We start from the raw sequence: 114,826 nt of genomic DNA, 5'->3' as shown, positions 1-114,826 counted from the left end.
ACAGGTCAAAGGCAGGCAGCGGTCAGTAGTCCAGAACAGAGTCCGAAAGGTACAGAACGGCAGGCAGGCAGAGGTCAGTAAACAAGGGTTGTATAACAAGGTACAGAATGACAGGCAGGTTCAAGGCAGGCAGAACGGTCAAAAACTGGAAGCTAGAAAACAGGAACTAGCGACAGACAGGTGCTCAGGAAAAACCACTGGTAAGCTTAACGAAACAAAACAAATTGGCAACAGACAAACAGAGAACATAAGTACAATGGGGAAAATGGGGAAGATGGGCGACACCTGGAGGGGGTGGAGACAAGCACAGATCAGGGTGTAACAACTATAGGGGATAGGGTGCGATTTGGGACACAGTTGGTTTTTAATTAATGCAGTACACCCTTATATATATATCTAATGACCTCCTAATGTTGATAATCTGTGATTTGTCACCCAAATGCATTATTTCTGGACTACAAAACTGCAGCAATTTCAGAGGCTCTTCAATTCACTACACCTGTGCGCTGGTCTGAAGCCAGACGATGCATCTTTGTTTTGGTTTGTAGCCATTGCAGCACTCTTCAATTACTGGCCAGCCACTTACAATATTTGACTGATGCAGTGTATAAATGCTCAAATGTGAGACAGACAGACACACAAGCAAGTTAACAATCGAACATACACACACCTCTGATATTTTGTAGCCTACACTAATTGGAGATGTGCAAGTAGGCCTACTTGAGCCCCAGTAAAATCTAACTTTTTCTACAGGATGTGTAATCAGGTGCATTTCTGTAAGTATTAAAAATATTAGGGTGAAGTCAGTATTTCTTATCTTGGCACACATCTGTTGCCCTTCCCTGTGTAGCCTATCTCACCACAGTTCTCTTTCCTAGAATTACCCTTCAGCACCCCAACCCGATGCCTAGCCTACAATAAATGTTTTTGTCTTGGCAACGGAAGGCGTGTGTGTGTGTGTGTGTGTGTGTGTGAGAGAGAGAGAGCGATTTATTGGTTTTCACTTTAGTTTATCTATTTCACTTGCTTTGACAATGTAAACATATGTTTCCCATGTCAGTTAAGCTCTTAAATTTAAATTTAATTGAGAGAGAGGAAGGGGTAGAAGGAGGGCGGGGTGTAGTCTGCAGGGTGATTGCGATCTTCCTTCTCGTTCATCCCTGGGTTAGCCGACTGCACGCGTGAAAGGGCTTTTTCTCCCAACGATGGAACATTTTGCTGTAGGCCTATTCTGCTTGCTTTCGAGAGGCACTAGCTTTGGCATTAGGTAATGTTATGTTCTGGCGGGCACAGTCCATTGCGGTCCTAGAGCAACACGGATAGATATGTGTGAGAAAGGTTTAGTATATGTCCTTTTGTTGTTCCGCAGAATTTGAGAGAGCGGGAGAGAGATGGCTTCGCGATCCAGCCACTGGAATCGTCAACAGCAGTGGTAGAGAGTCTGTCGCGCTCGCCCCGCCGTCGATGTTGCTGTCTGTTGCACGATGAGCGTAGCTCTGCAAGATTTGCGGAACAACGTAAGTCTGGTAATGATCATATTTGATCATCTTCTCAAACATAATGTTACTCTTCTCATAATGTATTAGGAGAGAGAGCGCAGCGACCTCGCGTACTGTATGTGATCGAAACCCATTGCAATCAATCACCATATTTATTTGATCGGGTTTCTTACAGCTAAAATAATTTACCAGTCATGATTTGAATATGCCTTGTTTATATTCTGCACATGTTATAGGCTATGCGGACAATAATGCTCGAGCAGATTCCCAGGTAGGCTTTGGTCCTCCTCATATCCATCATAAAATACTGTGTTCGGTGCTCACTGCACATGATGGAATTAGTGCGCTTGCTCTTTCCATACAAACGTCGGTATATTTTCATAATTTATCAAAATGATTTCATAAGGGAAGGTGCAGCCTCAGGCACTCATGCTTTTTCCCAGCATAGGACTACATCTTATTTACGTTTAATAATTTGATTGTATATATTTGAAGTTGTTAGAGTACATTGCTTAGTCCAAGGCCCATGGGCTGACACTAACCGTAAATAGTCATTGAAAGGTTGAGGTTTTATTCAGTGTCATCTTGGTGTGGGGCCCTAGGCTTGATCAAACATGGATGGTGTTTGCTACCTCTGGCTACATTATTTAGCCTAGATTAATTGTATTGTGGGCAATTGTAAACAGAGGTGTTTCAGAACCACATTTGCATGGGCTTTAGTTCTGCAGGCTCACACAGTTGTGGAGCTTAGGAGACCCTCGGTCTGAACCTCAGTCGGTTGCACTAGCTTATAACTAACCTAGGCCTGACTTGTTTATTTTTTAACTTTTCCATTTTGCTTTTTCATTTGTGCTTGGTTTTGAACATAATGTATATATTTTTTGTCTTGTATTTTGTTGACTGGGTGTGCCTTGCCCAGACACTGTTGCCTATGTAGGCATGGACATGATATGGAACTAGAGTAAAGCCATGTAGGCCATCATTTTAAATAAGAATTTGTTCTTAATTGACTTGCCTAGTTAAATAGAGGTTAAATAAATAAAATGTATTCTACCATGATAACCAACACACAGCTGTTAACCGGTAACACAGGATAGGTTATTTTTTTTATTTTTTTTATTTCACCTTTATTTAACCAGGTAGGCTAGTTGAGAACAAGTTCTCATTTGCAACTGCGACCTGGCCAAGATAAAGCATAGCAGTATGAGCAGACAACACAGAGTTACACATGGAGTAAACAATTAACAAGTCAATAACACAGTAGAAAACAAAGGGGGAGTCTATATACAATGTGTGCAAAAGGCATGAGGTAGGCGAATAATTACAATTTTGCAGATTAACACTGGAGTGATAAATGATCAGATGGTCATGTACAGGTAGAGATATTGGTGTGCAAAAGAGCAGAAAAGTAAATAAATAAAAACAGTATGGTGATGAGGTAGGTGAAAATGTGTGGGCTATTTACCAATAGACTATGTACAGCTGCAGCGATCGGTTAGCTGCTCAGATAGCTGATGTTTGAAGTTGGTGAGGGAGATAAAAGTCTCCAACTTCAGCGATTTTTGCAATTCGTTCCAGTCACAGGCAGCAGAGTACTGGAACGAAAGGCGGCCAAATGAGGTGTTGGCTTTAGGGATGATCAGTGAGATACACCTGCTGGAGCGCGTGCTACGGATGGGTGTTGCCATCGTGACCAGTGAGCTGAGATAAGGCGGAGCTTTACCTAGCATGGACTTGTAGATGACCTGGAGCCAGTGGGTCTGGCGACGAATATGTAGCGAGGGCCAGCCGACTAGAGCATACAAGTCGCAGTGGTGGGTGGTATAAGGTGCTTTAGTGACAAAACGGATGGCACTGTGATAGACTGCATCCAGTTTGCTGAGTAGAGTGTTGGAAGCCATTTTGTAGATGACATCGCCGAAGTCGAGGATCGGTAGGATAGTCAGTTTTACTAGGGTAAGCTTGGCGGCGTTATGTAGAGATTCCAGTCTGACAGGCTGTACCTGTTGTTGGTGATGTTGCATTGTGTCGTCACCTAAATATTATCGATGTAAAAATGCAAAAAGTTTGCATCTGTTGAGTATTGAAACAGTATTATGATAACAAAGTGAGATGTGAAATGTGTGTTGTGATCCAAGAGATAAGGCTATCTAGGTCAAATATGGGCTGGATAGTCTGTCTGTCTGTCTGTCATCAAACTGAGAACAGGTAAAGTAGGCCTACTGTATGGGTTCGGTATGGAGGCATATGGCTCTTTATAGGCCTGTCTGTAATGTAGGCCTAAGGAGCTGGAAGAGCGGTCCCCGACCACTGTCCAATATGCCGTGCATCAATTAGTGCCCTGTAGTCCCTGGGGTGATTTCTGAATATCTTCATGATCTCACTAATGAACATCATTAATAACGCAATCTGTGCACTGGGTCACAGTCGAGCAGGCTGTCACCCGCTAGACACACCGTGCACTAACTCAAAATTAGCTGAAAAAACTGTTACGAGGCCTCTACTGTTCCCAGTACCTGTGTTAAGAAGACCAATGGTATTTACACTGCCTCAAAGGGCTGATCTTATCACACTTTAGAATGTAGGACATCAAAGCACCTCAGGTCTGTCCCGCATAGTAACATGCATAGACATGCACACTTGTGTGTATGTCATGATATGCTTACTCGCACAGGAGTGAGTAACATACGTTTACATACACTGAACAAAAATATAAATACAACATATAAAGTGTTTCATGAGCTGAAATAAAGGATCCCAGAAGTTTTCCACATGCACATAAAGCTTATTTCTCCTAAACAATGTGCACAAACTTGTTAGTGAGCATTTCCCCTTTGCCAAGATAATGCATCCACCTGACAGGTTTGGCATATCAATAAGCTGATTAAACGGCATGATCATTACACAGGTGCATCTTGTGCTGTGGACAATAAAAGGCCACCCATAATGTGCAGTTTTGTCAGACAACGCAATACCACAGATGCCTCAGGTTTTGAGGGAGTGTGCAATTGGCATGCTGACTGCAGGAATGTCCTCCAGAGCTGTTGCCAGAGAATTTAATGTTTATTTCTCTACCGTAAATTGGCTCCAACGTTGTTTTAGAGAATTTGGCAGTACGTCCAACCGGCCTCACAACCACAGACCACGTGTAACCACTCCAGCCCAGGACCTCCACATCCGGCTTCTTCACCTGCGGTATTGTCTGAGACCAGCCACCCAGACAGCTGATGAGACTGTCTCAGTCAGGGAAGCTCATCTGCGTCCTCACAAGGGTCTTGACCTGATTGCAGTTCGGCGTTGTAACTGACTTCAGTGGGCAAATGCTCACCTTTGATGGCCACTGGCAGGCTGGAGAAGTGTGCTCTTTGCGGATGAATCTCGGTTTTAGCTGTACTGTGTATGCCGTCGTGTGGGTGAGTGGTTTGCTGATATCAATGTTGTGAACAGAGTGCCCCATGGTGGCGGTGGGGTTATGGTATGGGCAGGCATAAGCTAAGGACAATGACCGCAATTGCATTTTATTGATGGCAATTTGAATGCACAGAGATACTGTGACAAGATCCTGAAGCCCATTGTAGTGCCATTCATCCGCCGCCATCACCTCATGTTTCAGTATAATAATGTACGGCCCCGTGTTGTAAAGATCTGTACCCAATTCCTGGAAGCTGAAAATGTCCAAATTCTTCCATGGCCTGCATTCTCACCAAACATTGAGCCTGTTTGGGATGCTCTGGATCGAAGTGTACAATAGTGTGTTCCTGTTCCCGCCAATGTCCAGCAGTTTTGCACAGCCGTTGAAGAGGAGAGGACAACATTCCACAGCCCGCAATCAACAGCCTAACCAATTCTATGTTAAGGAGATGTGTCGCGCTGCATGAGGCAAATGGTGGTCACACCATTGATTTTCTAATCCACACCCCTACCTTTTTTGTTAACGTATTTGTGACCAACAGATGCATATCTGTATTTCCAGTCATGTGAAATCCCTAGATTAGGTCCTAATTTATTTATTTAAATTGACTGATTTCCTTATGAACTGTAACTCAGTAAATTCTTTGAAATTGTTGCATGTTGCATTTATATAACTTATTATAAGGCTTATGATAATAATATCTCTGTCTAGCAAATTTAACTGATTTAATTCAGGATCATTATGAGATGATGCTATACTATACATGCTTACAATGTGGAGGAAATGCACCCCAAAAGCATTAAAGGGAACAATCCAAGATTCGAAAAGCAACAAAAACACTTGTTTTGTTAAACAGCTGAGGGGGCTGGAGAAATGTTAGCACTCTGAAATTCATAGACAGTTGTATATTGCCTGTATCCGCTACGGATCCGCAGTCAAACGACCACCACTCATCACTGTCAAACGCTCCCTAAAACACTTCTGTGAGCAGGCCTTTCTAATCGACCTGGCCCGGGTATACTGGAAGGATATTGACCTCATCCCGTCAGTTGAGGATGCCTGGTCATTCTTTAAAAGAAACCTCCTCACCATCTTAGATAAGCATGCTCCGTTCAAAAAATGCATAACTAAGAACAGATATAGCCCTTGGTTCACTCCAGACCTGACTGCCCTCGACCAGCACAAAAACATCCTGTGGCGGACTGCAATAGCATCGAATAGTCCCCGCGATATGCAACTGTTCAGGGAAGTCAGGAACCAATACACGCAGTCAGTCAGGAAAGCAAAGGCCAGCTTCTTCAGGCAGAAATTTGCATCCTGTAGCTCTAACTCCAAAAAGTTCTGGGACACTGTGAAGTCCATGAAGAACAAGAACACCTCCTCCCAGCTGCCCACTGCACTGAGGCTAGGTAACACGGTCACCACCGATAAATCCATGATATCGAAAACTTCAACAAGCATTTCTCAATGGCTGGCCATGCCTTCCTCCTGGCAACTCCAACCTCGGCCAACAGCTCCGCCCCCCCCCAGAGCTACTCGCCCAAGCCTCTCCAGGTTCTCCTTTACCCAAATCCAGATAGCAGATGTTCTGAAAGAGCTGCAAAACCTGGACCCGTACAAATCAGCTGGGCTTGACAATCTTGACCCTCTATTTCTGAAACTATCCGCCGCCATTGTCGCAACCCCTGTTACCAGCCTGTTCAACCTCTCTTTCTTATCATCTGAGATCCCCAAGGATTGGAAAGCTGCCGCAGTCATCCCCTTCTTCAAAGGGGGAGACACCCTGGACCCAAACTGTTACAGACCTATATCCATCCTGCCCTGTCTTTCTAAGGTCTTCGAAAGCCAAGTCAACAAACAGGTCAAACAGGCTTTCGACTCTGTCAATCACCATATTCTTATCAGCAGACTCAGTAGCCTCGGTTTTTCTGATAACTGCCTTGCCTGGTTCACCAACTACTTTGCAGACAGAGTTCAGTGTGTCAAATCGGAGGGCATGCTGTCCGGTCCTCTGGCAGTCTCTATGGGGGTGCCACAGGGTTCAATTCCCGGGCCGACTATTTTCTCTGTATATATCAATGATGTTGCTCTTGCTGCGAGCGATTCCCTGATCCACCTCTACGCAGACGACACCATTCTGTATACTTCCGGCCCGTCCTTGGACACTGTGCTATCTAACCTCCAAATGAGCTTAAATGCCATACAACACTCCTTCTGTTGCCTCCAACTCCTCTTAAACGCTAGTAAAACCAAATGCATGCTTTTCAACCGTTCGCTGCCTGCACCCGCACGCCCGACTAGCAGAACGTAATGAACGTAACGAAAACCTAAACAGCCCTATCTGGTGAAAACACATAGACAGGAACATCAAGACACTAAGGACAATCACCCACAAAACCCAACACCAAACAGGCTACCTAAATATGATTCCCAATCAGAGACAATGACGAACACCTTGAGAACCATATCAGGCCAAACATAGAACTAGACAAACTAGACATGAAACAGAATGCCCACTCAGCTCACACCCTGACCAACCAAAACATAGAAATATACAAAGTAAACTATGGTCAGGGTGTGACAGTACCCCCCCCCCCCCCCAAGGTGCGGACTCCGGCCGCAAAACCTGAACCTATAGGGGAGGGTCTGGGTGGGCATCTGTCCGCAGTGGCGGCTCTGGTGCTGGACGTGGCCCCCACTTCACCTTAGTCTTCCCCCACCTTATCCTCTTCCGTGGCCTCCTCACCATGGAAACTCTTCTCAATGGACAGAGGGGCGGCAGCTCGGGACAGAGGGGCGGAAGCTCTGGACAGAGGGGCGGCAGCTCCTGGCTGACTGGCAGATCTGGAAGAGTCTGGTCGACTGGTAGATCTGGAAGAGTCTGGTCGACTGGCAGATCTGGAAGAGTCTGGTCGACTGGCAGATCTGGAAGAGTCTGGTCGACTGGCAGATCTGGAAGAGTCTGGTCGACTGGCAGATCTGGAAGAGTCTGGTCGACTGGCAGATCTGGAAGAGTCTGGCCGACTGGCAGATCTGGAAGAGTCTGGCCGACTGGCAGATCTGGAAGAGTCTGGCAGATCTGGAAGAGTCTGGCAGATCTGGAAGAGTCTGGCAGATCTGGAAGAGTCTGGCCGACTGGCAGATCTGGAAGAGTCTGGCCGACTGGCAGAGTCTGGCCGACTGGCAGATCTGGAAGAGTCTGGCCGACTGGCAGATCTGGAAGAGTCTGGCCGACTGGCAGATCTGGAAGAGTCTGGCCGACTGGCAGATCTGGAAGAGTCTGGCCGACTGGCAGATCTGGAAGAGTCTGGCCGACTGGCAGATCTGGAAGAGTGGCCGACTGGCTGCTCTGGCTGATCCATGCTGACTGGCTGCTCCATGCTGACTGGCAGCTCTGGCTGCTCCATGCTGACTGGCTGCTCCATGCTGACTGGCAGCTCTGGCTGCTCCATGCTGACTGGCTGCTCCATGCTGACTGGCTGCTCCATGCTGACTGGCTGCTCTGGCTGCTCCATGCTGACTGGCGGCCCTGGCTGCTCCATGTTGATTGGCGGCCCTGGCTGCTCCATGTTGACTGGCGGCCCTGGCTGCTCCATGCTGACTGGCGGCCCTGGCTGCTCCTTGCTGACTGGCGGCTCTGGCTGCTCCATGTTGACTGGCGGCCCTGGCTGCTCCATGCTGACTGGCGGCCCTGGCTGCTCCTTGCTGACTGGCGGCCCTGGCTGCTCCATGCTGACTGGCAGCTCAGGCTGCTCCATGCTGACTGGCGGCTCTGGCGGCTCCTTGCAGACTGGCAGCTATGGCGGCTCCTTGCAGACTGGCAGCTATGGCGGCTCCTTGCAGACTGGCAGCTCTGGCGGCTCCTTGCAGACTGGCAGCTTTGGCGGCATCCTGCAGACTGGCAGCTCTGGCAGCTCTATGCAGACTGGCAGCTCTATGCAGACTGGCAGCTCTATGCAGACTGGCAGCTCTATGCAGACTGGCAGCTCCATGCAGACTGGCAGCTCCTTGCAGACTGGCAGCTCCTTGCAGACTGGCAGCTCCTTGCAGACTGGCAGTTCTGAACAGGCGGGAGACTCCGGCAGCGCTGTAGAGGCGGAAAGCTCTGGCAGCGCTGGACAGGCGAGGCGCACTGTAGGCCTGATGCGTGGTGCTGGCACTGGTGGTACTGGGCCGAGGACACGCACAGGAAGCCTGGTGCGGGGAGCTGCTACCGGAGGGCTGGAGTGTGGAGGTGGTACTGGAAAGACCGGACCGTGCAGGCGCACTGGAGCTCTTGAGCACTGAGCCTGCCCAACCTTACCTGGTTGAATGCTCACGGTCGCCCTGCCAATGCGGCGAGGTGGAATAGCCCGCACTGGGCTATGCAGGCGAACCGGAGACACCAAGCGCAAGGCTGGTGCCATGTAAGCCGGCCCAAGGAGACGCACTGGGGACCAGCTGCGTAGAGCCGGCTTCATGGCATTAGGCTCGACGCTCAATCTAGCCCGGCCGACACGCGGAGCTGGAATATACCGCACCGGGCTATGCACCCGCACTGGAGACACCGTGCGCACCACTGCATAACACGGTGCCTGTCCGGTCTCTTTAGCCCCCCGGTAAGCACAGGGAGTTTGCGCAGGTCTCCTACCTAGCGTAGCCATACTCCCTGTTAGCCCCCCCCCCCAATACATTTTTGGGGCTGACTCCCGGGCTTCCTTGCACGCTGCCGTGCTTGCTTTGCCAACTCCATTCTCCGATAACCTTCCGCGCACTGCTCCATCGAATCCCAGGCGGGCTCTGGCACTCTCCCTGGGTCGACCGCCCACCTGTCTATCTCTTCCCAAGAAGTATAGTCCATACTGTACTCCTCTTTGGGCTGCTCCTGTTGCCTCTTCTCCTGCTGCACCTTTGGGCGGCTACACTCCCCTGGTTTAGCCCAGGGTCCTCTCCCGTCGAGGATTTCCTCCCATGTCCAGAAATCCTTATTACGCATCTCCCACTGCTGCTGCTGCTCCTGCCTCTGTTCCTTCTCCTGCTGCTGCTGCCTGTTGACACGCCGCTTGGTCCAGTTAAGGTGGGTGATTCTGTCACGGTTTTCTGTATGAGAAGGAGAGTCGGACCAAAATGCAGCGTGTAGATTGCGATCCATGTTTTAATAAACAAACGTAAAACACGAATCAATACAAACACTACAAAATAAAGAACGTAATGAACGTAACGAAAACCTAAACAGCCCTATCTGGTGAAAACACATAGACAGGAACATCAAGACACTAAGGACAATCACCCACAAAACCCAACACCAAACAGGCTACCCCAATATGGTTCCCAATCAGAGACAATGACGAACACCTGCCTCTGATTGAGAACCATATCAGGCCAAACATAGAACTAGACAAACTAGACATGAAACATAGAATGCCCACTCAGCTCACACCCTGACCAACCAAAACATAGAAATTTACAAAGTAAACTATGGTCAGGGTGTGACACCATCTGATCATTTATCACTCCAGTGTTAATCTGCAAAATTGTAATTATTCGCCTACCTCCTCATGCCTTTTGCACACAATGTATATAGACTCTCTTTTTTTTCTTTGTTAATTGTTTACTCCATGTGTAACTCTGTTGTCTGTTCACACTGCTATGCTTTATCTTGGCCAGGTCGCAGTTGCAAATGTGAACTTGTTCTCAACTAGCCTACCTGGTTAAATAAAGGTGAAATAATAAAAAAATAAAAAATAGATGCAAGGACTGACCATCCCTGTCATGAGATCAAAATGCTATATTTTTAAACCATGTTTTTGAAGCAAAACGCGTATACATTGTCATACGTCTCTGTGTGGCCTCAGCCTCAAATAAAGTGTTAACATTTGCTTTGCTGTGGCCAGTTGCGGGTGTGATGGGAAAGGCCAAGACTGAGTGATGGCTGGAGAAGGAGGCCCTTGAGTGACCTGAACCCGGGGTTTATCAGGGCTGGGTATCCTGTGTGTGCGTGTGTGTCCTGCCTTAGGGCGGTGGGGTGAGCTCCTTCCTGTCTGAAGCAAGACTCTCCATCTGTCCTGGATCCATCGGTAGGGCTGGGGAGGTCATTGGCCTTGTTCTAAATAGCACCCTATTTCCTACAAAGGGCTGGCCAAACGTAGTGCACTATCTAGAGAAAAGGGTGCCATAACTTGAGATTTTACAAAAAAAAAAATGTAATAACCCTATGCAGGCTCTTCATCAAGACTTGCAAAACACTCCACTTTTGTCGCTGACTGTCATCCACTTTAGCATGTATCCTAAAGTGGGATGGGGTCTGTTTTCTTTTTCTCTGTTTACTGCTTTTTATTTACATTCTCTATGACATATTTTAAGTCCTCTTCACTCTCTTCCTCCATAACATCTCTCCTGGCAAATCTTACTCCTTCCTTGTCATCTGACAACATCTATCTCTCGTTCGTTCGTTGTTTAACATTCTGCCAACTCTGCACTGTAGCGCCTGTGATGGACATGAGAGGAGGGGTGAATAGGCATGAGGGGGTTGTTGTAGGTATGAGCAGGGCCCAAAGTTTGATATTGACCACATGACCTGACCAGAAACAACTTTGCGCCACAGTTATACACTATAAGCTTAGGCCCCTGTAAGGTCACATACTCAGGGCCCCATAGAAATGAGGTTAAGAAGTCAATTTTTTGTGGCTGGTTTGTCTAGGCTAGTGGAAAACACCATCACCTTTTAGCACATATCTGCTGGTCTGCATGGGATGGAATCCTCATCCAGCTTTGTCTCACAAATGTCTCCTCACTCTGTCTATCTACACTATTCTGCCTGTGCAATATAATACCTAAAACATACCTAGGGGGAATTACACTTTTCGCCTATGTGTGTTGTCGTCCAATATGTATTGTACATGCTACTAAGTATAATGTTCATACACTACCGTTCAAAAGTTTGGGGTCACCAAGAAATGTCCTTGTTTTTTAAAGAAAAGCACTTTATTTTTTGTCCATTATAATGACATCATCAAATTGATCAGAAATACATTGTAGACATTGTTCATCTTGAGAATGACTATTATAGCTGGAAACGGATGATTTTTAATGGAATATCTACAGTGCCTTGCGAAAGTATTCGGCCCCCTTGAACTTTGCGACCTTTTGCCACATTTCAGGCTTCAAACATAAAGATATAAAACTGTATTTTTTTTGTGAAGAATCAACAACAAATGGGACACAATAATGAAGTGGAACGACATTTATTGGATATTTCAAACTTTTTTAACAAATCAAAAACTGAAAAATTGGGCGTGCAAAATTATTCAGCCCCTTTACTTTCAGTGCAGCAAACTCTCTTCAGAAGTTCAGTGAGGATCTCTGAATGATCCAATGTTGACCTAAATGACTAATGATGATAAATACAATCCACCTGTGTGTAATCAAGTCTCCGTATAAATGCACCTGCACTGTGATAGTCTCAGAGGTCCGTTAAAAGCGCAGAGAGCATCATGAAGAACAAGGAACACACCAGGCAGGTCCGAGATACTGTTGTGAAGAAGTTTAAAGCCGGATTTGGATACAAAAAGATTTCCCAAGCTTTAAACATCCCAAGGAGCACTGTGCAAGCAATAATATTGAAATGGAAGGAGTATCAGACCACTGCAAATCTACCAAGACCTGGCCGTCCCTCTAAACTTTCAGCTCATACAAGGAGAAGACTGATCAGAGATGCAGCCAAGAGGCCCATGATCACTGGATGAACTGCAGAGATCTACAGCTGAGGTGGGAGACTCAGTCGTATATTGCACAAATCTGGCCTTTATGGAAGAGTGGCAAGAAGAAAGCCATTTCTTAAAGATATCCATAAAAAGTGTTGTTTAAAGTTTACCACAAGCCACCTGGGAGACACACCAAACATGTGGAAGAAGGTGCTCTGGTCAGATGAAACCAAAATGGAACTTTTTGACAACAATGCAAAACGTTATGTTTGGCGTAAAAGCAACACAGCTGAACACACCATCCCCACTGTCAAACATGGTGGTGGCAGCATCATGGTTTGGGCCTGCTTTTCTTCAGCAGGGACAGGGAAGATGGTTAAAATTGATGGGAAGATGGATGGAGCCAAATACAGGACCATTCTGGAAGAAAACCTGATGGAGTCTGCAAAAGACCTGAGACTGGGACGGAGATTTGTCTTCCAACAAGACAATGATCCAAAACATAAAGCAAAATCTACAATGGAATGGTTCAAAAATAAACATATCCAGGTGTTAGAATGGCCAAGTCAAAGTCCAGACCTGAATCCAATCGAGAATCTGTGGAAAGAACTGAAAACTGCTGTTCACAAATGCTCTCCATCCAACCTCACTGAGCTCGAGCTGTTTTGCAAGGAGGAATGGGAAAAAATGTCAGTCTCTCGATGTGCAAAACTGATAGAGACATACCCCAAGCGACTTACAGCTGTAATCGCAGCAAAAGGTGGTGCTACAAAGTATTAACTTAAGGGGGCTGAATCATTTTGCACGCCCAATTTTTCAGTTTTTGATTTGTTAAAAAAGTTTGAAATATCCAATAAATGTCGTTCCACTTCATGATTGTGTCCCACTTGTTGTTGATTCTTCACTAAAAAATACAGTTTTATATCTTTATGTTTGAAGCCTGAAATGTGGCAAAAGGTCGCAAAGTTCAAGGGGGCCGAATACTTTCGCAAGGCACTGTACATAGGCGTATATAGGCCCATTATCAGCAATCATCACTCCTCTGTTCCAATGGCACGTTGTGTTAGCTAATCCAAGTTTATAATTTTAAAAGGCTATTTGAGCATTAGAAAATCCTTTTGCAATTGTTAGCGCAGCTGAAAACTTCTGTTTTGATTAAAGAAGCAATAAAACTGGCCTTTAGACTAGTTGAGTATCCGGAGCTTCAGCATTGCTGGCCTTCTAGGAGTTGCAAAGAAAAAGCCATATCTCAGACTGGTCAATAAAAATAAAAGATTACAAGATGGGCAAAAGAACACAGACACTGGACAGAGGAACTCTGCCAAGAAGGCCAGCATCCCGGAGTTGCCTCTTTACTGCTGACGTTGAGTCTGGTGTTTTGTGGGTACTATTTAATGAAGCTGCCAGTTGAGGACTTGTAAGACGTCTGTTTCTCAAACCAGACACCCTACCTGCCCAATGCATAATACCAACTGTAAAGTTTGGTGGAATGGAATGATGATCATGGGCTGTTTTTCATGGTTCTGGCTAGGCCCCTTTAGTTCCAGTGAAGGGAAATCTTAATGCTACAACATACAATGATGTTCTAGATTATTCTGTTCTTCCAATTTTGTGGCAACAGTTTGGGGAATGCCCTTTCCTGTTGACAAAGCATCACAATGCCCCCGTTCACAAAGCGAGGTCCATACAGAAATGGTTTGTCGATATCGGTGTGGAAAATTGACTGGCCTGCACAGAGCCCTGACCTCAACCCCATCAAACACCTTTTGGATGAATTGGAATGCCGACTGCGAGCCAGGCCTAATCGCCCATTATCAGTGCCCGACCTCTGATGCTCTTGTGGCTGAATGGAAGCACGTCCTCGCAGCAATGTTCCAACATCTAGTGGAAAACCTTCCTGGAAGAGTGGAAGCTGTTATTGCAGCAAAGGGTGGAACAACTCCATATTGATGCCCATGATTTTGGAATGAGATGTTCAACGAGCAGGTGTCCACATACTTTTGGTCATGTAGTGTATCACTACATGTAGTTCCCTTAATCTTGTAGACTTGCGGACTGTGTACAGTGTGTTTGTACTAGACACCTGAAGAATTGAACACGGTTATTGCACTCACACAGTGGTGGAAAAAGTACTAAATTGTCATATTGAGTAAAAGTAAAGATACCTTAACAGAAAATGACTTGTGTAAAAGTCACCCAGTAAAATACTATTTGAGTAAAAATCTTAAAGTATCTGGTTTTAAATGTACTTAAATACAGTGGTGGAAAAAGTACTCAATTGTCATACTTGAGTAAAAGTAAATGCTATACATCAAATTCCTTATATTAAGCAAACCAGACAGCACAATTTTGTTATTTCATATGTTTTACGGACAGACTGGCACCCTCCAACACTCAGACATAATTTGCAAACACAGTACCCCACCCACCAAAACGACTTAAGGAGTATTTTTATGAAGTACTTTACACCACACATCCTATTAAAGGAGCCAAACAATGGGGGAAATCCTTGAAATTTTCTGTAGAGACGGACATGGTCCTTTTTCTTATCCGGAATATTCTTCTGATGTCCTCCCTTTTGTCTTTCTTTCGCTCTTTCCTCCAGCCTTCTCTCCTTCCTCCCTGTTGTCTTCCCTCCTTCCTCTCTGTAGAGGATAGAGAGAGAAGAGAAAGAGGAGTAACCTTGATGCCTAGATCAGTGACGTTATTCTCTCCCCATTGGGAGGACACTACTGTCTCCCTCCCTCTCCCCGTCTGCCCCTCCCTCTCTTAAACTCTCACTCTGCTGTTCTCTTTAATTGATGACGCACTGAAGGGGATGCGTAGGGGTCAGGGGAGGAGAGAAACAGGAGAGAGAGATTAACAGAAAGCGTGTACTTTTTTTCAGTGTACACACACTAACAAACAGGGGAATTACATCTGTAATGTGTGTTTGTTGGACTGAGACGGAAAGAGGGAAATGTGTACGTTTGTTAGTTTGAGCTTGTCTCTGTGTGTGTGTATACGTGTGCATTCGCACCAAATTCGTCAGCCTTTTACAGATGCACATCAATTAAAGCATGATAAGCTTAGTGTTCAAACAATACTGGACTACTGATGCTTATGTAAGATTTTCATAAGAGTTGTGGCAGCCTCCCTGGTTTTGTTTGTTGTGCTTGTTCATTTACAGCGCTCGTAGTGTGCTCAAGTGGCTAGCTTAATTAGGGCAGCATTTTGTTGTCAGCAGAGAAGAGAATATCCTTTCTGTGCCCGAACAACAACAGTCATGCAGGCTCTGGCTAAACAGTGCATTATATATGGAATAGCGTTCCGTTCCGTTCTCTCTGTGGTGGCTGACTGTAACCAGGGAGGGGAGGGGGCGGAGGCCGCCCTCTATGGGTAGAGGTATGGAAATGCAAGATGACTGGCCACTGAACAGATGAATGGCTTGGTACACTCTTAGAAAAAAGGTTTCCTAAAGGGTTCTTCGGGCTGTTCACATAGGAAAACCCTTTTTGGTTCCAGGCAGAACTCTTTTGGGTTCCATGTAGAACCGAAGAAAAGGGTTCTACCTGGAACCAAAAATAGTTTTCCTATGTGGACAGCCGAAGAACCCTTTTAGCTTCTAGATGGCACTGTTTTTTTTCTAAGAGTGTTACGCTACATGGATGAATGGGTATGTTATTATTGTCAGTACAGATACCAAATCTAGGTTTAATATACTCCACAATTTGTAAAATGTTTGCAAGAACAGGAAAACACTGACGAAAATATGAATTAGCCTTTCTCTTGCCAGGCTTCTATGTATGTCTGTATTTTGCTCTTCTATGACCTGTCTGTCTCTCTCACTCTTGGAAATTTTATTTATTTTAAATGTTTTATAATAATGCACACAGAAGCAAGCTTTCCAAAGAAAATGGACCCCCTCCCTTTCCCCTCTATGGGCTAAAATTACCCATCTTTCTCTGCTTTCTCGACTTCACCTCTCTATCTCATCATCAATGCTTGTTTCTGTGTAATTCCCCTTTTCTTACACTTGTTCCTCTCCTTTTCTAAGAAGTATATCAAAATCAGTTTATCTCACACTGTCAATCCCTATCCTTTCTTTCTTTGTTTGTCCTCCCCACCCCCACCTCCTTAGCAGAATCCCGCCTTTCCTCCTTCACTTTCTCCCTCTGTTTTTCATTCGCTCTGTCTCGCTCTTGCTGTCTGTCTGCTTTCTCTTACTCTGTAACTCGCCCTCTTTCACTCCCACTGTCTTCCTCCTACCCTCCCTCACTCTTCAATTTCTTTGTGCTCAGTGTTTATAGTCATTCACTAACTGCATAGAGAAGGAGAGAGTGGGAGAGGGAGACCGAGAGAACAAGTGTAAGGACTAACTCTTGAATACTTTATTAAAGGTAAGTAAAGTGGAAATGTTCTCATTTATCCTTCCATCTCTTTTTTTTCTCTCCTTTCTTTCTTTTTTTCTCTCCTTCTATCTCCCTACTTCTTTCGTATGATTGTTCTAACCTGAGAGAATAAGCTTATTGCCCTTAAACCAGCTGTTGACAGCTGTGCTGCGCTGTGCCTGGGGTGTGTGTTAGGCTGTTGCTAGGGGCAATAAAAAGTGTGTGTTTGTGTGGGAGGGAGTTGTTGTGACTCTTTGGCTTGGACTCATTTTCAGAGAGAAGAGAGAGAGAGGTCACGAATTGAAGAAAAGAGGAAAGGGAGATTGCTGAACCCTGACTTCCGTTTCTAAGTCGCCAGTGAGCAGCGTGCGTGTGCGTGTGTGTGTTTGTGAGCAGCGCTCTGCCTTCCAGTCCTCATAGATAAAGGGGTTTGAAAAGGTACAGGACATGGATCCTCACACACGCACGTGCACACACACACATATACATATATGCACATCCACACAGAAACGCACACTACCTTTTGAGGGTCCAGTGTGAGTGTCTTTGAAGGTCAAACACTAAAGTGGTGAGAGAGGGACAGGGAGTGTGTTTGCTCTGAGATGTAAGCAAAGAGAGGGACATTATTTACTTACTGCTTCTAAGGACAAAATCGGCCCACAGCTGGCTGCACGTGTGTGTGTGTGTGTGTGTGTGTATTTATGTTGGTGATGCAAGGGACAGATAGGTGAAATTGTTTCGTGCTGATGTTTGTTGCAATGTAACTGTTTACACTAAAATATTGACAAAACCATCAACTTGAAGTCAGGGCAAGAAATAATCGATCCTAAAGTTTAAGACAGATTCTAAAGCATTTTCGTTTATTTATGTTAGAGTTCCTGTTTTGTGCTGCTTTGTTTCTGTCTGATGTCTTTGCCATTCTCACTATTGACTTTAAACGTCATTTTTAGATAAGCTGAAAGAGACATTTTTGGCATGTTGTCATATAATGTGGGTTGTTACAGATCCAATATCAGAGGTAAAAGGTCAGTTTCCTGACAGTGTTTCTAATTCAATGGCCCTGCCTGTTTCCCCTAGGTACAGATCAGCAACCGTTCAGATGTTCCCAGGGTGCAGTGTCTGTTTGGTTTGTTATCTCACTGTAGCAGAGGCTAGTGTGTGTGTGTGTTCCTTTACTTGTGGAGACCAGAAGTCACCACAAGAATAGTAAAAAAATACAAATTGGACCAGCTGGGGACATTTTGTTAGTCCCCACAAGGTCAAATGATATTTCTTAGGGTTAAGGTTAGAATTACAGTACCAGTCAAAAGTTTGGACACACCTACTCATTGGGCTCCCGAGTGGCGCAGCGGTCTAAGGCACTGCATCTCAGTGCTTGAGACGTCACTACATACACCCTGGTTCGATTCTAGGCTGTATCACAACTGGCCGTGATTGGGAGTCCCATAGGGCGGCACACGATTGGCCCAGCATCATCTGGGTTTGGCTGGTGTAGCCTGTCATTGTAAGTAAGAATTTCTTCTTAACTGACTTAATTAAAAAAAAAAAAAAAGAGTGAAGACATCAAAACTATGAAATAACACATGGAATAATGTAGTAACAAAAATGTGTTAAACATATATTTGAGATTCTTCAAAGTAGCCAACCTTTTCCTTGATGACAGCTTTGCACACTCTTAGCATTCCAACTAACAGGTGTGCCTTGTTAAAAGTACATTTGTGGAATTTCTTTCCTTCTTAATGCGTTTCATCCAATCAATTGTGTTGTGACAATGTAAGGGTGTTATACAGAAGATGGTCTTTTACCAAATAGGACTAAGTCCATATTATAGCAAGAACAGCTCAAATAAGCAAGTGCAGTCGTAAAACCATCAAGTGCAATGTTGGAACTGGCTCTCATGACGCCACAGGAAAGGAAGACCCAGAGTTACTTCTGCTGCATAGAATAAGTTAGTTACCAGCCTCAGAAATTGCAGCCCAAATAAATGCTTCACAGAGTTCAAGTAACAGACACATCTTAACATCAACTGTTCAGAGAAGACTGAGTGAATCAGGCCTTCATGGTCAAATTGCTGCAAATAAACCACTATTAAAGGACACCAATTATAAGAAGAGACTCGTTTGGCATAGGGACAGGAGGAACACAGATATTAGACCTGTGGAAATCTGTCATTTTGGTCTGATGAGTCCAAACTTGAGATTTTTGGTTCCAACTGCATGTCTTTGTGAGACAAGTAGGTGAACGGATGATCTCCGCTTATGTGGTTCCCACCATGAAGCATGGAGGAGGAGGTGTGATGGTGTGCTTTGCTGGTGACACTGTCAGTGATTTATTTAGAATTCAAGGCACACTTAACCAGCATGGCTACCACAGCATTCAGTATGGTTTGGGATGAGTTGGACCGCAGACTGAAGGAAAAGCAGTGCTCAGCATATGTGGGAACTCCTTCAAGATTATTGGAAAAGCATTCCAGGTGAAGCTGGTTGAGAGAATTCCAAGAGTGTGCAAAGCTGTCAAGGCAAATTTTGCTACTCCTGAAGAATCTAAAATATATTTTGATTTGTTTAACACTTTTTTGGTCACTACATGATTCCAAATGTGTTATTTCATAGTTGTCTTCACAACTATTATGATGTCTTCACTATTATTTGACATAGTAGAAAAACCTTTGAATTAGTAAGTGTGTCCAAACCTTTGACTGGTACTGTAGGGTTAGGAGCTAGGGTTAATTTTAGGGTTCGGGCAAGTGTACGGGTTAGGGTTATGGAAAAATAGGATTTTGAATGGGGCTGAATTGTGTCCCTACAAGGTTAGTTGGTCAAGACTTTGTGTGTGTGCATGTGCTGTGACCCCAGAGACCTAGGGTTGCATCCTAAATGACTCCCTAGTAGTGCGTGCTCTGGTCAAAAGTAGTGTACTATGTAGGGAATAGGGTGCCATTTGGGACGCATTCCCGGTCTCTGCTGATTAAGGAAGATCACCTGACCTCTGATCTCAGCTTTCAAGACACCTCGAGGGACAGTGAAACACACCCTGGTGACAGGAATTTATCTGTGGACTTCTTTAACTATTCCTGTGGGGACCAGAAGTAAACAAACAAAAATTTGACCAACTCGAGGTCAAATTCTATTTCTAGAAGGTTTAGGGTTAAAGTTAGAATTAGTGTTAGGGTTTGAATTACGTTAAGGTTTAGGACCTGCGTTAGGTTTTGGGGTTAAGGCTAGGGTTAGGGGTTAGGAAAAATAGGATTTTGAATGGGATTGAATTGTGTGTCCCCCACAAGGTTAGCTGTACAAGACGTGTGTGTGTGGGCGCTGAGTAATCCCCAGATGCAGCACTGACCCTCTCCATTCACAGCTGACAGGGATGAGCATCTGGAAAATGTCACTCACTACTTCCTTTAATGAGCAAACTGTGTCAATGTGGATCTGTGTGTGTGACTATTTTATAATTGTGTGCATGTGTGGGACTATATACCCGCTTAGATTTAAAGTCCCCTGTTTTCGGGACCATCAAGGTTCTGGTACCGGTTCTGACTTACATTTTCGCTTATAAACTGGTATTTGGATACCATAGATAGAAATGGCTTGCATTGAGCGATAGCCCCGATTCTCACGGACACTGCCTGTGTGAAGCAGGATGTGAAATCTGACACCATTTTAAGCTGGGATGGCCCTCCTAGCATTTAATTCGCTATTCTGACTGTCCATCAACTCCTGGCTGATCCATACATCACACCAACTAACAACGCATATGCCTGGAATCCTTACATCGTAACGCAGCAGGATAGAGTAGTTTCAACACTGTAGCACATTCAGAGATTGATTTGTAGCCAGTAATCAAAAATAATTAATAGATTTTTAACAAATAGAAAGCGCTATGTGCCATAGATGGACAATATTAATATGAGATGAAAGGTGAGTTCCTAACAAGTTCAGTGATCCAAGCTAGAGCTCTGTGAGACATTCACAGCGATGAGAACAGATGTTTTGATCAAGAGGGACCTTTAGAAAATATGCACATTTTCTCTAAAGCTAAATATATAAATATGTATTTTACAGTTATAAGGAAGGTAAAATCTTATAGTTAATTATTTAGAAAAAATATAAGTAATTTCAAGCCGTATTCATATAGTATTTCATATGTGTACTATGTTCTTGAGCTTGTGTCCTTCCTCAAAAGTGACTACACCTCAGCAGTTTAACAATTTTTACCAGAAAAGTTAGATTTCAACCTTAGAGTATGCAACATTACTAGTTGTTGTTTATGGCCCTCTCATGATAAATCATTACTTTGGGGAATACTTAGATTACATTTAGTTAAATTTAAGACTTTTGTGACATCTATTGGTTACATTTCCCCAGGCAACTTGGCAAGTCACAGTGAAACACAGCTTTAGTATTTGTTTGTGTGTGCCTTTACTGTGTGTGTGCTTGAGAGTGATGCTGGTGATTATTTGTGTTTAGTGAGTTGGACCTCGCCCATGTCTCATGGCGTCTGTGTGTCTGAGCACCTACACTCGGGGGATCAGGGTCCTGTAGTAAACTGCCCCCTCCCTCCCCTTCTCTCTCTGTTTCTCTCTGTCCCTCTCTTTCCCCCCTTTCTGTCTATCCCTCTCCCTTTTCTCTTTCTTTACTTCTCCCTCTCTCCCTTTCTCTCTGTCCCCCTTTCTCTCTTTCTGTCTGTCCCTCTCTCTTTCTATACTTCTCTCTGTCACCCTCTCTCCTCTCTCCCATAGTCCTCCTTATCTCTCTCTCACGCAGTCCCTCAGTCATTTTCTCTTGCTTAGTATTCTAGTCAGCGAGTCCTCATCTCACCCAGTCAAAGAAGGTTTTGTTTCTGTGAGAGTATGTATAACATGACAACTGTATATGTGTTTATACAACAGAATGTGTATCATCTCTATATGTGTGTATGTGCATGTATGCGTTCCTGCATATGTGTGTGGGGGACTGTGGTGACCTCTGTGGCGATACAGTGGTGAGATGGTGGGTTGACTGTATTTCCAGCTCTTGGGGGCAGAAGGCTGAACTGTGCCAGGGTGAACTCCACCAATGTCGCTTTCCTTCAAAAACACTCCTCAGGAAACCACTTCAAACAATCACATTCCGCACAGTGAAAGTCCCGCACCACTCCTGCAGCTCGGGAAAACCTCTCCCTTCCCTTCGCCTCCCTCAGCACGGGTACTCCCTCTCTCTCTCTTCTCTCTCACACACACACACACACACACACACACACACACACACACACACACACACACACACACACACACACACACACACACACACACACAGGCAAGCTCGCATGCAGATTCACTCTTACCCATTTATGTACACAGACACACACACACACACGTGCAGATATACACACAAATATGGAATCTTATACTCTCTGGATCCCGTTTAGGTATAGGTGGAAGAACACCCCGTGGATTTAGCCCCAAGAAGTAGGCCTGCTTCTGTGTGTGTGTACAGTACAAGTTTGGAGACACCTACTCATTGCAGGGTTTTTATTTATTTAGACTATTTTCTACATTGTAAAATAATAGTGAAGATGTCAAAACTATTAAATAACACATACGGAATCATGTAATAACCAAAAAAAGTGTTAAACAAATCAAAATATTTTTAGATTCTTCAAAGTAGCCACCCTTTGCCTTGATTACAGCTTTGCACACTCCTGATCTTCTCTCTAACAGATTCATGAGGTAGTCACCTGGAATGCATTTCAATTAACAGGAGCGACTTGTTAAAAGTAAAAAAAATTGCATTCTCAAATCAAATCACATTTTATTTGTCACATGCGCCGAATACAACATTAAACCTAGAATCCCACATAGAACCTTACAGTGAAGTGCTTACTTACAAGCCCTTAACCAACAATGCAGTTTTAAGAAAAATACAAAAAAAAGTAACAAATAATTAAAGAGCAGCAGTAAAATAATAATAGCGAGGCTATATACAGGGGGTACAAGTACAGAGTCAATGTGCGGGGGCACTGGTTAGTCGAGGTAATTGAAGTAATATGTACATGTAGGTAGAGTTATTAAAGTGACTATGCATAGAGATAACAGAGTAGCAGCAGCATAGGGGGGGGGGGGGGGGGGCAAATGCAGATAGTCTGGGTAGCCATTTGATTAGATGTTCTGGAGTCTTATGGATTGGGGGTAGAAACTGTTTATAGAAGCCTCTTGGACCTAGACTTGGCACTCCGGTACCACTTGCTGTGCGGTAGCAGAGAGAACAGTCTATGACTAGGGTGGCTGGAGACAATTTTTAGGGCCTTCCTCTGACACCACCTGGTATAGCGGTCCTGGATGGCAGCAAGCTTGGCCCCAGTGATGTATTGGGCCGTTCGCCCTACTGTCACGATCGTTTGCATAAACGGACCAAGGCGCAGCGTACGTAGAGTTCCACATTATTTATTAGAAAGTGAAACTTAGAAAAAACAAAACAATAACGAATAAACAAACCGTGACGACAATGCAGTGCTAACAGGCAACTAAACAAACAATATCCCAGAAGCCACAGGTGGAAAATGCAACTTAAGTATGATCCCCAATTAGAGACAACGATTACCAGCTGCCTCTAATTGGGAATCATACACAAACCCCAACATAGAAAATTAAACCTAGAACCCCACATAGAAATTATTAACTAGACTAAAACCCCTAGTCACACCCTGACCTACTCTACCATAGAAAATACAGGCAGGTCAGGACGTGTCACCTACCTTGCCGTTGAAGGCCGAGCAGTTGCCTTACCAGGCAGTGATGCAACCCAACCAGGATGCTCTCGTTGGTGCAGCTGTAGAACCTTCTGAGGACCCATGCCAAATCTTTTGAGTCTCCTGAGGGTGAATAGGTTTTGCCGTGCCCTCTTCACGACTGCCTTGGTGTGCTTGGACCATTTTAGTTTGTTGATGATGTGGACGCCAAGGAACTTGAAGCTCTCAACCTGTGCCACTACAGCCCGTCGATGAGAATGGCGGCGTGCTCAGACCTCCTTTTCCTGTAGTCCACAATCATCTCCTTTGTCTTGATCACGTTGAGGGATAGGTTGTTGTTCTGGCACCACATGGTCAGGTCATTGAACTCCTCCCTATAGGCTGTCTCATCGTTGTCAGGGATCAGGTTCTACCACTGTTGTGTCATCGGCAAACTTAATGATGGTGTTGGAGTCGTGCCTGGCCGTGCAGTCATGAGTGAGCAGGGAGTACAGGAGGGGACAGAGCACGCACCCCTGAGGGGTTTTCTTTCCTTCTTAATATGTTTGAGACAATCTGTTGTGTTGTGACAAGGTAGGGGTGGTATACAGACGATAGCCCTATTTGGTAAAAGACCAAAGAGAAACGACAGTCCATTACTTTAAGACATGAAGTTCAGTCGATCCTGAACATTTCGAGAACTTTGAAAGTTTCTTCAAGTGCGGTCGCAAAAACCATGAAACGCTGTGATGAAACTGGCTCTCATGACGACCGCCACAGGAAAGGAAGACCCAGAGTTACCTCTGCTTCAGAGGATAAGTTACCAGCCCTCAGAAATTGCAGCCCAAATAAATGCTTCACAGAGTTCAAGTAACAGACAAATCTCAACATCAACTGTTCAGAGGAGACTGAGTGAATCAGGCCTTCATGGTCGAATTGCTGCAAAGAAACCACTACTAAAGAACACCAATAATAAGAAGAGACTTGCTTGGGTCAAGAAACACGAGCAATGGACATTAGACCAGTAGAAATCTGTCCTTTTGGTCTGATGAATCCCAATTCGAGATTTTTGGTTCCAACGCATTATCTCTGCATGTGTGGTTCCCACCGTGACGCATGGAGGAGGAGGTGTGATGGTGTGGGGGTGCTTTGCTGGTGACACTGTCAATGATTTATTTAGAATTCAAAGTACACTTAAACAGCAAGGCTACCACAGCATTCTGTAGCGATATGCCATCTATCTGGTTTGCGCTTAGTGGGATTATCAATTGTTTTTCAACAAGACAATGACCCAAAACACACTTCCAGGCCGTGTAAGAGCTATTTGACCAAGAAGGAGTGTGAGGGAGTGCTGCATCAGATGACCTGGCCTCCACAATCAACCGACCTCATCCCAATTGAGATGGTTTGAGTTGGACCACAGAGTGAAGGAAAAGCAGTGTTCAGCATATGTGGGAACTCTTTTCAAGACTGGTGGAAAATCATTCCAGGTGTAGTTGGTTGAGAGAATGCCAAGAGTGGGCAAAGCTGTCATCAAGTCAAAGGGTGGCCACATTGAAGAATCTAAAGTATATTTTGATTTGTTTAACTTTTTTTGGTTACTACATGATTCCCTATGTGTTATTTCATAGGTATGTCTTCACTACTATTCTACAATGTAGAAATTAAGATAAACCCTTGAATGAGTAGGTGTCAAATTTTGACTGGTACTGAATCTGTGTGTGTGTGTGTGTGAACATTGCAACTCCTAAACGTAACTCTAACCTCTACCATAGTAATTTGTTGCACATACTCTAACCAATGGAGGCTGCTGAGGGGAGGACGGACATTCACTCCATTCCAGACATTATTATGAGCAGTTCTCCCCTCAGCAGCTTCCACTGACTCCAATTTCAGTGCAGGCCTCTCTGTGTTGTTCAGCCTAACTTCACTTCACTGAGTTTCGGTTCTATGTACTGGTTACTCCTCATACACTAGATTAAAACGTTAATAAGTAAGCCTTGTCCGAGCCAGAATTGCACATAGCGCATTATATACAACATTTATCTCAGGGAAATTGTCATCAAAATTTTACTGGAATAACGAAATATAATAACAATAGACTTTTACAATTTTTCTTTTACAACATTTCTTCTGTATATACTGTACATTCGACTAATAAGGATCCTGCCTGGCTATCTCCTGTTTCTGCAGCGTGAGGTAGCTTGATATACAATTATCCCCCCCTGGACAGGATGCTGGTCTATTATGTAGTTACTCTGCATACAGAGTTCGGGAAATGTTTAGAAACTGTTTACTTCTCATACAGAGTTCTGGGGATTGTTTCTCTGGTGCTGTCCTACTGGCACCGTTGCGTTCTAATTTCCAGTAAAGCAACCACACATGTTCAGCGTCATCCCCGTTCCTATGACCCCACCTGAACCCTCCAGCTGTTCCCGCAACAGCCTATGCAATTGGCTGCTCCACATTCATGATTCATATTATAGCCTCTGTGAAAAGACTGCTTGTCCTCCCTGGCCATACAGAGTTCGGGAAATGTTTAGAAACTGTTTACTTCTCATACAGAGTTCTGGGGATCCAGAAATAAATGATAATGGTGGTAATAATAATCACAAAACAGGATCACTTTTCACTACAAATGGCTGTGGGTATTTACTGCATTTCTTTGTTTGTGGTTACTTCCAAAATGGTACCCTACTGTATATCTTACATAGTGTTTTGACCAGACTAGAGGTTGACCGATTAATCGGCATGGCCAATTTAATTAGGGCCGATTTTCAAGTTTTCATAACAGTCGGTAATCAGCATTTTTGGACGCTGATTTTGGCCAATTACATTGCACTCCACGAGGAAACTGTGTGGCAGGCTGACCACCTGTTATGTGAGTGCAGCAAGGAGCCAAGTTAAGTTGCTAGCTAGCATTGATTGTTTTTTATAAGATAAATGTAATCTTAACATAATCACTAGTAAACTACACATGGTTGTGTGATATTACTAGTTTAACTAGCTTGTCCTGCGTTGCAAATAATCAATGCGGTGCCTGTTAATTTATCATCGAATCACAGCCTACTTCGCCAAACGGGTGATGATTTAACACACGCATTCGGGAAAAAAGCACTGTCGTCGCACCAATGTACTTAACCATAAACATCAATCCCTTTCTTAAAATCAATGCCTTTCTTAAAATATACACAAGTATAGTATTTTTTTTTAAACCTGCATATTTAGCTAAAATAAATTAATGTTAGCAGGCAATATTAACTAGGGAAATTGTGCCACTTCTCTTGAATTCTGTGCAAGCAGAGTCAGGGAATATGCAGCAGTTTGGGCTGCTTGGCTCGTTACAAGTGTGAACTGTGTGAAGACCATTTCTTCCTAACAAAGATCGTAATTAATTTGCCAGAATTTTACATAATGATGACATAACATTGAAGGTTGTGCAATGTAACAGCAATTTTTAGACTTATGGATGTCACCCGTTCGATAAAATACGGAACGGTTCCGTATTTCACTGAAATAATAAACATTTTGTTTTCGAAATTGTAGTTTCCGGATTTGACCAAGTTAATGACCTAAGGCTCGTATTTCTGTGTGTTTTATTATATTATAATTAAGTCTATGATTTGATATTTGATAGAGCAGTCTGACTGCATGGTGGTTGGCAGCAGCAGGCTCGTAAGCATTCATTCAAACCGCACTTTCCTGTGTTTGCCAGCAGCTCTTCGCAATGGTTGGAGCACAGCGCTTTGCACTTTTACTTTCAGCTCCAACACAGTGTTTTTGCATTATTTAAACCAAATTGAACATGTTTCAATATTTATTTGAGACTAAATAGATTTTATTTATGTATTATATTAAGTTAATTAAGTGTTCATTCAGTATTTTTGTAATTGTCATTATTATAAATATATAAATAAAAATCAGCCGATTTTAATCGGTATCTGCTTTTTTTGGTCCTCCAATAATCGATATCGGTATCGGCGTTGAAAAATCATAATCAGTCAAACCCCTATGGGCTCTGGTCAAAGTAGTACACTAAATAGATAAAAGGGTGTAATTTGGTACGTAGCCTGGGTCTTATACCAAGTCACAGTTTTAAGATGTGATAACAATATACCCACTAGCTAGGGACATGACGTGTGCTCAGTATCTATAGTATGGGGTTTTGTTTATGGACTCATAGAGGAAGTGGCTGTTGGAAGAGACCAAGGTTTACCAGGCATACATCCTTTTCCTAGCTGGGTCGTGATCAGGAGAACGCAGCGTACTGAATATTGTAGATAGAAATGCCATGAATAGAGCTCACATGATTCCTAGGAAGCTAGTCTATTTTGTGGTGATGGCTTTGGATTGGATAGGAGGAAACGAGTACTGTGGGGGGGGGTGTAAAGGAGAGAGGAACATGGTCAATGGGTGTGATGTGGGCGGATGAAAGGAAGATTTTGAGAGTAGCCTATTAGAAAGGTCATACAGAGAGTACTTTGCGTGCAAGTGTGTGTGTGTGGGTCTGTTAGTGTGCAAGCGTGTGTCTCAAGAGATTTTCCCACGTTGTTTATATGGTTTCTTTTCAACCAGAAAATGTTGTCATGAAGACATCACGTTCCAAATTCTGCCAGCTGGAATGGTTCTTACAGGGAAGTGTTTCCAAACTGCCTTCTGAAGGGACACGTTGTGCTTATGTCAGTGTGCTCTTTCTGAGGCTTGTTGATGAGTAATGTTCTCATGCAGACAACGGCCCATTACGACCCTCCCCACTGTAGGATCTAAAAGGGTTGGAAGTTGGAACAGGTCACAGATGGAACCTAACATTTACCTTTAGAGAGAATGTTGTTTAGATGAGTTGGGAAGTTCATTGTTTGGAATGTCATCCCCGAGCTCGTCTTCCATACAAGCCAGTCTAGCATGAGGGCATTCTTAGAATTAGTGTCATACAGAGACTGTTATGGAGTTATCTGTGATGAGGAGAGTGCTTTTAACTGGCAGAGGTATGTGGTATGTTAAGGGCTTTGGTGAGGAGCGCGCTGGTGTTTCTATGCAACGAAGTTTGTATTCACAGAAGACCGTTAATGTAGTTGAGGGAAGGTTGAAGAACTGATTCTCTTTCCCATGGATCTAGGTTTAAAATAATGAAGGTTAACGCAACGTAATAATTCCATGCTGAGCATTCGAAAACAAACACATTCATTAGACCAGTGCATTAGACCATTCAACACATTTAAATAAATAGAATGGCAGTAAAACAGTTATGCTATGTGTTTGAGTAGTTAGCTGAAATACACTACGGTTGTGTTTTCTTTTCTACTTTGATGGCAAACTTTCTGTATGGCTACCATTCACTCCGTCATTTTCGCTCCGGCGCTGGTCCAATGAATTTGTTTCATTTCTAACACTTCTGCTTTGAATTATTATGTTGTCTTAAATTTAGTTGCTTTTAACCTCTGGGTTATGTGGGACGCTAGCGTCCCACCTGGCCAAAAGCCGGTGAAAATGCAGAGCGCCAAATTCAAATAAATTACTATAAAAATCAGACTTTCATGAAATCACACATGTAAGAATCCAAATTACAGCTACACTTGTTTTGAAATCTGACATGTTGGCTGGATTCACAAAGGCTTTTCAGGCGAAAGCAAACTATTGCTATTATCTGAGGCTATTATCTGAGGGTAGCACCTCCGTAAACAAAGAGAAAGCATATTTCAACCCTGCTGGCGCGACGCAAAACACAGAAATAATACCTTTGACGAGCTTCTTTTGTTGGCACTCCAATATGTCCCATAAACATCACAAATGGTCCTTTTTGTTCGATTAATTACTTCGATATATATCCAAAATGTCCATTTATTTGGCACATTTGATCCAGCAAAACAGCGGTTCCAACTTGCGCAACGTGAATACAAAATATCTCAAAAGTTACCTGTAAACTTTGCCAAAACATTTCAAACTACTTTTGTAATACAACTTTAGGTATTTTTTATCGTAAATAATCAAAAAAATTGAAGATGATCTGTGAAAATACTGCCCCCTGTCACCAAGAAATGAACCTAACCATGCATGAGGAAGTTATTTAGATTTGCCTGTGTAACTCAAACATTACTGTAGTTATCCATTGTTAAATAAACACTGTGTGTGTCGTGCTTGTGCGTGTGGTATGTTATAACCTGAGAAGGTTAATTAAACACAAGGATTTGGATCCATCCCCTGACGCTCCTGTATTTAGTCTGCTGCTCAGGGGGATCTCTCTCCTTTTTCCATTCTTCTCCCTCTCTCTCATGTGTGGCCTGGTTGTTTTCTCTAATACATTCCTTCATTCCAAGTCGGTACTGATGTGATGTCCTGTAACTTCTCTGTACTGCTTACTCTCTTTCTCTTATTTTTGTATTCATCTTCTATTATTATTGATGCAAACTCTTTTCTTCCTTTCTTCCCCATGCAGATGTCCAGCTACAAGCGCGCAACATTTGAGGAGGAGGAGGCGGCAGAAAACCCAGCCGATGGCGGCATGTCTCCGGACAGTGTGGAGGTCAGTCTGAGCTCATTGGTTGATGTGTGGGGGTCAGAGGTCAATGAAAATGGAGAGGCCACACAATGTCAGTGTGTTTATTATAGGACTAGGGTGAATTCGACTTGTACGCCGATCATGGGTCAGTTTTTCATTTTCCCCACTAATGGCTAAGGTACCTAGGGGAAACTTCACCCCGGAGCCTTATTACACAGAATCTGGGCTTAAACTCCTGTTCTATTAGCCCAACAATGAGAAACAGAAAATACTTAATCAAAGTATGATGTTATGTGGGAAACCATAAAAAAGGAAGAACAATGGATTTGTGAACAATGGATTTGTCATGTCTGTCTCTTGCTTTCTCTTGAATTTGGTCCCTGAAATGTCATTGTAAACAGTCAGAACTAAGTGTCATCATAGATGACAGAGCCCAGTGACACATAGATGTACAGTACTGATTTTAGAGGACATTATTGTCTGAGGAAAAGTGTGTAGAAGGTTCAGTGGATTATTACTACAGATGAACAGTAGTAGCACATTACCTTTAGACATGTAATGTGTGCAGAGCCTGTAGTCCAGCGGTATAGCACCTGGCTAGTAACAGGGATTGCCATTGAGGGTTGCCTTATTGCCCGTAGCAATTGAACTTGCAGTTGATCAAGTTGAGCCTGCTCTGTGGTTGCCCCATTGGGCAGGTAATAAAACAAGTTAAAACCAAACGGCAAAGAATTCCAATAGCCTTAAACTGAAATTTCTGGTTCCTCCTCATTGTTTAAGTGAAACAATTCATAGCATTTATGGCAGTTGGGAAAGTTGAGTCTGCTCTGAGAATTGTTTTACTGATAACAACCAAAATACAAATAATTCCAAAACATTAAGAACACCTGCTCTTTCCATGACATAGACTGACCAGGTGAATCAAGGTGAAAGCTATAATCCCTTATTTATGTCACTTGTCAAATCCTCTTCAATCAGTGTAGATAAAGGGGAGGAGACAGGTTAAAGAATGCTTTTTTTTTAGCCTTCAGACAGTTGAGACATGGATTGTGGAACCCAATATTAGGAATGTGGTCTTAATGTTTGGTATACTTAGTGTATATGGCACTTCTGGGTGTAAATAGCTCATTTACATTTTCAGGCAAGTGATCATAATGCTCGTGCAACCAAAAAAATACTCCTGGCTTATGCGATTAGGAGGTGTCTTTCAGACTCTAATGTCAGTCTCTGAATCACATACTGTATGCTACCCCATTTTAAATTGACATTTTAGTAATTTAGCAGACACTCTTATCCAGAGCAGCTTACAGTTAGTGCATTCTTCTTAAGACGGCTAGGTTATCAGAACTCACGATAAGACCCAGATGCAGACAGCTAGAATCACAGATGGTTATTGACCCAAACAGGGGGAAGGCAAAAGACAGGTCAAGGGCAGGCAGAGGTCCATAATCCAGGGCAGAGTCAGTAAGGTACAGAACGGCAGGCAGGCTCGGGGTCAGGGCAGGCAGAATTGTCAGAACCGGGGAAATTAGGAAACATAAACTTGAGAAAATGGGAAACACGCTGGTAAGACCTGACAAGACGAACTAGCAACAGAGAACACAGATATAAATGCAAAGGGGATAATGGGGAAGATGGGCGACACCTGGGGGGTTGGAGACAAGCACAAAGACAGGTGAAACCGATCAGGGTGTGACATAGGTGGGACAACTACATAGCTCAGTTATAGTAAGTTAATTGTTCCTCAATAAAGTAGCTATCAGCAAAGTTAGTGTTAGTAATTTCATATTTATTTTTAATCCCCACCCGAGACCGGGGTTCAACCCCCACATCCTCTCTTACTGAGTGCAAAACAATGTCATTGTTTACATTTTTTTTAAACTACACTAAATTGATACTTCATAGTAGTGCCTCGTGACAGAGTGAATGCCAAATCGAGAGCTGGCCAGTGATCAGTCAGGTGCTTCTACACCTGCATTGCTTGCTGTTTGGGGTTTTAGGCTGGGTTTCTGTACAGCACTTTGAGATATCAGCTGATGTACGAAGGGCTATATAAATAAATTTGATTTGATCATGCGAAATTGGGTTCTCGGTTCCGAGATTAACCTCATAGCGGTATTTAATTCATTAGAAAGTCACTCGGAAAGAGGAATGGAGGCTTAAAATGTGTATATATATATTTTTTTATATATTCAGGCAGGTGGGAAAAAACTGTAGGAAGGGTGAACACAGGAATCATGTGCAGGGAGTGTTAGAACTCCACCACAGTTCTGTATGAATGGAGGCCCTCTTGACTATGTCTGTGGTACTTGTGATGTGATGTCATCCCATCCCATCCTCTCTTCTGTCTCTGACTCATGTATTTCCACAGGTTGGCTTCCGGAAGGGCGGCATCCAGCTCCTCAGTCCCCTGGGCAGGAGGACGCAGATGGAGGTGGTGCTGGCTGGCGTGCTGCTTGCCTCTCTCCTCGCCCTGTTCGGATGTGCCGTCACACTGGGCATACGCTACAACAAAGGTGAGAGGCTTTTGGTTACACGCACTCACGCATGCATGCAAATACACATTCACACATGAGCACACACACGTGTTACGTCTTTTATAATACGGCTTATAATATGTTATGGTCTCTCTGTGTATCAACATTTCAACTGGCTGGTGTTTAGCAGTATCGTGATGAATGATTATTAAGACATTATGGGGCCATACATGCTTGTGACAAAAGTCTTGTGACAATGCAGGCTTTATAAAGCATTACAGAATTCTGTTTTTCTACCTTGACACCAGACCCAGCGCGGAGCCTGTGTCTGACCGAGGCCTGTATTACGGTGGCCAGTAAGATCGTAGAGGCCCTGGACCGCAGCGCCGACCCCTGCCAAGACTTCTACCAGTATGCCTGCGGGGGCTGGGTCCGCAAGAACCCCCTCCCTGATGGACGCTCTCGCTGGAGCACCTTTAACAGCATCTGGGACCAGAACCAGGCTGTCCTTAAACACCTGCTGGGTGAGTTGGAACCAAACACATGCACACACATGCACAAACATACCGTATTACCATATAAAAATTTGGAAGTAATCTACTGATTAGTGATACAATTTGGTGACAGTTGAGTGTCTAAACGTGTCTGAACAGGATTGTTGTCTGAAAAGCATCGAAACAATGTTTTGTATTGATGGGGAAATGAAGGTGTTGTAATGTAAAAGATAAATGCGAACTTCATCGTCTAAACATCACACAGAAAACATCCACAGCCAAACTCATTTCATAAATCAGTCAAAATAGCAGGTTGTGCTGACGAAAAACAAAATGTAAGTTAGCGACCTAACAGCTAGACTTGTTTATAATGTACCACATCTCTGGTGAGCACAAGGAAATATAATATTGTTTCGAAAAGAGGTAAGCTAACAGCAGATATGTTCTTTATTATGGCAGCCATGTTTGTTTATGTTTGACAAGTGAAAACTCCCATTCTCATGCCCCCATTCTCATCGACGGGCTGCAGTGGAGCAGGTTGAGAGCTTCAAGTTCCTTGGTGTCCACATCACCAACAAACTAACATGGTCCAAGCACACCAAGACAGTCGTGAAGAGGGCACGACCAAACCTATTCCCCCTCAGGAAACTGAAAATATTTGGCATGGGTCCTCAGATCCTCAAAAGGTTCTACAGCTGCACCATCAAGAGCATCCTGGCTGGTTGCATCACTGCCTGGAATGGCAACTGCTCGGCCTCCGACCACAAGGCACTACAGAGGGTAGTGTGTACGGCCGAAGCTTCCTGCCATCCAGGACCTCTATACAAGGCGGTGTCAGGAAGGCCCTAAAAAATGTCAAAGAATCCAGCCACCCTATTCGTAGACTGTTCTCTCTACTACCGCAGGGCAAGCGGTACCAGAGCTTGGTACCGTAAGTCTAGGTCCAAGAGGCTTCTAAACAGCTTCTACCCCCAAGCCATAAGACTCCTGAACATCTAATCAAATGGCTACCCAGAATTCTCTGGATTTATGGTGCTTTCAAGACAACTGGGAACTCTGAGGGGGGAAAAAACTAATATAGAATCATGATGTTAGTGATCTTCAGGTTGCAGCTCTAGAAAGAGGTCTGAGTTCTCGACTTGGAATTCCGAGTTGGATGACCGTTCAAAATGTATTTTCCCAGTCGGAGCAAATTTTTCCAGTTGTCTTGAACTCACTGAAGTCTGAGATTTCCCAGTTCAGAGTTTCCAGTTGTTTTGAACACGGCAGAAGTCATGCTGATATATTCAACCTTTTCTGGCCCATGGTGTTATATGTTAATGTTTAGCCTTTTAAGCTTGAAAAGAAAGAGACCCTTAAACCCAGACGTGGACCACACACCCACTCCACTGAAGCAGGCTTGTGATTGCTTTGCAAGCTTAGTTAGCCACCGATTCCTTCCAATACACTCATTGTTGAATTTGTGATTTCCTTGTGTAATGTTAATGGCCAATGAGCACCGATACATTTTATCTAGAATTTCTCTTCATATGACAAGGATTGAACAGGATTTGCCAGTAAATTGTCGACATGATTCATGATGACGACTGCTTGTCTAGCTTGCTAGCTAAGGTTTAGAGAGTATGATGTTGACATGATCAGTCCAATCAAAGCTATGGTAGGTATAACGTGATTTCACGTTGCCAATGACCTTGAGCTTTCCTGGATGGGCACTTCTAATGTAACCATGGCAGCACCAAAGGGGCTTGAATTTTCAAGCTTTCCCCATAGATGTTGCCGTTACGTAATGACAGAACACTGATCCAATCACGGTGCAACTAGAAAACATTACCAACCCCCCTGCTCAGTATTTTCCGCTGCCTGCCCCACCACCACAGAAAGCACTGAGCTAGGCTGAAACACCTGCATTTTGGAGCTTCCTTACTCAAGAAAGCAAAAAAGAGACCATGTTTGTATTGTATTAACTTTAATAACTCTATTTTTTTTTACATTGTTTGCAAACTAATGTGAGACACAATACCAAAATAACATACAAGACAGACAACAAAGAAACAAACAAAACCAATTTTATTGATTTATTTATATTTAGCTAAACAGATGGGGCCCAAAACAGGCCCTGAATGACAGGTCATCACTGACCGGTACTTCTTGCCGTGTGGCAGCACAGAAAATAGTGTATGGCTTGGGTGGTTGGGGTCTTTGACAATTTTCTGGGCCTTCTTTTCACACCGCCTGATATAGAGGTCCTGGATGGCAGGGAACTCGGCCTCAGTGATGTACTAGGCTGTCCGCACAACTCTCTGTAGCATAGCGCCATGCGATCGAGGGCGGTGCTATTGCCATACCAAGCAGTGATGCAGCCAGTCAATATGCTCTGTGGTACAGCTGTAGAACCTTTTCAGGATTTGAGGGACCATGACAAACTTTTTCAACCTCCTGAGTGGGAGAGGCCCTGTCGAGCCTTCTTCACGACTGTGCGTGTGTGTTTGGATCATTTTAAGTCTTTAGTGATTTGAACATAGAGGAACTTGAAGCTGTCTACCTGCTCCACTGCCACCCCATTGATGTGGATGGGGATGTGCTCGCCCCCCGTTTCCTGTAGTCCACGATCAGCTCCTTGGTCTTGCTGATGTTGAGGGAGAAGTTGTTGCTCTGGCACCACACTGCTAGGTCACAGACCTCCCTGTAGGCTGACTCACCATTGCCGGTGATCAGGCCTACCACCGTCGTGTCGTCAGCAAACTTGATGATGATGTTGGAATCGTGCATGTCAACACAGTCGTAAACAGGGAGTACAGGAGGGAACTAAGAACACACCCCTGTGGAGCCCTTGTGTTAAGGGTCAGCATGGTGGAGGGGATGTTGCCTACCCTCACCACCTGGGGTTGACCCGTCAGGTAGTCCAGGATCCAGTTGCAGAGGGAAGTGTTCAGAGTCCTAAACTTGGAGGGGATAATGGTGTTGAACACTAAGCTGTAGTCAATGAACAGCATTCTCGCATAAGAGGAATGCCTATCTAGGTGGGTGAGGGCAGTGTGGAGAGCAATTGAGATTGCGTCATCTATGGATCTATTGGGGCGGTATGCAAATTGGAGTTGGTCTAGGGTGGTTGGGATGGTGGAGTTAATGTTTATGATTACCAGCCACTCAAAGAACTTCAGATGACAGAAGTGAGTGCTACAGGGCGGTAATTATTGTGGCATGAACCCTTAGAGTTCTTAGGAACAGGGATGATTGTGGTCATTTTAAAACATGTGGGTATTACAGACTGGGACAAGGAGAGGTTGAAAACCGTGAATATGCCTGCCAGCTGATCTGCTCATGCTCTGAGAGTGCACCCTGGACTACTTTCGGGGCCCACGACCTTGCGGGTGTTGACCTGATTTAAAGACCCTTCTCACATCGGCCTCGGAGAGCGAGATCACCCAGTCCTCTGAGTCGGTGACAGCCCTCTCATCCGGCTCAATGTTGTCAAAGCGTGCATTGAGTTTGTCTGGTAGAGAGACATCGTTGGGCAGATCATGGTTGGGTCTTCCTTTGTAATCAGTAATGGACTCTAGCCCCTGCCACATGCGTTGGGCGTCGGAGCCTGTGTAATATAATTCCACTTTATTCCTATATTGTCCTTTTGCTCATTTGGTGACTCTGTGGAGGTCATAGCGGGCCTTCTTGTAGTTAACCCTGATGCTACGACGAAGACAGGAATGTCTATGATAGCTCTGTGTGCGGTAGTCCTGCTCTGCATTTGCTAATGAAGCTGGTGACGGAGGTGGTTAGCTCGTCGACGTTATCGGCAGAGTCTTGGAACACATTCCAATCAACGCTAGCAAAGCAGTCCTGTAGCATACCCTCTGATTCTGGTGACCATTTCTCAACGGAGCGAATTGTGGGTACTTCCTGTTCCAGCTTCTGCTTGTAAACAGGAAGCAAGTCATACGGAGTCATGACGGAGTCATGATCTGATTTGCCGAATGGCGGATGAGGGGGGGCCTTGTATGCTTGCTTGTGGGTAGAGTAGCAGTTGTCTAGGACTTTATCGCCCCTAGTGGCATTGGAGACGTGTTGATGGAAGTTGGGTATCACGTGTCTTAGGGACGCCAAATTAAAATCACTGGCAACCAGAAAGGCAGCCTCTGGATGTAGGGTTTCCTGCTTGTTTATAGCCATTTACAGTTCATTAAGCGTCAGCTTGTTATTTTTATTGTCCTGAGGTAGAATGTATACAGCAGTCACGATAACAGCTGAAAACTCCCTCGGGGGTAGAAGGGTCGGCATTTGACCACCAGGTATTCCAAGAAGGGTGAACAGTGAGTCGACACTTCCACCGTGCTGGAATTAGTACACCAGTTGGAGTTGAAGAAGAGGCAAACCCCTCCCCCCTTCAATTTCCACAACTCCACTGTCCTGTCCACCCGGTGAATGGAGAATCCATAGCCGTATCTTGTCTGAGAGACATGTTTCCGAAAAGCAAAGAATATTGCAGTTCCAAGAGACCCCTTGCAAGCAAATCCACGATCGGAGGTCATCCATCTTATTGTCATGTGACTTAGCCAGTAGAATGGAGGGAAGAGGTGGCCGGTTTTCCCTTTGCCTTAATCTCACCAGGATATGCCCCCTCTCTTGCCTCTGTAACACCGGCATTTCCTCTTGGGTAGCCCGAGAATTGGGTTGGAATTACAGAAAGAGCCCAGGGCAGATGAGTCTAAGTAGAAGCCGGATTTGGGGTAAGTAACTGCCGATCTGATGGTCAAGATTTGTTGTTGGTTGTAAGAGATAATAGCAGATACATTTTGTGAAAAAAAGAGTAAAAATAAACAACAAAATAATCACAAAACAGCAAAGTTGGGTCTGAGCTTACAAAACGGAAGCCATCCAGTTTTGTCAGCGGGGTTGTAAGCGGTTGTAACTTGTGTAGTTGTGCTGCCTACTTGGCAATGGCCTAATAACGGGCTTGTTTTCCAAGGGAAATTTGTGGTGTTTCTTGGTCGCATTTTATTCTGCGTTGTGTTAAATGATGCAATGTGATTGCACTAATTTTCACTTAAATATGTTGGGGTATTTTTACTGGAAAATGTTGGTCCAGCCATTTTTACTCATGCCCAGCCACACAGCAATTTTTGCCTACGCCACTGGAGCAGGCTAGTCAGCATTTACAGTACGTTGTGTTTTTTTAGGCCAGCTGATTCAGCTTGTCTTGCTAAGTGGGCAGAACAGGGATGTATACCAAATGGCACCCTATTCCCTTTATAGTGCTTTTTACTAGGGCCCTTGTGTACTATAAATGGAATAGAGTGGGACACAGACCTGGGAATGCAGGCCACTCACAGTGCAGTTCTGATGAATACCTGGCTACCTCCGGTGCCAGGCATTGTAAATGTACCTTTTCACTTGTCTGACCGCTTGCATGCTGACGAGTTTCTCACACAACTGGCCTATCTGGGTGATGTTTTTTCTCGCCTGAATGATCTGAATCTAGGAACTATATTCAATGTGCGGGACAAAATTGAGGCTATGATTAAGAAGTTGGAGCTCCCCTCTGTCTGCATTACGAAGGACAACACAGAGGTCTTTCCATCATTGTATGATTTTTTTGTGTGCAAATGAACTCAAGATTACATACAATGTCAAATGTGATATAGCAAAGCACCTGAGTGAGTTGGGTGTGCTGTTACGCAGGTACTTTCCCGAAACGGATGACACAAACAACTGGATTCGTTATCCCTTTCATGCCCCTCCTCCAGTCCACTTACCGATATGTGAACAGGAGAGTCTCATTGAAATTGCAACAAGCGGTTCTGTGAAAACTTAATTTAATCAGAAGCCACTGCCAGATTTCTGGATCAGACTGCACTCAGAGTATCCTGCCTTGGCACTGTTAAGACACGGATGCCCTTTGCAACCATGTACCTACACTACCGTTCAAAAGTTTGGGGTCACTTAGAAATGTTCTTGTTTTTGAAAGAAAATATACATTTTTGTTAATTAAAATAACATCAAATTGATCAGAATTAAAGTGTAGACATTGTTAATGCTGTAAATGACTATTGTAGCTGGAAATGGCAGATTCTTTTTTCTTCTGGAATATCTACATAGGTGTACAGTAACCATCAATCCTGTGTTCCAATGGCACGTTGTGTTAGCTTATCCAAGTTTATCATTTTAAAAGGCTAATTGATCGTCAGAAAACCCTTTTGCAATTATATTAGCACAGCTGAAACCGATTTAAAGAAGCAATGAAACCATCTTTCTTTAGACTGGTTGAGCATCTGGAGCATCAGCATCAAGCTAGACTCTCTAATGTACTTGTCCTCTTGCTCAGTTGTGCACCGGGGCCTCCCACTCTTTCTATCCTGGTTAGGACCAGTTTGCGCTGTTCTGTGAAGGGAGTAGTACACAGCGTTGTACGAGATCTTCAATTTCTTGGCAATTTCTCGCATGGAATAGCCTTCATTTCTCAGAACAAGAATAGACTGACGAGTTTCAGAAGAAAGTTGCTTCTTTAAATCAGAAAAAAAAAAATCAGTTGTGCTAACAATTGCAAAGGGGTTTTCTAATGATCATTTAGCCTTTTAAAATGATAAACTTGGATTAGCTAACACAGCGTGCCATTGGAACACAGGAGTAATGGTTACTGTACACCTATGTACACCAACACACTGACACTGACTCAACTCCAGCCACTTTAATAATGGGAATTGATGGGAAATGATGTAAATATATCACTAGCCACTTTAAACAATGCTACCTTATATAATGTTACTTACCCTACATTATTCATCTCATATGCATACGTATATACTGTACTCTATATCATCGACTGTATCCTTATGTAATACATGTATCACTAGCCACTTTAACTATGCCACTTTGTTTACATACTCATCTCATATGTATATACTGTACTCGATACCATCTACTGTATCTTGCCTATGCTGCTCTGTACCATCACTCATTCATATATCCTTATGTACATATTCTTTATCCCCTTACACTGTGTACAAGACAGTAGTTTTGGAACTGTTAGTTAGATTACTTGTTGCTTATTACTGCATTGTCGGAACTAGAAGCACAAGCATTTCGCTACACTCGCATTAACATCTGCTAACCATGTGTATGTGACAAATAAAATTTGATTTGATTTGATTTAGATATTCCAGAAGAAAAAATAATCTGCCATTTCCAGCTACAATAGTCATTTACAACATTAACAATGTCTACACTGTATTTCTGATCCATTTGATGTTATTTTAATGGATAAAAAAAGGACATTTCTAAGTGACCCCAAACTTGAACGGTAGTGTATGTGAGAGTGGATTCTCGACTTTCACTGGCATGAAAACTAAATACAGGCACAGACTGTGTGGAAAATGATTTAAGACTGAGAATCTCTCCAATACAACCCAACATTGCAGAGTTATGTGCATCCTTTCAAACACACCCTTCTCATTAACCCGTGGTGATTTATTCACAATTTTAAATAAATAGAAAAATGATTGATTATTATTTGTGCCCTGGTCCTATAAAAGCTCTTTGTCACGTCCCACAAGCCAGGTTGTGACAAACTCACACTCATTCTTATATTTAATAAATGTATAGTGTGGGTGTGGCAGGCTTACAATGATGGCAAAAAAACAACATTTGAGAGTGCGCTGGCCCTGGTGCTAGAGGGGGTACGCAGCTGGAGGTTGAATGTTTGAAAGGGTACGGGACTATAAAACATTTGGGAACCACTGCTCCAGACCACCGCAAGGGGGAGTTAGAGGGATGATTTTGGGTCCCAAGGCGCTAATGTATCTCTACCTAAATGAATGAATTGTGCACGACTTCAAGCCGAGCTGTTATCCAACAATTATTATTATTATTAACCCTGCATTATACTTATATAAAGGCCCCTTAGGGGCTTACATTTTGCATGTAAGGTTTTACATTTCTAACTCAATACCACAGGCAGATTTGCCCTAACGAAAAATGCATCAACAGTTCAAAAATATGTTCATTCATTATTAACCCTGCATTATAATTGTATAAAAGTCCCTTTAGATATTAATTTAGAATCCTCCAATCCTCAAATTTTTTATTAGATCTACAGGGACATTTTATTGATCTGCAAGTATTTGCATTTAGTGAGTTCCGAGAGCCATGTCAAACCAATTATTATTGGATTATTCACCATGACAACCACCTGTTAGTATAAAATTGAAAGTTATGTGTTTAAAAAAAACAATCAAATTCAATCATATATTTGTACCACCTATAGATGCTGTTTTATTATTTACAGTAGGGATGGACAGCTGGAGGCATTTTGTTTTTCACAAGGGTAGCAGGCTGTGAATTCTGCAAACAAGGTTTCCATGATGGGCTATTAACAGGACAATAGACTCTTCATACCTCCATTTATTTAAAAAAGGATGGTCTAATAGCTCGGCTAGGTGTAAAACAAAAAAAATCCCCCCAACTTGCAATGTATCAAGTGCTCTAAAGTAACATTTCTAATTCCAAACCTCATGCAACCTCACAATGTTGGATAAGCATATACTGTACAGTATTTGTTCATCAACATCTTTATGGTTTTGTTAATAAAATAAAGATAAAAATACTCTTTCAAAATGCAGATGTTTATTTCAACTACTGTACATCTCAGCTACATTTTAGTTCCACTTCCCCCCAGCTCCGCAAGCACGGGTAAAACCTTGCTAAGATGATCAATGTATTTGTTGCATTGTTGTATCCTCCCTCAAATACACAGGCATTGAGCATGTTGCTCTACCAAGGAGAGAAGGTAGCATCGAGACCAGAGAATGTCCCAAAACCTTGTACCATGTCCAAGAGAGAGGGTATAGACTCCACAGGGCTAGAGATGTATAAAAGATTGTCTACGTATAAGGGACACCATGTGAGTTATGTTGCCCCTTAATATTCCCTTAATCCTCTCCTCCACCCACAGGGCGATAACAAGAGCCTCAATAGCCATATCAAATAGGAAAGGGAATAAACAGCAACCCTGCCTGGCCCCCCTGTGGAGAGGGAAGTAGATGTAGGTAACATTGTTGATGCGAACAGAAGCCACTGGGGACGAGTATAAAATCTTAATTGAGGAAAGGAATGAGAGGCCAAACCCAAATCTTTCTAGTACTGTAAATGGATATTCCCACTCAACCCAGTCGAAAGCCTTTTCAGCATCAAGAGAGATGACAACCTCTGGCTGTAGAGTTGAGTGTGCAGAATAAAGAATGTTAAATAGCCGGCGCATATTGTATAAAGATTGCCTACCTGAGATAAATCCGGTTTGGTCAGAGCTAATTATATTAGGCATCACTGTATCTAAATGGTGCAAGAGGACATTAAGTGAGTATTTTATAATCGCAGCACAGAAGGCTTATACAGCGTTGTGAGCCACAGTCTAGGGATTCTTGTCTTTTTTTTTAAGCAAAACCAAAATAGCTTTACCGCTCTGCATGGACTGGATTGCCAGATTAGCTTCATCACTTATTGAGGCATCCATGTTGGTTTGTTCAGCTGAGTTGAGATGTGGGATGTCCACATTGTCTAGAAATGCATGCATAGGAGATGTGTCAGGAAGAGCCTCTGACGAGTAAAGAGCAGAATAGAATTGCTTAAGTTGATTGTTGATTTCTTTGGGATTAGTAGAAGTTAAATCAGCTGCAACACAGATTTCAGGTATGGTGCTGCTCGCAGCAGATTGTCGAACCTGGTGAGATAACAACTTGCAAGCTTTCTCGCCGTGTTCATAGAAATTTTGCCTCGACTTAAACAGAAGCTGCTCTGTTTGTTTGAAAGATTGTCAAATTCCGATTGGTGTATCAGTAGTTGAAGAGGCATATCTAGAATGAGTTGAGATACACTGCCGTTCCAAAGTTTGGGGCCACTTAGAAATGTCCTTGTTTTTTAAAGAAAATAAATGTTGGTCCGTTAACATAATATCAAATTGATCAGAAATACAGTGTCGACATTGTTAATGTTGTAAATGACTGTTGTACCTGGAAACGACTGATTTTTAATGGAATATCTACATAGGCGTACAGAGGCCCATTATCAGAAAGCATCACTCCTGTGTTCCAATGGCACGCTGTGTTAGCTAATCCAAGTTTATCATTTTAAAAGGCTAATTGATCATTAGAAAACCCCTTTGCAATTATATTAGCACAGCTGAAAACCTTTGTTTTGATTAAAGAAGCAATAAAACTTGCTGTCATAGTGTGGAGACCAAGGCACAGCGTGATATGAATACATATTTTTTAATTAACGAAGAACACTAAACAAACTAACAAAACGAACGTGAAGCTAATACAACGAGTGCTGACATGCAACTACACAGACAATAACCCACAAAACCAAAATGGAAATGGCAACCTAAATAGGATCCCCAATCAGAGACAACGATAAACAGCTGTTTCTGATTGGGATCCAATTCAGGCCACCATAATATAATAAACCTAGACTAACAAAACCCCTAGATATACAAAAAACCCTAGACAGGACAAACAAGCATACCCACCCTCGTCACACCCTGACCTGACCAAAATAAAACATAGAAAACTAAGGTCAGGGTGTGACACTTGCCTTCTTTAGACTAGTTGAGTATCTGGAGCATCAGCATTTGTGGGTTCGATTAAAGGATCAAAATGGACAGAAACAGCCCTTTCTTTCGAAACTTGTCAGTCTATTCTTGTACTGAGAAATGAAAGCTATTCCATGCGAGAAATTGCCAAGAAATTGAAGATCTCGGACAACGCTGTGTACTACTCCCTTCAAAGAACAGAGCAAACTGGATGGACAAAGAATGTGCTTTTCTTTCAAAAACAAGGACATTTCGAAGTGACGCCAAACTTTTGAATGGTAGTGTGGCTCCGATAAGTGTTTGGTGTGCTGTTTGTTGTCATACGCTGTGTATGAAATAATTCAGCCCCTTAGAAATGCTTTTAACGACTCCCACACAGTAGAGTGAGACACGTCAGGGGTGCAGTTGAGCTGATATGTATTTTTTAAAGGCACTACAGGATAGTAGTTTGTCAAGTCGCCACACGCATTGGGACACAGTTCTGTCCGGAAAGCGAATATCTAGCTGAACAGGGCTATGGTCTGAGATAATGATGCTGTGATATTGGCTATTAGTTACAAAAGGAAGAATTCTATGGTCCAGCAGGGAAAAGTCAAGCCTAGAGTATGAGCGGTGTACTGGAGAGAAAAAGGAGTACTGTTTAGCAGTGGGATTGCTCCTCCTGCATTGATCCCAAAAATTATATGATTCTAGAAATTAGTTGATTATTGCGCCTGATTTTGAAATCATATTGTTAGGGCTTCGGTCTGGATCTGTCTCGACCTGGATGCAATACACATTTGAAATCTCCGCCCACTATAAAATTATGAGTTAAGGTCAGGAAGTGTTGCAATGAGGTCAGAGAGAAATTGTGTTTCATACCAATTAGGACCATAGAGGTTAGCCAGAATAACCTGTGTGCTAAACAATTTCCTCATCACCTTAATATATCTGCCATTAGTATCTGAAATTACTCTGGAGGAGACAAACTGGGTGCATTTTCTGATAAGGATGGCTGCCCCTCTGGCCTTAGCACCAAAGTTGGAGTGAAATATTTGGTCTACCCATCCTCTCTAGTTTATCATGGTCGCTAGACCAGAAATGGGTCTCTTGGAGAAAAACAATGTCTGAACTTAAGGACTTAAGATGAGCGTAACACTCGGCTACACTTGACCACCTGGTTAATTCCTTTCACGTTCCAGCTGATAAATCATGTGGAGCCTAGAGTATATAGTAATCAGAAATGAATGTTAGTGCAATCACATGGCCAGTGTGCTGAAAGGTCAAAGTAATAAAATATAAAGAAAATAAAAAACTGCTAAGAACAACAAAATACTCAGAAGAAAAGCTTGGACCCCTATGCTGGCCTTCCCCCTGTTGGAAGGCTGCTATATTTACCTCTCCTAGACTAGAGCAAAATGCTACCATGTTAAACTGAACCTCTGTAGAGCTCTATCCAGGGCGAACATAATAAAGTTTAAACCGACGGAAGGGATTCTGGAGGGAACCACCTCAGTTATCTAAGATAACTTATGCATATTTAAAGTATAGTAAAACAATATATAAAACATGTGGTATATGTTGTCCCCCCTAGTGATATACACGGCTCAAAAAAATAAAGGAAACACTTAAACAACACAATGTAACTCCAAGTCAATCACACTTCTGTGAAATCAAACTGTCCACTTAGGAAGCAACACTGATTGACAATAAATGTCACATGCTGTTGTGCAAATGGAATAGATAACAGGTGGAAATTATAGGCAATTAGCAAGACACCCCCAATAAAGGAGTGGTTCTGCAGGTGGTGACCACAGACCTCTTCTCAGTTCCTATGCTTCCTGGGTGATGTTTTGGTCACTTTTGAATTATGGCAGTGCTTACACTCTAGTGGTAGCATGAGACGGAGTCTACAACCCACACAAGTGGCTCAGGTAGTGCAGCTCATCCAGGATGGCACATCAATGCGAGCTGTGGCAAGAAGGTTTGCTGTGTATGTCAGCGTAGTGTCCAGAGCATGGAGGCGCTACCAGGAGACAGGCCAGTACATCAGGAGACGTGGAGGAGGCCGAAGGAGGGCAACAACCCAGCAGCAGGACCGCTACCTCCGCCTTTGTGCAAGGAGGAGCAGGAGGAGCACTGCCAGAGCCCTGCAAAATGACCTCCAGCAGGCCACAAATGTCCATGTGTCTGCTCAAATGGTCAGAAACAGACTCCATGAGGGTGGTATGAGGGCCCGACGTCCACAGGTGGGGGTTGTGCTTACAGCCCAACACCGTGCAGGACGTTTGGCATTTGCCAGAGAACACCAAGATTGGCAAATTCGCCACTGGCGCCCTGTGCTCTTCACAGATGAAAGCAGGTTCACACTGAGCACATGTGACAGACGTAACAGAGTCTGGAGACACCGTGGAGAACGTTCTGCTGCCTGCAACATCCTCCAGCATGACCGGTTTGGCGGTGGGTCAGTCATGGTGTGGGGTGGCATTTCTTTGGGGGGCCGCACAGCCCTCCATGTGCTCGCCAGAGGTAGCCTGACTGCCATTAGGTACCGAGATGAGCTCCTCAGACCCCTTGTGAGACCATATGCTGGTGCGGTTGGCCCTGGGTTCCTCCTAATGCAAGACAATGCTAGACCTCATGTGGCTGGAGTGTGTCAGTAGTTCCTGCAAGAGGAAGGCATTGATGCTATGGACTGGCCCGCCCGTTCCCCAGACCTGAATCCAATTAAGCACATCTGGGGGGACATGTCTCGCTCCATCCACCAACGCCATGTTGTACCACAGACTGTCCAGGAGCATGCCCAGGCGTTGTAGGGAGGTCATACAGGCACGTCGAGGCCACACACACTACTGAGCCTAATTTTGACTTGTTTTAAGGACATTACATCAAAGTTGGATCAGCCTGTAGTGTGGTTTTCCACTTTAATTTTGAGTGTGACTCCAAATCCAGACCTCCATGGGTTGATAAATTTGATTTCCATTGATAATTTTTGTGTGATTTTGTTGTCAGCACATTCCACTACGTAAAGAAAAAATTATTTAATAAGAATATTTCATTAATTCAGATCTAGGATGTGTTATTTTAGTGTTCCCTTTATTTTTTGAGCAGTGTATGTCCCCCCTTAGGTAGCAACTTGGCTAATTATTACCCTGCCACCTAGCAACGTTGCTGTACAGCGCCAGCTAGTTGGTAAAAGCTAATTGTGCCATGTATTGTAAATAAAATGCTATTCAAACTATATTGTCCTTGTGAGAATGTCACCCTATACATGTCCATGTCCATGTATACATATACATGTCACCCTATACCATCCTTGTTCATAACGTTAAGTTACTGGATACATTTTTTTGGGGGGGGGGCAGCAGGGTGGATGCACGTTTCTAATCAAGATATGAATTCACTAGTTGGTCCTTGGTCGTGTTAGCATGTCTAGAGCAGGGTGACAGTATGTGCCCACAATGGCTAGTTAGTATTATGTTGCCTGTCCTCCTGTGGATGTAGGTGTGCGACAATGTATTCTTTGGCCTTGGTTGGGTCTAAGAAGGGAGTAATGATCTTCAGTACAGCTGGGTAAAGAATGCCGAACTAGGTGTCCAGACAGCGGTGTAGGAGCCCCCTCACCTCGTTGACTGACCTCTTCTTCATGACTGCCGCTGTGTGAATATGTGAATATTTTGCCTGTCGTGGGTGATGGGAGCCGCTCGCACTGTCTTACGGAAGACATCCTCCTTCTCCTGAAGGTAATGGAATTTAACTACTATGGGTCTGGGCGGATACCCATTCTTCGGTGCAGACTGTATGCTTCTGTGCGCACGGTCAAGTGTGGGGGCGTAATCGAGGCCTAGAATTTCCTGTAGCAGTTTAGCCATGAACAGGGTAAGCCGCATTCCGCCTACGGTCTCGAGTCCATCTCTCACGCCGAAAATGCAACCTTTCCACCAGCGCTGTCTGTTCTCAAGGTCCTCAACCTTGGAAGTGAGTTTGACGACATCTGATGATAGCTGGGTGACTTGCTCTTCCAGTGTCACCACTTTGTCTGAGTAAATATTTGCCCCATCTACCATGATATTCAGACGGGTGTCATGTCGCGCCAAGTATTCGTTAACGGAGTCAAACTTTATGTAGACCTCGGTGGCAAGAATAGCTATTTGTGCGGATAGGTCAGTGGATAATGACTCCACCTTAGACAGCACAGTCTGTTCAGATTTAATGATAGCTGCATTCCCATGGATAGTTCGGGGGGGATCAGAGTCTGTCAGCTGAGCCCGAGGCTTCAGCAGAGGCCTGCTCCTTTTTGACCCACGGCCGTTGTTGTCTCGACATTTTACGATTAGAAAGCCAAATATTTCAGGAAAAAAAGACAAATTAGTAAATTGGGTTTGATTCCAAATTGTTACAAAATGAACATGGGGGGGAGGTATTAATAATAAATTGTTCACCCTGGATCAGAGCACGGAGAAAACGCGTCTTTACATGTTGTTGCTCACCAGCGCCCCCCGGTTTACCGTTTTATCTCTGGATTCATTGTTGGAGTAGAGGACATTGTGCATTTCAGGGAAAATACCAACCTAATGTTTATATTCCAAGGACATATTAGCTAGCAACAGCAAGCTAGCTAGCTAAATTGCAATAAATGTTTAATGCTTTTCAACTTGTCCCCAAATGTAATATAATTGGTTCAGAGTTTGTTTTGATATTTCAACCTGAGTGTCCTGATCGTGTCTGGTGTGGGGGTACAAAATCAACATGCATGTGTCCGGTTTGATCAGCATGTCACATAATCACATTAACCTCTGTTCTCCTCCTCCTCATCCATCTTTTCATCTTCTTCTCTCCCCCTCTTTTTCTCTTCTACTTTAGAGAACGGCACATTCAACTCCAGCAGTGACGCTGAGAGGAAGACCCAGTTCTACTACCTGTCCTGTCTCAACGAGCAGCACATCGAGGAGCTGGGAGCCATGCCCCTCATTGACCTTATCGCAAAGGTCAGCTTTGCTTCAGACACCGCCCCCTTCACACACACACACACACACACACACACACACACACACACACACACACACACACACACACACACACACACACACTGCATCCCAATAAACTCTCATTTCTCCAAAAGTGTGTATACTTCAAGGATTTGAAAGGGAATGGTTTGTACATGGAAACTCCCTCTAGGCCAGTGGCTACCAACCTTTTCTGAGTCAAGATCCCTTTCTAAGTAAAAATGCAAGCCTATGCAACATTAATAAATGATAAACAGTTCTGTAGTAATGAGGTTTGTGCAGTAGGCTATAGACACAGTACATTTTCACTCCTTATTGGCTATGCTTGAATTGCCCTGCCAATATTGATCTTCTCAGACCACTGTATATGATCACACTGGTAACAGATAGCTGTGCCTCACAAGTAGTACAATCTGTTAAGTGAGCACAATATATATACAGTGGGGCAAAAAAGTATTTAGTCAGCCACCAATTGTGCAAGTTCTACCATTTAAAAATATGAGAGAGGCCTGTAATTTTCATCATAGGTACACTTCAACTATGACAGGCAAAATGAGAAAAAAAAATCCAGAAAATCACATAGGATTTTTAATGAATTTATTTGCAAATTATGGTGGAAAATAAGTATTTGGTCAATAACATGTTTATCTCAATACTTTGTTAAATACCCTTCAGGTCAAACGTTTTCTGTAAGTCTTCACAAGGTTTTCACACACTGTTGCTGGTATTTTGGCCCATTCCTCGATGCAGATCTCCTCTAGAGCAGTGATGTTTTGGGGCTGTTGCTGGGCAACACGGACTTTCAACTCCCTCCAAAGATTTTCTATGGGGTTGAGATCTGGAGACTGGCTAGGCCACTAGCCATGATGTTTCCACCCCATGCTTCACAGTAGGTATAGTGTTCTTTGGATGCAACTCAGCATTCTTTGTCCTCCAAATGCAACGAGTTGAGTTTTTACCAAAGAGTTATATTTTGGTTTGATCTGACCATATGACATTCTCCCAATCTTCTTCTGGATCATCCAAATGCTCTCTAGCAAACTTCAGACGGGCCTGGACATGTACTGGCTTAAGCAGGGGGACACGTCTGGCACTGCAGGATTTGAGTCCCTGGCGACAGTCTTCCCAGTCTGGTGCAGGTCTACAATTTTGTTTCTGGTGTCCTTTGACAGCTCTTTGGTCTTGGCCATAGTGGAGTTTGGAGTGTGACTGTTTGAGGTTATGGACAGGTGTCTTTTATACTGATAACAAGTTCAAACAGGTGCCATTAATACAGGTAACGAGTGGAGGACAGAGGAGCCTCTTAAAGAAGTTGTTACAGGTCTGTGAGAGCCAGAAATCGTGCTTGTTTGTAGGTGACCAAATACTTATTTTCCACCATAATTTGCAAATAAATTCATAAAAAATCCTACAATGTGATTTTCTGGATTTTTTTTTCTCATTTTGTCTGTCATAGTTGAAGTGTACCTATGATGAAAATTACAGGCCTCATCTTTTTAAGTGGGAGAACTTGCACAATTGGTGGCTGACTAAATACTTTTTTGCCCCACTGTGTGTGATATATATATATACAGAAACAGATATAGTTGAAGTCGGAAGTTTACATACACCTTAGCCAAATACATTTAAACTCAGTTTTTCACAATTCCTGACATTTAATTCTAGTAACTCCTAGTAAAGTAAAAATTCCCTGTTTTAGGTCAGTTAGGATCACCACTTTATTTTAAGAATGTGAAATGTCGGAATAATAGTCGAGAGGATGATTTATTTCAGCTTTTATTTCTTTCATCACATTTCCAGTGGGTCAGGAGTGTGTTTGGTAGCTTTGCCTTTAAATTGTTTAACTTGGGTCAAACATTTCGGGTAGCCTTCCACAAGCTTCCCACGATAAGTTGGGTAAATTTTAGCCCATTCCTCCTGACAGAGCTGGTGTAACGGAGTCAGGTTTGTATGCCTCTTTGCTCCCACATGCTTTTTCAGTTCTGCCCACACATTTTCTATAGGGTTGAGGTCAGGGCTTTGTGATGGCCACTCCAATACCTTGACTTTGTTGTCCTTAAACCATTTTGGCACAACTTTGGAAGTATGCTTGGGGTTATTGTCCATTTGGAAGACCCATTTGCGACCAAGCGTTAACTTCCTGATTGATGTCTTGAGATGTTGCTTCAATATATCCACATAATTTTCTTTCCTCGCGATGTCATCTGTTTTGTGAAATGCACCAGTCCCTCCTGCAGCCAAACAACCCCCACAACATGATGCTGCCACCCCCGTGCTTCACGGTTGGGATGGTGTTCTTCGGCTTGCAAGCGTCCCCCTTTTTCCTCCAAACATAATGATGGTCATTATGGCCAAACAGTTCTATTTTTGTTTCATCAGACCAGAGGACATTTCTCCAAAAAGTACAATCTTTGTCCCCATGTTCAGTTACAAACCGTAGTCTGGATTTTTTATGGTGGTTTTGGAGAAGTTGCTTCTTCCTTGCAGAGCAGCCTTTCAGGTTATGTCAATATAGGACTCATTTTACTGTGGATATAGATGGTTTTGTACCTGTTTCCTTCAGCATCTTCAGAAGGTACTTTGATGTTGTTCTGGGATTGATTTGCACCTTTCGCACCAAAGTACGTTCATCTCTAGGAGACAGAACGCGTCTCCTTCCTGAGCAGTATGGCGCCTGCCTGGTCCCATAGTGTTTATACCTGCGTACTATTGGTTGGACAGATGAACGTGGTACCTTCAGGCGTTTTGAAATTGCTCCCAAGAATGAACCAGACTTGTGGAGGTCTACAATAGTTTTTCTGAGGTCTTGGTTGATTTCTTTTGATTTTCCCATGATGTCAAGCAAAGAGGCACAGAGTTTGAAGGTAGACCTTGAAATACATCCACAGGTACACCTCCAATTGACCCAAATGATGTCAATTAGCCTATCAGAAGCTTCCAAAGCAATTACATAACTTTCTGGAATTTTCAAAGCTGTTTAAAGGCACAGTCAACTTAGTGTATGTAATGTTCTAACCCACTGGAATTGTGATAGAGTGAAATAATCTGTCTGTTAACAACTGTTGGAAACATTACTTGTGTCATGCACAAAGTAGATGTCCTAACTGACTTGCCAAAACTATAGTTTTTTTAAGAAACATTTTGTGGAGTTGAAAAATGAGAAAAACAAGACACCGCCCCCTTCACACAAAATGTTTCTTAAACTTCTGACTTCAACTGTATGTGTGTGTGTGTGTATGTATGTATGTATGTATATATATAATATTTTGTTTTATTGGACCTGCATCTGATGGTCAGTCTGAGAGGAGGGAGGGAGCAGCGGTGAGGCTGCCTCTCACCCCGACTTACAGTCCCTTCGCTCTCCCTCCTTCCACTGAGAAAAGAGGACAGTCTTCCAGCTGATGGCGAAACTCAAGTACCACTCATGCACCAATTCATGTTGTTACTCCTATGACAATAGAAAGTGAAATATTCCTTTATTTTAAAAGACACAAGCCGCTAATAGTAACAACGCAAGCTTATCGGAAACACTTTGCAATACTCATTCATTCCAGCTGCAGTGCTGGTTGTAGTGTGAGTGGAAGTAAGAAGAACACACATTTTTTTGGCTTATAAAGGTGTTGAACAAAGTGTTGCCATAAAAAAGAGCACTCTTTTCTGTATTTGTTGAGTCTCTCTAGTGTGTGTGTGTGTGTGTTTGCAGACAGGGGGCTGGAACATCACAGGGCCCTGGGAGAAGGACAACTTCATGGAAGTTCTGAAGACAGTGTCGGGCCCCTACCGTGCCCAGCCCTTCTTCACCATCGGAGTCAGCGTGGACCCCAAGAATTCCAACAGCAATGTCATCCAGGTCAGCTGCTCTGGCTCTGGATCTTTTTAAATGAAAATATATGTACTAGCATACACAAACAAACATATAGGCATGCATGCATAGACACAGACAGACACACGTGGGCACACGTAGACAGACGTGCACGCACACACACACACACACACACATATATTTTAAGCTTTTATATAATAACAGGTGCCGAATATGATAGTGAATGGACTCCGCACACTGCAATTCATTCTTCCTTATGATTAGTGTGTTTGCTCACCTTTTGATGCATTTCTGCAAGGTGGATCAATCGGGGCTGTTCCTCCCCTCGCGGGACTATTACCTCAACAAGACAGCCAATGAGAAGGTGAGTAAAGTTCAGGTGGGTGGGGGCCAGCCAGTACATGTGTGGTCTTTTCCTACCTATGGCTGTCAACATGAGGTACCATAATAAATTAAAATACAGTAAATTACTGTCACAGGAGGCTGCTGAGTGGAGGACGGCTCATAATAATGGCTGGAATTTAGTAAATGGAATTGCATAAAACAAATGTAAGCCATGTGTTTGATTTGTTGGATACCATTCCATTGATTCTGTTCCAGCTATTACTATGAGCCTGTCTTCCCCAGTTTATTTATTATCCAAAGCTTAGGAATTTCGTTCAAAATGTCAAGCTTCACAACATCATTAAAACACAACATATTATCATGTAGCCATACATGTACATGTCTGCAGAAGATGGCGGCTTCCCCTCCATATAAATAAAGGTGAAATAAATAAATGTATCTGCTCAGGATTCTGTGGAGGGGGTCATCCATTATCTGTTTATCTAAAGGTTGACGTGTATCTTGTTGTTCCATTCTAATTTACCCTCCCTATAGCCTGTCACAAATCTCTCTGACACAACCCAGCATATTTTAGCAGGGTGGTGGTCACTTTACAACAAACTAGAAAGACTGAAACCTTCCACTGAAAATGAAGCCAGCAGCAAGTGTTTAATTTTGATTGCTCTCATTCTCTTGTTTACCACACCAGAGTAGAGTCGGGAATTTTTACTAATAAATGGTGTTTCACCTGGAAAAACTCTGAGCCTTAGTTATAGTCACTGTAGCCAGAGTTTTTTTTTCTGATCCGGTCATGTGGTCAACAACAACTCCTGGCCCTACTATAGTCTGCAGTCTATCCCGGGGGTGGCCAACCCTCCTCCTGGAGACCAACTAGATGTGCAGCCTTACTATGACACACCTGATTCAGCTAGTTAAGGTCCTAAGGAGCAGCTGATTAAAATCAAGTGTGTTAACATTAGTAGCGGTCGGTGCCATTTAAGATGAGGGAGGATTTTTTTTTTTAATATATATGAACATGGCCTTATTTCTATTACAGCATTTTGGATGACTGTCATTCATATTCCATTCCCCCAGCTCAATGTAACATCGGTTGGTTTAGGCTACTACATGATACTCAAATTTTCCCTGTACCCATCATGAGGTTGCTACAACCTAGCCTATGAATGAAAGTTTACAATGTAGGTGCAGAGGTCGAGAGCATTTTGAGTAATCAAGGTGACTGACAGTGGCACATTCAATACCACCTTGCACACTCTTGACTGCATCTAGCTGATCTAGGGTGTCATCATTAGTCCAACATTTGAAAACAAGAGTTTCTATTGGACAAATGCTGGTATGTTTATCCCTGTTTCATTTGCTTCTGTTTAAGAAATGTTTTTAAACATAATCTGTGGAATGAATACACCCCAGATCACACGCAAACACAGTTCACTTTCATACCAGACACATACAAATAGCTCATTGTATATATAATACATTTTTGTATCTATCTACGGGCTCTCCTCCTTTCACCTTTTCTCTTCGTTTGTGGACTTCAGTGCACAACACATCAGCTGTCTGTGACCAGGTAAAACAAACTTTCCAAGCCAAACCTTCATATCATGACTGCTAACCGCTACACACAGCCTACATCATTGTCAATTCATAGTCAACATAGCTACTAGAACTAACACGTTAGTAAACCCGCTACAATCATGCAGTACAGTGTAGTCCACAGCAATCAGTTTAGCAGTTACATCAGCGAGCCCCGGTTGCAATACATTAATACAACCAAAAGCTTACCTTGACAGTGTTGGATAGCCATAGCCAGCTAGCTAACATAGCATCACTCTCTATTTGAGCCATTTGACACTAGCTAAGTAAATGAAAATGAAAAACAAAAAACTATGAAATATAGATAGCTCAAAAAGAGAGAAAGACAATAGTTGAACAGTTTTGAACAAAGAGAGAGAGAGTTAACTACTCACCACATTTTATGCACTCCAATGCTAGCTATTTGTAGCTTATGCTTTCAGCACTAAATGCATTCTCTGGTCCTTTTATTGGGTGGACAACATATCAGTTCATGCTACAAAAGCTCTGAGAGGTTGGAGGAAGTCCTCCGGAAGATGTCATAATTACTGTGTACGTTTATGGAAGGGGGGTGATAACCATGAGCCTCCTAGGTTTGACATAAGCTAGCTGTCTGGCTAAACCATGGTATTACCCCACAGAGTGCTGCTGAGGCTCCTGTAGACCTTCATTGCGAATCAGTTTGTTTTAATCAATTATTTGGTGACGTAAAATATATTTAGAATAGTTTTATCTAAAAAGGATAACTTTTCTTTACTGTTTCAATATTTGTTTTTTTCTTCAATTCAATGGGGATGGTCATCCACTGGTTAACATTAACTATAGCAGGCCTAAAACAAAATCCATGTGGAGGGTTTGCAATGAAAAACTAAAATGGGCATTTCTCATTGAACAAATTCAGATTGTACCTCCCCGTTTCACTCTGCTTCGCACCGTTGTCTTCCATTTGGTGGCAAGTGAACACGACCCTGCGCTTATCCTGTGTCCCCTCCCAGGTGTTGAAGGCATATCTGGACTACATGGTGGAGCTGAGCCTGCTATTGGGGGGGGAAAAGAACTCCACACAAAGCCAGATGCAGCAGATTCTAGACTTTGAAACGGCGCTCGCCAACATCACCGTACCGCCGGACGAACTTCGCGATGAGGAGAAGATCTACCACAAGATCACCATCGCCGAACTGCAGGTGTGTATGCGTCTGTTGGGTGGGGGATTACAGCGAGAACATGTGCACTTCCATGTGCAAGCAGTTGCTTGGATGTGAGTATGTATGAGAGAGAGAGGTACATATGTGAGGTGGATTTTTTTTGTGGGGTGGATTTTGAGTGGATCAGAACCCCATGCCATCAGATCAGGCTGTAAAGTTTGTTCTTAATCAAATAGTCTGTTCCCACATTTTCTTCTGTCTCCATTAGTGTCAAAACATGCATGGCTTTTTCTCGCAGTCTCTCCCACACCAACTCACCACCACCTTCTGAAAGCCTCTTCACACATTTGTCTGTGTACTCTGCCTCTCATGCAGTCCTCTTTTTTGTTTTGGAATGTTTCCCTGGTTGCCAAGGTGACTGTTGCCAAGAGCTGTTGCTGAGCTCTTCTATCTCCAAGGCAGCAGCAGAACTGCAGAGAGACGGTGAAGGGAATGCTAGTGGTTGGTGGACATGGAGCCTTTCATCAACAAACAGATAGAATGAATGAATGGAGAGTCAGTTGAGATGGTTCTCTGTTTCATAGGAATTGAAAGTCGTCATTTGTAGGATGGGTTGAATCAGTGAAATGGGTGGTAATGGGTAGATTGTGTATATTTCTTAAATTTGAATGTAATCACTCTAGAAAATCAGTCTGTTCATCTTAAGCCTGCAAACACAGTCGAGTTGATAAGGCATGAATTTGAATGGCAATGTCGTAGATCCTTTGTTCTGTTTCTGATGGTTCTAAACACTGGATCATTACATTAAATCTCCAGGGTCATGTTCATTAGGCACCAAACAGAAGCAAATGGATTAAAACAGGGAAGGACTAGCTGGACTTGTCCAATAACAAACACACATTTTCGTTGTCTGTTGCAAAAAACAACTTAAATGGGGAGTAAATTATCGAAGAGCAAAGCTTTTAATGATGACATGACAAGCCCCTAACGTTTTCTACTACAACTCCGGAATACATAGACATACTGTAAATTAATGGGAGCTACTATGATCCTATCCTTACTAGTGTTGCACATTACACCGAAACGGTTCATCTATCAAATGTGTCTCACGTTTGCAAATCAACTAAATGTATTGAACTTATTAGAAAAATGTATTTGTCAAAGTTTATCAAAAGACATTAACAGAATGCATTGCATTCCCTGCAACTTTCATACTGGAATGCCCCTGCCTGTGAGTGTGCGGTGCGCATATGTTTACCACTTTGTGTAACCGTTAGACAAAAGACAACCATCTTCGGGTAGATGGAAAGGCTTTGCCAAAACCTCAATTAAAAGTTAAGTACAAAGTAGCATATGCCTACCTGGCAGAATAAGGATTATTTGTATCAATACAGTGGCCATATGATCTGGAAACTCCATCACATGTGCGCTAAATGCCGATAATCAAAAAACGGTGTTAAGTGCAAGGACACTTGAATTAAAGGGTATATTTCAGACCTCAAAAGTGGACCCAAATATCAAATCATTTCTGCGTAACAATTCAAGTCGAACTGACAGCGTTTTTAACTACTTTGCATTCAATCATAACATCAGTAAATAACATCAAATTCCCAGGCCCTACTGCCTGTAAACACACATTCCAGTTCAAAGTGAATGATGGCAGGCCTGTGTGACAAATGGCTTATTTGCATATAGGCCTACAGTAGCTGACTATGGCACACCGGTCTGCATAGACTCTGGTCCTGGACAAGATACATGTTTTTATTAGGTTTTATTTACTGCCGTGTCTATTAATTGTCTAAATACACTGCCTTTTTCACTATATTGCTATAGAATGTTCACAAATGCCTTACTATGAATTTGTGAAAATGTCAGAATTATTATTATTTAAAAAAACTAAGTGTCATATTCTCCCTGGGCATGTATATGGACAGATTTTAATACGATTTATATTGCTAAAAATCTGTCAGTTCCACTTTCAGTACCTTACTGACATTGTTTTCAATTTAAAAAAAATATTCTAAAAGAAACAAAAATTAGCAAGAGCAATTTCTCAAGCAAGGATTTAGCTAGGACTGTCTGGGAGTGGTGTGAGTAGGGAGGGGGAAACTGAAAACGGGTTGTTATTGGCAGAGAGGTTTGGAACTCTCTTTAGTATTGGTTAGTTAACTAATTTACCGCATGGTGATTTCACCAGGCAGGCCAAAACAGGCTGAAATATTTTCAAACAGCTCTTACACTAAAAGGATATCATCATTTTCACAGTATTATTCCAACCTCATAGTGTAGAAATATATATTAAACACCGTAAAATCATGTTTTTGAGAATGAAAACAGAATAAAAAAATCTCCCGCTTTCTTTTTTTTTGCCATGGTACTGTTTCGGTATTGAGTATCATGATACTAAATCTGGTATTAGGGTAGTGTCAGTCATGAAAATTTGTCAGCTGGTAACTGTCATGCAAATAACTGCCGGTTAGTTAACATAAACACGTTTAGCATCTCTGGGCTTCCACTCTAGCCTTAAAGCCACTGATGCAGACCTATTGGAACATCTACATTTTTAAAGAGTCTAATAAATCCATTTAATATAGCCTATCACAATAAATCTATTTATTTAGGTCCGGTCTAAAGAAACATTATGATTTGAAGAAAATGTAGCCTATCTCAGAAGAATAGAATATTCTGAATCGTCCTTATGTTATAGGCCCTGATCCGGCTATGCCATATGGCTGTGGGCTCCTCCACTAGTTCATTTAGCAGACAAGGTTTGCTTATAATTCCTGTGCCATTATTTTATAGTAATAAGAATAGAATTGAACATAGCATGAATAAAATAGAAAGGATGTTTTCCCTAAGTTATTTCCGAGGGAGTGCGCACATGCTGCTATTCTGTGTTGAGCGGTTAACCTCTCTGGGATATTCGGGATGGTAGCGTCCCACCCCACCAACAACCAGTGAAAGAGCAGGGCGTCAAATTTAAAACAACAAAAATCTCATAATTAAAAAATCCTCAAGCATACAAGTATTTTACACCATTTTAAAGATACAATTCTCATTAATCCAGCCACAGTGTCTGATTTCAAAAAGGCTTTACAGCGAAAGCACCACAAACGATTGTTAGATCACCACCACGTCACAGAAAAACAGCCATTTTTCCAGCCAAAGAGAGGAGTCACAAAGAGCAGAAATATAGATAAAATTAATCACTAACCTTTGATGATCTTCATCAGATGACACTCATAGGACTCTATGTTACAGAATACATGTATGTTTTGTTTGATAAAGTTCATATTTATATCCAAAAATATAATTTTACATTGGCGTGTTATGTTCAGTAGTTCCAAAACATGCAGTGATTTTGCAGAGAGCCATATCAATTTACAGAAATACTCATAATAAACATTGCTAAAATATACAACTATTATACATGGAACTTTATATATACTTCTCCTTAATGCAACCACTGTGTCAGATTTAAAAAAAACTTTACGGAAAAAGCATACCATGCAATAATCGGAGTACGGCGCTCAGGGACCAACAGCCAAAGAGATATCCGCCATGTTGTGTAGTCAACAGAAGTCAGAAATAGCATTATAAATATTCACTTTCCTTTGATGATCTTCATCACAATGCACTCCCAGGAATCCCAGTTCCACAAATGTTTGATTTGTTCGTTAAAGTTCATAATTTATGTCCAAATACCTCCTTTTGTTAGGGCATTTGGTAAACAAATCCAAACGCACATGCAGCCGAAAGTCCAGCCGAAAGGTCGGACGAAAAGTCCAAAAGTTGATATTACAGGTCGTAGAAACATGTCAAATGAAGTATAGAATCAACCTTTAGGACGTTTTTATCATAAATCTTCAATAATGTTCCAGCCGGGAATTCCTTTGTCTGTAGAAATGCAATGGAATGCAAGCGAACTTTCACATGACCGCGCATGTGAAAGTGGCCAGACACCTGGCTCAATCCCCTCTCATTCTGCCCCCCTTCACAGTAGAAAAATCAACCAAGGTTCTAAAGACTATTGACATATATAGTGGAAGCCTTAGGAAGTGCAAAATGACCCCATAGACACTGTATATTGGAATGGCAATGAGTTGAAAAACGAAAAACCTCAGATTTCCCACTTCCTGGTTGGATTTGTCAGGTTTTCGCCGGCCATATGTGTTCTGTTAAACTCACAGACATCATTCAAACAGTTTTAGAAACTCAAGAGTGTTTTCTATCCAAATACACTAATTATATGCATATTCTAGCTTTTATGGCTGAGTAGCAGGCAGTTTACTCTGGGCACCTTATTCATCCAAGCTACTCAATACTGCCCCCCAGTCACCAAGAAGTTAACAAAGTGATAATTTGAAACAGGTCCTCCTATTTGCATAATTTAGAGTTATTTATGCAACGTTAGTTGTGATACAAACCTTAGGGTATATGTTTTGATTTCTAATACGTTCTAAGCCTGCATGATGCAACTCTAATGATGATTTGAAAAAAAGTTACATAAAGGGATGTGCTCTGCTCTGTTTCTTGCGCAGGTTGCACAAAGTGCTTTATAATATTCTCACCCATCAGACTATTCTCAATTTAATCTGGTCTTTACATAAAGCCTACTAATATACAGTACCAGCCAAAAGTTTGGACACACCTACTCATTCCAGGGTTTTTCTTTATTTTTACAATTTTGTACATTGTAAAATAATAGTGAAGACATCAAAACTATGAAATAACACATGTAGTAACAAAAAAACAAATCAAAATATTTTTTATATTTGAGATTATTCAAAATAGCCACCCTTTGCCTTGATGACAGCTTTGCACACTCTTAGCGCCGCCCTCTGGTGACAGGTGGAACCATGACAGTACCCCCCCCCTTCTAGTAGCCAGGCCTACCACTATGAGTCACGGATCCAGGATGTCTATGTCAGGCACCCATGCCCGCTCCTTGGGGCCGTAGCCCTCCCAGTCCACCAGGTACTGCAGGGTGCCTCTGACCCGACGAGCCTCCAACAGACGCAGGACAGTGTAGGCCCGGCGTCCATCGACAAGTCGAGGGGCGGAGGGGCAGGTGTGGCGGGAGAGAAGAGACTGGTCCTTACCAGCTTGAGACGGGAGACATGGAAGGATGGACAGAACCTCATAGACCTGGGAGGCTGGAGACGATAGGTGACTGGGTTGATGCAACTCAGGATCTTGAATGGTCCTGTGGAGCGAGCTTCCGCATGTCCACCTTTTTAAGGGAAGAACACGGGTGGACAGCCGCACTCGTTGACCAGGTCGGAGGAGCCTGTACAGGCCTTTGGTGCCAGTTTGCCTGGTGTTGGTGTCAGGCAGATGAGCAGAGCAAGGAGGATCACTCTCTGATCCAGGGGGAGGACGAGGGGGAGGACCCGAACTGACACTCAAACGGCGACCGTCCAGTGGACGAGTTTGGCAGTGTGTTGTGATCATACTCCACCCAGACAAGAAACTTCTCCAGCTCCTGGTTGGCCTACTCCATTTGCCCATTTGACTGTGGTTGGAACCTCGAGGAGAGAATTACAACACCCCGACAAGGGAGCAGAAGGGTTTCCAATACCGTGTCGCGAACTGGGGTCCACGATCCGAGACAATGTCCTGGGGAGGTCCGTGTAGTCGAAAGACATGGGTAATCATGAGATCAGCGGTCTCCTTTGCTGAGGGCAACTTAGGTAAGGCAATGAAATGGTCTGCCTTGGAGAACCGATCAATGACCATCAGGATAGTGGTAAGCCCTTGGTATGGAGGTACCCTGTGATAGTCTACGGACAGGGGCCGTCTGGGGATGGGCAGAGGTTGGAGCAACCCAGCAGGTCGCCGACTTGAGGACTTGCTTTGGGCACAGGTGGAACAGGCCGCAACAACAGAGCTCACATCAATCATGTTGGGCCACCAGAATTTCCGCCTCAGGAACTCCAGTGTTCGATTAACCCCTGGATGCCCAGTTAATTTAGAGGAGTGTCCCCATTGTAGCACTTGAACAGATAAAGTCTGTTAGTGGGACCGCTGCAGGGCGCAGGTTCTCAGGTCTGGGCTTGGTCTCTATATTCCAATACACGGGAGCCACAATGCGGGAGCTGGGGATGATGGGCTCAGAGTCCCTCTCATCGTGTTGGTGGCACAGGGCATCTGCTTTCTGATTCTTGGATCCCGGGTGATAGGCAAGAGTGAAGTTGAACCTGAAGTTGAACCTGTTAAGAAACAGAGCCCACCTATCCTGGCAAGCGTTCAAGCTTCTTTTTTTTTAATATATATTTTATTTTTTTGAATTTTACCCCTTTTTCTCCCCAATTTCGTGGTATCCAATTGTTGTAGTAGCTACTATCTTGTCTCATTGCTACAACTCCCGTACGGGCTCGGGAGAGACCCGAGCGTCATGCGTCCTCCGATACACAACCCAACAAGCCGTACTGCTTCTTAACACAGCGCGCATCCAACCCGGAAGCCAGCCGCCCCAATGTGTCGGAGGCTACACCGTGCCCCTTGGCTAGCGCGCACTGTGCCCGGCGCGCCACAGGAGTCGCTGGTGCGCGATGAGACAAGGAGATCCCTACCGACCAATCCCTCCCTAACCCGGACGACGCTAGGCCAATTGTGCGTCGCCCCACGGACCTCCCGGTCGCGGCCGGTTACGACAGAGCCTGGGCGCGAACCCAGGGACTCTGATGGCACAGCTAGCGCTGCAGTACAGCGCCCTTAACCACTGCGCCACCCGGGAGGCAACCTCCTGGCTTCTTGAATGGAGACCGTTCTTATGGTCCATCCAGATCACAAAATGATGAGGTGCCCCCTCCAACCAGTGTCTCCACCCCTCAAGTGCCCACTTGACTACCAAAAGCTCATGTCTACATCGTAGTTGTGTTCTGCTGGCGAAAACCACTTGGAAAGAAAGGCACATTTGTGAATTCTGTTGTGCCGCTGTGAAAGGAACCGCCCCTGCTCTGGTGTCCGAGGCATCCACCTCTACCACGAAGGGACAAGTAGGATCAGAATGAACGAGGATGGGTCCGGAGGTGAAATGTCCCTTGAGCTCTATGAATGCCCTGTCAGCCTCAAGGTTCCAGCCAAAACGGGTCTGAGACTTGCGGGTTAGGGCCATGAGATGCGCTGCCACCGCACCAAAGTTGCATATAACACGCATGTAAAAATGGGCAAACCCAAGGAACTGCTGGACTTGCTTGAGTGAAGCGGGACGGGGCTAGTCAGTGACCACCCTAACCTTAATAACGTGTTTGGGATAGGGGGGCAGTATTTTCACATCCGTATGAAATGCGTGCCCAAAGTTAACTGCCTGCGACTCAGGCCCAGAAGCTAGGATATGCATGTAATTGGTAGATCTGGATAGAAAACACTCAAGTTTCCAGGATTTTTTTTTTGAGTTCACTGTGCTTTCAATTGGTTTTCTATGGGAAACTAGAGTTCTGAGGCACCTGGTTGCAGTTCCTATGGCTTCCACTAGATGTCAACAGTCTTTAGAAATTGATTGATGTTTTTCTGTCGAGTAATGAAGAAGTAGGGCTGTTCAGACTTAGTGTCAAGCCAAGTGGACTCTTTTGTTTTGGGGGCGCGACCTGGAGCTTGCTCCACATTGCTTTTATCCGCTATTGAACAAAGTATATTCCGTCTTAAATGTTATCGATTATTTACGTTTTAGGATATCTAAAGTAGGATTAGGAAAGTTGTTTGAAATGTTTGGACCAAGTTTACAGGTAACTTATTAGATAATTTGTAGTCATGTTGGGTGAGTTGGAACCGGTGGTTTTCTGAATCAAACGCGCCAAATAAATGTACATTTTGGGGATTTATCGAACAAAAGGACCATTTGTGATGTTTATGGGACATTTTGGAGTGCCAACAGAAGAAGCTCTTCAAAGGTAAGGTATGAATTATATCGTTATTTCTGACTTTCGTGGTGCATCTCCCTGGTTGAAAATCTGACATTAGCTGGATTAGCAAGAAGTTAAGCTTTTATTTGGTATATTGCACTTGTGATTTTATGAAAGTTAAATATTTCTAATCATTGAATTTGAATTTCGCGCTCTGCAATTTCACCGGATGTTGTCGAAACCACTAGCGGAACATCTAGCCGTAACAGGTTGACAGGGTCCATTTGGATGCCGGCGGTAGAGATAATGTGGCACAGGAAAGAAACTTGGGATACATAGAACTCACACTTCTCAATCTTGACGTATAGTTGACTCGGCAGGAGGCATCCCGGGACATGCAGGATGTGTTCCGGAAGGGTCTTGGAGAAGATCAGGATGTCGAGGTAAACAAAGACTAACTGATTCAACATATCCCTAAGAGTTTCATTGACCAATGCTTGGAAGACTGCCATTGAGTTCGATAGTTCGAATGGCATGACTAAATCATCGTAGTGGCATCGTTGTATGCGTTGCAATCTAGTGAGAATTCTTCTTGGTGAAGGGCCAGGTCCAAGTCAGCGGACATCAGGGTTAGGGGGTAACGATTCGTAATCGTGATCTTGTTCAGCCCTCTGTAGTCAACGCAGGGATGCAGACCTCCATCCTTCTTTCCCAAGAAGAAGAAACCTACACCAGCTGGGGATGCTGAGGAGTGAATGAAAGGCATCGTATGGACGATGAGGAGGGAGGGTGGCGGGTTGCCTCTTTAGTGGCATTCAAAGTATTCAGGAGGGTGAGCGGAAAAGTCTTGGTCTTCAATGGAAGCAGGGGAATGCGGCAAGGCTCTAGGTGGGGGTCTTAGACATTTAGTCTGGCAGTTCTTACCCCAGTCTAGTAGGTGTCCTGTGGACCAGGAGAGTAGTAGGTTATGTAGTGCTAGCCAGGGGTACCCTAGGATAAGGAAGTTCTCGGAAGCCGTGATCAAACGAAAACTTTGAGTGATTCACCCCAACCTGCAGTAGAATGGACTTGGTCTGATATTCCACCTGGCCGGAGCCAATGGGGCATCCATTGAGGGCATGAATCTGCAGAGGGATGGGACATTTCACACACAGGATTTGTAATTCTATTGTCGAAGTCTTGATTATCTGCAGCCCCGGAGTCCACGAAGGCTTGAATCTGGTGAATCCCCTCCGCTCTGGGCATGTAGCACGGAGATGGCTGAGACCTCCGCAGTAGAGGCAGCAGCCTTCGCATGTGCTTGTCACGCTCCTGTTGGCTCAGCCATGTGTGGGCTCAGCCATGTGTGTCCCAGCTGTATGGACTCCACAATGCTGGGTTCGGTGGGCTTGGGGTGCTCAGGAAACCGGGATACGGGGATGGTGTCAAAAATGCGCTGTCTCACGCGTTCTGGGAGGTGGTTGTCGATTTTGATTGCCGGCGTTATCAGGGCCTCAAGATCCTCTCCCAGTTCCCGAGAAGCCAGTTACTCCTTGGAGTAAAACAAAGCCAGCTGGAAAACAGTGACTAGGGCCTCCGTATTCCACCCACTCTTGGCGGCGAGGGTGTGGAAGATGATGGCGAAGTCAACCACTGGTCTGTTCCCTTGGCGGAAGTTGAACAGTCAGCAGGCCACTTCTCGTCTGCCAACTGGGTGGTCGACTCATCGCAGCTCTGCAGTCAAAGCTAATATGGAGTTGCAGGATGGTGGCTTCTGTTCCCACACCGCCATTGCCCACGCCAGAGCCTTGCCCGAGAGTAGAGAGATGATCATGGTCTGATCGGTGTGGAACGAGGAGGACTGTAGCTCGAATAGGCAGGAGGAAACCCTTGAACCAATGGCCGTCCTACCGCTCCGGGGCTGGGATCTTGGGTTACCTGTTACCATTTGGGAGAGTTGTTCTTGCTGCCGCACCAGCAGTGCTCCTTGGTGGATTACAACATTCTTGATCTGGTTGATCTCTGCTGGGTCCATGTTTGGCAGAAGCTTGCTGTGATGTGATGAGGTTGGACCCATGTGCAGAGAAGAGACCAGACGAGGAATCATTGTTTAAGGATAAACATAAATACTTTACTGAGAAACGGTAGCCAAAGGATCACAGTACACTAGAAAAACAACAAACACTAGGTCTCAAACTCACTCGGGGAAACAAACACACACAGGAAATAAATTCAAGCTTCTGCAAAGGACAACAGAAAACACACCTCTTTCAGAGAAATCATAATGAGTAAATAGAATATACCTGAGTTTTATTAATGCCACTAGGACAGTCTCTGCTGCCCTATAGTGACAGGTGGAACCATGGCAGTGGGAGCTCCTTCAAGACTGTTGGAAAAACATTACAGGTGACTACCTGGTTGAGAGAATTACAGGAGTGTGCAAAGCTGTCATCAAGGCAAAGGGTGGCTACTTTGAAGAATCTCAAATATAAAATATATTTAGATTTGTTTAACACTTTTTTGGTTACTACATTATTCCATGTGTGTTATTTCATAGTTTTGATGTCTCACTATTATTCTACAATGTAGAAAATAGTAAAAAAAGAAAGAAAAACTCTTGAATGACTAGGTGTGTCCAAACTTTTGACTGGTACTGTATGTGTAGAAACATTTTGTATTTAGAATGGGCCGTAATCATACACCTATCAGAACAGGGGCAGGTGAAAATGACATGTCATCCGACAACGCTTTTCCCACTGTTCATTTTCATGCCAGCCAGGTAGGTAACGTGCTTTATTTTAGGAAAGTTGAGAAGTAAATATATTATGCCAAGGCTATAGAAAACTAGTGGGATCCTCATCTTTTTAATAGAGACCATCAAACTCTGTTTTCTCACATAATTGCATAGCATAACCTATAGAAATGTTGGCAACATGGGTTAATAGGAACACTTATTTAATTCCATGCATCAAGCAGCTTTGAGATGCTGGCTCTCGTTGCGCAACAGGTGATCCTATTCCGCTTAAACTCTGAATGCCAGGGCTCTCAATAAGTGTTTGATTTAACTTTCAATTGCATTTGCATTGATGTCAGAGTGATTAGACAATAGAGCGTTGAGTTCCAGGCCATTAGGTACCGGCATCAGAATGCAGTTTTGGAGATGCTTAGTTACGGTCACATGGAATTTGACGGCAGTCATGACTCGTGACTGTTGTTGTGGCGGTAATATATATTGTGTCAAAATTCTGGTATTGTGACCACACTAATTCTTAAGCATGTTACAATGCATCATAAGGATTGTCAGAAAAAACAGGTAGTCATACTATATTTGTATTTATTTAATTTTATTTAACCTTTATTTTACTTGGCAAGTTTGTATTTACTGTACTTTTTTGTGCATTAAAGACCAAACAACTAAACAACAGCCTCCATCCCATCATCTTTCTCCCTCCCTGCTCTGTCCTCGGCTCCCACGTTCTGGATTAAAGCAGTTTGGATGTGGGTCTGGGGCTGAGGGCTGAGGATTTTACTGTAATACCCCTTCATACCCTCCAGGATAGGGGCGGCTGTGATTGCGTCTGGGACCTGGAATGCAAATTTATGAGGGCTGCAGGGTCCTCTCACTGTTTTGTCTCTCTCTCTCGTGCTCTCTTTCTCTCTCTCTCTGTCTAAATATTATGGATAATTTGGTTTAGTTTTAAGGAATAGTTTACAAATCAAAGGTTGCGTTCAGATTCTCTACCCTTCTCCAAAAGTGTGCACTTGTTCACTCCCACTAATGCATTTAAAATCATTGGTTTGGATCAAGCATGGCTGGAGGGAATTTCCACCATATTCCTTACGCGAGTCCATTCCTTTTAAGTGTATTAGTGCAAACTTCGGGAGAAGTGTAGATAATTGGAATGTAGCCTAAATCACACTCAAAAAAATTGAAGTTTGTCAGACTGTTTCAGACCTGAAATGCAGTCTAATGTTCTTGCCATATGGTATTGTGGTTAGTCCACCATCTATATGGAGGGAATTCCAACTGCTTAAAAAAACAATACAATGTTGAGATCTGTTGTGTGGATCCAACAATATGCCTCATGAATTGAATAGATACAAAATTGTGTCTAAATTAAAATATGCAGCTATGTGGGACACTTCTGAGTTCTGAAAATGTCTAAAAACATTGTTTTTGTGTTGAACTGTCCCTCAGCTGTTGGCTCCGGCAGTGGACTGGCTGGACTACCTGTCCTCTGCCCTGTCCCCTCTGGACCTGAACGACACAGAGCCTGTGGTGCTATATGCCAAGGAGTACTTGCAGCAGGTGTCTGACCTGATCAACAAGACCGAGCGCAGGTAAGGACCTGGACGGAACTCAACCTGTTCGTACTTATGCCCCGCCTGCCAAAGGTCAGGTCACGTGGTCAGGAAATACTCCAAGGTCCATCCGTAACACATTGTGACATAGCTGAATCGGCAGCCATGCTTCTGCGCTACCAGTTTTTTTCATGTCTTGTCCTGGAGGCAGAACTGCGATTTTTGCTACACAAGGTCAGGTTTAAAATGTAATGACTGTGGCTGTGCCAGCAACTGACAATTCTGCAAAGCTGCCTCCAGAACAAGATTCATGACAAAAAACACAAACCTGCTAGGAGAACATTTGGCACGTCTTTATGACCCTAATGAAGCTAATTTCTTAATCAATCCCATATACTACGTTCTTGCAAAAAAGTTTTTAAATTCTCTAGTAGTGCCAATATTGAAGACTATCAAATGCTTCTCAAAGATGCCCTCTGGTGGTAGCACTAACTAGCATTAATGGTAAAAATGTCTTACAATTAAATAACGTGCCATAGAATTCTGCAGCAACCCGCAAGGTGTGCTGCAGTATGATGCAACTTTTAAAGGAGGAACCACTATTGGTAGAGTTTTTAAAGTGACTATGCATAGATAATAACAGAGAGTAGCAGCAGTACAAATAGTCTTGGAAGCCATTTGATTAGATGTTCAGGAGTCTTATTGCTTGGTGGTTGAAGCTGTTTAGAAGCAACTTGGACCTAGACTTGGCGCTCCGGTACCGCTTGCCGTGCGGTAGCAGAGAGAACAGTCCATGATTAGGGTGGCTTAAGTTTTGACAATTTTTAGGGCCTTCCTCTGACACCACCTGGTATAGAGGTCCTGGATGGCAGGAAGCTTGGCCCCAGTGATATACTGGGCCGTTCACACTACCCTCTGTAGTGCCTTGCAGTCGGAGGCCGAGCAGTTGCCATACCAGGCGGTGATGCAACCATGCTCTTGATGGTGCAGCTGTAGAACCCGTTGAGGGTACAACTGAATGCCTTCAACTGAAATGTGTCTTCCGCATTTAACCCTCTGAATCAGAGAGGTGTTGGGGTCTAGAGTACAGGTGGGGACTGAGCATGTACACCTGATGGACCCCCATGTTGAGGATCAGCGTGACCGATGTGTTGTTACCTACCCTTACCCCCAGGGGTGGCCCATCAGGAAGTCCAGGATCCAGTTGCAGAGGGAGGTGTTTAGTCCCAGGGTCCGTAGCTTATTGATGAGCTTTGAGGGCACTCTGGTGTTGAACGCTGAGCTGTAGTCAATGAATAGCATTCTCACATAGGTGTTCCTTTTGTCCAGGTGGGAAAGGGCAGTGTGGAGTGCAATAGAGATTGCATCATCTGTGGATCTATTAGGCTAGTATGCAAATTGAAGTGGGTCTAGGGTTTCTGGGATAATGGTGTTGATGTGAGCCATGACCAGCCTTTCAAAGCACTTCATGGCTACAGACGTGAGTGCTACGGGTCGGTAGTCACTTAGGCAGGTTATCTTAGAAGATGAGCGACCCAGGAATGTGTGTGATTTGGGGACATTTAACAGAATGTGACTGGCAGAACAGGGGTTGTATGTGGAGGATGAGGGCTGCAGTAGATATCTCAGATAGGGGGGAGTGAGGCCTAAGACGGGTTTTATAAATAAGGATCAACCAGTGGGTCTTGCTACGGGTATACAGAGATGAGCAGTTTACAGATGCCTATAGAGTGCAGTGATGTGTCCTATATGGAGCATTGGTGGCAAATCTGATGGCCGAATGGTAAAGCACATCTAGTCGCTCGAGAGCACCCTTACCTGCTGTTCTATAAAGTATGTCTCTATAATCTAGCATGTGTAGGATGAGAGAAGGACAGTGTACCATCTAGTCATACTCCCAAGTACTTGTATGAGGTGACTACCTCAAGCTCTAAATCCTCATAGGTAGTAATCACACCTGTGGGGAGGGGGGCATTCTTCTTACCAAACCACATTAATTTTGTTTTTGAGGTGTTTAGAACAAGGTTAAGGGCAGAGAAAGCTTGTTGGACACTAAGAACACTTTGTTGTAGAGAGTTTAACACAAATTCAGAGGGGCCAGTTGAGTATAAGACTGTATCATATGCATATAAATGGATGAGAGAGCTTCCTACTGCCTGAGCTATTTTGTTGGGGCCTAGGATTGAGCCTTGGGGTATTCCCTTGGTGACAAACAGTGGCTGAGACAGCAGATGTTCTGACTTTATACACTGCACCCTTTGAGAGAGGTAGTTAGCAAACCAGGCCAAAGACCCTTCAGAGATACCAATACTCCTTAGCCGGCCCACAAGAATGGAAGGGTCTACCGTATAAAAAGCTTTGGCCAAGTCAAACAAAAATAGCAGCACAATATTGCTTAGAATCAAGGGCAGTGGTGACATAGTTGAGGACATTTAAGGTTGTAGTGACACATCCATAACATGAGTGAAAACCAGATTGCGTTCCAGATAGAATACTATAGACATAAAGAATGCCAGTAAGTTGGTTATTGACAAGTTTTTCCATCTTTTTGATAAACAGGGCAACATAAAAATTGGCCTATAACAGTTAGAATCAGCTTGATCTCCCTCTTTAAATAAAGGACTAACTGTGGCTGCCTTAAAAGCAATGGGAACCTCCTCAGAGAGGAGAGACAGGTTAAAAAGGTCAGAGATCGGCCTGACGGCTATAGGGGCAGCAACCTTAAAGAATAAAGGGTCTAAACCATCTGACCAAGATGTTTTTTTGGCGTCAAGTTTAAGGAGCTCCTTTAGCACCTCGGACTCAGTGACCGCCTGCAGGAAGAAACTTTGTAGCGGGGCAGGGGAAAAGGAGGGAGGAGCATCTGGGCTAGTTGCATTAGAAGGGGTGGGAGGTGAGGAAATGTTTGATGGGCAAGGAGGCATGGCTGAGTCAAATAGAAATTCTGACTTAATGAAGGGTTGATTAAAGAGCTCAGCTATGTGCTTCTTGTCAGTAACAACCACATCAACATTAAGCGATGTGGGCAGCTGTTAGGAGGAGGGTTTATACTCCAGGTCTTTAACCATTTTCCAGAACTTATTGGGGTTAGACCCACAGAGTGAGAACTGCTCCTTATAAAGGTACTTACTTTGGCCTTCCGGATAGCCTGAGTGCACTTATTTCTCATTTGCCTGAATGACAGCCAGTCAGCCTTAGTATGCGTGTGCCAATCCTTTCGCTAAATGCTATTCTTGAGGTGGAGTAACTGCAAGATCATCGTCGAACCAGGGGCTGAACCTGTATTTATTTCTCATTTTCTTCATGGGGGTGTGTTTGTTAACAATATCACTGAAGATAAGCTTCTTCAAAAAGAGGGGATCAAGCTGATTCTATATACATTTTCAGAGGCCAGGTCATGAAGGAAGGCTTGCTCATTAAAGTTTTTTGACTGAGCAGCCATTACGAACACAGGCTGTAACACAGTGATCACTAAGGTCTTTACAGAAAATCCCAGACTGGTACCTATCAGGATTGTTTGTGAGGATAACATCGAGGAGAGTAACCTTTTCTGGGTGTTTGGAGTCATACCTTGTGGGATTGGTAATAATCTGAGAAAGATTTAGGGAGTCCAATTGCTTTAGGACTTGGTCAGGTGGTTTAAGCATGTCCCAGTTTAGGTCACCTAGCAGAACAAATTCAGACGTAGTGTAAGGGGCCAGGTGAGAGCATAGGGCAGGTAGGGTACAGGCTGGTGCTGATGGAGGACGATAACACCCAGCAACAGTCAACAAACAGCCATTTGAAAGTTTAATGGTTAAAACCAGCAAATCACATTGTTTGGGGACAGAATTGGTGGAGACAATCAAGCACTGAAGGTGATCCTTGGTAAAGATTACCACTCCCCCACCTTTGGAAGATCTGTCTTTACGAAAAAGGTTAACATCAGTATTCAAAACACTCTTTCTTAACCATGTGTCATTAATGACCAACACATCTGGATTGGAGCTGTGAACCCACACTTTCAATTGATCCATTTTAGTTAATAAGCTTCTAGTGTTAACGGGCAGAAAACCCAGGCTTTTACGAGATCAGAAATCAGTGAAACAGATATCAGAGCAAAGATCTGGGGAAGAGCACCAAAACATTTCTGTAGTAGTGAAGGTCCCCAAGAGCACAGTAGCCTCTATGATTCTTAAATGGAAGAAGTTTGTAACCACCAACTCTTCCTAGAGCTGGCTGCCCGGCCAAACTGAGCAATCGGTGGAGAAGGGACTTGGTCAGAGAGGTAACCAAGAACCCGTTGGCCATTCTGACAGAGCTCTAGAGATTCGCTGTGGAGAAGGGAAAACCTTCCAGAAGAACAGCCATCTCTGCAGCACTCCACCAATCAGACCTTTATGGTAGAGTGGCCAGACGGAAGCCACTCCTCAGTAAAAGGCACATGACAGCCTGCATGGAGTTGGCCAAAAGCTATCTAAAGGACTCATAGACCATGAGAAACAAGATTTTCTGTCCTGAATGCCAAGTGTTTTACTCTGGAGGAAACCTGACACCATCCCTACCGTGAAACATGGTGTTGGCAGCATCATGCTGTGGCGATGCTTTTCAGCTGTAGGTACTGGGAGACTTGTCCGGATCAAGGGGAAGATGAAGGGAGTAAAGTACAGAGAGATCCTTGATAAAAAACCTGCTCTCAGACCGGGGCGAAGGTTCACCTTCCAACAGGCCAACGACCCTAAGCACACAGCCAAGACAACGCAGGAGGGGCTTCGGGACAAGTATCTGAATTTTCTTGAATGGCCTAGCCAGTGCCCAGACTTGAGAGGATCTGTGAGAAGAATGGAAGAAACCCCCCCAAATACAGGTGTGCCAAGCTTGTAGCATCATACCCAAGTAGACTCGAGGCTGTAATAACTGCCAAAGGTGCTTCAACAAAGTACTGAGTAAAGGGTCTGAATACTTATGTAAATGTGTAATTTTTTTATACATTTGCTGTTTTTCCTTGTCATTATGGGGTTTTGTGTGTAGATTGATTTTTAGAATAAGGCTGTAACGTACAAAGCCAAAGCCCCCCGATGGGAGAGCATAAACTACAAGGAAATTCTCAAAGCTGCTAATGAGTACCTTGAAGACCTTGTACTTAGCCGGTGGGAATTCCTGTAGGGTGCCCCACTCAGGCAGTGATTCTGCTGGCAACACTAGCTGCAGTAACCCATGGGGAGGGGCCACACTTGGACATTCAGAGATGGTGCATATTATTGTGGACCTGGTGGCACAAAATCATCAGAGGTCTGACTGCACAGAGATCCTTGGGAATATGGTCACATCTGGGGATCAGCGTGTGTGTGTTTCTTGGAAAGAGGTTGTATCTGATCTCCATCAGCTAGGACTTGACAATGGTTAATCCATTTTTGCCCGTTTTTACTCAATTATGCATGCCTTCTCATACAGCTGCAACTTTTATATATTTGTAAATCAAATCCTTTCTTGAGTTCTGGGATGAAACAACTGTTGAGCATCTGAGTGACTGGTTGCTTGTGGGGGGAAGGGTTGTGTGTGTCCCACAGCTGTTACTAGGGAGTAAAGATGTTAGGGACAATATAGGATGAATCACAATAATTGTTTGCTAAAATAATAATTGCTTGCCAAAGTGTAATTTTTGTAATGGCAATCCTGGTAAGAGGTAACAATCCATTGCATGAACTATCTGCATTATTACAAATATTAATTGTTAATTATGGAAACTAAGATACGCAGGTTTTTTTTATATATGTATGTGTATATGTGTATGTATGTATGTATGTATATATATATATATATATATATATATATATATATATATATATATACACACACATATATATATACACATATATATATATACACACACACACACACATATATATATATATGTATATATATATATATATGTGTATGTGTATATATATATATATATATATATATATATATATATATATATATATACACATACACATATATATATGTATATGTGTATATATATATATATATATATATATATATATATATATATATATATATATACACATACACATATATATATGTATATGTGTATATATATATATATATATATATATATATATATATATATGTATATATGTATATGTGTATATATATATATATATATATATATATATATATATATATATATATATATATACACACACATACATATATATATATATATGTATGTGTGTGTATATATATATATATATATATATATATGTGTGTATATATATATACATATATATGTGTGTATATATATATATATATATATATATATATATATATATATATATATATACATATATATGTGTGTATATATATATATATATATATATATATATATATATATATATATATATACATATATATATATATATATATATATATATATATATATATATATATATACACACACATACATATATATATATATATATATATGTGTGTATATATATATGTGTGTATATATATATATATACACACACACAGAGAGAGAGAGATACAATTAGCTTATATATATCTTTTAAAGCCATTAAATCATTTTCAGGAATATTCCAAGCTGTTTAAAGGCACAGCCAATTTAGTGTATGTAAACTTCTGACCCACTGGAATTGTGATACAGTGAATTTTAAGTGAAATAATCTGTCTGTAAACAATTGTTGGAAAGAGAACTTGTCATGCACCAAGTAGATGTCCTACCCGACTTGCCAGAACTATTTTTTGTTATAAAGAAATGTGTGGAGTGGTTGAAAAACGAGTTTTAAAAGACTCCATTTACACTCCATTTTGACTCTCCTGCACCTGACTTCCCTGCCACCTATACACACGGCACTGACAATATGACTAAAGAGTTAGTCGGGGTGATTTTCCACAAATAGACAGGTATTTTCCTTTCCATGGTAGCAAGATGTTATGGATAGATCTTCTACGAGGCTATGGAGCAATTCTAATTGCGGATTTAAAAGAGAACAAGAATCACAGTACAAATACTTATTTTCCACCATAATTTGCAAATAAATTCATAAAAAATCCTACAATTTTCCAGATTTTTTTTCTCATTTTGTCTGTCATAGTTGAAGTGTACCTATGATGAATATTACAGGCCTCTCATCTTTTTAAGTGGGAGATCTTGCACAATTGGTGGCTGACTAAATACTTTTTTGCCCCACTGTATCCTTGTATTGCTACTGATATATCATCAAATGAAATATGTAAGTGAGTGGAACGAATTGCAAAAATCTCTGAAGCTGGAGACTCACATCTCCCTTACTAGCTTTAAGCACCAGCTGTCAGAGCAGCTTACAGATCACTGCACCTGTACATAGCCCATCTGTAAACAGCCCATCTATCTACCCACCTCATCCCCATACTGGTATTTATTTATTTTGCTCCTTTGCACCCCAATATCTCTACCTGCACATTAATTTTCTGCCAATCTACCATTCCAGTGTTTAATTGCTATATTGTAATTACTTCGCCACCATGGCCTATTTATTTCCTCAACTTACCTCATTTGCACTCACTGTATAAAGACTTTTTGTTTTCCTTTGTTCTACTATATTATTGACTTTATGTTTTGTTTATTCCATGTGTAACTCTGTGTTGTTGTATGTGTCGAATTGTTACACTTTATCTTGGCCAGGACGCAGTTGCAAATGAGAACTTGTTCTAAACTAGCCTTCCTGGTTAAATAAAGGTGAAAAAAAGTATCAAATGGCTAATACATTAATGTTATCTGATGTTAGCAAGTTATTGATTTCATGAACCTTATTTCTAAGGCTACATATATTAATATGGGCTATTTTCAGCCCTTTCCTGGGTAGCTTATCAAAAAAATAAAATTCATTCAGCAGTCCATTAATCAATTGATGTGTGCTGCGGGGTTGAGGCTACCATGGGCTTTGCTCTGTCATCCCTTCCAGGCTTCTGGAAGGGAGGGTGGACCATGAGCCTGTCATAGCGGACGTACGCAATATCCCCACGGGCTCTGGCAGCGTTCATGGCTGGGATCAGTTCTTTCCTCTTTTTTTACTTTATTTCACCTTTATTTAACCAGGTAGGCTAGTTGAGAACAAGTTCTCATTTGCAACTGCGACCTGGCCAAGATAAAGCATAGCAGTGTGAACAGACAACACAAAGTTACACATGGAGTAAGTAAACAATTAACAAGTCAATAACACAGTAGAGAAAAAAAAGGGGGAGTCTATATACATTGTGTGCAAAAGGCATGAGGAGGTTGGCGAATAATTACATTTTTGCAGATTAATAACACTGGAGTGAGAAATGATCAGATGGTCATGTACAGGTAGAGATATTGGTGTGCAAAAGAGCAGAACAGTAAATAAATAAAAACAGTATGGGGATGAGGTAGGTAAAAATGGGTGGGCTATTTACCGATAGACTATGTACAGCTGCAGCGATCGGTTAACTGCTCAGATAGCAGATGTTTGAAGTTGGTGAGGGAGATAAAAGTCTCCAACTTCAATGATTTTTGCAATTCGTTCCAGTCACCGTTCCAGTCTGGCGCATAACTTCAGGATAGTCCTTGTTGAGGAAGATATACGTTCCTCTCAAGTTCTTGGCTCTTTCCAGAACAGCTACCTTGAACCTCAGGAACTTGACCACTATCGGCCTGGGCCTATCACCTGGGCCGGTGGTGGGTTTCCCAGTCCTGTGGGCACTCCACCTCAATTTTTCTGTGGTCCATCTTCAATTTCTCAGAGATCATTTCCCTGACTTTGTCCTCAGATTCCGTCCAGTTCTCGTGGAGATTCTGCAATTCCATCCACAACCATGTTGTTCCGCCTTGATTGTCCCTCGAGATAATTAGATTTATCAGTCATTGTTATCATGGATTCACACACAGAACTGATGTCCTCTCTCAATGACTTACAGGTTGCTCTCAGCTTGCCGTTCTCCTGTTTCAACTCATCGAGCTGACTCTGGGAGAACTGCAAACTGTTCTTCAGGTTCTGGACCTCTCTAGTCAGGTTGTCCGTTCTTTTGTTAGTAGAATCCATGAGTATTTGGACAAAACACTTGAAGCTATTTTCTTGTTGTCGTAACAACTGCTTGTAGGTCTCTTTTTGTTCATTTAAAAGATCCTTCATGTGTGATAGAGAGACACCACTGTCTTCAACGGTACTCCCGCCGGCTTAGGTCTTTGTCATGGTAGCTAGCAAAGTATGTTACGCTGTTACTCCTCGCAGTTCCAGACAGGGCAGATCACAAGGAAAATTGAAAACAACAAACAACAGTGATCTAGACAGCCACAATGGCAAACCGTGTCGCGGGCTGCATTCAAGAAAACCTCTCTAGCTTAACATCCAGCTAGTTTAGCAGCAAGTCTAGCTGCGACGCCAAATAGCTCCTCAGACACGTCCTTGGTCGGCAGGATCACTGGAAAGAGACATGCAGGCCCAGCAACTGATGCCAACTGTGTCGCGGGATCCAAACTAAGAATCAACAATTACCTAGAGCTAATGCTGCAGATAACAAGACTGGGTGATTTGAAAAGTTATAGTCAATCGAGCAATAATAAAATAATACTTTTAGCAAAATAAATTATCTTTAATTTACAATCTGTAGAAACTATGAGAATAGAAAGGTTCAGAGCTTTTGTGAATCATCACAGTACAGTTGAAAAATATGTGGCAATTAGAAATCCAATGTGGATGGTGTTAAGAGATAAATTGGAGGGATTGAATGGAGCTGAAGGGTTGGACTGATAACAACACTTGAAGTGAACCTCGATTTGAACAGGGCTACTTCTTCATTACACAAAGGAAAAACCTCAACCAATTTCTAAAGACTGGTGACATCCATCGGAAGCGGTAGGAATTGCAAGAAGGTCCCTTAGAAATCTGGATTCCCAATGAAAACCCATTGAAAAGAGTGACCTAAAAAAAAGGGTTTCCTCAGGGTTTCGCCTGCTACATAAGTTCTGTTATACTCACAGACATGGTTCAAACAGTTTTAGAAACTTCAGAGTGTTTTCTATCACAATCCACTAATGATATGCATATCTTATCTTATGGGGATGAGTAGCAGGCAGTTGACTTTGGGCATGCATTTCATCCGGATGTGAAAATACTGCCTGCCCCCTGTCACCAAGAAATGTCCTTATTTTTGAAAGAAAAGCACATTTTTTGTCCTTTAAAATAACATCCAATTTATCAGAAATACAGTTGTTAATGTTGTAAATTACTATTGTAGCTGGAAACGGCAGATTTTTTATTGAATATCTACAGTTGAAGTCGGAAGTTTACATATACTTAGGTTGGAGTCATTAAAACTTGTTTTTGAACCACTCCACAAATTTATTAACAAACTGTAGTGTTGGCAAGTCGGTTAGGACATAATTTTTCCAACAATTATTTACAGACAGATTATTTCACTGTAACAGAATTCCAGTGGGTCAGAAGTTTACGTACACTAAGTTAACTGTGCCTTCAACTTGTTATGGCTGCAATCCCCCTATCGGGATAAGTGTCATCAACAACCACTGAATAGCATAGCGCTACATTCAATAAATATTACTACAAATATTTATATTCATGAAATCACAAGTGCAATATAGGAAAACACAGTTTAGCCTTTTGTTAATCTACCTGTCGTGTCAGATTTTGAAATTATGCTTTACAGCGAAAGCAATCCAAGTGTTTGTGTAAGAATCATTGATCGCATAGCAAAACATTATGTACACTAAGCATTAAGTATTAAGTAGCTAGGTCACGAAAATCTGAAAAGCAATCAAATGAATTGTTTACCTTTGATCTTCGGATGTTTTCACTGACGAGACTCCCAGTTACACAACAAATGTTCCGTTTGTTTGTCGCGTTATGTTCAGAAATCCACAGGAAAGAGCGGTCACGACAACGCAGACGAAAATACCAAATAGTTTCCATAATGTCCACAGAAACATGTCAAACATTTTGTATAATCAATCCTCAGTTTGTTTTTAAAATATATAACCGATAATATATCAACCCGCAAATAGCTGTCCAAATTCTGTTGCGCGAGCAAAACTCATGTGACCACTTGACGCGATGTTATCGTTCTGGCTCATTTTTCAAAATAAAAGCCTGAAACTATGTCTGAAGACTGTTGACACCCTGAGGAAGCGATAGGAAAAGGAATCTGGTGCATATCCCTTTAAATCCAGCAAAGGGAGGCTATGGAACATGGAGTTTTCAAAATAGAAGCCACTTCCTATTTTGTTTTTCCTCAGGGTTTCGCCTGCAATATCAGTTCTGTTATACTCACAGACAATATTTTGACAGTTTTGGAAACTTTAGAGTGTTTTCTATCCAATACTACTAATAATATATTAGCAACTGCGACTGAGGAGCTGGCCGTTTACAATGGGCACCTTTTCATCCAAGCTACTCAATACTGCCCCTGCAGCCATAAAAAGTTAAACAGCTTGGAAAATTCCAGAAAATTATTTCATGGCTTTAGATGCTTCTGATAGGCTAATTGACATCATTTGAGTCAATTGGAAGAGTACCTGTGGATGTATTTCAAGTCCTAACTTCAAACTCAGTGCCTCTGCTTGACATCATGGGAAAATCAAAAGATATCATCCAAGACCTCAGAAAAAAAGTTGTAGATCTCCACAAGTCTGGTTCATCCTTGCGAGCAATTTCCAAATGCCTGAAGGTACCGCGTAACGCTTGGTCGAAAGAGTCTCCCAAATGAACAATGACCCTAAGCATACTTCCAAAGTTGTGGCAAAATGGCTTAATGACAACAAAGTCAAGGTGTTGGAGTGGCCATCACAAAGCCCTGACCTCAATCCTATAGAACATTTGTGGGCAGAACTGAAAAAGCGTGTGCGAGCAAGGAGGCCTTACAAACCTGACTCAGTTACACCAGCTCTGTCGGGAGGAATGGGATAAAATTCACCAAACTTATTGTGGGAAGCTTGTGGGTGGCTCCCGGAGCGTTTGACCCAATTTAAACAATTTAAAGGCAATGAATGCTACCAAATACTAATAGAGTGTATGTAAACTTCTGACCCCCTGGGAACGTGATGAAATAAATAAAAACTTAAATAAATCACTCTTTACTACTATTCTGACACTTCACGTTCTTAAAATAAAGTGGTGATCCTAACTGACCGGTTGACAGGGGATTTTTTACTCTGATTAAATGGCAGGAATTGTGAAAAACTGAGTTTAAAAGTATTTGGCTAAGGTATATGTAAACTTCAGACTTCAACTGTACCCATTGTACCCATTATCAGCAACCATCACTCGCGGCAGGGTAGCCTAGTGGTTAGAGCGTTGGACTAGTAACCGGAAGGTTGTGAGTTCAAACCCCCGAGCTGACAAGGTACAAATCTGTCGTTCTGCCCCTGAACAGGCAGTTAACCCACTGTTCCCAGGCCGTCATTGAAAATAAGAATTTGTTCTTAACTGACTTGCCTGGTTAAATAAAATAAATAAATAAAATGTGTTCCAATGTCACATTGTGTTAACCTTTGATTAGCTATCTCTTTAAAAGGTTAATTGATCATCAGAGAACCATTTTGCAGTTATGTTAGCACAGCTGAAAACCTGTTCTGATTTAATTAATCAATCAAATTGGCCTTCTTTATACTAGTTGAGTATCCGGAGCATCAGCATTTGTGTGTTCGATTACAGGCTCAAAATGTCTAGAAACAAAAAACCATGCGAGAAACTGCGAAGAAACTGAAAATCTCGTACAATGCTGTGTACTATTCCCTTCTCAGAACAGCACAAACTGGTTCTAACCAGAATAGAAAGAGGAGTAGGAGGCCCCGGTGCACATCTGAACAAGAGGACAAGTACATTAGAATGTCTAGTTTGAGAAACAGATGCCTCACAAGTCCTCAACTGGCAGCTTCATTAAATAGTTCTCAATGTCAACAGTGAAGAGGTGACTCCGGGATGCTGGCCTTGTGGCAGAGTTCCTCTGTCCAGTGTCTGTGTTCTTTTGCCCATCTTAATATTTTCTTTTTACTGGCCAGTCTTAGATATGGCTTTTTCTTTGCAACTCTGCCTAGAAGGCCAGCATCCCGGAGTCGCCTCTTCTCTGTTGCCGTTGAGACTGGTTATTTGCGCGTACTATTTAATGAAGCTGCCAGTTGAGGACTCCTTAGTCAAATAGCCCTTTCACACCGAGCTGTCTGTTTTTAAAATACTAGCACACAGGTTGGACACCCATGCATACCCCACAAGACATGCCACCAAAGGTCTCTTCACAGTCCCCAAGTCCAGAACAGACTATGAGAGGCGCACAGTACTACATAGAGCCTTGACTACAGGGATCTCTATTCCACATCAGGTAACTCGTGCAAGCAGTAGAATCAGATTGAAAAAGCAAGTAGAAATACACACTTATGGAACTACAAGAGACACACGCAAAGGTACACATGCATACGCACACATTGTGATATTGCTGTATAGAACATTTTGTGTTGTGGATATGTGGTGGTGTAGGGATGTTATATGATGTACTGTTTTATATTTAGCTAATTCAGTACAAACAGTTCACTGTTTTATCTTTTGTTTTATATGTCATGTGGGTGCTTTGGTGTGTTTGAACCCCAATACAAAAAAATACATGGCGTTTGGAACCAAAAATCTCAAGTTTGGACTCATCAGATTTCCACTGGTCTTATGTCCATGTTCCTCGTGTTCCTTTGCCCAAGCAAGTCTCTTCTTCTTATTGGTGTCCTTCAATAGTGGTTTCTTTGCAGCAATTTGATCATGAAGGCCTGATTCACTCAGTCTTCTCTGAAAAGTTGATGTTGAGATGTGTGTTACTTGAACGCATTTATTTGGGCTGCAATTTATGAGGCTGGTAACTCTATCCTCTGCAGCAGAGGTAATTCTAGCTCTTCCTATCCTGTGGCGGTCTTCATGAGAGCCAGTTTCATTATATTGCTTGATGGTTTTTGCGACTGCACTTGAAGAAACTTTCAAAGTTCTTCACATTTTTCCCGAATTGACTGACCTTCATGTCTTAAAGTAATGATGGACTGTCATTTCTCTTTTCTTACTTGAGCTGTTCTTGCCATAATATGGACTTGGTCTTTTTACCAAAAAGGGATATCTTCTGTATACCACCACTACCTTGTCACAACACAACTGATTGGCTCAAATGCATTAAGGAGGAAAGAAATTCCACACATTTAACAAACACAGCTGTTAATTGAAATGCATTCCAGGTGACTACCTCATGAAGCTGGTTGAGAAAATGCCAAGTGTGTGCAAAGCTGTCAAGGCAAAGAGTGGCTACTAAAATATATTTTGATTTGTTTAACACTTTGTTGGTTACTACATGATTCCAAATGTGTTATTTCATAGTTTTGATGTCTTCACTATTATTCTACAATGTAGAAAATAGTAAAAAAATAAAAATATAGTAAAGATAAACCATTTAAATAGTAGGTGTGTCAACTTTTGACTGGTACTGTATATGGCTGTGTATTTAAAATATATATATATTTAACCTTTATTTAACTAGGTAAGTAAGTTAAGAACAAATTATTATTTACAATGACGGCCTACATTATGCATATGGTCTTCATAGAAAGTGTTACCAAAATTGTTTATATAACCTGACCATAACATGAAATACGTCATAATAACGTCCATGCAACCAGCTTTGCCCATGAGGAAACACAGTCATTGGATTGCCCCAACTATTGACTGTCGTTGTTTTTTCTTTTCTTATCCTTGTCACCAACTTGTCCTCATGTTGCCTCTTCCTCCCGTCTCTCCTCATCTCTCCCTGTTTCTTCCTGTCTCTCCCCGCCCTCAGCCTGCTCAACAACTACATGATCTGGAACTTGGTGCAGAAAGGAGCGTCCAGTCTGGATCAGCGCTTTGAGAACGCCCAGGACAAGCTGCTAGAGAGCCTGTATGGAACCAAGAAGGTGTGTTTTTAGGCTGAGTCCTACTTTTGGCTTCGGTTAAAAGTAGTGCCCTAGGGATAACCCTGCGTCAGTAAATACCTGTTAGGGCCAGTTTCCCAGACACAGATAAAGCCTAGTCCTCGACTAAAAAGGAATTTCAATGGAGATTCTCTGTTGAGCATGCTTTTTAGTCCAGGACTATGCTCAATCTGTGTCAGGGTAACTAGACCTGGTGATTTTTATGTGAGACTCTGTTTGGGCTCACAGCAAGGAATGTATGCTGCCTCAGCACAGTAAACAGCTGGTGAGAAACTTATCTCGTGTGTGTGTGTGTGTGTGTGTGTGTGTGTGTGTGTGTGTGTGTGTGTGTGTGTGTGTGTGTGTGTGCTCGCTCAGTCCTGCACACCTCGATGGCAGACCTGCATTGGGAACACAGATGACACGCTCGGCTTTGCCCTGGGAGCACTCTTTGTCAAAGCTACGTTTGATAAACACAGCAAAGAGATTGTGAGTATAATAGGTGCACAACTGCATTAGTCTATTCAAGTGTTTTACCATGGTGAACAATCCATGACTGTCCCCTAGTGGTTACCATGTATAGGCCTAATGAAAGGTAATCATAAAATTATCTTATTTGCTAGGACATTATTATAATTTTCATGAATAATCTATTTTAAATGCTTAAATGTTTATGAATACTTAAATGCTTTGTATAATGTTACAAATGCTTATGAATTGTACAGATTATAATGTTTATATATTTCCTGTAAATTATTATAAATGTTTACATTTAATTAAATACTAATTTAGTAATAGTTCTCTGTCCTGCAGAGGGGAGAGACCAATATAGGAGAGAAAAAACATGCTATTAAAATGGAGAGATTGTTATTGGGTAGAGAAAAGAGGGGTAAGTAGAAGAGAGCGACATGGAAGGGGAGAGAGAGGAGGCACAGAAGAAGGGCTGGTAGCTTTATACAGGTTGGAAATAGACTCTCACGTGCAAGTGTTCTTGGTTTTTATTATAATTCGCGAGGATTCAGATTGCCACGGGTATTTAGTCCATATCTAAGTGTAATTGTCAAAGAAGGATCTACATCATCTTTCCCTCTTTCTTGCTTCTTACATTTAATGTCTGTCTCTCACCCCACAATAAGGCAGAGGGGATGATCAATGAAATCCGTACTGCCTTCAAAGATGCTCTTGATCACCTCAAGTGGATGGACAAACAAACGCGTCAGGCAGCCAAAGACAAGGTCAGAGATGATGTCACCTACTGGATAGGCTATGTATGGGTGCCAGAGGCTATCTATGTCTGTGAAAGAATGTGTGTGTGCACGCGCGTGCACATGCATACCTGTGCACACCTGCGCACATGTAAGAGAGAGAGGACAGGGAGGGATGGGTTTACAGGTTACAATACAGTAGTTAGCCCTCTTTTTCCAGACCTCCAAATGTTGAAACCAGGAGGTTTCTTGTCCCCTTCCTCCATCTTGCCCTCTCTTATCCCTTTTGCTCTCTTGGTCTTCAGGCAGACGCCATCTACGACATGATTGGATTCCCTGACTTCATCCTGGAACCCAAAGAACTGGATGATGTTTATGACGGGGTGAGTTAGTACCTTTTGTTGAGATGTGTCATGATTGACACATACATTGAGCCCCATACATTGAACCCTGTGAGTTCTTCAAACAAGTTGAAGTTGAAGTTGAAGGTGAAATGACAAGGACACCTTTTAATGTTTCTAATCAGTTAGTAATTATTTATTGCCCGTCTTTCTGTCTGTATGTCTGTCTCTCTCCACAGTATGACGTCTCGGAAGAAAACTTCTTCCAGAACGCACTCAACTTCTACAATTTCTCCGCCAGGGTGATGGCCGATCAGCTCCGCAAGCCTCCCAACAGAGACCAGTGAGTCTTCATCAGCTGCACTCATCATCATTATCAACATCACCATCGTCATTTGATCTGAAATTGCGCTCTATTCCCTATAAAGTGCACAAATTTGACTCTGGTCAAACACTACATTAAGTTGGATGCTTTTTGCTCCAGTGTTGTCTGGTGTCACGGAGGACAGGCTCATTGTATTGGCTTGAGCACAATGAATGGAACGGTATCAAACACATACTATTCCATTAAGCCCTTTTCAGAATGACAATTAGTCGTCCTACTCTCACAGGTTTGCTTTTTTATACACATCTCTGCCATCATCCTTCTAGATGGAGTATGACCCCTCCCACAGTCAACGCCTACTACATGCCCACCAAGAATGGCATTGTCTTCCCAGCTGGAATCCTTCAGGCACCCTTTTATGCCCAGGATCACCCCAAGTGAGTGTGTGTGTATGTGCGCGTATGTGTGCTTCACTTGCTTTTCTGACCCCATGTGAATTCTCTGCAGAGCACTGAACTTCGGGGGGATAGGAGTGGTGATGGGACACGAGCTCACTCATGCCTTTGATGACCAAGGTTAGTGTCCACATTTAACAGATTCCACAGAACTCGTGGACGCATCCTCACAAAACACCAACTGACCAACACACACTAGCATGCATGCACAGACATGATTACTAGGTGTGCATGTTTGTGAAGATTAAGCATTTTTTAAGATGATTTTTCCTTAATCAGGCAGGGAATACGACAAAGACGGGAACCTTCGACCATGGTGGCAAAATTCCTCTGTGGAAGCATTTAAGAACCACACGGAATGCATGGTGGAGCAGTACAACAGGTTTACAATCAATGGGGAGCATATAAATGGCAAGCAGACGCTGGGAGAGAACATTGCTGACAACGGAGGCCTAAAGGCAGCCTATAAGGTGAGTAGGTCTCCCTACTTGATAATGCATTACATTTAGTTGCTCACATACTAACTTATTTATCACTGTAATAATTATTAACTGTAGTAAAGTTCAGTTATTTTGTAACAGTAATGGGGTTGAGCAGTTATAGCTCAATCCATTACTGCCAAATCCATTGCTATGTATTTATAAAGCAATTGCATAGTTACTACTATGTAACAACATGTTACTATGATGTTATTACGGTTTTATTTCACATGCTGTCAGTGGTGGGATCCTGGACAGCATGACTGTTATTATACTATACAATAGTCGTACTATACTTCACCTCAGGGCCATCAGAGTGGCGGATAATGTTATTATTGTAAAAACAAATGTCCTGTTGTGTTCAGGCGTACCAGGCGTGGGTGCAGGAGAATGGTGAGGAGAAGAGGCTGCCAGCGGTCAACCTGACCAATGACCAACTATTCTTTGTGGGATTTGCCCAGGTAGGTAATGGGAGTGTCAACTAGATACGTTACACACATCCTGATAAGGTTCACGTATCAAATACTCATGATTAGGGCTCAGGGTTTGCAGGACAATATCATAAGCTATAAAACTAGGGGCCCAAGTTTTTCAAGTCAGGTCACGCTCTCAGGATGAACTCCTACATCATGATATAAGACAAGGGGGTGAAATGAGAGGGAGTTCACATGCAATTTGGGGTGAAAGTAAGAGTGGAATATTAAAACTACTGTTGGAGAAGTGGATGAACAAATGTGGGTACAAATGAATAAAACACTATTTTGGAAACAGAATGAGTATAATATGCAACAGTTGGGAAGCTAGAGAGGAGAATAATCTAGCTACTGCCTGTTTAATTTATCGGAAGTTCCTCTCTTCTCTCAGGTGTGGTGTTCCGTGCGAACCCCGGAGAGCGCCCACGAAGGACTCATGACGGACCCCCACAGCCCCCCAAAATACCGCGTCATCGGCACCCTCTCCAACTCGCCAGACTTTGCTGAGCACTTCCAATGCCCCACTGGCTCCCCTATGAACTCGGGTCACCGCTGCGTGGTGTGGTAGGGCCTTAGAGAACCAGTGGGGGGTGCTGTCTGTGGAAGCTGCTTGGAGAATCAAGAGGAGGAGGAAGAGAACCTCTAACTAATCATCTGATGTTTTTTCTTCTAGTTTTCTTTTCTTTGTACATGATGCTGGATTACTAGTGGTTTGTAGGTAGAGCAGGACAGACTCAGGTGAGCGAGAGGGAGGCACGTCACATGGAGAGAAATGTTGTAATCTGCTGATGTGTTTGTAATTTCAGTGTTATGGTATTTTTCCTCTTTCTCCATGCCCCAGTCAACCCCTCCACCAGTGGGGCACAAAGGCACGTTTTATTTATTATTTGCAGGACTTGGTAGGGGGCCGGGGAGGAGGAGCCACTATAGACTGTCTATCCCCTCCCCTTTCTCTGTGCTACTGTGTTTTCTCTGTACTCGCTGTGTGTCCTGTTTACAATTTAAACCGGAGCCCTCTATTGACTGAGGGCTCTCACTGAAACCACTGTAACATCACAGGATGGATTCAGCTGCCTTTGTGACCTCGCAGGAAGCACAGAAACTTGGCTGTGACATCACAGGATGGGTTCAGCTGCCTCTATGACCTCACAGGAAGTGCAGAAACTTCACTGTGATTGAACATTGTATATGGCTTTATCTCAAATGTCATCCCTATTCCCTATATTACTTGCCTTGAGGCACATAAGGCTTCCACAAGAGAGCACCACTGCTTCCGGCCTGCATTTCTTATATAGTATACACATAGTACAATGTGGCTGATGGAGCCATATAGACTCAGCTCTCCCTCTTTCTCTGTTACTTCACATGAAGTGCACTGGCTTCTGTGAGTCCTCACAGACACCACTCAGCTCCCTCTGTGACATCACAATGAATCTTTTTGAATGTGCTTCATTGTGACCTCATAGCAGGGGCGAGGATCTTAATATTCAAAATATACAAAATCAAAATCATCATACACAAAATCAATAGACAGGTGAAAGCAATATTTAAGCATACTGATAGGCCTTGCCACCATATTGCTTATAGCTATCCCATTTCTTAAAGATTGGTGGAGAGCAGTTTGAGTACATAGAAAGGATACATAGGAAAGCCACTTAACAATGTTGATCCAACCAGGAGTAGGGTGCGTTGCCCCTAGATGCTGATCTTGGTTCAATTTAGCATTTTCCCCAACAATGGTTAAGATTAGGAATAGGGGAGGGAAAGCTGATCGTAGATCTGTATTTAAGGGAAACTTCACACTGAAGCATCCAACCACAAGATGAGCAGAGGTCCATCTGGGACCTACAGACAGTGCTGGACTGGCTGTGACTCCGGTTGTAGGGACACTCACCACTTGCTTACCTGTGTGTTTTAGTTGTTGTTTTTTATTGGCATATTCTGAAGTTGACAAAGTTAAAATGACATTCTCATTTTTAAAACTGCTTTTTGCCAAAGATATTATTATTATCATGTTTTGTTCCTTGTCTCCAGTTGATTCTTTGTTTCTCTGTACGCTAAGGGGCCGAAGTTGTGTATGTGTGTATGAACAGCCTTCGAAGCTTGTTTGATGTTTACTGTGTTTAAGCTGTCAGCTTCATTGCAAAAGGTCCGTTTCTGCATGTGTGTGTATGCTTGCGGTTGAGTGGGTGCGTGAGCTTGTATGTGTGTGTGCTTGTTCGTGGGTGCATCCGTGCGTAGTGTGCATATGTACACGTGTGCATATGTTTGCAGATTGCTTTGATACTTCATCCCCACTTACGTTGGACTATCAACAATGTCAAGTCAGCTGCAGTGATTTCACCTCACATTCCAAAAAAATGTATTTGAAATGACTGGATATGTTGAAGAAGAAATATGTTCCTAAAGAACTCCTTGTTTGTACATGCTCTACTCCAAAGTGCTGCAAGACTGTCTTTTCGTGAGGGAGGGTGGGTACAGGATACCTTTGTTAATCTGGATATTCTTGGACTCTTGTTCAATCAAGCTATGTTAATGTTTTATCTCTACTTGCTCCTGTCTGCACTTTGCAAAGTTGTTTCACTAGAAGACATGTGTCATTACTCATGAGCATACTAGCACTGCACCCCACCACACGATACACCAAATCCTAACCCATACAGGACAATCCCATTGTATCACGTCAGGTAGATGGAGTTGTGCTGTCTAATGTAAGACCATGAGGTTTAACCAATTACAGTCAGTTGATATTGGCTTCAATCAGAAGCCCTCCTGTTAGGTGAACTGCCCTGGAAAGATCTGCCATTCAATTTCACAACAATAAAGGACGCTGATGATTCATCCTCCTAGTTCATTATAACGGTCAGTATCATACATTTTGTGCAATCAAATATCTAACACAGAGAGAGTTAGCTATGTCTATTATGCACTACACATTTAGAATTGAGCGTTGTGCCCTCCAAACTCCATGACGAGGTACACAAGGCCAGGGGTTAGAAGTCAGGGGGAAGTGCTTTCACATAGAGGGTTGGTCGGGGTTAGCCTTAAATATTTACTTCATGAAATACACAGGTCTATATTTAAAGTGCAAGCAAAAATTATAACTTGAAAGTGTGTAAAAGCCTTTAATTAGCCAGCTAATGCCATTAAGTGTTCTCTATTTGGTCTGATGTGCTGTGTACCTGTCAGTCTCTGTCACTCCACAATTCTCTTATTTCTTCAGCCATCTAGTCATATACTTTTCACACTATCTGAACTGTATTAAAGCCTGGTGAAGAGAAAGCTATCATTTTACTTATTTACTTACTTATGCTTTTTTATTCCTATGTGGAACATTATGCTAAAAGCTACCGGCCCGCATTTCTTGGAGATGAGTGTTGAAATTAAAAACTGAAGTCAAAATAACTTCACTTTTAGTGACTTTTAAGGTCCATTTTGAGCTTTGATAGAAACAGGACTGCCAGTGAGACTAGACAAAAACCACCAGGGTTGTGTTCATTAGGGCATGCAACGGAAAACATTAAAAAAAATTTTTGCAATGTAAAAAATGAAAATGAGCATTTGTTATTGGAACAAGTCCAGGTAGTCCCTCACTGTTTCAGCCCATTTTCATCTGTTTGGTGCCTAATGAAAACTGTCCTGTCAGCCAGCACCTGCCTAGCGACTTGCTAGTGCCTCTCTCCATCTCTCAGTGAGAAACAACTAAGCCGATCTGCTGTCAAGTGATCACGGTCTGAAAAAACCTGTCTCAGGACAGGGTACATACATACAGCAGGCAGTCACTTCTGTGTCTTAAGTATGTCCCAACTGTATCTGGCATGGAAGACTAGTGCGAGAGCTGGTGTGCCATCCTGAACAAATGTTCTATTGATTTAATGACATTAATTGTTGACCAGTTGAAAAAGGATTGTATTGAAATGGATAACATGATTGAAGAGAATCGCACAGCTCTGCAAGGAGATGTTAATGATGGCAAATTCAACTGATGAAAACTAATCAAGCACTCCAGGACAAGTAGTCTACAGAAATAAAGGAGCATAAAATCAAGAAATGAACCCAAGACAAAGGCTACTTCTGGAGAAACCCTGATGAGAGGTCCCGCTCCTCCTCTCCATGACAGACGTTGGAGGGTGTCCGCTTACTTCTATCCACCCCTGTCTGACCAACACTCTAAAACCAGCGCCTCAGACTGGGCCAACAGAAGGCCGGAGGGGGCCGGACACATGCGAAGAGATGCCACACCGGACGGGGTAAGAAGGAAACGACTACCAGAGGCAGAGGGGACCGTTCACACCCAGAACCCACGGGACTGAGTGTCTTCAATTTATCACGCAAGATAATGAGCCCTGCCCATGTCTCCTTGCTTGATAAAGGGTTATCTGTTGTGCCTACAACTCCGTGCAACGGTTTTGATGTTAAGGTAGACATGTACGTTTTTTAGAAACATCCGTTAAGGAGATTAAGGGAATCATTTAGCTCCCCTATTTGTGATATTTCTACTGAACATGTAGGCTGCTCAAATGCACATACTCTGACTTCTTTTTTGAAGTAAGACTTTGCCAGTGTTGTCTGGTCCAGCGACGGTGGGTTGCTGGTGATGTCTGGTGAGGACCTGCCTTACAACAGGCCTACAAGCCCTCAGTCCAGCCTCTCTCAGCCTATTGCGAACAGTCTGAGCACTGATGGAGGGCGTAACTCGGGCAGTAACTCGGGCAGTTGTTGCCATCCTGTACCTGTCCCGCAGGTGTGATGTTCGGTTGTACCGATCCTCTGCAGGTGTTGTTACACATGGTCTGCCACTGCGAGGATGATCAGCTGTCTGACCTGTCTCCCTGTAGTGTTGTCTTAGGCATCTCACAGTACAGACATTGCAATGTATTGCCCTGGCCACATCTGCAGTCCTCATGCAGCATGCCTAAGGCACGTTCATGCAGATGAGCAGGGACCCTGGGCATCTTTTTTTGTGTTTTTCAGAGTCAGTAGAAAGGCCTCTTTAGTGTCCTAAGTTTTCATTACTGTGACCTTAATTGCGTACCGTCTGTAAGCTGTTAGTGTCTTAACAGGTGCATGTTCATTAATTGTTTATGGTTCATTGAACAAGCATGGGAAACAGTGTTTAAACACTTTACAATGAAGATCTGTGAAGTTATTTTGATTTTTATGAATTATCTTTGAAAGACAAGGTCCTGAAAAGGGGACGTTTCTAGTTTAATCTTTCCATAATTTTCCTAAGGATGAAAAAAAGCTTTGCTTGATTTACAATCTGAAACATCAGTCCTTACCCGCCCTGCTGATAAGGGTGGGTAGGTTGTACTCATGGATAGGAACGTTTATGTTCATGAGTGTCATAGACAACTGCTTGACAACACATTTTACAAGAAACTCAAGTGACCCACTGTCCAATTTCAGAACACTATCTTTACTGTCCTAGATGGGTATTTAATTTCTGGTCAGATAGCCAAGAAGTTTTGTTACTTTTTGGTTATTTAAAACCCTAAAATGTTCACTTTCTACACTTTTACAAAATTACACAAGAATGTTACAAAACCTCCAGGGCGCCCTATTGTAGCGGGCATTGATGCAGTAATGGCCCCTCTGTCAACTTTTGTTGACTTTTTTATTAAACCACTTGCAGAACATCTCCCCGCCTTTGTAAAGGACACCAGCAGTATGATCTATATTATTGAATCTCTTGATCCTCTCCCTGAGAATACTTTGATAGTTAATTTTGATGTTGAGTCGTCATACCCGAATATTCCACACGAGGGCGGTATTGAAGCTATGGAACATTTTCTTCTGCAACGTGACCCTAATGAACTACCTTCCAGTGCATGCATTATAACATTGGCTGAAATAGTACTCAGACACAACTACTTCATGTTTCTAAATTATTTCTTTATTCAGATGAAGGGTACTGCTATGGGATCCCCATGGCTCCTAACTATGCTAATTTGTATGTGGGTTACATGGAGAAACAGTCCATTTTCAATCCTCTAAAATATTTTCTTGCCTAACATCATTATTTGGAAACAGTATATTTATGATATTTTCGTTCTATGGAGGAGTGATGCAAAACAGCTCCAGGCATTCCATGCTTTTCTTAACTCTTGTTCTTAGCATCTGAGATTTACTATGCAATCTGTCACACATTCAAATCAGTTTCCTTGATCTTCTGATCTTGTGTGAGGATAATGTTCTATACACTGATCTTTACAGGAAACCTACTGATCGTAACAGTTTGAGGGCTGATATTCGTCACCCGCTTCCCTTGAAAACAGTTTGCCCTACAGCCAATTATGTTGAATCAAAAGAAGATGCACAGAAAATTCAAAGAGAGGGAGTACAAAAAATGGTCAGATTAATACGGCCATTGAGAAAATTCTAAACGAGCCGAGACATGATCTTTTTCAAGGACAGTCTCGCAAAAAGAAACATTCTTGCGTTCTAACTACCCACTATTCAAAGTGCTCTGAACAAATGAAGGGAATCGTTCAAACATTGGCACATTCTAAGATCTGATGACAGTATTGGTAATGTGTTTTCGGACCATCCATTGATCATATTCTCGCGGGGCACAAACCTCAGATCAATTGGTAAACTCTGATTTACCACACCAAGATATCCCTGCACAATGTCTATTTGCACCCCTACTGGATGGAAACTACAATTGTAATGGCTGTGCTCAATGCAATGACACTTATAAATGTAGATCCTTCGAACACCCCCAAACAGGGAAACAGATCCCAATCAAAAGGTGTTATCACACCTTTGCTCCACTAAGGCAGTTATTTATCTTAGAACTTGTCCTTATGGTAAAAATTCTGTGGGTAAAACAAAGCGCAAATTAAAAGTACGATTCTCAGAGCATCGTAGCACCATTAGGTGCAAAACTCGACTTATCCAGTTGCAGCCCACGTTTTGGAAGCAAACCGCTTGATTTCATCCCTAAGTTATATCGGCATCGAACGTGTCACCCTCCCTAGGAGAGGGGGTGACCTCGACTGGAGGTCGACCGATTATGATTTTTCAACGCCGATACCGATTATTGGAGGACCAAAAAAAGCCGATACCAATTAATCGGCCAATTTTTTCATTTATTTTTATTTATTTGTTATAATGACAATTACAACCATACTGAATGAACACTTATTTTAACTTAATATAATACATCAATAAAATCAATTTAGCCTCAAATAAATAATGAAACATGTTCAATTTGGTTTAAATAATGCAAAAACAAAGTGTTGGAGAAGAAAGTAAAAGTGCAATATGTGCCATGTAAGAAAGCTAACGTTTAAATTCCTTGCTCAGAACATGAGAACATATGAAAGCTGGTGGTTCCTTTTAACATGAGTCTTCAATATTCCCAGGTAATAAGTTTTAGGTTGTAGTTATTATAGGAATTATTGGACTATTTCGCTCTATATGATTTGTATTTCATTAACCTTTGACTATTGGATGTTCTTATAGGCACTTTAGTATTGCCAGTGTAACAGTATAGCTTCCGTCCCTCTCCTCGACGCTACCTGGGCTAGAGCCAGGAACACATCGACAACAGCCACCCTCGAAGCAGCGTTACCCATGCAGAGCAAGGGGAACAACTACTCCAAGTCTCAGAGCGAGTGACGTTTGAAAAGCTATTAACGCTCACCCCGCTAACTAGCTAGCCATTTCACATCGGTTACACCAGTCTAATCTCGGGAGTTGATAGGCTTGAAGTCAAACAGCGCAATGCTTGAAGCATTGCGAAGAGCTGCTGGAAAAAAGGCACGAAAGTGCTGTTTGAATGAATGCTTACGAGCCTGCAGGTGGCTACCATCGCTCAGTCAGACTGCTCTATCAAATCAGACTTAATTACAACATAATAACACACGTTTATTCTTTCAGTGAAATACGGAACCGTTACGTATTTTATCTAACGGATGGCATTCCTAAGTCTAAGTATTCCTGTTACATTGCACAACCTTCAATGTTATCTCATAATTACGTAAAATTCTGGCAAATTAGTTCGCAATGAGCCAGGCTGCCCAAACTGTCGCATATACCCTGACTCTGCGTGCAATGAACACAAGAGAAGTGACACAATTTCACCTGGTTAATTTTGCCTGCTAACCTGGATTTCTTTTAGCTAAATATGCAGGTTTAAAAATATATACTTCTGTGTATTGATTTTAAGAAAGGCATTGATGTTCATGGTTAGGGACACGTTGGCACAACGACAGTCCTTTTTCGCGAATGCGCAACGCATTGATTATATGCAACGCAGGACACGCTAGATAAACTAGTAATATCATCAACCATGTGTAGTTATAACTAGTGATTTATTATTGATTGATTGATTGTTTTTATAAGATAAGTTTAATGCTAGTTAGCAATTTACCTTGGCTTCTTACTGCATTCGCGTAACAGGCAGGCTCCCCGTGAGGCAGGTGGTTAGAGCGTTGGACTAGTTAACCGTAAGGTTGCAAGATTGAAACCCTGAGCTGTCGTTCTGCCCCTGAACAAGACAGTTAACCCATCGTTCCTAGGCCATCATTGAAAGTAAGAATGTGTTCTTAACTGACTTGACTAGTTAAATAAAGGCGTAAAAAAAAACTGCAAAATCGGTGTCCAAAAATATACAGATTTCCGATTGTTATGAAAACTTGAAAACGGCCCTAATTAATCAGCCATTCTGATTAATCAGTCGATCTCTAACCTTGACAATATTTTTTTATTTTTTTATTTTACCCCTTTTTCGTGGTATCCAATTGTTTTAGTAGCTACTATCTTGTCTCATCACTACAACTCCCGTACGGGCTCGGGAGAGACGAAGGTTGAAAGTCATGCGTCCCCGATACACAACCCAACCAAGCCGCACTGCTTCTTAACACAGCACGCATCCAACCCGGAAGACAGCCGCACCAATGTGTCGGAGGAAACACCGTGCACCTGGCAACCTTGGTTAGCGTGCGCTGCGCCCGGCTCACCACAGGAGTCGCTGGTGTGCGATGAGACAAGGATATCCCTACCAGCCAAGCCCTCCCTAACCCGGACGACGCTAGGCCAATTGTGCGTCGTCCCAAAGACCTCCCGGTTGCGACAGAGCCAGGGCGAGAACCCAGGGTCTCTGGTGGCACAGCTGGCGCTGCAGTACTGCAGCGCCCTTAACCACTGCACCACCCGGGAGGCTAACATTGACAATTTATTGTTAAAACGAGAGGCTGCCTGGATCTTTAATTTGAAGATCCATGCTCGTCTCGGTCTTGTAACGGCTGTCATTGGTGGAAGAAGAGTAGGACCAATGCGCAGCGTGGTGGAAGAAGAGGACCAATGGTAAGTGTCCATTTATTTTAGTAAAACAACTGAACACTGAACAAAAACGACAAACGAACAGTCCTGTAAGGTGACTAAAAACACTCAACAGAAAATAATCACCCACAACTAAAATGGGGAAAACAGGCTACCTAAGTATGATTCTCAGAGACGACGATCGACAGCTGCCTCTGATTGAGAACCATACCAGGCCAAACACAGAAATACAACCCAACTCACGCCCTGACCAAACTAACACAAAGACAAAATAAAATAACTAAGGTCAGAACGTGACAGGTCTCAACGTAAACTTTGATCTGAAGCCATTATTGTGATTTTGCTATTGTAAATGTCTTTAGGCCTATGTAGCCAAATTGTTTCTATGATCGTATGCTATCAATTCATGTTTTTGTTATGTTATTTTTTTAAATCTGAGAATTAACCAATGATATCAGGCCACACCCGGCCATGATTACAGACACCTGTGTGTGTCCTTTGACACTATATAAACTAGTCACCCCACAGTGTTTGTCATTATACCCTGATGAAGACAGCTTGTCTGTTGAAACATTGGATATTAGGTTATTTAATTTTTTCACCTGAGCTCCTAGAATTTTTTAAAGTGTTCTACTCCGCTAGCCAGCACCTCGCCTAAATAGGTATGCTCTTCTTTCGCCTCAAGACTATATTATATATATTATAATTGAAAAGTTTTCTTGTGTCTCTGTGATTGTTTAACACAAAAGTATCTTACCCTAACTTATTCAGTACAACATATAGACTGAAAACATCATTCATTATGCTGTTATGGAATGGGAATGAGGTGATGTTAACATATGTTAGTAACACTTCAAAAAGGCTCATACATGCTTCTAACAAGTAGTAAGGCAGTATACCTGCAGAGAACACCTTTTATATTGGAATTTCAGTTATGTCCTGGATTAACTGAATGGATATGGACTTGCCCCTGACCTGGTCGGTCAGCAGAACCAATATATTCCACAATGTCTCCTTCATCAGTGGCATCCCTCATGTCTAGATTGGGAACGTACAAATGAGGAGCCTTCACCACTAGGGTGCAATAGTGATGTAGTTAGTATATTGATGTGACATTTAGGAATATTGCCTAGCCATCAGCATTGGGGTCAATTGCATTTTATTGAATTAAATTCAGGAAGTAAACTGAAATTCTAATTCCAGTTATACTTTTATCCATTGCCACACACCAACAGTAACTCTGGAAGTTCGCATTTGAGCATGTAGAATAACAGTCAAAATCATGTTTTAAAGTATATAAATAAAAAGTTATATTAAGCCTGTAAAAGTCATATTACACATGTAAAGACAAAATCAATCAAATTGACCAATACACATTTCTGTATTTCCTCATCAAAAACGTATCATTTTGAAAGATAAACTATTGCATAAGTGCATGCATTTGGTGTGTTTGTCTTTGTGTGTGCATATGTGCGTGCCTGCACGTATGTCTCAGAGGTTATAAGGGTAAAATTAGGTGAAAGTAGCTCCACCTTCAAAGCAAACAGAGCCTCTCCTCCTTCCCTCTCTTCCTGTCTCTCTCCTTTCTTTCCTTGCTAACTTTTCTTCCCTCCTTCCTTCCCTCGTTTCTTATCTGTCCTGTCAGGATGTGGTAGTCTGATTGCTATATCCTTAGTGCCTCTGGCAGTAGCGACAGTTAGTGGCAGTTAGTAACAACTACTACAGTAGAGAGTACAGAACAGTAGTGCTGGAGCGAGACCACAGGGACCAAATATTTTAGTCTGGGAGACCACGAACAGAGTAGGACTGCTGAGGAGATACTTTTCTTCCCATCTATAATATCTGGTCTGAGGAGGGACTCCACCTGTAACGTTGTGATAGCGATTGAGTGAAGGTTCTAACCTGGGTGTACCCACAAAACACCAGTCTCGAAGTCAACAGTGAAGAGGCGACTCTGGGATGCTGGCCTTCTATGCAGAGTTCCTCTGTCCAGTGTCTGTGTTCTTTTGCCCATCTTAATATTTTATTTTTATTGGCCAGTCTGAGATATGGCTTTTTATTTGCAACTCGCCCTAGAAGGCCAGCATACGTTTTTCTTTCAAAAACAAGGACATTTCTAAGTGACCCCAAACTTTTGAATGGTAGTGTACATTGGGGACTCCCTTGCTGCAGGATTCATCCGTCCTTCTTTTTCTCCCTCTGGCGCAGGGTCCTTCTTTGTGAAGAAGGACAAGACCCTGCGCCCGTGAATCGACTACCGGGAACTCAACAACATAACGGTGAAGAACTGCTACCCGCTACCACACATCTCCTCTGCCTTTGAGCCACTCCAGGGGGCCACCTTGTTTTCCAAGCTGGATCTACGGAACGCCTACCACCTGGTGCAGATACGGGAAGGGGACGAGTGGAAGACCGCCTTCAACACGGCCAACACGGTCACTACGAGTATCTGGTCATGCCATTTGCCTTACCAACGCCCCTGCTGTGTTTAGGACTCTGGTCAATGATGTTCTCCGTGACATGTTGATCCGGTTCGTCTTTGTCTACCTAGATGACATCCTCATCTTCTCCTGTTCTACCGAAGAACATGTGCTCCACGTCCGGCAGGTTCTCCAATGCCTCCTGGAGAACCAACTGTTTGTAAAAGCATAGAAGTGCGAGTTCCATCGTTCCACCATCCCTTTTCTGGATCCCGGGAAGGTGAGAGCGGTGGTGAATTGGCCCCAGCCTACTTCCAGGGTGTATCTGCAATGCTTTCTAGGGTTCGCCAACTTCTATCGCTGCTTTATCCGGGGTTACAGCACCCTGGCTTCCCCCCTGTCTGCACTCATCTCGCCCAAGGTTTCGTTCACATGGTCTCCAGCTGCTGACCGGGTGTTCCGGGACCTCAAACATTGCTTCACCACAGCTCCCATCTTGGTTCATCCGGACCCTTCCTGTCAGTTCGGGGTGGAGGCCGATCCTTCGGATGTTGGAGTAGGGGCGGTCCTCTTCTAGCATTCTGCCCTGGAACTCAAGCTACATCCCTGTGTCTTCTTCTCCCACCAGCTCTACACCATGGAAAAGAACTACGATGTGGGGAATCGTAAGCTTCTCGCGGTGAAGATGGCGTTGGAGGAATGGAGGCACTGGCTGGAGGGGGTGGAACATCCATTCATCGTGTGGACAGACCACAAGAACCTGGAATATCTCCGCACCGCCAAGCGACTCAACTCCAGGCAAGCCAGATGGGCCCTGCTGTTCACACGGTTCAACTTCTCTCTCTCGTACCGGCCAGGATCCAAGAATGTCAAGACAGAAGCACTGTACCGTCGCAATAGCTCCACGGGTACCACCCCAGAGCCCGAGACGATCCTTCCCACCTCATGCCTGGTGACGGCACTCAACTGGGGTATAGGGAAACCGGTCCAGGAAACGCAGCGGTCCCAGCCGAAACCTGGGGAGGCCCTGATAATCGGATGTTTGTGCCTGACGCCCTCCACTCTGCAGCCCTGGAGTGGGTCCATTCCTCCAGGCTTGCCTGCTACCTGGGCTCCCATCGGACCCTGGCTTTTGTGCGACAACGCTTTTGGTGTCCTTTGATGGTTCTGGATGTCGCCGCGTTTGTCTCCGCCTACATGGTCTGTGCTCAGAATAAGACCCCTCGGCATGCTCCAGCTGGTCTTCTGCAACCACTACCCCCCCCCTCGCCCCCCCCCCCCCCCCCCCCCGTCTGAGGGCAACTCTGCCATCCTGACTGTGGTCGACCTGTTTTCTAAGGGCGCTCACTTCATTCCTCTCCCCAAACTACCCTCGGCCAAGGAGACGGCCCCGATCATGGTGCAGCACATCTTCCATATCCATGGACTGCCCATGGACATGGTCTCCGACCGGGGCCCTCAGTTCTCGTCCCGGTTCTGGTAGGCATTCTGCGCCCTCAATGGGCTATTGGCCAGCCTGTGTTCTGGGTTCCACCCCCAGTCCAATGGCCAGTCGGAGCGTGCCAACCAGGATCTTGAGACTACTCGAGCGGGGTACTGTCACACCCTGATCTGTTTCACCTGTCCTTGTGATTGTCTCCACCCCCCTCCAGGTGTCGCCCATCTGCCCCATTATCCCCTTTGTATTTATACTTGTGTTCTCTGTTTGTCGAGTCAACCAGCATTTTTCTCAGCTCCTGCTTTTTGCTTTTTCCCCAGTCTCTCCTTTTCTCGCCCCCCTGATTTTGACCCTTGCCTGTCCTGTTTCTGAGCCCGCCTACTCTGCCTGCCCTGACCCTGAGCCCGCCTGCCGTCCTCACATCTTTGCATATTAAACCTTTGGATTACCGACTTCTGCCTGACCTGAGCCTGCCTGCCATCCTGTACCTTTGTCCCTATACTCTGGATTATCGACCCCTGCCTGCCTTGACATGTTGTTACCTGCACCTGTTGCTATAATAAACATTGTTACTTCGACAGTCTGCATATGGGTCTTACCTTGATTCCTGATAGGGTGTGCATCATAAGAGTGAAACTGAGCATTCAAAATCAAACGTGTACTTTTGGATGTCAGGGAAAATATTTGGGAGTAAAAGTAAATATTGTCAAAAATAAAGTGCAGATACCACCAAAAACGACTTAAGTAGTACTTTAAAGTATTTTTAATTAAATATTTTATACCACTGGATAGAAGAGATTAATCACCCATGTTCCTTTTTAGAGATTTTGTTGACCTAAATCTTTGTTAACTTGCTGGAACAACTCAACAAATGACAGAGCAGACCTTTCAATTGTGCATTGCTATACAACAGACTATTACAGGTGGCAACTATAAAACCAATATGCTACCAGTACCAGATGTGGATCTCCTTAGGCTTGTATTATTTCCCAGTTCAACCAATTTCCTTAAAACAAATATGTTCAGTGCTTTTGGAATGTATTCAGACCCCTTGACTTTTTCCACATTTTGTTACAATACAGCCTTATTCTAAAATTGATGGGCGAAAAAACTATTTAATCGATCTACACACACAACCCAATAACGACAAAGAAAAACATGAAAAAAATGAAATATCACAATAACATAAGTATTCAGACCCTTTACTCAATACTTTCTTGAAGCACTTTTGGCAGCGATTACAGCATCGAGTCTTCTTGGGTATGGCGCTACAAGCTTGGCACACCTGTATTTGGGGAGTTTCTCCTCTCAAGCTTTGTCAGGTTGGATGAGGAGCGTTGCTGTACATCTATTTTCAATCCTCTCCAAAGATGTTAGATCAGGTTCAAGTCCAGGCTCTGACTGGGCCACTCGGGAACATTCAGAGACTTGTCCCGAAGCCATTCCTGTGTTGTCTTGGCTGTGTGCTTGGGGTTGTTGTACTGTTGGAAGGTAAACCTTCGCCCCAGTCTGAGGTCCTGAGCGCTCTGGAGCAGGTTTTCATCAAGGATCTCTGTACCTTGCTCTGTTCATCTTTGCCTCCATACTGACTAGTCTCCCAGTCCCTGCCGCTGAAAATCATCCCCACAGCATGATGCTGCCACCACCAGGCTTCACAGTAAGGATTGTGCCAGGTTTCCTCCTACTTTCCGAATGCACTGTATATGTGCATATGATTTAATTTCTGTCCTCCCACTCCCAGGGATCTTCTGATAAACATAACTCAAAATCTCACTAATCTTTTAAATCGGACTCTGTAATGTTAAACCTTACCATAATCTGGAATGGGGCGTCTCATGCCCCTGAATGTCAAGTCACAATGTGCATGGCACCTTTGACTCTGACTGGAACCCCAAACCTGAATAGTTAGCCACCGTCTGCCTCTGTCTTCTGATGTCCCTGCAGGGTCCATTTGAGATGCCAGAGGGGGAGGCGGTGGACTCCCAGTCCTTGAGCATGAGGCAGATCCTCCGCCAGTACTGGGAAGAACTTCCAGCCTCTGGACCACATCCGAGAGTACTATGGAGAGAAGATAGCGCTGTACTTTGCCTGACTGTACTTTGCCGCTGTACTTTGCCTGACTGGGAGAGAAAACAAGCATTGCAGGCTGTGAATTCTACAAACGTTTCTAGGATGGGCTATTACCGGGACTTTTCCCTTGTATTCAGATTACAACCGCTCACTTTCAGTTATTTGAAAACAAAATCTCAAAAATATCGTTAAAACGAGATTGTGAACTCTGCAAACAACGTTTCCAGTCTGAGAATGGCAAATGACTGTAATTAATTAACTTGTTCAATACATTGTAATACAAAATAAGCCATCCATCCACCCATTATGGGCTATTAGCAGGACCATAGTCTCTTGCCAAGAAGGAGGGTAAGGGGGAGACTTGTATCATTTATGGATGAATGTTTTCAGTTGATGCCAAACGAGTTTGATCGGGTTCAATTCAGGAGACCTACAGTGGTTACTCCTTTTAAAAGTTGTGCCACACTGCAGCACACCTTGCGGGCTGCCGCAGAATTCTATGGCACGTTATTTAATTGTCAGCCATTGTTACCAATAATGCTAGTTAGTGCTAGTTTGACCACCAGAGGGCATCTTTGAGAAGCATTTGATAGCCTTCAATAGTGGCTGTACTAGAGAATTTAAAACCTTTTTTTGTAAGAACACAGTATATGAGATTGATTTTTTTAAATAAATACATTTGAATTCATTTGATTAATATTATGGTGTTTCTATTCCAAGAAAAATGAAAAACAAAACCCTCAGCGTTTCTGTTAGGATGGAATGGAAAATATGGCGCTGCACTACAGTAAGAGCAGTACTAACTTCAATATGCTTTTTAAATAAGACCTACACCACTTTTAACAGCACCTCATGTCGACTATGAAAGGCCTACAGAATATCTAAAAACATTTTTTTCTATGGCGTGACTCTCCATCAATAATTACATTTAGAGGATTGGAGGATTCTAAATGAATATCTGAAATGTGAGAATATCTGAGGGTCTTTTATATAATTCTAAAATAATAATGGCTTTGTTTAAAAAAATAACTATTTTGGCGATGATTTCATTTTCATATAACCTAGAGTGAGCAAGAAGGCAATTCTTGAACATGGGGTGAGACAGTAATTTGTAAATAAAGACAGTTTGTTATTTAGGAAGGAGAGAAACCAAAAGCCACCTCATGGATCACCCGTTGGCGGCCAGCACAGGTATTGAACCAGCATCTGCAGCAACGCAGTTTGCACAGTGTCTTAGACCTCTGTGCCACTCAGGAAGACACATCAAAGTTGTATTGCTTATCAATTGCCTTGCTCAAAGTATAAGGCTATATATAATGATATTTTGGAAATTGTTTTGTTTTCAAAAAAATGAAAGTGAGCGATTGTAATATTTATAAAGGACCAAAATATTTATTTCTGTTTTTGGAGGGAGAGAAACCATTAACACACATTCCCTAGTTTTTGGACAAGGACATCCCAGTGCCGACCGTGTGTGTTTGAAGAGTGTTTTCCAGTAAACAACAATTTATTTACCTTCATTAGCCTGCTTTGTTCCAATATTTCTGTCATTCATTGATATTTATTCCCATAGTAAATCATTATTGATCCATAACTAAATAAACATCTGCATTTTGGAAGAGTATTTTTATCATTATTTTAATAATAAAAGCATGAAGATGCTGATGAAGAAATGCAGTACTGTCCAGTATATGCTTTATCCGACATGAGGTCGCCCACACGCAATTTAAACATTTGGATAATAAACATTTAATAATTTGGAAGGTAGAAGCCGTCTGCATTCGTTTATTAGACTACTGTGCCGTCTGACAAGTAAACATAGCCTACAGTAATACTGTAGTAAACATGGTAAAGTGCCTAATTCCTTACATAAGGGAGAGCAGACCATGTCCAAACTTTCTCTGTGACCTCAAGTACTCATTAACTCTGTCTTTAATTATTTTTCGGGTTGCATCAGTCATGGAGAGAAACTTCTGAGACACAGTATTAATGATGAACACTCGGAGGTTCACTAAGCCACATTTGCCTCGGGATATATCCCAGTTGGTATTCTGTCTCCACTCGTGGTATCTCGTTTCAGTTACACATCCTTGGAATAGCAGAACAGCATAACTGTTCGGACAGCCCTTGCTGTGCCTGGTGTGCAGTTGGTCAAGTTCTGTTGTCAGGAGAGGAATGGAAATGTCAGGGTGAACCGACGACCTGAGGAACCTGCCAGGTATATTGACGCTGCCTGTCGGAGGTGGATTTCCAGAGCTCACAGGTGTGCCTGGCATGGATTGTGAATCCATCTCGTTCCTCGCCCTCTTCAATGCGTCATTCTCCTTCTGGCTCTCTACCAATGCCGCCTGACTCTCTGCCAATACTGCCTGGCTCTGGACCAATGCATCAGCTGTCGCCCGTATCTCTGCCCTCAGATAATGTTTCTCTTTCTGCTGGTCTGCCTTCAATGACTTGATCTCGGTCTTCAAAGTTTGAATCTGATCCATTTGCACCTCCATCAGATGAGCTGAATGGTACTGCCCTGAGCCCCCATCGATTACAGTGGCCTATGATAGAAACGGTAGACCAATTAAGAATTAAAAGTAACTCCAACACACACATGCTGCGTACACATTTTTAAGAATCTGGCAACAATAATTGCTTTCTTGGCCACCATTTGTTTTTTCGGTGCAGCCCGTTGTCCAGCCCTTTGTCCACGGATGGTTGTCGGCATGGTTGTATGCTCTGCAAAAACACATTCACGTTTTTAGGGCACATTAATATTTTTATTTCACTATCGATTTTAATACACAGTTTGCCTACACATTGATAGGCTATATACATTTTTTTTTTGAAAACGCACTGAAACCTAAATGCCTTTTTAGTTTTGGTGATCCTTTCAGCTCCAGCTCATTTTCATGTCCTCTGGTGGTTACAGTCCTAACCCTGGAGCGGGTAGCACCATAGAAAGAAGCTGACTGGATGAAAACAATGTCCATTTCGTCTGTTCTCTTTGGTCGCATTGTCATATTTTTTTTTAGATAAACAGCTTGTTTTTGAATGGTAACTGTGTTAAGGGTGGAGTTTGGGGCAGGTTGAGGAGTACTGGAAAGGTGTGACTTTCAGTTTACAGTAGGGCGTAAGAATACAGCAGATCGCCGATTGTTCTCACTTTGATTATGCTGTAACAACATACTGTAGCACCATGACCAGGAACTCTATTAATTTAAGTGAGCAGATTAGGGCTCTCAGGAGGAACGGAAAATCTACTGGAGACATTTAAAAAATACTGGTAGACATGGGGATTTTAGTCACGGACCGTTCTATTCGCAGACACTATCATCAGATGCCTGTGTTATGCCGAACGCGAAATCCCAGGAAAACGAACAGGTACAGTAGGTGACAATACTGCAAAGTTGGCCTAATAATGCTAAAAATAATGCTTAAATAAATCGACTGCCGGTCTTTACTGTATGCTGCACATTTTTACGTTGAATACACTGATGAATGAAAATGGTGAGCGATCGACAAATGCCATGTGTAATCTGCTTGCATCACGGCACATCAACATCGTTCTAATCACAGTCAGAAGACAGTTGAAGAAACTTACATGGACTTATGGAAAGGCTCGGTAAGACAAGTTAATATATACACTACCATTCAAAAGTTTGGGGTCACTTGGATATGTCCTTGTTTTAAAGGAAAAGCAATTTTTTTTTGTCCATTACAATAACACCAAATTGATAAGAAATACAGTGTAAACATTTGTTAATGTTGTAAATGGCTATTGTAGCTGGAAACAATAGATTTTTAATGGAATATCTACATAGGCGTACAGAGGCCCATTATCAGCAACCATCACTCCTGTGTTCCAATGGCACATTGTGTTAGCTAATCTGAGTTGTATCATTTTAAAAGGCTAATTGATCACAACTGAGCAAGAGGACAAGTACATTAGAGTGTCTAGTTTGAGAAACAGATGACTCGCAAGTCCTCAACTGGCAACTTCATTAAACAGTGCCCGCAAAACACCAGTCTCAACATCAACAGTGAAGAGGTGACTCCAGGATGCTGGCCTTCTCGGCAGAGTTGCAAAAAAAAAGCCATATCTCAGACTGGCCAATAAAAATAAAAGATTAAAATGGGCAAAATAACGCAGACACTGGACAGAGGAACTCTGCCTAGAAGGCCAGCATCCCGGAGTCATCAATAAATCATCAAGTGATATGCTGGACCCTATGTCAGAGAGGTGTTTCTGGGACCACATTGTTTCTTTCAAGGTAGGAGTATAGCAATATTTTGTTATGTTTAGGCCTATTTACATGTATGTTTCTAGTATTGTACCTAAAGTTGGCTGTTAGGCTAAATACATTTGTTTCTTCTCCAAATGGACCCAAAACACACTACCAACCGGGTTTGCATTGCAAATGAGGACATAAACTGGGTCAAGATGCCCGCAGAGAAAGTAAACCATTATGTAGTAACATAAAGGTTAAATAGAAATAAATAAACCGCCTACGGTAGACCTACAGTATATATACAAATGTTTTTTTAAATCTCTACATGTAGGTCTCCTGATTTAAACCCGATCTAACTTGTTTGGCATCAACTGAAAACATTAATCCATAACTGCTAAACCTACAAGCAAAGATGAACTGGTCAAGGCCATCAAGACATTTAGGCTAGAGAAATTGATGATACAACAATGTAACAAATACATTGATCATCTCAGCAAGGTTTTACCCGTGGTCGTGGAGCTGGCTGGAAGTGCTGTAGGAATGCTCAACCGGTGTCGCTCAACCGGTGTCGCTCATTCAGCCGACAAACTTTCAACCGGTTTTCCCCATTAAGCAGCGAGTCTGAGGCCAAGCCTTCTCTGGTCTCTACTCCTCGCGTTACGGGGTCTGAGACGTCGAAGCTTCCCACCATTAGCTTTGACAAATTGAAAACCCTAGTCATTGGCGACTCCATTACCCGCAGTATTAGACTTAAAACTAATCATCCAGCGATCATACACTGTTTACCAGGTCGCAGGGCTACCAACGTTAAGGCTAATCTGAAGATGGTGCTGGCTAAAACTAAAACAGGTTAGTGTAGAGAGTATGTAATCCACGTCGGCACCAACGATGTTAGGATGAAACAGTCAGAGGTCACCAAGTGCAACATAGCTTCAGCGTGTAAATCAGCTAGAAAGATGTGTCGGCATCGAGTAATTCTCTCTGGCCCCCTCCCAGTTAGGGGGAGTGATGAGCTCTACAGCAGAGTCTCACAACTCAATCGCTGGTTGAAAACTGTTTTCTGCCCCTCCCAAAAGATAGAATTTGTAGATAATTGGCCTTCTTTCTGGGACTCTCCCACAAACAGGACCTGGCCTGTTGAGGCGTGACTGACTCCATCCTAGCTCGAGGGGTGCTCTCATCTTATCTACATAGACAGGGCTCTAACTCCTCTAGCTCCACAATGAAATAGGGTGCAGGCCAGGCAGCAGGCTGTTGACCAGCCTGCCAGCTTAGTGGAGTCTGCCACTAGCATAGTCAGTGTAGTCAGCTCAGCTATCCCCATTGAGACTGTGTCTGTGCCTCGACCTGGGTTGGGCAAAACTTAACATGGCGGTGTTCGCCTCAGCAATCTCACTAGAATAAAGACCTCCACCATTCCTGCCATTATGGAAAGAGATCGTGATACCTCACATCTCAAAATAGGGCTACTTAATGTTAGATCACTGATCATAATCTTGATGTGATTGGCCTGACTGAAACATGGCTTAAGCCTGATGAATTTACTGTGTTAAATGAGTCCTCACCTCCTGGTTACACTAGTGACCATATCCCCCGTGCATCCCGTTTTTGTCTTTTGAGCTTCTAGTCATGAAATCTATGCAGCCTACTCAATCACTTTTTATAGCTACTGTTTACAGGCCTCCTGGGCCATATACAGCGTTCCCCACTGAGTTCCCTGAATTCCTATCGGACCTTGTAGTCATAGCAGATAATATTCTAATTTTTGGTGATTTTAATATTCACATGGAAAAGTCCACAGACCCACTCCAAAAGGCTTTCGGAGCCATCATCAACTCAATGAGTTTTGTCCAACATGTCTCTGGACCTACTCACGGTCACAGTCATACTCTGGACCTAGTTTTGTCCCATGGAATAAATGTTGTGGATCTCAATGTCTTTCCTCATATTCCTGGACTATCGGACCACCATTTTATTATGTCTGCAATCGCAACAAATGATCTGCTCAGACCCCAACCAAGGAGCATCAAAAGTCATGCTATAAATTCTCAGACAACTCACTGCCTTCCTGAAGACAAACAATGTATACGAAATGGTCTGGTTTTAGACCCCATCATAGCACTGAGACTGCAATTGTGAAGGTGGTAAATTACCTTTTAATGGCTTCAGACCGAGGCTTTGCATCTGTCCTCGTTCTCCTAGACCTTAGTGCTGCTTTTGATACCATCGATCACCACATTCTTTTGGAGAGATTGGAAACCCAAATTGGTCTACATGGACAAGTTCTGGCCTGGTTTAGATCTTATCTGTCGGAAAGATATCAGTTTGTGTATCAACTTTGTGTCCAAAAATGATGCAGGAAAATGAATCCATGCTTTTGTTACTTTTAGGTTAGACTACTGCAATGCTCTACTTTCCCGCTACCCGGATAAAGCACTAAATAAACTTCAGTTAGTGCTAAATACGGCTGCTAGAATCCTGAGTAGAACCCAAAAATGTTATCATATTACTCCAGTGCTAGCCTCCCTACACTGGCTTCCTGTTAAGGCAAGGGTTGATATCAAGGTTTTACTGCTAACCTACAAAGCATTACATGGCCTTGCTCCTACCTATCTTTTCGATTTGGTCCTGCCGTACGTACCTACACCTACGCTACGGTCACAAGACGCAGGCCTCCTAATTGTCCCTAGAATTTCTAAGCAAACAGCTGGAGGCAGGGCTTTCTCCTGTAGAGCTCTATTTTATGGAATGGTCTGCCTACCCATGTGAGAGACGCAGACTCGGTCTCAACCTTTAAGTCTTTACTGAAGACTCATCTCTTCAGTGGGTCATATGATTGAGTGTAGTCTGGCCCAGGAGTGTGAAGGTGAAAGGAAAGGCTCTGGAGCAACGAACCGCCCTTGCTGTCTCTGCCTGGCTGGTTCCCCTTTCTCCACTGGGATACTCTGCCTCTAACCCTATTACAGGGGCTGAGTCACTGGCTTACTGGTGCTCTTCCATGCCATCCCTAGGAGGGGTGTGTCACTTGAGTGGGTTGAGTCACTGACATGATCTTCCTGTCTGGGTTGGCACCCCCCCTTGGGTTGTGTCATCTGCATTTTTTATGTATTTTTTCCGTTATATTATTAACGAAAGCATAAAGATGTCGATGAAGAAATACAAAATGTCTCCAGCTGTCCATCACTACTGTAAATAAAAACACAGCATTTTATTTGTTTAAATCTACATTCTTTATTGTAACCACAATGTCACAAATAATTTGTATCTACCTTTCCAATTACTTTTAGAGTTGGGATTTACAAATATGCGCTTTTCAAGTCATTTTTCGTTAAATCCAGTTCGGATTTACGTATAACTTTTGACTGACGCCTTTAGTGAGAGGTCTAATGCTTTAATATTGAATCATTTCTGCCCTCCGAATTAATATCTAAGGGGAATTTTTCGTGCCATAATTAGTTACATTGTTTTACTTTGAGAATTTCTAAGGGGCTTTTAATTATTTATTTCTGTTTTCAGTGGGAGAAAAACCAAAAGCCTGCTGTCGCCTCATGGGTCTCCCAGTCTCAGCTGGCACAGGATCTGTAGTAACGCAGTATTCACAGCAATGCAGTGTCTTAGACAGCTGCGCCACTCAGGCACTGTACAATGTGATTGGTCGGGAGTGGACTACACTACCACAGTAAGAGCAAAATAATCCTAACATTTCCACACCCTAATTGTAGTCTAAGTTTCTCTTAGAATAAAAACCTTAGTGCAACAACAGTTTTAGTGAGTAATACTGATAAATAGTAACAAAAAAATGTGTATTTCTCTGGGTGTGCAGAACAGAGGAATAGCAATTATTACACTATTGTTCTAAATTCAATCACCTTCTTCATCCTCATCATTCAGGTCATTGAAATTCAATTTTGATGTTGTGCACAATTATCAGTTTCTATTTGGTTTATGTAGCCAATTCATTGTCAGTGCCTTGGGACCCAAAAGCATAATCAGTGCTAAAACTCCCCCTTGCGCTGGTCTGGAACAATAAAATAGTGACGCAGAGTATTGTAGGCCTACCGTAGGTTTTGTAGGTATTTTATGTATTTATTTTGGTGCTACCTGTTCCAGGGTTAGGACTGTAACCACCAGAGGACTTGAAAATGAGTCGGAGCTGAGAGGATCAAAACTAAAGGTATTTGGGTTTCAGTGTATTTTCTTTAAAGCAAATGTACAGCTGAAGTCAGAGGTTTACATGCACCTTACCCAAATACATTTAAACTCAGTCTTTCACAATTCCTGACATTTAATCCAAGTAAAACAATTCTGTCTTAGGTCAGTTAGGATCACCACTTTATTTTAAGAATGTGAAAAGTATCAATAAAAGTAGAGAGAATAATTAATTTCAGATTTAATTTCTTTCATCACATTCCCAGTAGGTCAGAAGTTTACATACACTCAATTAGAATTTGGTAGCATTTCCTTTAAATTGTTTAACTTGGGTCAAACATTTCGGGTAGCCTTCCACAAGATCCCACAATAAGTTGGGTGAATTTTGGCCCATTCCTCTTGACAGAGTTGGTGTAACTGAGTCAGGTCTGTAGGCCTCCTTGCTCACACACACTTTTTCAGTTCTGCCCACACATTTTCTAGCTCAGGGCTTTGTGATTGCACTCCAATACCTTGACTTTGTTGTCCTTAAGCCATTTTGCCACAACTTTGGAAGTATGCTTGGGGTCATTGTCCATTTGGAAGACCCATTTGCGACCAATCTTTAACATCCTGACTGACTTCCTGGCTGTTGCTTCAATATATCCACGTCATTTTCCTATCTCATGATGCCATCTATTTTGTGAAGTGCACCAGTCCCTCCTGCAGCAAAAGCACCCCCACAACGTGATGCTGCCACCCCTGTGGGATGGTGTTCTTCAGCTAGCAAGCCTCCGCCTTTTTCCTCCAAACATAACGATGGTCATTATAGCCAAAAAGTTATATTTTTGTTTCATCAGACGAGAGGACATTTCTACAAAAGTGCAGTTGCAAATCGTAGTCTGGCTTTTTTAAGGTGGTTTTTGAGCAGTGGCTTCGTCCTTGCTGAGGTTATGTTCGATATAGGAACTCGTTTTACTGTGAATATAGATAATTTTGTACCTGTTTCCTCCAGCATCTCCACAAGGTCCTTTGCTGTTGTTCTGGGATTGATTTGCACTTTTCGCACCAAATCACGTTCATCTCTAGGAGACAGAATGCGTCTACCTCCTGAGCGGTATGACTGCGTGGTACCATGGTGTTTATATTTGCATACTTTTGTTTGTATAGATGAATGTGGTACGTTCAGACCTTCAGGAAATTGCTCCCAAGGATGAACCAGACTTGTGGAGGTCTACAATTTATTTTCCGAGGTATTGGCTGATTTCTTTTGATTTTCCCATGATGTAAAGCAAAGAGGCACCGAATCTGAAGGTAGGCCTTGAAATACATCCACAGGTACACCTCCAATTGACTCAAATGATGTCAATTAGCCTATAAGAAGCCTCTAAACCCATTACATAATTATCTGGAATTTTCCAAGCTGTTTAAAGGCACAGTCAACTTAGTGTATGTAAACTTCTGACCCACTGGAATTGTGATACAGTGAATTATAATTGAAGTAATCTGTCTGTATACAATTGTTGGAAAATGACTTGTGTCATGCACAAAGTCGATGTCCTAACCGACTTGCCAAAACTGTAGTTGGTTAATTAACAACAAATTTGTGGAGTGGTTGAATAACGAGTTTTAATAACGCCAACCTAAGTATATGTAAACTTCCGACTTCAACTGTATATAGCCTCAGGGCGGGTGCACCTCAGGCGGGTGCGGGGAGCTGGCACAGGACGTACCGGACTGGGGAAGCGCACTGGAGGCCTGGTGCTTGGAGCCGGCACAGGTTTTACCGGACTGGTGACACGCTCTTCAGGGCAATTGTGAGGAACCGGCACAGGACATACAGGGAAGGCGATCTTCAGGGCGAATGCGTTGTAGAATATACCTCACCAACAGATCTCGCCAATCTCTCCCCCCAACTTCTCCATCGCCTCCCTGACGATCTCTGGCTCTTCAGGGCGAGTGTGGGGAGCCAGCACAGATGGTACCGGGCTGAGGAGGCGCTCTTCAGCATGCCTGTGCTGCAGCATACTCCTTGCTACCACCTCTCTCCGGTATCTTTCATTGAATTCCTCCACCGACTCCCACACGGGCTCTGATACTCCCCGCTGCTCAGCCGACCACCCCTTATGCCCCTCCCCTCCCCCCAAAAAAACAAATCTTGGGGTTTATGTGGCCGCGTCCCCCAGCGTCGTCGCTGTCCTTCCTGATTTCCTGGCGACTCCCGCCTGGGAAGGGTCTCACATCCTCCCATGATCTCTTCCCATGGCCAACTCACGTTACCCTCCACAACACGCTGCTTGGTCCTTGATTGGTGGGATATTCTGTCATGTTCCTTATAATGGACGGACCAAGGCGCAGCGTGATTTGAGTTCCACATCCTTTTATTAAGTGAAACTTCTCAACAAAACAATAAACAAGCAACAAAATGTGACTTACGTGGTGCAACAAGCACACTCACACAAACAATATCCCAGAAAGCAGGTGGGAACAGGGACACCTTATGTATGATCCCCAATTAGAGACAACGATAAACAGCTGCTTCTAATTGGGAACCATACTAAGTACCCCCACATAGAAATAGGTAAACTAGAACACCCCCTAGTCACACCCTGGCATACAACACCATAGAGAACCCTGAGGGCTCTCTGTGGTCAGGGCGTTACACAGGCATACTGTGTAATAGAAATGATAATTGTGTACTAAAAACATGAATGTGTTTTTGCAGAGCATACAACCATGCCTACAACCATTGGTGGAGATCAGTGGACAAAGGGCTGGACAACGGGCCGCCCCGAAAAAAACACATGGTTCCACAGAATAACAACTGGGATTGATCCCGAGTTAAATGTGTCTTCTTCATCAACATCGTTATGCTTTTGTTAATAAAATAATGATGCAAATACTCTCACCAATACTCTTACAGGTGGGTGCTGCTATGGTGACCAGCAAGCTGAGATAAGGGGGTACTTTACCTAGCAGGGTCTTGTAGATGACCTGGAGCCAGTGGGTTTGGCGACGAGAATGAAGCGAGGGCCAGCCAACGAGAGCGTACAGGTCGCAGTGGTGGGTAGTATATGGGGCTTTGGTGACAAAATGGATGGAACTGTGATAGACTGCATCCAATTTATTGAGTATGGTATTGGAGGCAATTTTGTAGATGACATCGCCGAGGTTGAGGATCGGTAGGATGGTCAGTTTTACGAGAGTATGTTTGGCAGCATGAGTGAAGGATGCTTTGTTGCGAAATAGGAAGCCAATTCTAGATTTAACTTTGGATTGGAGACGTTGGATGTGAGTATGGAAGGAGAGTTTACAGTCTAACCAGACACCTATGTATTTGTAGTTGTCCACATATTCTAAGTCAGAACCGTCCAGGGTAGTGATGCTGAACGGGCGAGCAGGTGCGGTTGAAAAGCATGCATTTAGTTTCACTTGTATTGTAAGAGTAGGTGGAGGCCATGGAAGGAGAACTGTAATGGCATTGAAGCTCCTCTGTAGGGTTGTTAACACAGTGTCAAAAGAAGGGCCAGAAGTATACAGAATGGTGTCGTCTGCGTAGAAGTGGATCAGAGACTCACCAGCAGCAAGAGCGACATCATTGATGTATACAGAGAAGATAGTCGGCCCAAGAATTGAACCCCGTGGCACCCCCATAGAGACTGCCAGAGGCCCGGACAACAGGCCCTCCGATTTGACACACTGAACTCTATCAGAGAAGTAGTTGGTGAACCAGGCGAGGCAATCATTTGAGAAACCAAGGCTATCGAGTCTGCCGATGAGGATGTGGTGATTGACAGAGTCGAAAGCCTTGGCCAGGTCAAAGAATACGGCTGCACAGTAATGTCTCTTATCGATGGTGGTTATGATATCGTTTAGGACCTTGAGCGTGGCTGAGGTGCACCCATGACCAGCTCTGAAACCAGATTGCATAGGTACGGTGGGATTCAAAATAGTCGGTAATCTGTTTGTTAACTTGGCTTTCGAAGACCTTAGAAAGACAGGGTAGGATAGATATAGGTCTGTAGCAGTTTGGGTCTAGAGTGTCACCCCCTTTGAAGAGGGGGATGACCGCGGCAGCTTTCCAATCTTTTGGAATCTCAGACGACACGAAAGAGAGGTAGAACAGGCTAGTAACAGGGGTTGCAACAATTTCGGCAGATAGTTTTAGAAAGAAAAGGTCTAGATTCTTTAGCCCGACTGATTTGTAGGGTCCAGATTTTGCAACTCTTTCAGAACATCAGCTGACTGGATTTGGGAGAAGGAGAAATGGGGAAGGCTTGGGCGAGCTGCTGTGGGGGAGCAGTACTGTTGACCGGGGTAGCGGTAGCCAGGTGGAAAGCATGGCCAGCCGTAGAAAAATACTTATTGAAATTCTCAATTATAGTGGATTTATCGGTGGTGACAGTGTTTCCTACCCTCAGTGCAGTGGGCAGCTGGGAGGAGGCGTTCTTATTCTCCATGGACTTTACAGTGTCGCAGAACTTTTTTTGAATTTGTGTTGCAGGAGGCAAATTTCTGCTTTAAAACTAGCCTTAGTTTTTCTAACTGCCTGTGTATATTGGTTGCTAACTACCCTGAAAAGTTGCATATTACGGGGCTGTTCGATGCTAATGTAGAACGCCATAAGATGTTTTTGTGTTGGTTAAGGGCAGTCGGGTCTGGAGAGAAGAAAGGGCTATATCTGTTCCTGGTTCTAAATTTCTTGAATGGGGCATGCTTATTTAAGATGGTGAGGAAGGCATTTTTTTAAAATAACCAGGCATCCTCTACTGACGGGATGAGTTATATCCTTCCAGGATACCCCGGCCAGTTCGATTAGAAAGGCCTGCTTGCTGAAGTGTTTCAGGGAGCGTTTGACAGTGATGAGCGGAGGTCGTTTGACCGCTGACCCATTGCGGATGCAGGCAATGATGCAGTGATCGCTGAGATCTTGGTTGAAAACAGCAGAGGTGTATTTAGAGGGCAAGCTGGTTAGGATGATATCTATGAGGGTGCCCATGTTTACGGCTTTGGGGTGGTACCTGGTAAGTTCATTGAACATTTCTGTGAGATTGAGGGCATCAAGCTTAAATTGTAGGATGGCTGTGGTGTCCCAGTTTAGGTCACCTAGCAACACGCGCTCTGAAGATAGATGGGGGGCAATCAGTTCACATATGGTGTCCAGAGCACAGCTGGGGGCAGAGGGTGGTCTATAACAGGCAGCAACGGTGAGAGACTTGTTTTTAGAGAGGTAGATTTTTAAAAGTAGAAGTTCAAATTGTTTGGGTACAGACCTGGATAGTAGGACAGAACTCTGCAGGCTATCTTTGCAGTAGACTGCAACACCGCCCCCTTTGG

At 43.0% G+C, this 114,826-nt stretch overlaps 1 protein-coding gene across 5 annotated transcripts; it reads left to right on the top strand.

The window, feature by feature from the left end:
• The first annotated feature begins 916 nt into the window (after window positions 1-916).
• LOC110490062 (endothelin-converting enzyme 2) lies at window positions 917-89,204 on the top strand. 5 transcript variants are annotated; one of them, XM_021563191.3, is made up of 20 exons: window positions 917-1,267; window positions 1,370-1,517; window positions 30,102-30,188; window positions 32,536-32,680; window positions 32,950-33,165; window positions 48,557-48,681; window positions 52,403-52,549; window positions 52,821-52,886; window positions 55,435-55,623; window positions 67,609-67,751; window positions 82,533-82,647; window positions 83,023-83,133; window positions 83,781-83,879; window positions 84,155-84,232; window positions 84,430-84,533; window positions 84,842-84,952; window positions 85,023-85,090; window positions 85,250-85,440; window positions 85,815-85,910; window positions 86,314-89,204. In XM_021563191.3, the coding sequence occupies exons 2-20, from the start codon at window positions 1,485-1,487 to the stop codon at window positions 86,488-86,490; spliced, it is 2,301 nt and encodes a 766-aa protein (XP_021418866.1). In that variant the 5' UTR covers window positions 917-1,267; window positions 1,370-1,484; the 3' UTR covers window positions 86,491-89,204. The 5 variants fall into 5 exon arrangements, with proteins under 5 accessions (XP_021418866.1, XP_021418865.1, XP_021418867.1 ...); XM_021563190.3 differs by having other exon boundaries at window positions 1,370-1,526; XM_021563193.3 differs by lacking the exons at window positions 917-1,267; window positions 1,370-1,517 and adding exons at window positions 16,607-16,972; window positions 17,239-17,401.
• Window positions 89,205-114,826: the final 25,622 nt, after the last annotated feature.

The sequence above is a fragment of the Oncorhynchus mykiss genome, chromosome 15 (genome assembly GCF_057628025.1).
Source record: "Oncorhynchus mykiss isolate SJ-2025 chromosome 15, ASM5762802v1, whole genome shotgun sequence".
NCBI lineage: Eukaryota > Metazoa > Chordata > Actinopteri > Salmoniformes > Salmonidae > Oncorhynchus > Oncorhynchus mykiss.
The sequence above is the reverse complement of the archived record's forward strand: the minus strand, read 5'-3'. Positions and strand labels throughout refer to the sequence as shown.

What these genes read in the sequence shown, in the direction of transcription:
- LOC110490062 (XM_021563190.3), top strand. Translation starts at nt 1,485, where the DNA reads ATGAGCGTAGCTCTGCAAGATTTGCGGAACAACGTAAGTCTG. An exon ending in GTCAGGCAGCCAAAGACAAG is followed by an intron (nt 83,880 to 84,154) that starts GTCAGAGATGAT and finishes CTTGGTCTTCAG; the next exon opens with GCAGACGCCATCTACGACAT. An exon ending in TGGATGATGTTTATGACGGG is followed by an intron (nt 84,233 to 84,429) that starts GTGAGTTAGTAC and finishes CTCTCTCCACAG; the next exon opens with TATGACGTCTCGGAAGAAAA.